The sequence below is a fragment of the Oncorhynchus clarkii genome, chromosome 7 (genome assembly GCF_045791955.1).
Source record: "Oncorhynchus clarkii lewisi isolate Uvic-CL-2024 chromosome 7, UVic_Ocla_1.0, whole genome shotgun sequence".
NCBI lineage: Eukaryota > Metazoa > Chordata > Actinopteri > Salmoniformes > Salmonidae > Oncorhynchus > Oncorhynchus clarkii.
The window spans coordinates 68,912,352-69,056,011 of NC_092153.1; the positions used below are offsets into that span (position 1 = coordinate 68,912,352).

The 143,660-nt window shown below is 42.8% G+C and overlaps 9 protein-coding genes across 13 annotated transcripts in view; 2 read left to right on the top strand and 7 right to left on the bottom strand.

Annotated features, from left to right (window-relative positions):
• The window catches only part of LOC139413741 (NCK-interacting protein with SH3 domain-like), an 8,701-nt gene extending 8,291 nt beyond the window's left edge, over positions 1 to 410 (bottom strand). The window contains exon 1 of one of the 2 annotated variants that reach the window (XM_071161462.1): positions 1 to 410. This exon is cut by the window's left edge and continues 5 nt beyond it. In XM_071161462.1, coding sequence (XP_071017563.1) covers positions 1 to 166 — 166 coding nt within the window. In that variant the 5' untranslated portion in view covers positions 167 to 410. The other variant, XM_071161461.1, reaches the window with a different exon arrangement.
• Positions 411 to 12,213: 11,803 nt separating this feature from the next.
• On the bottom strand, positions 12,214 to 22,656 carry LOC139413762 (transforming protein RhoA-like). The gene is made up of 5 exons (XM_071161494.1): positions 22,433 to 22,656; positions 16,078 to 16,235; positions 14,518 to 14,638; positions 13,274 to 13,404; positions 12,214 to 13,166 (listed from the first exon to the last, which is right to left on the bottom strand). Exons 2-5 carry the CDS (start codon positions 16,231 to 16,233, stop codon positions 12,993 to 12,995), a joined length of 582 nt encoding a protein of 193 aa, XP_071017595.1. The 5' UTR covers positions 16,234 to 16,235; positions 22,433 to 22,656; the 3' UTR covers positions 12,214 to 12,992.
• A 3,863-nt stretch (positions 22,657 to 26,519) lies between these two features.
• Positions 26,520 to 29,872, bottom strand: LOC139413759 (cytokine-inducible SH2-containing protein-like). The gene is made up of 3 exons (XM_071161491.1): positions 29,263 to 29,872; positions 27,531 to 27,703; positions 26,520 to 27,348 (listed from the first exon to the last, which is right to left on the bottom strand). Exons 1-3 carry the CDS (start codon positions 29,280 to 29,282, stop codon positions 26,840 to 26,842), a joined length of 702 nt encoding a protein of 233 aa, XP_071017592.1. The 5' UTR covers positions 29,283 to 29,872; the 3' UTR covers positions 26,520 to 26,839.
• Positions 29,873 to 30,332: 460 nt separating this feature from the next.
• On the bottom strand, positions 30,333 to 39,288 carry LOC139413751 (twinfilin-2-like). Of its 2 annotated transcripts, XM_071161481.1 has the most exons (11): positions 38,928 to 39,288; positions 37,579 to 37,656; positions 37,212 to 37,390; positions 36,632 to 36,727; positions 35,842 to 35,946; positions 35,644 to 35,658; positions 35,402 to 35,446; positions 31,571 to 31,696; positions 31,281 to 31,431; positions 31,003 to 31,124; positions 30,333 to 30,788 (listed from the first exon to the last, which is right to left on the bottom strand). In XM_071161481.1, the coding sequence occupies exons 1-11, from the start codon at positions 38,950 to 38,952 to the stop codon at positions 30,621 to 30,623; spliced, it is 1,110 nt and encodes a 369-aa protein (XP_071017582.1). In that variant the 5' UTR covers positions 38,953 to 39,288; the 3' UTR covers positions 30,333 to 30,620. The 2 variants fall into 2 exon arrangements, with proteins under 2 accessions (XP_071017582.1, XP_071017583.1); XM_071161482.1 differs by lacking the exon at positions 35,644 to 35,658.
• Positions 39,289 to 40,209: 921 nt separating this feature from the next.
• Positions 40,210 to 47,418, bottom strand: LOC139413765 (WD repeat-containing protein 82-like). The gene is made up of 5 exons (XM_071161498.1): positions 47,304 to 47,418; positions 45,699 to 45,749; positions 44,068 to 44,151; positions 43,191 to 43,290; positions 40,210 to 41,396 (listed from the first exon to the last, which is right to left on the bottom strand). The coding sequence occupies exons 2-5, from the start codon at positions 45,710 to 45,712 to the stop codon at positions 41,301 to 41,303; spliced, it is 294 nt and encodes a 97-aa protein (XP_071017599.1). The 5' UTR covers positions 45,713 to 45,749; positions 47,304 to 47,418; the 3' UTR covers positions 40,210 to 41,300.
• Positions 47,419 to 47,435: 17 nt separating this feature from the next.
• LOC139413748 (pseudouridylate synthase RPUSD4, mitochondrial-like) lies at positions 47,436 to 50,005 on the top strand. Its single transcript, XM_071161477.1, has 6 exons — positions 47,436 to 48,001; positions 48,163 to 48,367; positions 48,657 to 48,750; positions 48,963 to 49,113; positions 49,426 to 49,523; positions 49,651 to 50,005. The coding sequence occupies exons 1-6, from the start codon at positions 47,542 to 47,544 to the stop codon at positions 49,843 to 49,845; spliced, it is 1,203 nt and encodes a 400-aa protein (XP_071017578.1). The 5' UTR covers positions 47,436 to 47,541; the 3' UTR covers positions 49,846 to 50,005.
• A 420-nt stretch (positions 50,006 to 50,425) lies between these two features.
• On the bottom strand, positions 50,426 to 61,479 carry LOC139413740 (transcriptional regulator QRICH1-like). Its single transcript, XM_071161460.1, has 12 exons — positions 61,248 to 61,479; positions 59,624 to 59,902; positions 59,287 to 59,367; positions 58,957 to 59,061; positions 57,898 to 58,842; positions 57,374 to 57,533; positions 57,000 to 57,154; positions 55,649 to 55,763; positions 55,265 to 55,373; positions 51,973 to 52,133; positions 51,659 to 51,749; positions 50,426 to 51,390 (listed from the first exon to the last, which is right to left on the bottom strand). Exons 2-12 carry the CDS (start codon positions 59,873 to 59,875, stop codon positions 51,201 to 51,203), a joined length of 2,364 nt encoding a protein of 787 aa, XP_071017561.1. The 5' UTR covers positions 59,876 to 59,902; positions 61,248 to 61,479; the 3' UTR covers positions 50,426 to 51,200.
• A 24,077-nt stretch (positions 61,480 to 85,556) lies between these two features.
• Positions 85,557 to 108,297, top strand: LOC139413745 (transmembrane and coiled-coil domains protein 1-like). Of its 3 annotated transcripts, none has more exons than XM_071161469.1 (7): positions 85,557 to 85,617; positions 97,185 to 97,263; positions 98,285 to 99,051; positions 102,828 to 103,253; positions 106,019 to 106,467; positions 106,758 to 106,893; positions 107,243 to 108,297. In XM_071161469.1, the coding sequence occupies exons 3-7, from the start codon at positions 98,470 to 98,472 to the stop codon at positions 107,555 to 107,557; spliced, it is 1,908 nt and encodes a 635-aa protein (XP_071017570.1). In that variant the 5' UTR covers positions 85,557 to 85,617; positions 97,185 to 97,263; positions 98,285 to 98,469; the 3' UTR covers positions 107,558 to 108,297. The 3 variants fall into 3 exon arrangements, with proteins under 3 accessions (XP_071017570.1, XP_071017572.1, XP_071017571.1); XM_071161471.1 differs by having other exon boundaries at positions 85,586 to 85,617; positions 97,220 to 97,263; XM_071161470.1 differs by lacking the exon at positions 85,557 to 85,617 and adding an exon at positions 97,058 to 97,118 and having other exon boundaries at positions 97,220 to 97,263.
• Positions 108,298 to 110,043: 1,746 nt separating this feature from the next.
• Positions 110,044 to 112,211, bottom strand: LOC139413757 (linker histone H1M). The gene is made up of 5 exons (XM_071161488.1): positions 112,047 to 112,211; positions 111,681 to 111,946; positions 111,324 to 111,438; positions 110,620 to 110,663; positions 110,044 to 110,442 (listed from the first exon to the last, which is right to left on the bottom strand). Exons 1-5 carry the CDS (start codon positions 112,138 to 112,140, stop codon positions 110,044 to 110,046), a joined length of 918 nt encoding a protein of 305 aa, XP_071017589.1. The 5' UTR covers positions 112,141 to 112,211.
• Between the last annotated feature and the right edge of the window lie 31,449 nt (positions 112,212 to 143,660).

Below are 143,660 nucleotides of genomic sequence, written 5' to 3' on the forward strand. Positions count from 1 at the left end.
TCCTTTCGATGTAAGACGCGGGAACGTAGCCTGTCTCGCCCGAACTGCAGCGTGAGCCGAGCCACCAGTGTTTGTTGCTGCGTTCCAGGATCAGAAAGCTCTCGCCGGACCCGAAGTGGAGCGAGTTGGGCTCCGCAGATCGGAAGGCATACAGAGACCGATACATAGCTATTTCTTCTGCTTTAAATCCCTTGTAATTCCTCAAAAACACATATATGACTGTTTCAGCAAACACACAATTAGCTAATTATTACATGTACTCAGTCGAAGATAATTTGTAATGTATATTTACGACATGGGCGAATGATTCTCCTGCTTTCTATTTACAATGTACTACAACTTGCGACTCTCGCTTGTCCCACAGTAGAGGGCGCGCACGCACGCAGAACAACACACGGCGGGCACGCCCCTTTGGTATTCAGGCAAAATAATCAATGACAGAGCTGACGGAGGAGGCTTGTTGTTCTCCAATCTTTATACTTGCATTTTTGTTTGCAATATAAATCCAATATATATAGACAACTGTTAATGCAAGCTTGCTTCACATGTGTATCAGATATAGGGCCGTAATTATGTCCATATTGGAAACTTTTGCCAGATTAATGTAAATATATACTTTTTTAAATGTGTTTATTATGTATTGGGGGTTTGTGGTATATGACCAATATACCACAGCTAAGAGCCAATGTATGCTTGATCCGAAAATGGTTGGATGGTGTGATGCCCCCAGAGGCATGCAGAGGCCAGAGGTCCTTACCTTGAGCTCCATACCACATTGCTGTGTGCCATTAAATTGTGTAACAATGTTATTATTCTTTTTTTTCCACCTTTATTTAACCAGGTAGGCTAGTTGAGAACAAGTTCTCATTTGCAACTGCGACCTGGCCAAGATAAAGCATAGCAATTTGACACATACAACAACACAGAGTTACACAGGGGAATAAACAAAACATACAGTCAATAATACAGTAGAAAAAAAATAAGAAAAAAAGTCTATATACAGTGTGTGCAAATGAGGTAAGATAAGAGAGTTAAGGCAATAAATAGGCCATGGTGGCGAAGTAATTACAATTTAGCAATTAAACACTGGAATGGTAGATGTGCAGAAGATGACTGTGCAAGTAGAGATACTAGCGTGCAAAGGAGCAAGATAAATACATAAATACAGTATGGGGATGAGGTAGTTGGATGGGCTGTTTACAGATGGGCTATGTACAGGTGCTGTGATCTGTGAGCTGCTCTGACAGCTGGTGCTTAAAGCTAGTGAGGGAGATATGAGTCTCCAGCTTCAGTGATTTTTGCAGTTTGTTCCAGTCATTGGCAGCAGAGAACTGGAAGGAAAAGCGACCAAAGGAGGAATTGGCTTTGGGGGTGACCAGTGAGATATACCTGCTGGAGTGGGTGCTGCTATGGTGACCAGTGAGCTGAGACAAGGTGGGGCTTTAGCTAGCAGAGACTTGTAGATAACCTGTAGCCAGTGGGTTTGGTGATGAGTATGAAGCGAGGGCCAACCAACGAGAGCGTACAGGTCGCAGTGGTGGGTAGTGTATGGGGCTTTGGTGACAAAACGGATGGCACTATGATAGACTGCATCCAATTTGTTGAGTAGAGTGTTGGAGGCTATTTTATAGATGACATCGCCAAAGTCGAGGATCGGTAGGATGGTCAGTTTTACAAGGGTATGTTTGGCAGCATGAGTGAAGGATGCTTTGTTGCGATATAGGAAGCCGATTCTAGATTTAATTTTGGACTGGAGATGCTTAATGTGAGTCTGGAAGGCGAGATTACAGTCTAACCAGACACCTAGGTATTTGTAGTTGTCCACGTATTCTAAGTCAGAGCCGTCCAGAGTAGGGATGCTGGACGGGCGGGCAGGTGCAGGCAGTGACCGATTGAATAGCATGCATTTAGTTTTACTTGCATTTAAGAGCAGTTGGAGGCCACGGAAGGAGAGTTGTATGGCATTGATGCTCGTCTGGAGGTTAGTTAACACAGTGTCCAAAGAGGGGCCAGAAGTATACAGAATGGTGTCGTCTGCGTAGAGGTGGATCAGAGAATCACCAGCAGCAAGAGTGACATCATTGATGTATACAGAGAAGAGAGTCAGCCCGAGAATTGAATCCTGTGGCACCCCCATAGAGACTGCCAGAGGTCCGGACAACAGGTCCCTCCGATTTGACACACTGAACTCTATCAGAGAAGTAGTTGGTAAACCAGGCGAGGCAATCATTTGAGAAACCAAGGCTGTCGATTCTGCCAATAACAATGTGGTGATTGACAGAGTTGAAAGCCTTGGCCAGGTCGATGATTACAGCTGCACAGTAATGTCTCTTATCGATGGCAGTTAAGATATCGTTTAGGACCTTGAGCGTGGCTGAGGTGCACCCATGACCAGCTCTGAAACCAGATTGCATAGCGGAGAAGGTACGGTGGGATTCAAAATGGTCGATAATCTGTTTGTTAACTTGGCTTTCGAAGACCTTAGAAAGACAGGGTGGGATAGATATAGGCCTGTAATAGTTTGGGTCTAGAGTGTCACCCCCTTTGAAGAGGGGGCTGACCGTGGCAGCTTTCCAATCTTTGGGAATCTCAGACGATACGAAAGAGAGGTTGAACAGGCTAGTAATAGGGGTTGCAACAATTTCGGCAGATCATTTTAGAAAGAGAGGGTCCAGATTGTCTAGCCCGGCTGATTTGTAGGGGTCCAGATTTTGCCGCTCTTTCAGAACATCAGCTATCTGGATTTGGGTGAAGGAGAAATGGTGGGGGCTTTGGCGGGTTGCTGTTGAGGGTGCCTGGCAGTTGACCGGGGTAGGGGTAGCCAGGTGGAAAGCATGGCCAGCCGTAGAGAAATGCTGATTGAAATTCTCAATTACAGTGGATTTATCGGTGGTAACAGTGTTTCCTAGCCTCAGAGCAGTGGGCACCTGGGAGGAGGTGCTCTTATTCTCCATGGACTTTACAGTGTCCCAGAACTTTTTGAGTTTGTACTACAGGATTTCTGTTTGAAAAAGCTAGCCTTAGCTTTCCTAACTGCCTGTGTAGGGCTTCATACAGCTCCACATTGACATGATTGGTTGAAATTATTTATTATTTGTCCCCATTGCCTTGGCAGCAGCTACTCTTCATGGGGTCCAGCAAAATTAAGGCAGTTTTAACTATTTTAAAAACACTACAATACATTCACAGATTTCACAACACACTTTGTGCCCTCAGGTCCTTCACCACCACCACATCCATGTGTATGTGTGTATAGTGCGTATGTTATCGTGTGTATGCATGTGTCTGTGCCTATATTTGTGTTGCTTCACAGTCCATGCTGTGAGGTGAGGACAGGATGTCCTGTATAAACAGAAACAGCTCTGTGCTCCTCTGGGAAACGCAAGAAGTATGAATCCCCTGACTTCTGCAGAGGCCATATCACTGTAAATGCTGCATGGCTAATGCAGAAGCCGGGTTGACCATGTAGAGCCTTTTAGGGCTGTATGCAGGCACTCCGCATTGTGTGGTGCTTAAGAACTTCCTTTATTGTATATTAGCAATATACCACACCTTCTCCGGCCTAACTGCTTCATTTTACCACTTGCAAATTATCATCCCCCAAAATTCTGCTTTAACCACGTTTCCATCCACAGTTTGATGCCAGTAAAAGTTATACTGTTTTAAAAAATCAGGACAGCTTTGATAAAAACAGGAAGTTTCGATACAATTGTATACATGCCAAAAGATAATTAGTTCATTGGACATGGTGAGATATTTTTGTGTCGGTAAAATGTATTATGCGAGAAATGGCGGTGGATATGCCTTTATGCGCAAATATTGATATAATAACCATAATATCGAAGCAAATTTGGGAGTCACGCGATCCGGTGTGGTCCACCCACTATGACTCGGGAAATTTACGCAGTTTATGAGGCAACAGATTAAGTAAATTATGATGAGTTTCACAAGGTCTTGAAAGTGCACGCAATGAGCTTGATACTCTTTTCCAATATATCGAGGGTCCTCTTCTGGTGACATGATGATCGATGCTTTACTGCCGTTTGACAAATACAAATATAATTGTTTTTATCCATAATAAGGTCAACATATAGAGTAGAATATCCTACCCGCAATGTATCTGCGAGCTTTTGGCTTGAGCGCAAATCAAGACCAGAGTCAGCGCATTTGCTTACTCAAGTTGTTGTGACAAAACTATCCGTAGAGTTGAATATGCGATGGAAACACATTCAACTATAGATTGCATTAGGTACATGTACGTTTAGCAGAAAAATGACATTTTGTGAGCACTACCACGCACTGTTTTTTCTCTGCAATAAGTCAGTTTGGTGGAAACAAACCGCTGGAGGGAAAATGCCCATATTTTCTTTATGCGGATTTGAGAACATTTACATGAAAATCTATCGCCAATTGGATGGAAACCTATCTTTTGATATAATTAATCACTGATTGCTACAATGTATTTACATAAGATCATTTCCGTAATAAAATAACCGGAAGTACTCAAACGGAAGTATCACACTTTGTGCTACACAAAATGAGTTCCCATCGACATTAGGTAAGTAACTGTCAACAACATGTCTGTCGCGATGTATGCGAGACTGTATCTCCAGAGATTTTCACACGGTACAGCACTGACTATTCAGAAAATACACTAAGGTTTAGTGCTAACTAACGTTAGCTGCACAACTTGACATCTCTGCCCCCTGGAAGCAAGCTAGTTAGCAAAAATGCTAGTTTCAAACTGTCTTGCTTCTTGAGACATTTCAGCCAGACAAGGCTATTGCCAATGCCAGATCTATTGTTAATACGTCTTGCTACATGTGAGATCCCCATTTAATATAATCTGTCCAAAATTCAAAGTCAATCCTAATATCAAAGTTTGCCACGTCTTTTTAGACATCTTTATTATTATGAGAACTTGTTTTCAACTGGTTCTCAATTTAACTTGTTCTCAACTGGTCTACCTGGTTAAATAAAGGTGAAATAAAAAAATATATATTTGAACCTTTATTTTGACAGGGAGTCATGCTGAGACCAACTTTTTACAGTTGAGCCCTGTATACAGGTCTGATGTCCCTATCCCACATCAGCCTATCATCCTATTCCAACCCTATGCTTGCTTACAGCTGCACTGGGGACGGACTAGCCCAAGGTGTACTCTTAAGCAGTCTACCATTATTCCTTGAGGTCAAAGGACCTTATATGTTATTTTCAGAAGTAGACTTGCTCTGGCAGCCAAAACAGCCAATTCTCCATCTAAATGTGAATCGATTCTGAATTGTGATATGGTTCTAGAAACATACTTTCATATCACATCAAAATAATTTCACAAATGCAAAATATACACTTAGATCTTTAAATGTAAATAATTTAGCAGACGCTCTTATCCAGAGCGAGAGTGAGTGGATACATTTCCATACTTTTTCAGTACTGGTCCCCATGTTGTGTTCGAACTTTGCTCTAATCAACACCAGAAGTCAACCTTTATGACTGTTCTATTTAAAAATATATATTTATTCAGCTTTCATTTACCTGCTTCCTGTAATACTGTTGAGTGCTGTGTGAGAGAGAGATGAGTAGTGATGAGTTGAATATGAGATTTAACAGTGTATTTATTATGTTGAATGTCCTTTTAGCTTTCCATATGTCGCCCCCTGCAGGTTGGCAGCTATAAAGACATCAGTGTCGAGGGCATGGTCCTTCTTCACGTGCTGGAACCTCGAATTGGTGCGACAGAGTACTAGTCAAAAGTTTGGACACACCTACTCATTCCAGGGTTTTTCTCTACCACAGCATTCTGCAGCGATATGCCATCCCATCTGGTTTGCGCTTAGTGGGGCTATCATTTATTTTTCACTAGGACAATGACCCAAAACACATCTCCAGGTTGTGTAAGGGCTATTTGATCAAGAAGGAGAGTGATGGAGTGCTGCATCAGATGACCTGACCTCCACAATCACCTGACCTCAACCCAATTGAGATGGTTTGGGATGAGTTGGACCTCAGAGTGAAGGAAAAGCAGCCAACAAGTGCTCAGCATATGTGGGAACTCCTTCGACACTGTTGGAAAAGCATTCCAGGTGAAGCTGGTTGAGAGAATGCCAAGAGTATGCAAAGCTGTCATCAAGGCAAAGGGTGGCTACCTTGAAGAATCTCAAATATATTTAGATTTGTTTAACACATTTTTTGGTTACTACATGATTCCATATGTGTTATTTTATCGTTTTGTTGTCTTCACTATTATTCCACAATGTTGAAAATAGTACAAATAAAGAAAAACCCTTGAATGAGTAGGTGTCCAAACTTTTGACTGGTACTGTAATTTAATTATACTTCAGTCAAGATGACACAAATTATGATAGACAAAAGACAAAAAATGTGATACTCAAGTGTATAAATACACAACCTCATGCAAGATGCAAAGACAGAAGTACATTTCCCTGGCATATACCGACAAAATAAACACAGTGAATTATAGGTAATTTGTTATAAATAGTTGAAAGTTCATACTTCAAATGTTTTTGTGAATTTCACTTCAGAGTTATGGCTATAGTGTATGTCTGTATGGTCATGATTTGTCTCATGAATGATATATGTCCACAGAGGTTCTGGTCCTGGATACAGGGGGTCAGAGTTGATTGATCCCAAACTCCTGGCCCTTCTCAGGAGCAAAGGCATCACTGTGGAGGTGAAGGACACAGTAGGGACACCTGACATCTGTCTACAGTATTAGGGATGTGTGGTTGTGCAGTACATGAATCAAATCAAATCAAATTTATTTATATAGCCCTTCGTACATCAGCTGATATCTCAAAGTGCTGTACAGAAACCCAGCCTAAAACCCCAAACAGCAAGCAATGCAGGTGTAGAAGCACGGTGGCTAGGAAAAACTCCCTAGAAAGGCCAAAACCTAGGAAGAAACCTAGAGAGGAACCAGGCTATGTGGGGTGGCCGGTCCTCTTCTGGCTGTGCCGGGTGGAGATTATAACAAAACATGGTCAAGATGTTCAAATGTTCATAGATGACCAGCATGGTCGAATAATAATAAGGCAGAATAGTTGAAACTGGAGCAGCAGCACAGTCAGGTGGACTGGGGACAGCAAGGAGTCATCATGTCAGGTATTCCTGGGGCATGGTCCTAGGGCTCAGGTCCTCCGAGAGAGAGAAAGAAAGAGAGAATTAGAGAGAGCATATGTGGGATGGCCAGTCCTCTTCTGGCTGTGCCGGGTGGAGATTATAACAGAACATGGCCAAGATGTTTAAATGTTCATAAATGACCAGCATGGTCGAATAATAATAAGGCAGAACAGTTGAAACTGGAGCAGCAGCACAGCCAGGTGGACTGGGGACAGCAAGGAGTCATCATGTCAGGTAGTCCTGGGGCATGGTCCTAGGGCTCAGGTCCTCCGAGAGAGAGAAGGAGAGAATTAGAGAACGCACACTTAGATTCACACATGAGCATTTATAGACAGGTTTACCCAAGCCTGGTTTGGAATATCCTCTTGTTAAGAGATTTCTCTCACAGTAAGTTACTGTGTGCCACCACAGCTCTGGAAAGCTCTCCATCCATACACAGACATGGGCAGCCCCTGCCTATAGAATGTGTAGGGCAGCTATAATTTGCATTTCTCTTCTCTCTGACACTGATCCCTTCTCCTTCCTCAGCCAAACGCTTGTGCAACTTCCTGAGCAGTGAAAGGTGAGTGGTGGCGGCTAGTCTGATTCTTCCTCCAATCAGCACAGAGCTAGAGTAGCCTAGCAACAACAACATCATGAGGTATTTTTGGAAAAGAGGGATTTGATGGAAAAGAGGATGTTTGTTCACCACTCTAGGATGCATGATCTGGATCAATCTGTCCTTATTCAGGTGCTGAATTGCTGTATGTTTTTTGCAATTGCACTCTCCTTGCTCGAAGGTTGTATCATGGTTTTATGTGAACAGGGTGAGACATTTCTAGAAGTTTGTGTGTGTGTGTGTATGTGTGTACGGGAAGATGAAAATGAAAAAGAGAAGTGGAGTGTGTTGGCAATTATGTATTTCTGAGCATTGGAGGATATGATTTGGAGGGGGTGTTTTATAGTGGTTTTTATCTGTATCATTGTAAATACATATGGCATGTTACCATTGAAGCAATAAACAATATCTACAACAAATAGTTTTTTTGTATTTATTTAATTGCATGTATTGAAGATAATGAGTAATGTTGACATGTTCACGTCATTGAGCACCGTTTGCTGATTATCAGGAGAAATTTACTAAATGGAACAGAAAGACATTGATTCATATCAATAATTCAGTGAGTGAGAGCATATGGGATATACCCAAGGGGATTGTCCTTCATTTGGATTAGTAAACCTCTTTAATGTCATTGTCTATCTTCTACCCTTACCTCTCTGAACCACCCATTTCTCTATCTGTCTCACAATACAACGCAATTCCACTGGCTTTGTTCTTCTCAGAGATAATCTGCAGGATACGTGTATCAACTAATCATCAATTTAGTTTTGCTTCACCACACAAACACATGGCCATTCATTCATTCATTCAACCATTCATTCACACGCAATCACATACTCTCCTAATACACTAAACTCGGAAGAATATAAATCAAATTTTATTTGTCACAAACACATGTTAAGCAGATGTTATTGCGGGTGTCGCGGAATGCCTGCGTTTCTAGCTCCAACAGTGCAGTAATATCTAACCATTCACAACAATACACACAACCTAAAAGTAAAAGAATGGAATTAAGAAATATATACAAATTAAGAAGAGCAATGTGGCTTAGACTAAAATACAGTATATACATATGAGATGAGTAAAGCAAAAACATGTAAACATTAAAGTGAATAGTGTTCCATTATTAAGTGGCCAATGATTTCAAGTCTATGTATATGGAGCAGCAGCCTGTAAGGTGCAGGGTTAAATATCCGGGTGGACTTTCTGTTTAACATGTAGGTCCCTCCATGCACTTAACATGAGACACACAGGAATAGTGAGGTTACTTTGGGGACATATACAACACCATCATAAAAACACTTGATGTTAATGTATTAATGCATTCTTGAGCGCCTGCATATGTGTGTGTGTATTACCTGGCAAAGCCCTTGGGTAGTTACCCTAGCCCACACAATGGAAAGAGGTAGGGACTGCAGTTTTAGCGAGCCATAAACTCAGAATACAGCTTGAGCTGTCTTATGGTCTGGATGCACGGCTGGTCCAAGTAGCTGTGAAGGCAGGCACACGACCATGGAGATTCGAAAAAGTTGCATCTTGGCTTCAATTTATATTCTGTTGAGGCATATACTTTAGAGAATATGTGTGTGTGTGTGCGTTCCTGTCTGTTTTTCTGTCTGTTTAACATTTGTACTGACTCGCCATTGCGGTACAGGGCCAAGACATGGCCAGGGAATTCCGTGATGTCTGGTCCCAGGTCGAACCGGCGGAACAACTCTCTCATGCTGGTCCTGTTGGGGTCCATGTCCTGGTAGGTACGCAGGTCACCCTCCTCAAAGTTCAGGATGAACAGGAGCAGCTTCCTGAACCTGTGCTTGTCAAACAGCCCCATCAGATCTGTAACACACACCATGTTACATCCACAGCATGAGACTTTGAATGACATTATGTATTTAAAATCAAGATAATCAATTTGAGTTTACTTTGACTGCTATGTGGGAATCCGTTGATGAATCTGAAACAAAGAATTTGTAAGTTACAAATATTGGTTATTTTGATGGATATGTGTTACCTGAAGCTAAGGCCTATGCCTCGGTTGAAGAGACTTTGTGGACTTTACTAGCCCTGTACACATAGCTTCCCTCCAACAACTTAAAGTCCCGATGCCGAGTTACCTCGGAGTACACCAGCATTTTAACCAGCTGACCTGAACAAACACACACACACAGGATAACATTACAAGAATGACCCTGACTCACAGTTAAGTTTGTTCTGAGGTGTCTGTCCTATATCTGAGTGTTATAAGAAAGATCAGGAAACGTTTTGTGTGTTTTTGGTATTTAACCCCTTATTTTAGGCGCTAAACTGTGTCCATACTTCCATTAATTTTTAAAAATTGGTACAGATTAGTTTTGTGATTCTTGTGCTCTTAGAGCAAAACAACTGACATGTACATTACAGGCTCACCTTTCCATAGAGGGATCATATTAGTGTGTAGCCCAAACTGTTTGGATGCTACAGACAGAAGTTGGCAGATTGGCTGTACTGTCCCGTGATGCTTGTGGGGGTCCTAGAACAAAACATGAGTCTCCATCTTTCCATAATAGTTTGTAGGCTGTTCGGATGCTACAGACGTTTTCATGAGAAGACCGATTTTAGGGGATGTCTCATGGTCTGACAAACACCACTCTAGCTGTGCCACCTTTCCCTGCAGATACGGAAGGGTGACATTGGCGGATGCAGTGGATTGAGACGTAGCCCATGCAAAAAAATACATCTCTATTATAAATTGCTGTATTTCGATGGGGATTTTGTATTATGATAATTAGAAGTGAAACACTAAGTCAGTGAATTTAGTGGAAACCTGCTCATTTGTAACAAGCATGGTAACAAGCATTCATTGTTGCACTGCTGTAATTGTGGGGCTTGCAAAGCAAGAGCCCCATCTTAGATTTTCTCCAGCACTCTATTCCTCCTACACCGTTTAAGTTAGATGGAATATTCGTCTACTTCTCTGCTATTCATATCTGGTCGGGGGAATCAAAATATTCACTAGGGATCTTACGCTACAGCTGTTTTAGTAACTGCATTACCACATCTTCTTCCAACTTTTCCCCAAAAAACAGAAGTTTTCACCACTAACGCAGCAAGTTAGAGAAAAATGTTACAAGGTATGAAATCTTCCCCTACTTCTCTGCTTGTCAAATCCGAAATCGGATAAGAAATCGTGTGTACCAATCTATAACTAAGATCCGTTTTAGTAACCAATCGCCTTCTCTCTTTCTAGCTGCTGTAAATCATGTCAGAAGCCGGCAGATCAATTATTTTCCATACAACAGCCATTTGGACCACTAACCCAACAAGTTAGAAAAAAATATTGCTAGGATATTCAGACACAGAGAGCAAACTTTATGAGTGAAGAGAATAACCACAATTACAGACCCCAACAACACAAATATTGACCATTCAACAACTGAACCATAACTACAGACTAGATCCACACAACTACTGATCACAACTGCTGACCAGAAGCACACAACTACTGACCACAACCACACAAATTCTGACCACTCATCTACTGACCCCAACTCCACATCTAGTGACCACAAGCACACATCTAGTGACCACAACCACTCAACTTTTGACCACAACTACTGACCACAACCACACAGCTACTGACCACAACCACACTACTGCTAACCACATCTAGTGACTATCGATGGGAATTAAAAATGATTTGACTATTTTAATAATATAATCAAAGTACATTTTAAACTTTTGAAGAGTAAACCCCACAACTTTACTTGTAAAATTACCATGTAGTTACATATCACAATTACAAGCAGTTACATATTACAATGTAACTATGAGTTGTCACAGTTAACTACAACACTTGTTAGTATAATTACACTGTAATAAGGACCCCTTACAATGAAGAGTTACAATCATGTCTTTTGTTAATTTATCCACAGTGGATTGGCTCCCTATTCTGACAGCCGGTCAGCTCTTCGTCCTGTGTGTCTTCCTGCTCACCATCACCTCTGGCTGGATCTTCTATCGCTCCCTGGTGGCTGTGGGGCTGATTGCAATGGCTGTGATAGTAGATCAGCACTCCTACTCAGAGATACTTCATAAATACAGCCCCAGCTCTCCAGTTCTTGCATGATAATCATGTGAGATCCATTGTCTTGTCACCTCATTTTACCAAACACTCCTAGTAGACTGTGCCATAGCCTAATGACAGACCCCTCAGGAATGTAAATATAGTGAAAATGGGCATAATGTGAGGCGAGGTACGATCCAACGATGTAAAAAGTAAAGCACACAGTACGTTACAAAAAGCTAGATTTGCACGTTGAAACAGTAGTGTTTACCAAGTCCGGCAATCACACCAAAGACCTAGAATCTAAGACCTATTTGTCTTGAGTGCTGGGAACTCAGTACGGACAGATTATGGAAGCAGAACTCGTTTTTGTTCTTTGCAATGGCAAATGATCTTTTACAAATAATTTAAAACAAACATTTACCATATGTATTTTGCTTGTATCTGTATTAACATCTGCAAACATCCAGTTCCCATTAACTGTCTCAAGAATCTTAAAGTTAGTTATTACACACATATACAACATTTCCATACGTGTTAATCTAAGTGTTCAAAAATTGTCATTGTGGGTTTTTATGAATAGATGCACATGGGGTTTTATATGAAGCACATTTATTTCAACAATTTTATGCCTGTGCATAAATCAAAAATTACAAAAGAATCATAAAGACTATGGGTCACAGTGTATAGGTACCCCTCCCTGATTGGCTGTGGAAATGTTCCTCAGTTCAGTGGGCAGGGCTCAAGCACTTAATTGGCAGGTATGACACAACAATAGATCCCCTGGGGTGTATTCACTAGGAACCAAACAGATCAAAAACGGGGAGGGACCAACCTGAATTTGTCCATTAGAAATTAAGTTTCCATTGCAAAACGATTTGGACTAATGATTACACACACCTCTGGCTGACTACATCAGTTACATGGCCGTACAGGTTCACAAGGGAAATGTTGATATGGCAGATTCACTCATGTACAAGTACAAAAAAGCATTTTCATAACCCCCATCATCAACATTGAATACTGACAAAACCATGACTATTTAACTTGTTTTGCTTTAAGACAGAAAATTAAAAGCATTACACCTTTAGTAAAAACTGGTGAGCACAGTCTTTTTTGGAGCGAAGGGGGGAATAGACCTAATTTCTTATCTTCCATCGTTCCCCTTGTACCCAGTGGGAGGCCGTGTCCCTCACGCCTTCCCTCCTTTTACAGTAGGAGGCATTTATGTCTCTGCTTCCCCCGCCGGGCCTGTAGCGCCGCCCTCGTGGCCATCTCAAACACTTCCCTCACCCCATCCTTGCTCTTTGCGGAGCACTCCATGTAGCCGAAGGCACTGATCCGGTTCGCCATGTCACGCCCCTCCTCTGGCTTCACAGGCTCCTGAGAGGGGTGGGGGGTCAGAATGTGGAGTCAGGAAAGCCACATATTGATCTTCTGAAAATTGTGTGTGTGTGTGAGAGATTGAGAGAGAGAGAGACTGACTGTACCTGCTTCATCTTGGCTAGCTCTCTGCGGGTGTGCTCGTCGTTACGCAGGTCCTTTTTGTTGCCCACTAGGATAATGGGAACGTTAGGGCAGAAGTGTTTGACTTCTGGAGTCCACTTCTCTGGGATGTTTTCTAAACAAGGGGGAAGGGCAGGAGTCAAGGCCAGTAGGGGTTAACGAGAGCAAACTTCTTCAGCATACTAATCAAGGCTGTCCAGTAGGGCTGGGCGATATATATCGTGTGACGATAGAGCATAATATGAAACGATAGACGTTTTTCTATTGTTTATTTCATTGTGTCGCAAATCACACTCTGTGAACGTGGCACAGAGCACGGAGCTTGTACCTAAAAGAGGGGCAACTTAGGTCGCATGGACGTGGTTTGGGTATGAAAAGTCTGACAGACCAGAAAACCGGCCTCTGCAAAATATGGCGCAGGTCGGTCTCGACAACAGGCTCAAACACCACTAACATCTTTTACCACCTACGCAATAATCATGTGAAACAGTACGGAGAAAGTCTATGGATGAGACCCAAAAAGGTACAGTTGAGTGCTCAAAACAAACCCTCGACTCAGACGTTACAAGAGGCTTTTGCCCGCGTCACACCATATAGCAAAGAATCACGAAGATGGAAGGAGATAACAGCTGCCTTTCCAACTTACATCTGCAAAGACATGGCCCCAATTTACACGGTGGAGAAACGGGGGTTTCGTGGGTTGGTGCCTACACTCGACCCAAGGTACCAAATTGATATGTGACACGTATTAATGCCAAAATAACATGCAAAACAGGCAAGCCCCCAAAAATATTTAAAAAATAATAATTTTAGGCCTATATTTATTTTGTTTGCAACTATAGTTTGTTTTCTATTTACTTTTAGATTTTATACATTCATTTTTTATTACATGCTTAATTTAAAATTTGCCCAGGTTCTAAATAAAATAATCAAATATGAGTAAGTACCTTTTTATTTGTTGAGTATAATTAAAAATGTAATAAGAAATAGGCCTCTCATATCCCGTTATCGGGATATGAGATTTTGGCCATATCACCCAGCCCTACTGTCCAGGTAAAAGTCGTCTGATTGTGGGTATAAGTGTGCTTTGCGATTCTGTCAAAGCTCTGTCACAAAAACAAGACCCGGTGTCAAAAAAGTGAATGTGTATAAGTCTGCACAGTTGTATTGATGTCTGACAGAATTGGTATGTGTGGGTGTCTGTACGCGTAGCGACATAAATACTCACCCAAACTGTCGGGGCTATCAATGGAAAAGCACATGAGGATGACATCAGTATCTGGGTAAGAGAGGGGACGGAGCCTATCATAGTCCTCCTGGCCTGCTGTATCCCATAGTGCCAACTCAACCTGACAAAGGATTTCAAGAGACATCAACCAACTGTGCCCAACTTCCCAGATAAATAAGGTGTATCTGACCTATTATGAAACAATGAAGAGGCATGATGCAGAATGGCCAATCCACATTTAATCATAGGAAAAGTCAGCAATACGACATAATACACACAGCTGGGCAACATACTGCTTAGAAAAATCAATTGAAACAAAATGTGATATCTGCCAACATTGTCTGCCACTATTGACGCTTAACTTCTTGATCCTACTTGAGACGCCTCAACTAGGCACCTGGAAATGCAAATGCGCTACGCTAAATGCTAAATGTACTCGTTAAAACTCAAACCTTAATCAAAATTCACATACAGGGTATTGAATTAAAGCTACACTCGTTGTGAACCTAGCCAACAAGTCAGATTTTTAAAATGCTTTTCGGCGAAAGCATGAGAAGCTATTATCTGATAGCATGCAACACCTCAAAATGCCTGAATGCGACGTAAACAAAGACTTTGCTTATCCGGCGCTACACAAAACGCAGAAATAAAATATAAAACATTCATTACCTTTGACGAGCTTCTTTCTTGGCACTCCTATATGCCCCATAAACATCACTATTGGGTCTTTTTTTCGTTTAAATCGGTCCATATATACCCAAAATAGCTTTCTATGGAAGCTGTGTCATTCAGAAAAAAACATTGTTTTTAAACGCTGCGTCATTTTTTAAAATTAAAAAAGTCGACGATAAACTTTCACAAAACACTTCGAAATACTTTTGTAATCCAACTTTAGGTATTAGTAAACGTTTATAATCTATCAAAATGATTACAGGGCGATGTATATTCAATAGCTCCTCGTCTGCAAATCAATGGCTGCCAATGTGCACACTCAAACCATCCTGGTGGAGACCGGAAGAAACGGAATCCTGTTAGTTGGATTTTCCAACAAAAAAGTCCATTGAAAATGACGACAATGGCGACATCGTGTGGAATCTGTATGAATTGCATGCAGATCCATAATTAATTTTGTGCTCTTTTAACAACCCATGAAAGTGACTTATGGAAATTATTTTTAGCTTTCAGAGAGCAGTTTTTCTTGCGTTTTTCAATGAAACACACGATCTGTTATAGTCACAGCCGTGATTTAACCAGTTTTAGAAACTTCAGAGTGTTTTCTATCCACACATACTAATCATATGCATATACTATATTCCTGGCATGAGTAGCAGGACGCTGAAAAGTTGCGCGATTTTTAACAGAATGTTCGAAAAAGGAAGGGGTAGACTTTTAACAACTTGGGCAAGCCTCGAGTGAGGTTGCAAATTGGGAGGAGCCAGTGGTGACTGTTGGCAGATTTTAATTCTGTTAATTCTCATTGATCGTCCTGCTTTGTATGATAAATGTTATTTTACAGCAAGAGAAATACAGGTTGAAAAAAAGAAAGGGAGAAGACATTACCTGTTTGCTGTCGACCTCAATGTCAGCGACATAGTTCTCGAAGACAGTGGGCACGTAGACCTCTGGGAACTGGTCTTTACTGAATACGATGAGCAGACAGGTCTTCCCGCACGCTCCGTCTCCCACTATGACCAGTTTCTTTCGGATTGCTGCCATGACTGAACAAACAAGAGAGAATGTTGAGACAGACATAAATACATTACATATCAAAGAGTTGGAGCATGGATGGTACTGGCAACAGATGTTTTCAAGTCCTGCATGGGCCTCATTTAACATAGTTAATAGTTACAGTATGTTCGCTGTAGCCCATTCATAGGCACCACCTCCCTTAGAGTGCATATAGATGAAGGTATCTTCTTCCTGGGGGACTTGTTAAGAGCCTGGACACTTGCTCAAAATGCTAACACGCATCGCTTGCGGTACGGTTTTGGAAACATAATGAACGTATATTTTATATCAGGACAAAAAATAAATAAAAAGGTTAAATTATTACACACCTTCATAGGGTTAGTGTTCCCACGTGATCATATCTCCATGTTACATAACATGTTTACTGAAAACAGACAGAAGAGACCACCTGTGCTCCTGTGTGTAAGCATGAGGAAGTGTAGTCCTTCAACTAGAAGCACACACAGTGTATGGATCTGTGCCAATCTGCTAACATTATAGTAAGTGCATCTTTTTTACTTGAAATATTCCCCCCCCCCCCCCCCTCGCTGACATGAAAGATAAGGGCCAAATGCAGGGCTCTAAAGTGCGCCCAATTTGGTCTCATATGCGACTAAATATGTTTCTGTGCAACCAAGAGTTTTATTTTGGGAGCACTGTGCAACTATGAAAAAAATCTCCCAGATAGTTGTAATAATGATAAGGCTTCGCTGTGCCGTTGTTTCCGAGTTCCCTAGAGAAACAAGCGAGTGCAGATCCATTGTTGCACCACTACTAAAGCGAAAACGGTTTGCTTCTAGCTCTACCAGGTCAAAAGATTGACCCATATTACTGGCGCACCATTTTCATCTTCCTAAAGCTGATCGCCAGAACCGCATTTTACATTCAGAAACCATGTCGTGGACCATTCTAAAACCACTCGCGCTTCGACGTCGTTAACCATTTGTTGAGACTTTGTTCAGTCATGTTACCTCGTTGTCTAGCTAGCTAAGAACCTGGTAACTTTATCAGTTTATCCAAACATTTGGGGGCACATAAACAAAGGAAATGGGATAGCTTCTTCAGGAGATCAATGGTAATAGCAATGAATGAATGACAGATCTCTTGCATTTAATCATCCCAAACCTGACGTTTATAAAGAGACAGTGTAAATTTTTCAATGTAATGCATAGGGGGCTCCCGAGTGGCGCAGCACTACAGTCCCTGGTTCGAATCCAGGCTGTATCACAACCGGCCGTGATTGAGAGTCCGATAGGGTGGCGCACAATTGCCCAGCGTCATGTCCGGGTTTGGCTGGTGTAGGCCGTCACTGTAAATAAGAATTTGTTCTTATCGACTTGCCTAGTTAACAATAAATGTAAAAAAATAGGACAAGAGCTTTTACACAATGTAGAAACCTAATATTCCACAACTGACTTATTTACAGTATATTAGTTTCTAGGGCACAACATGTGCTTCAAAAGTAGCAAGAATTCCTTTAGCCTGTATCTCAATCAAAAAAAGTATTTTCTGGTGCGCCTAAATTTTATGTGGTACTTTTTTAAAATTGGGAAAATGTTTTCAGAACGGTTTTCCAAGCGATGGTTATTGACTAGAGGTCGACCGATTCAGCATGGCCGATTAATTAGGGACGATTTCGTGTTTTCAACAATCGGTAATCTGCATTTTTGGACGCCGAATTTGGCCGATTACATGTCAATCCACGAGGAGACTGCGTTGCAGGCTGACCACCTGTTATGCGAGTGCAGCATCAAAAGGACCTTGTGGCTGCAAGGAGCCAAGTTGCTAGCTAGCATTAAAAACTTTGATTGTTTTTTTATAAGCTATCTTAACATAATCACTAGTTAACCTAGTAATATCATCAACCATAACTAGCTTGTCCTGCGTTGCATATAATCAAAGCGGTGCCTGTTAATTTACCGTCTAATCACAGCCTACTTCAACCTCGCCAAATGGGTGATGATTTAACAAAAGCACATTCATGAAAAAAGCACAATCATGGCACAAATGTACCTAACCATGAACATCAATGTCTTTCTTAAAATCAATACACAAGTATATTTTTTTAAACCTGCATATTTTGCTAAAATAAATTAATGTTAGCAGGCAATATAACTAGGGAAATTGTGTCACTTCTCTTGCATTCTGTGCAAGCAGAGTCAGGGTATATGCAGCAGTTTGGGCCGCCTGGCTCGTCGCGAACTGTGTGAAGACCATTTCTTCCTAACAACGACCGTAATTAATTTGCCAGAATTTTACATAATTATGACATAACATTGAAGGTTGTGCAATGTAACAGCAATATTTAGGACTTAGGGATGCCACCCGTTCGATAAAATACGGAACGGTTCCGTATTTCACTGAAAGAATGAACGTTTTGTTTTCGAAATGATAGTTTCCGGATTTGACCATATTACTGACCTAAGGCTCGTACTTCTGTGTGTTTATTATAATATAATTAAGTCTATGATTTGATATTTGATAGAACAGTCTGACTGAGCGGTGGTAGGTAGCAGCAGGCTCGTAGGCATTCATTCAAACAGCACTTTCCTGCATTTGCCAGCAGCTCTTTGCAATGCTTGATGCACTGTTTATGACAAGCCTATCAACTCCCGAGATTAGGCAGGCAATACTATAGTGCCTATAAGAACATCCAATAGTCAAAGGTATATGAAATACAAATAGTAGCGAGAGAAATAGTCAAATAATAACTACAACCTAAAACTTCTTAACTGGGAATATTGAAGACTCATGTTAAAAGGAACCACCACCTTTCATATGTTCTGAGCAAGGAACTTAAACGTTAGCTTTTTTAACATGGCACATATTGCACTTTTACTTTCTTCTCCAACGGTGTTTTTGCATTAGTTATGTTTCATTATTTATTTGAGACTAAATTGATTTAGTTATTATATTAAGTTAAAATAAGTGTTCATTGTTCATTCAGTATTGTTGTAATTGTCATTATTACAAATATATATATAAACAACTGCCGATTAATCGGTATCTGCTTTTTTTGGTCTTCCAATAATCGGTATCGGTGTTGAAAAATCATAATCGGTCAACCTCCATTATTGACATTGCTAACGCAGTGTTGAAATTATAGCTAACCGCTGAAAACCCAATGGAGAGAAGGGTTTGAGAGCTATGTGTTGGATGAATGTTACTCCTTTGTCCAAGGACCTTACATGTTTTGTTAAAAGGGAGAATTGACTCCGGTAGCCAAAACAGCCAAATACTCCATACTGAAACGATTCTCAATTGCAGCACAGTTCTAGAAACATAAACCCCTCTACTTTCATATCAAAATAATTTCACAAATGCAAAAAAATTATTTAAAAAAATAAGTTGCAGCAGACAGTATTTTTCAGTGAGAACAAGTTTGTCTTCTGTTTACACACAAGTGTTTGGGGATGCATATAGCTAATTAGCACAGGTGTGCACAGCACACTGTCTTCCATCTGTTTTCCATAAAACAAGCACTAAGAGATATGGCCATGTGGGAACCCTAACACTATAAAAAGGTGTATCAATTTATTTTCGCCAATATGAAAGGATCTTATACTTCCAAAACCATACCGCAAGCGGTGTGTTGATGTTCAGAGTGAACATCATTGCTCTTAACAAAACTCCCCCTACAGATGACACCTTCTTCCAATGACGCTTAGCTACACTATATATACACACAAAAGTATGTGTACACCCATTAAAATGAGTGGATTTGGCCATTTCAGCCACACCCGTTGCTGACAGGTGTATAAAATCAAGCACGTGGCCATGCAATATCCATAGACAAACATTGGCAGTAGAATGGCCTTACTGAAGAACTGCGACTTTCAACGTGGCACTGTCATAGGATGCCACCTTTCCAACAAGTCAGTTCTAAAAATGTCTGCCCTGCTAGAGCTGCCCTTGTTAACTGTAAGTGCTGTTATTGTGAAGTGGAAACTTCTAGGAGCAACAACAGCTTAGACGCAAAGTGGTAGGCCACACAAGCTCACAGAACAGGACCGCTAAGTGCAGAAGCACATAAAAATCGTCTGTCCTCTGTTGTAACACTCACTACCGTCTTCCAAACGGCCTCTGGAAGCAATGTCAGCACAAGACCTGTTTGTCGGGAACTTCATGAAATGGGTTTCCATAGCCGAGCAGCCACACACAAAACTAAGATCACCATGCGCAATGCCAAGCGTCGGCTGGAGTGGTGTAAAGCTTGCCGCCATTGGACTCCGGAGCAGTGGGAATGCATTCTCTGGAGTGACGAATCACGCTTCAACATCTGGCAGTTCAACGGACGAATCTGGGTTTGGCGGATGCCAGTTGGGCACTACCTGCCCCAATGCATAGTGCCAACTGTAAAGTTTGGGGGAGGAGGAATAATGGTCTGGGGCTGTTTTTCCTGGTTCGGGCTAGGCCCCTTAGTTCCAGTGAAGGGAAATCTAAACACCACAGCATACAATGACATTCTAGGCGATTCTGTGCTTCCACATGTGGTAACAGTTTGGGGAAGTCCCTTTCCTGTTTCAGCATTAATGCCCCTGTGCACAAAGTGAGGTCAATACAGAAATGGTTTGCCGAGATCAGTGTGGAAGAACTTGACTGGCCTGCACAGAGCCCTGACCTCAACCCCATCAAACACCTTTGGGATAAACTGGAACACTGACTGCGAGCCAGGCCTAATCGCCCCAACATCAGTGCCCAACCTCACTAATGATCTTGTGGCTGAATGGAAGCAAGTCCCTCCAGCAATGTTCCAACATCTAGTGGAAAGCCTTCCAAAAAGAGTGGAAGCTGTTATAGCAGCAAACGGGGGACCAACGTCATATTAATGCCCAAGATATTGGAATGAGATGTTAGATGAGCAGGTGTCCACATACTTTTGGTCATGTAATGTAATGAGTTATGATCAGGGTCTATGTTAGCCGTGAGTTATGATCAGGGTCTATGTTAGCTGTAGCTATCTTTGTAGCAGTGGTGGAACTGTATTTTGAAATGAAATAACAGGATGAAATAAAGGGACAGATCTCACTTCAAAATATGAATTTGTCAAAATCATTGATTAATTCATATGATCGAATAGGTCTCCTGTAGGATTTGTGATCTGGAACATCACAGCTAGACTTTGTCTAATGTTATGAATACACTAAGGATACTTTTCAGATAAGGATTATTTTAATTCATTCAGGAACATAAGTCTCAGATCAAAAAGTATCGATTGTGCATATTTGAATGTCAATCAGAATAACAGTAGTTGACGCAACTAAAGTAGCTAGCTAACGGAGTGGGATATCAAAACAAGATAACGAGCAAGCTAATATATTGTAACGACCCTGGGTTTATAGGCGCGGAAATCGACTCTGCCGTTCGAGCATGCTTTTGCGGCACAGTCGATGGCGCGCCGGACCTCCGGCTAGAAGGTCGAAACCTGCTCCCTGCTGTTTCATTACAGTATTATCTATCCCCCTCCTCACAACAGTAGGCTATTTTTGCTCGCTAACGGTGCAGCAAACGTAGCTAATTTACTGGCTTACCTACTTGATTAGCCACAAGATAAATAAAAACGTAATGAATTAAACTAGGCAAGTCAGTTAAGAACCAACTTCTTATTTACAATTACGGTCTACCAAAAGGCCTCCTGCGGGGACGGGGATTAAAAGTACACATATAGGAAAAAAAACAACACTAAATAAAGAAAAACCTAAGACGACAACATAGCATGGCAGCAACCCATGACAACACTGCATGGTAGCAACTAGCTAGGCAACTAACAGAGAGGTTGCTAACTAACTTTACTAACAAATGTTAGATAGCTATTTCTAGCTAGCTAGCTCAACACGAAATAAAAGTTGCTAGCTCGTAGCTAGTCAACACGTGTTATTAATTGATCCGGCCATGTCTGATATTGCAGGGCACGAATACCACGTAAACAGCCCTAACTAACTAGTTAACGTTATCTTTGTGAAAATAACCCATTTTCCAACGATAGTTTGCTAGCGTATTAGATTAGCCTATCATATGCGGAAGTGATGGGTGGCTAGCTTTCTAACTGGCAAGGTTGAAGAGGAAAATACATTTAGACCTGGTTAGCTTTTAATGCGCGTAAAATAACTATGTTAGTTAGCGATACTACTGCATTATTGGTTTCTGAGTTATATTGGCAACATTCCTGTAATCCAATTAGGCTTACCTGGCCAATAGGTAGCTAGCTAGTTTGATGTTTTCTTGATAATGTCTCGGTCTCACGCTTGACTAGTTAGCTTGTGTTAGGCTAGTAGTACCCAACCGTGTTTGAGGGGGCGCTCTGAAACAGACCGCGAGGAGGAGGTGCTTGACTCGGACTGCGTAGGACGGGTGGTAACTGAAAAATCTTTGATGACCCGGACAGCAAAGTCTGTGTACAGTCAGGGTTTCCTCCCTCTTTATGGACACTGACTGAAGCCACACAGTTCCGAACATGGCTTTAACAGAGATGCCCTATTTCACCCCATCGTTCAGACTGCAACGGTGTGTTTATTTGTCACAAGAAATAATATCTCCAGATGGACCTTGGCAAAAACACCAACAAATGAATTGATTCTCAAATAATCCATTTCCATTATGATAATTATAATTATTAATAATAATGATCATAGTTAATTGATCGTTATGATGAATGATAATTGCACTAATCGAGTATAAACGTCCCTGCTAAGAAATGAGTAAAGGTAGCCCGAGTGGCGCAGCGTTCTAAGGCACTGCATCTCACTCATCTCATACAGACCCTGGTTCGAATCCAGGCTGTATCACATCTGGCCATGATTGGGAGTACCATAGGGCGGGGCACAATTGTCCCAGCGTCGTCCAGGGTTGGCTGGGGTAGGCCGTCATTGTAAATAAGAATTTGTTCTTAACTGACTTGCCTAGTTAAATAACATAAAAAAGCCCTTGATCATGACTCTCAATTCCATTACATTACACCTCAATCAGTGAACAAAGGCTTCTTCTTCTTTGAGATTGGGTTGGCGGATCGCATCCAACGTTTAAGGTGGGTCACCGCCACCTACTGTACGGGAGGTTACTATTTTATTAGTCCTGTGAAGCCCTAGACCCATCCCCCCATGTTTTGGCTTCCAGAGCCAATTCTCCCTTTAAACAGAACATGTCCTTGGACTAAAGCGTAATGTCAGGCTCCTTTACTCCAATATTTGGCTAGAGTAAAATACCTTCTTCTATCAATCACCTTTTTCCTTTTTTTTATAAAGCCCTTTTTACATCAGCAGATGTCACAAAGTGCTAATACAGAAACCCAGCCTTAAACCCCAAACAGCAAGAAATTCAGATATAGAGGCACGGTGGCTAGGAAAAACTCCTTAGGAAGGCAGGAACCTTGGAAGAAACCAGGCTCTGAGGAGTGGCAAGCCCTCTTCTGTCTGTGTTGGGTGGAGATTATAAGAGTACATGTGTTACAGTATAGCTTCCGTCCCTCTCCTCACCCCTACCTGGGCTCGAACCAGGGACCCTCTGCACACATCGACAACAGCCACCCTCAAAGCATGGTTGCCCATCGCTCCACAAAAGCTGCGGCCCTTGCAGAACAACTACTTCAGGTCTCAGAGCGAGTGACGTCACCCGATTGAAACGCTATTAGCGTGCACCACCGCTAACAAGCTAGCCATTTCACATCGGTTACACATAACCAACCATGCAGTTTTAAGAAAATACGTAAACAAAAGTAAGAGATAAGAATAACAAATAATAAGTCAGTTAAGAACACATTCTTATTTACAATGACGGCCTAGGAACAGTGGGTTAACTGCCTTGTTCAGGAGCAGAACAACAGATTTGTACCTTGTCAGCTCGGGGATTCGATCTAGTAATCTTTTGGTTACTGACCCAATGCTCTAACCACTCGGCTACCTGCCACCCCATGCGTGTGCACCGGTGAGGGGGCACCGGTGGCATCGAGGTACTTGAAGTAATATGCACAGGTAGGTAGAGTTATTAAAGTGACTTTGAATAGATAATAACAGAGAGTAGCAGCAGTGTAGAAGAAGAGGGCAATGCAAATAGTCTGGCCATTTGATTAGCTGTTCAGGAATCTTATGGCTTGAGGGAAGAAGCTGTTTTAGAAGCCTCTTGGACCTAGACTCTTGGACCTAGACTTGGCACTCCGATACCGCTTGTTGTGCGGTAGCAGAGAGAACAGTCTATGACTAGGGTGGCTGGAGTCTTTGACAATTTTTAGGACCTGATACTGCCTGGTATAGAGGTACTGAATGGCAGGAAGTTTGGCTCCGGTGATGTGCTGGGCCGTTCACGCACTGCCCTCTGTAGTGCCTTGCGGTCAGAGACGGAGCAGTTGCACTACCAGGCAGTGATGCAACCCATAAGGATGCTCGCAATGGTGCAGCTGAAAAAACCTTTTGAGGATCTGAGGACCCATGCCAAATATTTTCAGTCTCCTGAGGGAGAATAATTTTTGCCATGCCCTCTTCACGACTGTCTTAGTGTACTTCGACCATGTTAGTTGGTTGGTGATGAGGACGGCAAGGAACTTGAAGCTTTCAACCTGCTCCACTACAGCCCCATCGATGAGAATGGGGGAGTGCTCGGTCCTCTTTTTCTTGTAGTCCACAATCATCTCCTTTGTCTTGATGACATTGAGGGAGAGGTTGTTGTCCTTGAACCACTGTCAGGTCTTTGACCTCTTCCTTATAGGCTGTCGCATTGTTGTCGGTGATCAAACCTTCCACTGTTGTGTCATCGGCAAACTTAATGAAATTATGGTGTTGGAGTCGTGCCTGGCCGTGCAGTCATGAGTGAACAGAGTACAGGAGGGGACTGAGCACGCACCGCTGAGGGGCCCCCGTGTTGAGGATCAGCGTGGCGGATGTGTTGTTACCTACCCTTACCACCTGGGGGCGGCCGGTCAGGAAGTCCAGGATCCAGTTGCAGAGGGAGATGTTTAGTCCCAGGGTCCTTAGCTTATTGATGAGCTTTGAGGGCACCATGGTGTTGAACGCTGAGCTGTAGTCAATGAATAGCATTCTCACGTAAGTGTTCCTTTTGTCCAGGTGTGAAATGGCAGTGTGGAGTGCAATGAAGATTGCATCATCTGTGGATCTGTTGGGGCGGTTTGCAAATTGGAATGGGTGCTTTAATGTGTTTGGACCCCAGGAAGAGTTGCTGCTGCCTTGGCAACAGCAAATGGAGATCCCTAATGAATACAAATACACCTACACATTTCGAGTCTCATAGCAAGGAGTTTGAATACCTATGTAAATAAGGTATTTCTGTTTTTATTATTTATACATTTGCAAACATTTCTAAAAACCTGTTTTCACTTTGTCATTATGGGGTATTGTGTGAAGATTGATGAGAAAAAAAATATTTGATACATTTTAGAATAAGGCAGTAACATAACAATATGTGGAAAAAGTGAAAGGGTCTGAATACTTTCCGAATGCACTGGTACCATAGCATACATACAAAAGATGTGATAGACAACTCATTTTGAAATATTGGAAACAGCTCGCTAAACAATGGTTGACAATAAGTTCGGCCTGTCTGTAATGCTTCACAATGCTATGTGTGTGTGTACATGTGTATGTTATGCACATATGTGTCTGTGCCTGTGTGTGTCTGTTTGTATGTGTGTGTGTTTGTATGCCCCTCTGTGTGTGTGTGTTTGTTTGTATGCCCCTCTTTGTGTGTGTGTGTGTGTGTGTGCCCCTCTGTGTGTGTGTGTGTGTGTGTGTGTGTGTGTGTGTGTGTGTGTGTGTGTGTGTGTGTGTGTGTGTATGCCCCTCTCCCTGTGTGTGTGTGTGTGTGTGTGTACACTCTGTCCTCTGTTCGTGTATTAATGACCATTGCTCTGGCTCTAATCCTGATAAGAGACTTTCTTAGCACTAGTCAAATTCCCCTCTTGGAAACCAACTCAGGCGTAATGTTCCATGGAAATGCTCCCAGCAATAGGCTTAATGCTAATATTTTTCCCGTGTGACTGTTTACGAAACCTGTTTACACAAAACACATAGATTTTTGATAAATAATTAAAATCGTACAATATCAAGATCTCTCCGTTTTTTTCACCAGCATCCTTTCATCTGTGAAAGATGACAGGGAGTACAGCAGCAAAGTGTAAGACCGGTTTTATTATTATTATACCTAAAATTCCTGTTCATTCCTGCTGAAGACATTTCTATTTTTTTCCTGGCTACTGCTACTCTGTAATAGTCTGTTAGTGATGGTTTACAATAGATTATGGGTCAGACAAAAGACGTAGAAGAGACATATTTTTTTTTACTATAAAAGAGATTTATTTGAAACAATAGACACAAAATCCATATAATGTAATTATATTAATATTAAAGTAAACAGTATAAATGGTGTCCGGTTCATGGATGCCAGTAGCCCAAGTCCCAGTGAGACTTTAAAGTCCTACTCTTCCAAAGGCAACACTGCACTTTGTTTCCACGCTCCACTGTCCAGCTGAGCTGAGTCAAAGGCTATCTCTGACCCTATAAGCATAAGGTCCTAACCTTTAACCCTCACTGGGAGGTCCCTGGGCCTGCTGTGTGCCCTTCCTTGGGCAGGGATGGCTGCCAGAGGACCCTCATACCTGGAAAGGGTAGTCCTGCAGGTAGTGCACCAGTGGGCGTGGCAGGGGCAGCTGGTCAATGCAGTCGATTTGGCAGTTGATGGTGAGGCGTGTGAGGTGCTGGAGAGAGGGGAAGGCCTGTGGCAGGGGACGCATCAGCTTGAGCAGTACTGCATTGTCCTTCGCTGAGGGCTGGGAAGGGCTGGGTTTGGCATTAGGTTTTGAAGGGCCCTCTGACTCCACTCTCTTGCCCTGTTGTGTCTGGCCTGAGCCAACATAGTGTTGCACCAGGCTGCAGACATCAGGGAAGGACAGCAAGTGAGGGGGGCCTGGGGAGCTGGAATCCAGTCGGAAGCGACCCCCACTGTACTCTATGCGTACATTGGTGGGGCCACAGGCCGTCTTCACGGACAGGGTCAGCATGTAGAGAGGGTGGCTGCTGTCGCGTACCAGGAAGGTTCCCACTGACACCTTCAGGAGAGCGTCTCGAGCCTCTCTGGCTGAAATGGACCCCCAGTACCAACCTGGAGCCAGAAACAGACGCACATGTTACTATTGTGTCCCATATTATCTCCATTACATGCAGACCTTAACGCTGAAACACACACATGCTTACACATATAAACATACGCACATATAAACATACGCACATATAAACATACACACATACACATAAGGGGGGGAGGGGGGGTGCTAGTAGGCATACCTGAGTTCTGTAGGTTCTGGAAGGTGGTGGTGATGCAGCAGAGGTCCTCTGTAGGGTCACAGGGAGGGGCAGTCGGGTTCTGACAACACAAATCTCCTCTCTCACCATCATTCTGCTGCATGCTGCTCATCATCCTGGCAATCATATCTGAAGGTGGCCCTCGCAACAGAGCCCTGAGGTAGGAGGAAAGAATCTATCATTTTGTGCCTGGATTGGATAGGCTATAACACAGTAGTTGCTATGGAGACAGAAACATATGTCACATCCAGGGGTGGCAAAAAGATTGTGATTTCCACCCCACAATGTTGTCATATAAGGTAAAGGGGAGGGCGGAAAAAGTGCTCATGCAGCTTGCTTTGTGTTTAATGTTTAGGGAAAATCGTGATTGGTGAAAATCGGTGAATATCATACTACATAAATAGTCTTCAATAACTTGGCAAATGGTGGTATATGAACCCTTTGGAGGCACGTTGTTAAACTGTCAGCAGAGGCCTGAAGGCACTGATGCTGCTATAACATAAATAACATATGAGGGAAATGTGTAAAGAAGATGATTTTCCTCCTTTCTTTATCAACTTTGACTTAACCATGTGCCTTTATGTTAACCGTGTGTAGTGAAAAATAAAAGGAAAGCACCACACTCTAGGCACTCAGATGCAATATTTTAATAACCAAAGTAATAACCAAAGACAGCCTTGATGTCTTCATCAGGGTGTAATGACAAACACTGCAGGTCACTAGTTGATAGAGTTTGAAAGGGTCTGTAATCATGGTCGGCTGTGGCTTAATTTCATTGGTTGATTTACACATATAAAGAGAACATAAAAAAGCATGAATGGATAACATATGATCATAGATACAATTTGGTTACATAGGCCTACAAACATGATTTACAATGGATAGCAAAAACATAAGAATCCCAAGAATGGCTTCAGATCAAACTCTACGTTGAGACCGAATGGGGTCTTTAAACTAAAGATCTAGGCGGCCTCTCAATTTAACAATACATTGTCAAGGTCACCCCCTATCCTAGGGAGACCGATATAGCAAAGGCACAAAATAGAGAGTGGTTTGCTTCCAAAAAATGGCCCGCAACTGGATACGTCGAGTTTTTGCTACAATGCTCAGAGATTCTTACTTTTAGTTCGCGCTTCGTTTTACCCATATACTTTTTACAACAAGGACAAGTTATAAGATAAATTACTGCCTTAGTGAAGCACGTGACAACACCTAATAAAATAAATCATAATTATAGCGTCTCCAAAGGGGCTACACAACTAAAATAACATAAAAATAACGTTTAACAAAACGTTTAGGATCCACGATTATTGCTAACCTATTATTATTACCTATATGATATACAAACAATATATAATGTAGGTAACAAGGTCAAATCCCATGATGAATTCTTGACAAGAAATACCTTCCATTTTGCATGGAGAAAAAGTCCATCCACATTCAAACTTTCAGCCTAGGTTACAACTGTCACAGGCAGACATTTTTCGACTATAGGCCTAAATTATAATCTTCGAATATGAACTCATATAAATCCTAAACACTTCATTCTCCTGGCTTTGTTCGACACTGTCTGGTACACAACGAATAAACTCTGTGCTGAATGTTCCTTAATTTCCAACATGTGATGTCAAAACGTGGCTACATTTTGAAGCCAAATTGTGAAATTAAAATGAGTGCATGTAGCCTAATTGTGCCAACAACAAATTAAACTTACCTTTGAACACAATAAATCATAATGAATATGAATCCAGTTTAAACATTTTGGCATGTATGCTTATACAATTATCCAATAAAACCAGTGATTATTATATATTGTAGGAACAGTCACTGAGTTGACGTTGTCATGGCGCCAATAACCCGAAAAACAAAAGTAATCTCAATAACTAAATAGACTTTTCAGATTTTTTTCCAAATTTAAAATAATCCAAATTTATTTTGGTCATAACTATAAAATCTCCAACGTGTCAGTTTCAACCTCCGAAAAAATAGAGGGTGAAGTCCAGCGGAGTAATCCGCTCACCAGACACTGTTCTTATTCGATTCTAAGGAAAGACGGTGAGAAAACCACTCTCTTGTAAATTCAGTGTTGCGGATTGACGGAAATTCTAGGAATCTAATTCCAAGAATGGCTTTGTATTTCAGCGCCGCAGCCGCAGGGGCCGCGTCTGCCCAGTGCGCACCCTGTTTCGCGGAACTGCGCTGCGTTTCGATTTGCTCCGGCGCGTGCTCGAGTTTCATTTTCAGCCTCGCGCCAGGGGTATGGAAGAGGCTCAGCTGGCATCACCAGCACGCCTAATGCGCAGCGGATGACTTCTTAGTAGAGCACTTTCCAGGAAAGCTGACTGAAATTGACCTTAGCTGACTGAGCCTCCCCCTTATAATGCTCCGCCTTCTTTCATAATGTTTCATAGGCTACTGTTGATTCTTTAACTTTGTGATTACCGTTTGTAAACCTATTAAATGTTTAAATGAGTGTTTACAAACAAATACATCTCCAATTTTACTTATTTAATTTATATGTTTTACGATATTCAAGCATATCTTTTCCAGGTAGAGGCCGGGTGCCATTCAAAAAAAATGTTCTCAGACATAATTTGACCTCATTCAGATTATCACTGTGGTATGTACAAAAACACATTCACACACATTATTTTATTTAACACTTGACCGTCCCTTGTATCCCCTATTACCCAAACATTTAGTAAAAACAGAAGACAAATTAAATATACATCATTTTTTATTTATTGGAAGATGATGTAAAATAATGAACATCCTGACATGATTCAACCTGTATCTGATTGAACCTTCATCTGACTGTGATCAGTCCTTTCGGGGAAGGGCAAGGTGATGTGTCTTTTAGTATGGGCACCAGGGCACTGATGGTGAAACGATGGACAGAGTGGAAAAAGGGAACATACAAGTAATGTTGCATAACATAAAAAATAGACCTTGAGAGGTTGCTTTATCTTAAAATAAGCACTATCAGATCCACAAGGTAAGAAACAGACAGTTGAGGAGAAAGAGGCCAGGTTATACATGGAGGTTTGGGTGTGAGTCTGTTCCTGTCACTCTCTAGCTCTCTTCCCCGTTCTCTCCGGCCCCCTTGACGAGGCGCTTGTTACCCCTCTTCCCCCCTGGCCCACGTGGCTTGGCGAACACCTGCTTCAGAGTGTGTTCAATGGGATGGACCTCCTCATACAGAAACTCCTCTGTCAGCCCATCCCCACCGTCAATCTCAATCTGTACACACACACACATCAACACAAATACACACACCCACACCAACACAAATACACACACCCACACCACATGCGAGAGAAAAAGGGAAAAGGGAGAAAGAAGGAACATGGTTGGAAAAGATCAAGCTCAGTATACAAGCACACTGTGATATGACAGTCTGATATTATAATGTACATTAAAGATGGGTAACTTGGAGGTTGTGTAATTGTTGAACCTTTTTGGCGATATCTAGACGGTAGTCTCTCTCCACCTCATCCAGTAGGGGGTTCTTACAGCTAGAGTACAACATCCGCTCCTTAATGCTACAGCTATACCCTGGCATGGAGTAGATGAACACTGAGAGAGAGAGAGAGAGAGAGAGAGAGAGAGAGAGAGAGAGAGAGAGAGAGAGAGAGGATTATGAGAGATTCTATAACCTTTAATTGAGTATAATGTGTGTGTGTGCGTGCCTGTGCATGTGTGTATATGTGTGTTCATGTGTGTGATACTGACCCAGAGCCTCCTGTTGCTGTCCTTGGTGGGAGTGTTTGAAGATGAAGAAGTGGTATCTGGGGGTGTCAGTAGGGATTCTGTAGGGAAGCTCACGAGTCTCTGTGGGGTTGGTGTGGACCAGCTCGACTGTCTCTTTCTCTGTGTCCAACTTCTGAGACACACAAAAAAAATCACAATACTGAGTGTGTGTATACTGAGTGTGTGTGTGTGTGCTTGTGCGTACCTGTGTGTGAGCAAGAGATAGAGAATGTTTGTTGCATGTTTTGTTTGACTTTGTTTTGTATGCTCACCAGCTGTATGTAGTTGATACGTTTCTGCTTGAGTTGCTGCAGAGCGCGTTTGGCCTCCTCCTGTAGAGGGAACACTAGGCCTGTAAGAGCCTGGTGCCTTTTGTCCAAACCAAACTCCATTGTCACCTGTAGGGGCCGACATATAGCCATAAAACCACAGTCTCTGCATATCACACATCAATAATGTATTCCTACATAAACTATAAGGAACAAGGTACTGCAGATGGAAAAGTTGTTATCAACTACACAAATCAATAAAATGATGCAGGTGAAAACAGTAGAGGCTGACCAATTATGTCCGATTTCAAGTTTTCATAACAATCAGTAATCTGCATTTTTGGACGCTGATTATGGCCGATTACATGTCAATCCACGAGGAGACTGCGTTTCAGGCTGACCACCTGTTACGCGAGTGCAGCATCAAAAGGACCTTGTGGCTGCAAGGAGCCAAGTTGCTAGCTAGCATTAAACTTATAAAAAACAATTAATCTTAACATAATCACTAGTTAACCTAGTAATATCATCAACCATAACTAGCTTGTCCTGCGTTGCATATAATCAAAGCGGTGCCTGTTAATTTACCGTCTAATCACAGCCTACTTCAACCTCGCCAAACAGGTGATGAATTAACAAAATCACATTCATGAAAAAAGCAAAATCGTTGCACAAATGTACCTAACCATGAACATCAATGCCTTTCTTAAAATCAATAAACAGAAGTATATGTTTTTAAACCTGCATATCTAGTTAAAATAAATGCGTGTTAGCAGGCAATATAACTAGGGAAATTGTGTCACTTCTCTTGCATTCTGTGCAAGCAGAGTCAGGGAATATGCAGCAGTTTGGGCCGCCTGGCTCGTCGCGAACTGTGTGAAGACCATTTCTTCCTAACAACGACCGCAATTAATTTGCCAGAATTTTACATAATTATGACATAACATTGAAGGTTGTGCAATGTAACAGCAATATTTAGGACTTAGGGATGCCACCCGTTCGATAAAATATGGAACGGTTCCGTATTTCACTGAAAGAATGAACGTTTTGTTTTCGAAATTATCGTTTCCGGATTTGAACATATTACTGACCTAAGGCTCGTACTTCTGTGTGTTTATTATATTATAATTAAGTCTATGATTTGATATTTGATAGAGCAGTCTGACTGAGTGGTGGTAGGCAGCAGCAGGCTCATAAGAACTCATTCAAACAGCACTTTCCTGTGTTTGCCAGCAGCTCTTTGCAATGACTGAAGCACTGCACTGTTTATGACTTCAAGCCTATAAACTCCCGAGATTATAGTGCCTATAAGAACATCCAATAGTCAAGGTATATGAAATACAAATGGTATAGAGAGAAATAGTCCTATAATTCCTATAATAACTACAACCTAGAACTTCTTAACTGGGAATATTGAATACTCATGTTAAAAGGAACCACCAGCTTTCATACCGTGGGGCAAAAAAGTATTTAGTCAGCCACCAATTGTGCAAGTTCTCCCACTTAAAAAGATGAGAGATGCCTGTAATTTTCATCATATGTACACTTCAACTATGACAGACAAAATGAGAAAAAAAAAATCCAGAAAATCACGTTGTAGGATTTTTAATGAATTTATGTGCAAATTATGGTGGAAAATAAGTATTTGGTCACCTACAAACAAGCAAGATTTCTGGCTCTCACAGACCTGTAACTTCTTCTTTAAGAGGTTCTTCTGTCCTCCACTCGTTACCTGTATTAATGGCACCTGTTTGAACTTGTTATCAGTATAAAAGACACCTGTCCACAACCTCAAACAGTCACACTCCAAACTCCACTATGGCCAAGACCAAAGAGCTGTCAAAGGACACCAGAAACAAAATTGTAGACCCGCACCAGGCTGGGAAGACTGAATCTGCAATAGGTAAGCAGTTTGGTTTGAAGAAATCAACTGTGGGAGCAATTATTAGGAAATGGAAGACATACAAGACCACTGATAATCTCCCTCGATCTGGGGCTCCACGCAAGATCTCACCCCGTGGGGTCAAAATGATCACAAGAACGGTGAGCAAAAATCCCAGAACCACACGGGGGGACCTAGTGAATGACCTGCAGAGAGCTGGGACCAAAGTAGCAAAGCCTACCATAAGTAACACACTACGCCGCCAGGGACTCAAATCCTGCAGTGCCAGACGTGTCCCCCTGCTTAAGCCAGTACATGTCCAGGCCCGTCTGAAGTTTGCTAGAGAGCATTTGGATGATCCAGAAGAAGATTGGGAGAATGTCATAAGGTCAGATGAAACCAAAATATAACTTTTTGGTAAAAACTCAACTTGTCGTGTTTGGAGGACAAAGAATGCTGAGTTGTATCCAAAGAACACCATACCTAGTGTGAAGCATGGGGGTGGAAACATCATGCTTTGGGGCTGTTTTTCTGCAAAGGGACCAGGACGACTGATCCGTGTATAGGAAAGAATGAATGGGGCCATGTATCATGAGATTTTGAGTGAAAACCTCCTTCCATCAGCAAGGGCATTGAAGATGAAACGTGGCTGGGTCTTTCAGCATGACAATGATCCCAAATACACCGCCCGGGCAACGAAGGAGTGGCTTCGTAAGAAGCATTTCAAGGTCCTGGAGTGGCCTAGCCAGTCTCCAGATCTCAACTCCATAGAAAATCTTTGGAGGGAGTTGAAAGTCCGTGTTGCCCAGCAACAGCCCCAAAACATCACTGCTCTAGAGGAGATCTGCATGGAGGAATGGGCAAAAATACCAGCAACAGTGTGTGAAAACCTTGTGAAGACTTACAGAAAACATTTGACCTCTGTCCTTGCCAACAAAGGGTATATAGCAAAGTATTGAGATAAACTTTTGTTATTGACCAAATACTTATTTTCCACCATAATTTGCAAATAAATTCATTAAAAATCCTACAATGTGATTTTCTGGATTTTTTTCCCTCATTTTGTCTGTCATTAGTTGAAGTGTACCTATGATGAAAATTACAGGCCTCTCTCATCTTTTTAAATGGGAGAACTTGCACAATTGGTGGCTGACTAAATACTTTTTTGCCCCATTCTCATGTTCTGAGCAAGGAACTTAAACGTTAGCTTTTTTACATGGCACATATTGCACTTTTATTTTCTTCTCCAACACTATGTTTTGGTATTATTTAAACCAAACTGAACATGTTTCATTATTTATTTGAGACTTTTATTTAAAATAAAAGTGTTCATTGTTCATTCAGTATTGTTGTAATTGTCATTATTACAAATATATATATATATATAAAAATCAGACGATTAATCAGTATCGGCTTTTTTTGGTCCCCCAATAATCTGTATCGGTATTGGCGTTGAAAAATCTGAATTGGTAGACCTCTAGAAAACATAGTTATAAAATATAGCTTAAAGATGAGGAGCAAGCCTCTTTTTAAAGACATCCTCCAGAGGATTTTGAACTTTTACTGTTGAAAATACAATAAAGTAGGCACACTAAAGGATAGTGTTTTTTCGACATAACTGCAAAGTTCAAGGAGTAGGAGTTTTTGCCCCACGGTATTAAAGCTGGTGGTTCCTTTTAACATGAGTATTCAATATTCCCAGTTAAGAAGTTCTAGGTTGTAGTTATTATAGGAATTATAGGACTATTTCTCTCTATACCATTTGTATTTCATATACCTTGACTATTGGATGTTCTTATAGCCCCCCCCCCCCCCCCCCCACACATGTGCAATGTCATGACTTACCTGGACCACCTATTGAGATGTGCCTTTTGTTAAATGAGTTGAAAAGGAGACTGGAGTGCCACTTTTAAAGGTCTTTAGTACAGAGTTGAAGATGAGAAGGCGGGACAAACCTTTGCTCGTCCTCTAGGAGTGTTGCTTAACCTTCTACGCTCATCCTGTGGGCATATAATGGACAAACAATGTTTAATCTCTTTCTCTCTTTTTTCTCTCACACACATGCACACACAGTTTGCACACATACTTGCACTCATTGCCTACATACACCTGAACCAGATGCTCAGACACACACACACATACACACACAGATACAAAATACACATGTGAGAATACTGAGAGAAGAACCCTAGCTTACCCATACAACCTTGTCCTTGATGGCACATTACAGAGACACAAACACATATGGATGACAATATGTAGTACACATCATACAAAGGTATAACAAGATACATTATCTCACAGTAGTAGCCTTCATCATATATGTTTGTAATATACACTGAAAATAATATACTAATTGGTGGATAAATAGCACAGTCACTCCCCTTTGCTTTACCTCAGTGATTTTTATTCGCTGCAGCTCCTGCTCCGCTACTGTGAGAGGTGCAGGGGAGGAGCAGGAGGACATGTGACGCAGGTACCCCTGGAAACACAGGTCGTCCTGTGGACATAGGAGCCAGGAAGTGATTTTCTGTAGGGGTTGATACATGTTTCGTAGGGGGAATTTCAAAGTGGAAATGATAAACTTCAGAAGCCTTTTAAAATGCAAATACACAATAAGTTTTACATTTCCTGCACTGCAGGAACGTTGTCCTGCAACAGATTAAGATCCTACATATGTAAGGAGGTAGATGAGGCCACTGAGGAAGGGTTGTGATCAGCTGTTACCATGAGCTGTCAATCACATAGTGATTCGACTGATTGGAGGCTGATATATAGACAGAAAAAGCAACTGGGTGACATCAGTCACTGACTGTAGTGTACATTATCTTCTGACCTTCTGATAATCTTCTGACCTAATGAGGTCAAGACCTCATTTAACCCCTCCTTCATCAACTGCCCTCTTGTGTCTAGTCTACCCAAATAGAATGTGGAACTTTGCTCTACTTTGTGGACTCTGGGGTGGGTGTTGTCTAGTAAGCATCTTAACCCCTGGCCCTGGACCTCCTGAACAGAGTAGAAACATTTGTATGCTGTGGAGTGAGTCAAATGTTCCAATATGCAGAAAATAAAGGGGGGAGAAGGAAGTTATTTCAAAGGCCAGGGATTGATAGGGTTAACCCACAAGTCAGGTAAACCAAAGTCAAATAAAAGTGTTTTGGATTTGATGATTCCAGACCACAGACCTCAACTGTGCCAAACATCTCATCCTTGATGTGGCCTCCGCCAAACTCCTTCTTTAATGTGGCACGGGTGGCAGCGTAGACCATCTTCTCCCTCACCTACAGGGGGCATAGCGGATGAGGAAAGAACACTGAACACTGGGTAGTGCATTGCATGTGCATGTTTTACAGAAAATGTGTATAAACTGTATGTATGATTGAGGCAGGTAACCTAGCGGTTAGAGCATGGCAGGTAGCCTAGCGGTTAGAGCGTTGCAGGTAGCCTAGCGGTTAGAGCATTGTAGGTAGCCTAGCGGTTAGAGCGTTGGGCCAGTAAATGAAAGGTTGCTGTTGAATACTTGAGCAGACGAGATGAAAAATCTGTCGATTTTGAGCAAGGCACTTAACACTAATTTGCTCCATGGGAGCTGTAATATGATGGCTGACCTTGTAAAACAACACATTTCACTGCACCTCTCCGGTGTATGTGACAATAAAACACAACTGTCATTTTGTTCTGGTGATTTGTATAGTATTGCAAGCTTGCATAATGTTATTCAATGTTGACTGCAAATAGAGATGTTTGGTCTTAGTATTTACGTACTGGTGATTGATCAGGTGACCAAGCGATGAAGATCCATTCATAGCCCTGTGCATTCTGGGAGTCGAGGCGGTACAGGATGTAGCAGGGCTCCTGAGCCACCAGCAGAGGAAGGAGGAAGTGATCATAGTCCTTGTCCCAGCTCTTTGCAGGTTCTCTGTATGCGCCTAGCACCAGTTCCTCTGGAAGACGGACAGAGAAATACTCATATCAAACTCTCATCTTTGAGCACAGTCCTCACATTTCAATAGTTGCCAGTCCCCAGTGGATCAGGTTTAGAAGATCAGCCAATTGGTAGATAAACAGGTACTCTTTACTCAGTTTTGGTTCTAGACTTCACATACTGTGTACATACATCACCCATACTTACCATCTCTGATGACAATCTTTGCTATTCTGATGGTCCCTCCCCTCACCCTGGCCAGGAAGTCCTTCAGTTCATCAGATGCTACAATGGTATGGTAGACAAGAGAGAGAGAGGGAGACAGAGAGAGGTATAGGGAGACAGAGAGAAAGAGATAGGGAGGTGGAGAGAGATATAGAGAAAGGGAGAAAGAGAGGGAGAGAGAGGGGTGGGGGTGGAGAGGGAGACAGAGAAAGAGAAAGGGAGGTGTAGAAACAGAGATAGATCAAGAGAAAGGGAGAAAGGAAGCGAAAGAGAGAGAGGGAGATGGGGAGAGAGAGGAGAGGAAGATGGAGAGAGAGAGAAAGAAAGAGAGCGAGAGAGAGAGATGGGGCAGTAAGAACTTGAGACACCGGGGAGAAAATCTGATCCCTTGCCAGGCACTCACGGTATCGCCTTAAGTGACATAGACATGGGTCACAGAGATACTGTACAGTTGACACGGAGTGAATAGAGTCTATACACAACAAGCTGATCCCAGAACAATTGATACCGGTTGGGGAAAGTTGTTCTCTTTCGAATGGACTGAGCCCATAATTTGGGTTATTACACGAAGTGAGTTTCCCTCTCTTTAATAATAAGATTTTCTGTAAGCCTCCCCTCTCTCACCATGGTTACCAAACACAGCAGCAGTCTCATAAATGATGTAGGATCAGGTGAGATAAGTGAGAGAGAGGAGATGTATATGCTTCCGCCCCAAGCTCCAGTTACTCACATGCTGAAACATACGCACATAGCCATAAACTAAACACACATTCCCATAGATACAGTACATATCATAAAAGTATAGGGTTTGAAATATCCCAACTGTTCAATGCTTTTAGGAAAGTGACAAATAATATTTCACATTATATCCCTCATATGGGAGAAAAATGAATGGTTCTATATGGGACTAAATGTTTATACGTGTGGTATTATATAGACTCCAATGAAGATGATTATGTGAGTAAGGTTAGAGGCTCCATACGCGTATTCACACAGACTGCGCCCCGAGGTGTCACTCACCATCTGAATACCACGAGCTGGCATAACATTCCCGTTAAAGTAAGAATGAATTACCATAACATTACATCACATCAAATTACAGTGTTGTGTCGCAGAATGTCCCGAATTTTGTTGCAACACCAAATTCTTAAAACTCAGAACGGATCGGTAGGCCTACACGATTGGAAGGCTTTTACGCACAATGGCACAGGGCAAAGAGAGAGCACTGGTAATTGATAAGAATCACTTTCCCCCTCTATACAATACAACACTAGCTATCATTCGTTCCAATGATATCATGCGCGTCTAGGCCTACCCAATAGGACATTTACCATGGATTCCAGTCTGGTGCGACATCCTTTGGCAGTAAGATTTCTGCTTCAGAATCCTCTCCTCCAAGGTAGCCTTCTAGAGTGAGTCTCTACGTGTCCTCTATCTCTCTCTGTTGCTGCTCAGTTAGATCCTCCGTACTGGCAGCAGGCAGTTCGGCCTAAACCAACTTCAGCGTAAGTGACATAAAAGCCCCAAGGTTGACTTGGGGGATTCCTAACGCGTGAAACCTGACCTGTGGCACTGTGGCAGGTGAGTAATAACGCGGCTGTCAGTGGATATGCCACCTTAACGACTGCTATAAAATTATTCGTGTATCAATGACAATCACTTTACAGCGCTTGACGGGAGTGGGACCTCTCCAACGACGCGCTTCTATACACCGCGACAAGTGGCAACGCAGGCGCAGTAGACACGTTATCTTTCAGAACTCCGCAGCTGAAATATATTGTCCTTGGGTCTCTATCTTTTGTTGGATGTCTGTCCCTGTGTCATCAGCAATGACATATTATCTATCACTCATGCACATCGTGAACCGGATCGGTTCAACACACACGGACGCAGCAGAGATCTCAAATTCCAGCCACCTGGTCACAGAAATGCGACACCCCGCATGAAGCTAATCCCAAAGTTTCGACACTGCATCTTTGGTAGGCTACAGACTGTAATGTAATTAGACCCCGTTTAATATGTGAGAGATAAGCATTGTTCCCCTTGACTGATAAATCTCAGATACCTTTTGATGTAAAAGCTATCTATTTCCATATCCCAGCCTAATTGTTAACTAAACATGAAATGGTAAAGTAGGCTATAGGTAGACTATAGGCTTATGATATTACACACAGGTGTAGGTCTACAAAGCATTATGTCATAGGGGCAGGAATGGTGGGTTTTCCAATGGGCAGTACTTAAGGACCGAAACAATGGCCAGGTACAAAAACTACGAACAAAGCTCTTTCATTAGCAATATGTCTGATTGTGACTGTGTGTATGAGAGAAAGATAGAGACAGAAAGACACACACACACACACACACACACACACACACACACACACACACACACACACACACACACACACACACACACACACACACACACACACACACACATAGGTGGTGAGAGAAAGATGAGTGTGTACCTGTGAGGTTACCTGTGATGGGATCATCCATAATTCAGTAAGCTCCAAGGTTCTATACATTATTCAACAGAGGCCCCCTCTCTACTATACACACAGATAAACTTTATGTGCATGCACACACGCACACACGAATGCACACACCAATGAAAAACACCAGAGTTTAAGGACATAAAAAGTAGACATTAAAACATTTGAATACTTTCAGAATAAACCGTACAAAAAACACTAACATTGAATTCCCAATAAAACATGTATCAGCAGGTCAAATTAACACTTGATTGAAGTTTGTCATTGTATCAAAAAGTTACAAGTTCATACATAACTCTCTACTTATTAACATTATGTGGCAGTTTGCTCAGAATCACAGTAAAAAAAAACAAGATATCTAAACAAGTTTTTGGCAGTAATACACCTCAGGTCTTCTCTACTCTTATAAAAATGTATCTCAACTTATCTGCAGGCCACAGGTGGACAATAACTACTGTAATAACTAACCACAGCTCTAGTGCTCCCCTTATGTAACCTTCCCTATTTGGCAAATCAATCAGTGAATAGAGTGACAGCTCTCCTCAGGGATAATCGACATTGGAATCCCTTTCACCAATGCCTTAGTGTGCATACAATTTTATCTGGAGCCATTAAGAGTTCACAGTGTTAAGCATTTGCATACTCAGAGCAACATGAAAGGAGAAAGGCATGCTGGGTAATGATGATGACAGTTTCTCTGTGGCCCTACTCCTTTATCAGTCTCCTACACTGGGAAGCCAAGACGCCTGCAAAGAGAGAAACAGAGAGCGTGGGGGTAGAGGTTGGCAGGGGCCAGTGAAAGACAATGTACTCGTGTCTGAGTGAATGAGTGTTTGGCTGATGAAAGTGTTTGTGTGTGTGTCTCACCATATTGGAGCAGGCGCTGGCAAACATCATGTATTTAAATTAAACTATAGTGTGTTGATTAGTAAAGAATGCTTCCAATCCAGAACAGCCGATTTCATCGCACTCTCTGAGGCTTAGTTAGGTGGTTATTGATGATGGATTGGGGGAAAATAGTTATACAAACCTCTGGACTTATTGGAGTTCAGATAGTAATAATATCAGCTAATTGGGTCAAATGGCAAATTGATTTGGGTGACCCTAGAATTGTCTTGAGCGTCAGACTTGAAATTGTGTTGAGTTGTTCTGATATTAGATTTCCGTGGATCAGGGAGGGCTGGGTAAGACAGCCTAGTTTGCCAAGTTCTAATGTTGGGACTTGGAGGTGCTGGGCTCACCAATCATGACAAATGTTGAGTCTGGGGTGAAGCAGCAGGCCTCGAGTGAAATGTTGTTGTAGCCCTACATAACACACAGGAGAGACACATGTCAAGATGCAGCCAGTCAGAAAATAACTATGTATTTACTAGAGATAATACATGGTGTGAGCTATTTGCATATTAGTAGATCTGTGTGTGAATATGTACATTAGGTCCATCAGTGCAGTGTGATAACAGTTCTCTCACTTAGAAAATGTGCAGCATAGCTCCATTGAATGCATCTTGGATGTGAACAGCGCCCCCATTGGTAGAGCAGACCACCATAGTCCCTGTGCCCAAGAAAGCAAAGGTATCCTGCCTAAATGACTACCGCTCCGTAGCACTCACATCTGTAGCCATGAAATCCTTTGAAAGGCTGGTCATGGCTCACATCAACACCATCATCCCGAAAACCCTACACCCAATCCAATTCGCATACCGCCCCAACAGATCCACAGACGTCCCAATATCAATCGCACTCCACACTTTCCCACATGGACAAAAGGAACACCTATGTGAGAATGCTGTTCATTGACTACAGCTCAGCGCATCAACACCATAGTGCCCTCAAAGCTCATCACTAAGCTAAGGACCCTGGGACTAAACACCTCCCTCTGCAACTGGATCCTGGACTTCCTGATGGGCCCCCAGGTGGTAAGGGTAGGCAACAACACATCTGCCACACTGATCCTCAGCACAGGGCCCCCCCCCCTGCATGCTCAGTCCCCTCCTGTACTCCCTGTTCACTCATGACTGCACAACCAGGCACGACTCCAACACCATCATTAAGTTTGTTGACGACACAACAGTGGTAGGTAGGCCTGATCACTGACAACTTTGAGACAGCCTATAGGGAGGAGGTCAGAGACCTGGCAGTGTGGTGCCAGGACAAACACCTCTCCCTCAATGTGAGCAAGACAAAGGAGCTGATCATGTACTACAGGAAAAGGAGGGTCGAATAGGCCCCCATTCACATCGATGGGGCAGTAGTGGAGCGGGTGGAGAGTTTCAAGTTACTTGGTGTCCACATCACCAACAAACTATCATGGTCCAAACACACTAAGACAGTCGTGAAGAGGGCACGACAACATGCTTCCCAGATCCTCAAAAAGTTATACAGCTGCACCATTGAGAGCATCCTGACCGGTTGCATCACCACCTGGTATGGCATCTGCTTGGCATTCGACCGTAAGGCGCTACAGAGGGTAGTGCGTACGGCCCAGTACATCACTGGGGCCAAGCTTCCTGTCATCCAGGACCTATATACTAGGAGGTGTCAGAGGAAGGCCCAAAAATTATCAAAGACTCCAGTCACTGAAGTCATAGACTGTTCTCTCTGGTACCACACAGCAAGCGGTACCAGTGCGTCAAGTCTAGGTCCAAAGGGCTCCTTAGCAGGTTATGTCTCCAAGCCATAAGACTGCTGAACAATTTATCAAATGGCCACCCGGACTATTTACATTGATAACTCCCCCATTGCTCCCCCACTGCTGCTACTTGCTGTTTATTATCTATGCATAGTCACTTTACCCCTACCTACATGTACAAATGACCTCGAATAACCTCTACCCCCGGACATTGAACGGTACCGGTACCGGTACATAGCCTGATTACTTTTTATTAGATTTTTTATTTGGTCAATATTTTATTAACTCTTATTTCTTTACCGCATTGTTGGTTAAGGGCTTGTAAGTAAGCATTTCACGGTAAGGTCTTCACCTCTTGTATTTGGCGCATGTGACAAATAAAAATGTATTTGATTTGATTTGTCTTTTTTCCTATGCTCATCTGAGGAGCAAAATGCAGGACTGTGGCTTCTAAAGCTTCTCTTACTCACCTGACAGTTGGGAGAGTGCAGGTCCCAGAGTCGTATGGTCATATCCAATGATCCCGAGATAAACGTGTCATCCACCGGTGACATGGAGAGAGCAACAACACTGACAACATCCACACAGTGCAAAATCAACGTTAGTATCCAAACACCTATTAACTGTATATACTGTAGAAATAGTCTACTTTGCCTGCTTGCAAATGTGTGCTAAAAGTGGGGATATTTCATGGTATTTCTGATTATCTTAACTTACCACCACCACCAATTAACCACCAACATTTTTTTTGCAGAAAACCGTAGAACCACCACTTCAATATATGCCTACACTCTTACAAAAAAGGTGCTATCTAGAACCTAAAAGGATTATTCCGCTATCCCCATATGATAACCCTTTGAAGAACACTTTTTGGTTCCAGGTAGAACCCCTTTGGTGTCTAGGTAGAACCCTTTTGGGTTCCATTCCACAGAGGGTTGGTTCTACATGGAACTCAAAAGGGTTCTTTATGGAACCAAAGACTTCTACCTGGAACCAAAAAGGGCTCTCCTTTGGTGACAGCCAAACACCCCTGTTGGAACCCCTTTTTCGAAGAGTGTACTCAACAAGTTCAACCTGTTCAGTTTACACCATTTAATTCTGTACTCAAACATCTGCCTGGTATTCAAGATAACCCACAACATAGCATCACCACCTTTGAAGGTTTTCGCCAACCTTTGCTCACACACACACACAGTATTGTAGCATCTTGATTACATTTTTCACATTTTAGGCATCCAGCTGGGGCCTTGGATGGATGCTGCACTGAGATGGGCACAAGGGTATGTAAATACAGTCCTTTTCAGTGTGGTGGCAAATTAGTTGAACAGGAGAAGAGGATGTGGTTACTTGTGGAGGGAGAGCAGTGGGAGTGGTGGGTTGAACAGCTGCATTGAAGCTGAGTGGTTGATCTGGCTCATCACATCATCTTGACTAAAAGAAAGAGATTTAGAAATTAGTTCGACATTGCCATAGTTCAACAGCTGAAAAGCTGTCATTAACATACTCCCAGAGATAGCAAGACATTCAGTATTCACTGAATGAAGTAGCCAACCCATCTCCACTTACAATTTCATTCATCAATTAAATAAATTATATTATAAACTGGGTGGTTCGAGCCCTGAATGCTGACTGAATGCTGACTCAGACCGTATACCACAGACATAATAAAACATGTCTTTTTAATGCCCTAACTATGTTGGTAACCAGTTTATAATAGCAATAAGGCACCTCGGGCGTTTGTGATATATGGCCAATATACCACTTCTAAGTGCTGTATCCAGGCACTCTGCGATGCGTCGTGCATAAGAACAGCCCTTAGCCATGGTATATTGGCCATATACCACACCCCCCCGTGCCTTATTGTTTAACTATAGCACATTCAATTATGTTATTATTGTTGACTATTGGCTACTCCTGTATCTACCTTGTACAATACCATAATCATTGAATGAAGTAGCATACCCATTCACAATTTAATTGATAAATTAAAGAAATAATACTAGCACATAGTTACATTATTGTAGAATAGGCTACCCCTGTAGCCACACTATAATAGGATACCGTTATGATTTAATTGGTTGTCAGGCATTATTTTAGGTCTTCAATCAAAGTTGTATGTTGAATACCATTCAACAGCAGGACACAGATACGTGGGGGCGGCAGGTCGCCTAGTGGTTAGAGCATTAGACTAGTAACCGTAAGGTTACAAGATTGAATCCCCGAGCTGACAAGGTGAAAATCTGTCGTTCTGCCCCTGAACAAGGCTGTTAACCCGCTGTCATTGAAAATAAGAATTTGTTCTTAAATGACTTGCCTAGTTAAATAAAGGTTAAGAATGTGGCCTTTATAGCTATGGTGATTGATGGCACTGCCAAGGTGGAGAGGAAGTCCAGGAAAATAGATATCATTGTGGATGCGGCGGAATGGTTCCTGGGACTGAAAGACTTCTCAGCGGAGAAGTTGCATGGAGTATTGTCACAAGCTGTACCATCTTCTCAGGTCATAGAACCTGAGAAGGGAGATAGGGAGATTTGAAGGAAGAAGTGGGAGTTTTGGTGTTTTGGTTTTGTCAATGTGTTTTTTTATTGTTTTATTTTGGGTGGGTTAAGTTAGTTTTCCCTATCACGTATGGGTTTTACTTTTATCTTGTTTTTTTCCAACCCCATCCAGTTGGTAGCAGTAATACACATTTTTGGGTGTAGTCTGCCATAAAACCCACAGAAGAAGAAAAAGAAAATGAGGCATTGAGGGAAGCCACATGACCTATTGGGTATTATATTTTCTAGACTGTGATAACATAAAATACACAAGCTATATGCTACACACTATAGCTCAATGTGGTCTACATCGGAATATCGGCTTGCACGTGAAAAACTGTAAATGATAACATTTATGGTTGAGATTGAATTAATATAAATATAAATTATGCACCTTTAATTAATATAAATATATAAGAGCACACAAAAAACTATACATACCTTGGCCTAAACATCAGCGCCGCAGGTAACTTCCACAAAGCTGTGAACGATCTGAGAGACAAGGCAAGAAGGGCATTCTATGCCATCAAAAGGAACATAAAATTCAACATACCAATTAGGATCTGGCTAAAAAAATACTTGAATCAGTCATAGAACCCATTGCCCTTTATGGTTGTGAGGTCTGGGGTCCACTCACCAACCATGAATTCACAAAATGGGACAAACACCAAATTGAGACTCTGCATGCAGAATTCTGCAAAAGTTTTCTCCATGTACAACGTAGAACACCAAATAATGCATGCAGAGCGGAATTAGGCCGATACCCGCTCAAAATCCAGAAAAGAGACGTTAAGAGACGTTAAATTCTACAACTACATAAAAGCAATTCCCAAACCTTCCATAACAAAGCCATCACCTACAGAGAGATGAACCTGGAGAAGTGTTCCCTAAGCAAGCTGGTCCTGGTGCTCTGTTCACAAACACACCCCACAGAGCCCCAGGACAGCAACACAACTAGACCCAACCAAATCACGAGAAAACAAAAAGATAATTACTTGACACATTGGAAAGAATTAACCAAAAAACAGAGCAAACTAGAATGCTATTTGGCCCTAAACAGAGAGTACACAGTGGCAGAATACCTGACCACTGTGACTAACCCAAATTTAAGGAAAGCTTTGACTATGTACAGACTCAGTGAGCATAGCCTTGCTATTGAGAAATAGCAAGATCTGCCGTAGGCAGATCTGGCTCTCAAGAGAAGAGAAGACACTGCCCACAAAATTAGGTAGAAACTGAGCTGCACTTCCTAACCTCCTGCACAATGTATGACCATATTAGAGGCACATATTTCCCTCCGATTTCACAGATCCACAAAGAATTAGAAAACAAACCCAATTTAGATATATCACATATCTACTGAGTGAAATAACACAGTGTGCCATCACATCAGCAAGATTTGTGACCTGTTGCCACAAGAAAAGGTCAACCAGTGAAGAACAAACACCATTGTAAATATAACCCATATTTGTGCTTATTTCTTTTCCCTTTTGTACTTTAACCATTTGTACATCGTTACAACACTGTATATATACATAATATGACATTTGTAATGTCTTTATTCTTTTGGCACTTATGTGAGTGTAATGTTTACTGTTCATTTTTATTGTTTATTTCACTTTTGTATATTATCTACCTCACTTGCTTTGGAAATGTTAACATATGTTTCCCATGCCAATAAAGCCCCTTGATTTGAATATAAACTATGACTTTGACTTTCATAACAGTAACACGCAGACGTTAGTACGGCGTTGGTAACACGTTCAATGGTAGTTGACAGCCACACGGTGGTATTGTTGCCTAAACTGAATTCAAGCCTGAATCACTCCCCATCCCATATTATGTACACCGTGTCGCTAACTAGCTAGTTCGCTTGCAAACTGTGTCATCCTAACCTCCAGTCTGCTGTCCCCCCACATGTGTCCGGCAAGGTTTTCTCCGTATACGGGAGGCGTGGACAACACTTGTGTTTGCTTTCTATTGGAGAAAGCTAGAAATCCCCCCCCTGTCACTTTCATAAGACCTTGGCTCGAATCTAGGTTATACCTTTAGATTTCGAGAAAATGAACAACTAAGGAATAATTGTTCACTCCTGGCTGACTTCTCAAACAAGCATTCCCGGAAGTCTTGAGATGTTGGGTCTCTGGTTTAAAAACTCTGTGGTAGCGAATCTGAAAAAAAGGAAGTCAATTTACATCATTTCCGGTGACCCTAATGGTGCACTCCAGTGTTTTCAGCTTCAGAACGACAAGAGATTTAACAATCTTCAAAGTAGCTAGTTATCATGAACAGCTATAGGACGGTTACATTGGCTTGTAATAATGATGTTATAAGGACATGTAAAGCGGCAATTCGCTCAGGGAAAACAGGCAGTATTTGTCACATATCAAGGGGAGTAGCATCCTTGCTCACGCGAGCACATGCTTCTGTCCCGAGACGAGAGGAACCACCACCAGTGTCTGACTCTGACAAGAGACCGAATCTGAGAGCCATCGACCTTGCACGCAAAATTCGCCAGGAGAAACAGAGAGGAAATGCAACTGGTGGTGGGTCAGACGCGGCTGTCCTTAATCCGTCGGTGCCAGTGTCCCAACTGCAAAAGAGGGTCATCGAGCTGCGACAGTTCACTCAGCAGCTACAGAATGTTCACCCCAACGTTCTTGCAAAGCACCTTCACAGAGGTCTGATCCTCCCACATCCAGAGCTCGCCGTCGTTAATAAACCCTATGGAGTTTCTGTTCAAGGTAAGGTATGAAGGTATGAAGTGCTGTATCGAGTCAAACACACAATTAAAGATAACGTGAGGAATAAGTCTGTTCTTTTTAATGTCCCTTCAAGAACACACATCTGTGCTAGAGCAGTGGTCAAATCCACAGTGATTTAAATCCCATATTCTTCCTCTTAGATGGGTCAAGCAACAAAAACAACATCTCAGACGTGCTTCCAATCCTTGCCAAGATGGTGGATGGAATAAGGGCTGGGTCTCGGCTGCACGTCTGCCTTGGATTAGACAAGGAGACGACAGGGACCCTCCTGCTGGCAAGGACTGAGGAAGCACTGGAATATGTACAAAATCTTCACAAAAACCACCAAGTGGAGAGGAAATATTGGTGTGGATTTAGTTTCAAATAAGGATCAAGGCAGCACATCATTCACATTTCAAAACCATCAATTGAGTGAGGGCAGCAAATGAACATAGAATATGCCATAAAGCTATTGCAATGACCCTGCCATTAATAAGACATTACTGCTCCCCCAATGGAACTTCCCCTTGGAGCAGCGGTAATGTCTTAATCTGGACGCAAGGGTTATTGAGCTTGATTCACGCCTTGCAACATCATGCTACATTCTTGTTTCGTTACTTTCAATCATCTTCCATTCTCCCTATTCCCCATGCAGGGTTGTTGCTGTGGGCGTGCCTGTTCCCTCTGAGGGAGTGATTGACATTCCCGTCATAGAGAGAGAGGTCACAGGAGCTCAGCCTCACTTCAAGGTAACGTAATATTTTGTAATAATATCTCTCAAACTTCTTAACCAGTGCTGCCAATAGTTCTGTTAAATTCTAGTCATTATGACCAGTATTGTCCTCCAGTCAGTCTTTCCTCTCATTTGTATTGGTGGCTTTCAGTATACTGTGCTGTCCTTGAGGTTTTTAGCTTGACAGTCTTATATACACCGAACCTAACTACCCATAACCCTTCTCAGATGGGCCTGAGTCCTGTGTACAGGGTGAGTGACGGGGGCGAGGGAGTGACCAAAGTGCGGGCCAATCGGCAGGCCCAGGGTGCCGTGACTCAGTACCGTGTCCTGGACAGCAGCAACGGCTGCAGCCTGGTCGAGCTCCAGCCTATCACAGGTAGAGACACTACTGAAGCTGACTCTAGGGTCGTTCCAAGTTGTTGGTTTTTGCAGTCACCCTGCACATCCCAAAAGATTGATATATAACATGACTGCAAAATGTTATGCTGTTTTCAAATTAAACACAATATCTTGCTCAAGCTTTTAGAATTGATTTCAGTCATGTTGTTGAGGGGGTCTACCACATGCTAATAACACAGATTAACCTAGGTCCTAGAGGATACTATGCACCATGTAGCACCAATAACTTTGAACCTTCATAGAAAGCTGTTCCCTCTCTCTTGCCTCGTCCACCCTCTTGTGCTTCTAGGGGTGAAGCACCAGTTGAGGGTCCATATGGCATACGCTCTGGGATCTCCTATCCTCGGAGACCACAAATACTCCCACTGGACCAAACTGGCACCTCAGGTAAGGCAAACGAACATCTCCAGACTTCACAATGTAGAAGCTTTACAACAAGGTAGCCTAGCATTTAGACCTCTTTGGTGCCAGTGATTGATGGGCATTGTTTTTAAAAACACTTTTTTTACTTTAGAAACTGCCAGATGGTGTGTTGCGGAGGCTGGGACTTGAACAGAGCAAGGCGCGTTATCTGCCTCTCCACCTGCATGCCCGTCAGCTGACACTGCCAGAGTTCAAAGGTCAGAGTGACATTACGGTGTCTTGCCCCCTGCCAAAGTATTTCACCAGCACTTTGCGACGACTGCAGATCCCGATTCCAGATGAATGATGCTTCAGCGCAGTGCAGACAGGATACAGAAGACTTGCTTATGAAATATGGAGCAGCATCACTTCAAGGGACCCTTGGCCTAATGGTTTAAGTTTGTACCTGGACTGGGAATTAACTGTGTGTGTGGCAAATAAAATAAACAAAACCATTTTTTTCCTAATTTCACATGCTAGGACCATTTCTTCATAACGTGCCTCCCCCTGGGACAGCAGACTGGAGGTTAGGATGACCTAACAGAGCATCTATGCAGATTTGTTTAAACAGTAAATTAATTTACTGTCATACAGACCTGTAAAATGGTGAATAGTGGTATTCATTGAAATATCAGTGCAAACTCTACCCACCTGAGAGACATTGCGCCGTACCAATTCTGATAAACAAATAGTTCTGGCAAGGCAAGTGACATCACTTCACGGTGTACATTGACAAAACCAGATCCTACATTTGTCCCTACTGTTATTCTGAGGACTTTTTTTCTACCAGAGGATCTCGTATGAGAGAAAATAGGGTTTAGATCTCACTACTACTTCAAATCACTAATTAGTAGCCCGGTTTATTACCATTACATCCCAGTCATGTGTGAAGACGGCAACATGTATTGTGAACTGTTCAACATCGGAGCCAAGGCTTGACATACATAATGCATCTCAAATCACACAGTACAAAAGGCATATTTGAAAACAGGCTTTCTTTAGCCTCCAACACCACCATAATATCAATACATACAGGAGATCATAAATGCCTATATATATATATATATATATATATTAAAAAAAGAAAAAAAGTGAGCAGAGGTCCTATTAAATGTCTGTAGGTTATCCTGCCATGTCTGGGACCTGAGAGCTTGGAGGAAAGAGGTCCGTGTGGTAAAAGAGTTACATGTGTATAATATATTTAAGACTGAATTAGTCCCAATATTTCACCATCCATTTCTGCCTACTTCAGTTTTATTGGGGGGCTGCAGTGGCCTACAAGAGTAGACGAGGAGCTCTGATTTGCTGAGTTGGTCAAAATCCATTGGTCTCGTCAGTCCAGGAAAAAAACATTATGGTGAAGTGGTGGGTGACACGTGTGAAAAACAAAATCAGTCAGTCTGGACTGGGCATTGAGGGTGACATAATTGCCATTGGATGAATAAACACAAGGTTCTGTACTTAAAAAAGGCCCATAAATACACTCTGTAAACACTGTCACTCCCCCACTCCTGTGGTTGAAAGGTGTGATGGGTAGAGACTGAGGCCACTGGAGGTCCTTAGAGTTAGACACTGAGTGAAGGAGGTACAACAAAGAGGAAAGCTAGAGAAGGGCTGATTTCGGAGTGAAGAGTGTGCTTCGGTTCCTCCTCCCCTCCCGGCTCAGTGCATGTTGACCGACGACATGGCGATGGTCTCCTGGATCTCTCGCACCATGATGATGCGTGTGAGCATGTGCTCCACCTGCTCACTTGTGATTGGCTGAGTGGAGTACCATATGGGACTGTTTGGCGCCACGACAGGCTCTGGCGTCAGGTAGTACGCGTCGTTACGCCCCTTAGCACTCTGGGGACTGAGAGAGACAGGTGATTAGTTGTTGCAGGGCTATATGCTAACATTTTTTTCAAGTAGTAGATGTGCTCCTAAGTTGAAAAATGTAGGAGTACAAAAATAAACAGTTGATTTGATCATTAGAAATGCATAGAAAAGGGCATTCCAGTAGAAGATAAATGTGTCGTTGTGTATTTTTTAATCTTTTTAACACCAAGGAAAACATCACCCTGTGCAATTACATCCTCTTAGCTACTAGAAATGTACTGAGAATGGGGGGCATTACTCACCATTTGAAGAGGTAAAAGTCATACAGTTTAATGGGGCATCGCAGCGGGTTTTCAGGATCCTCAGCCTGCTCCTCATACATGTCATCAGTCACTGCAAATCAAGTAACAAAGAGGTCAGAACCAGCCAGTAGTGATGGGGCATATGGAATTCATAATGTTACCAAACTCGGGGGAATCATAGAGGCCCAATGAATTAGCCCCAAAGGGAAAGCTGACTAATACAAGTCACTCAGTGACTGGGTATATGGAAATCAGGTCTGAATACAATATAAGAAGATACATTTTCCTTGACATGAAGTAAGAGAAGATCTCACCTTTCTGCCCAGCATGGTGTGTCCCCAAAGGGCCATGGCCCTTCAGATAGCGGATACTGGTGCTCTTGTCCTTGGGGTTGGACGGGTTCTTCTTGGTGTGTCTCAGCACCTTGGAGAAGGCCACCTTCAAGTGCTGCTCTACCGTCGTCAGATGGAAATACCTAACGCAGATAGGTTTGTTTAATACCAAAACACAAACACTAGGCTTGAGAAATATATTATACCAAGGTTTTTTCAAATACCGAATATGACTTTCAAACCCCCCCCGAAGCTATGTCCCCGACACAGCCTTGTGTGGATGTGTGCTACGCCACTGCTATTAACTATAAATAAATAAATTCTCTCCAGCTCAGGGCTCCAGCTATGCATTTTGCTAACTTGCTAGCTGTGGCTCGATGACAAGATCAAGCTTCTTGGTCACAGCAGAGAATCAATCCATCACGGATCAAGATCCCTGCTGTCTAATGTTTGTGTGTGCAGCAAACTGTTCGTAGCCTTTAAAGATCATTGTATATGAGCTGGGTTGTCTGTCCTATTAGTTTATGTTCACTTGCACTTGTTAGCTTTTAGCTAGAGTCCGCTATGGGATTTCGCTAGTAATTATTAGCATTTGTTGGGCCCCCAACGTTTGGAAAGAAATAGCACCCCTTGTGAACACCGATGGCAATACCATATACCCTGTATGGTACAGGAACGGTATGAACATCTGGAACCCCCCCCCCCCCCCCACAATCACCTCAAAAAAAAAAAAACATCTTTAAGTAGAAACAGAATGAAACAAACAGGCATTCTATTTTTGCTCTATTATAGTGTCCACTATAGTAGACATCGATCAAGTGCACAAGGCTACATGTGTGCAAAAATAATGTTCAACGAGTAAAACATTTAATTATCCTCTTCACCTTTGCAAGGCAATCACTCACACACACAAATTGTACTGCCGCGCCCTCAAGTGGCTCAACATATTAAATCAAGAACTCGCAAACAATATCTTTGGTAATTGCTACAGTTTAGACTACAGCTCAGCATTCAACACCATAGTCCCCTCCAAGCAGGTGGCCTTCAAGGAAGAGTACTGTTGAGACTGGTGTTTTGCAGGTATTTAATGAAGCATTGTACACTTCCTGCCTGTTGACATCTGTTCTACAATGTGCCAGCAGCAGAGCATGAGACCCTTTGCTGGCATAATTGATCTCTCAGGCAGAGTACACCTGGCAAACCCCTTTTATCCACTGTATTGGAAAAGTGAGAAAGAGGGAAAGTGTGTGGTGTTCCTTTCACCTCTATAGTGTCATCCAGCTTAAGCCTGGCCTAGCTACACTTTACATGTTTGTTTTTTTTACCTTTAACTTGGCAAGTCAGTTAAGAACAAATTCTCATTTACAATGACGGCCTAGCCCGGCCAAACCCAGACGACATTGGGCCAATTGTGCACCAACCTATGGGACTCCCAATCACATCCGCATGTGAAACAGCCTGGATTCGAACCAGAGTGTCTGCAGTGACGCCTCTTGCACTGAGATGCCGTGCCTTAGACCGCTGCATCCATGTGTTACCTATTGAAATGTACTAGAATGCTAAAAGTCCGCTAAAATTTTAAATATTGGTATCGTTTTTTTTCAAGGGAAATATTGGTATAGGCCAAAAATGTCATATCGGTGCAACACTAGCTGTAACGTTAGCTAGCTAACGTTAGCTGTCTGACTTTATTAGCCAACAAATTGTCACACCATAAACTCAATTACTTGACCAATGTTGCTCAACATTTCGCTGGTTAGATAATGGAGAATTTGATCCAGCTAGCAAGATAGCATTGTTAAGTAACATTAACAATACTAGTACTTGTTCCACCACACTTTCTCCCTTAACTCAAACTTTCCAAATGCCAGTTGTTTTTCGGGTACAGCTCATGAAGTATGCTTCATCACCTTCTCACCCGTCATGCTTTTCATTTTGGTTTCAAAATGGCAAATTTCGCCTTAAGGTGACTAGTAGAAGGTGACCCTTCTTTCTTTCTTTCCAAAACGCGTGTTGCCTCTGACCAACCTCTCTCAGAATGATCTTATTGACCCTAACCAGTCAGGCTTCAAGACGGGTCTATCAACCGAGATTACTCTTCTGTGTCACAGAGGCTTTCTGCCCTGCCAAAGCTGACTCTCTCTCCTCTGTCAGCACCCTCCTAGATCTTTTCCGCTGCCTTTGACACAGTGAACCATCAGATCCTCCTCTCCACCCTCTCAGGGCTGGGTGTCTCAGGCTCTGCACACACTTGGATTGCATCCTACCTGGCACGCCGCTCCTACCAGGTGACATGTAAAGGAACTGTGTCTGCACCACATACTCTCACTATATGTATACACCCTCTCTATACACCAAGTCACTCGGCTCTGTCATATCCTCAAATGGTCTCTCCTATCATTGCTATGCGGATGACACTACTTTTCTCCTTCCCCCCCTTCTGACACCCAGGTGGCGACACGCATTTCTGCGTGCCTGAGATATCAGCTTGGATGTCGGCCCACCACCTCAAGGTCAACCTCGATAAGACGGAGATGCTCTTTCCCACAGGGAAGGCCAATACCTCTCCATCACAGTTGACAACGCCACGTGTCCCCCTTCCAGAGTGCAAAGAACCTTGGCATGACCCTAAACACTCTGCAAACATCAAAGCATTGACCCACTCCTGCATATTCTACAACATCTATAGAGTAAAACCCTACCTCACACAGGAAGTGGCGCAGGTCCTAATCAAGGCACTTGTCATCTCCCGTCTGGTCTACTGCAACTTGTTGATGGCTGACCTCCCCACTTGTGCCATCAAACCCTTGCAACTTATCCAGAATGCTGCATTCCGCCTGGTGTTCAACCTTCCCAAGTTCTCCCATGTCACCCCACTCCTCCGCACACTCCACTGGCTTCCAGTCGAAGCTCACATCCACTACAAGACCATGGTACTTGCCTATAGAGCAGCAAGAGGAACTGCCCCTCCCTACCTCAAGGCTATGCTAAAACCCTACATCCCCAACCCAAGTACTCCGTTCTGCCACCTCTGGTCTCCTGGCTCTCCAAGCTCGTCTCTCGCACCCCCTCCTGACCTTTCTTGAACTAACACTTGCATTTTACTTTCTTACCCCTACTAGCTCTGACTTTGCTGAAAGCTTCTGAGGTCAAATGTACTTACTATGACTGTGATATGTAGTTGTCCGACCTAGCGATCTTAAGATGAATGCACTAACTGTAAATCGCCCAGAGCTTCTGGTTGATGACTAAAATGTAAGTGTGTGAGACTCACTTAGTGTTGAAGAACATGAGTGTGGTAAGCAGCGTGGCTGGTGAATGGGCTCCTAGTTGTTTACACTCCCACAGCATCTCCTCTGTCACGTGACTGGGAATTATGTACCCTGGGAGGAGAGAGCAGCCAATCACAATACACTCTCCTCTAATGAGACCACTGCATTCTGCACAGAAATGTACTCAGGTATGGAAGTAGCGAAAATACACAACAGAATTGTGAGTTTCTCTTGCACTTAACAAAAAGATATCAGACTGTGCACAGAACAATCAATGTTCCAAAGTGCTTTTACAGTTCCACCCTCAGGCCTTCAGCAGGCTTTTACCTGTACTCTCTCTTGCACTTACACACAGAAACACAAAAGACAAACGCTGTGGCTCTTACCTAGTGGGTGGATGCTGGGCCTCCACTCATCCAGGGCTTTGTGTAACCACTGGGAGAAGCGTGTGTAGTACTGGTCAGAGAAGATATCATCCACCCGTCCATTTTCAAAGAGGTACTGCAAGCAGAAATACAACCTCTATCAACTGTAATACATTTCAGTCAGTATCTTGTACCATGTGTGTTTGTGGTATGATGCTATGTCAGTGACAGGGCAGGTGGGGCAAAGACCCACTGTTATTTTGGCATTAATACCTGTCACATATCAGTTTGCCGAAACAATGTAAAAAATTATAATAATCATTGAGTTAATAAAGCCGCATACAAACACTGTCTATTTTTTGTGGAAGGCAGCTCCAAAATGCAGGCGTTTCAGCCTAGCTCAGTGCTTTCACTGGTGGTGGGGCAGCCAGTGGAAAATATGGAGTGTTCTGTCACTCATGGGGACACTACGTCACCGCAAAATCTACGGGAGGGCTCAAATTCAAACCCCTTGGGTGCTGCCATAGAGTTACATTAGAAGTGCCCAAGAAGGCTCAAGGTCAATGGCTACAGATAAAATGACGTCAAATCACGTTATATAGCTTTAATTTGACTGATCATGTCAACATCATACTTTCAGAATCTTAGCTAGAAAGCATCATCATTAATCAAGTCTACTGGCAAATCCTGTTCAATCCTTGTCATCCGAAGAGAAATTATAGACAAAACATATTGGTGCTCATCAGCCATTAGACAAACATTACACGTCACAAATTCAACAATGAGTGGTTTGGAAGGAATCAATGGCCTACTGTAAGCATTGCAAAGCAATCACTAGCCTGTTATTCAGTAGAGTGGGTGTGTGGTCCAAGTCTGGGTTTAAGGGTTTGTTTTCCAAGCTTAAAAAATATAAACATTGGCTATGCTGTCAATCTAGCATGACTTCTACTGCGTTCGAAACAACTGGAAACTCGGAAATATCAGACTTCAGGGAGTTCAAGACAACTGGGGACTCTGAAAGAAACAAGCTCTGACTGGGAAAATAAGTTTTGAACGTTTGTCAAACTTGGGAACTCAAGCCTCTTTCTAGAACAGACCTGAAGATCACGGACGTCATGATACAACCTTGTCCCCCCCCCATCAGCAAAGTTTTTTTTAAAGGCAGTAAATGAGGCTGAATTAACTGTTTTTTTTGGACTGCTGTTAGGACTGCTGTTGGGACAGCTTTATGTAGGCCCTAACAGTTTGTGCGCAGCGTTTGTCACTGTTATAGTGCAATTCATGTATTGTCTAGTGGCTTTTGTCAACAACAACAAAAAATTGTGTTTGCCCCACCAAGATTTACACGCCACTGGTCATGTGGTATGCATACCTTCTGTATACACAGGAAGATGTAGTAGAGGGCATCGGGCTCAAAACGTTCTCCCTCCAGCCCCTGGGCCTCCTGGGTCATGAGAGCCAGAGCCACGTTGAGCTCAGCCACCGCACTCGACACCAGGTCCTCCTGGAAGCGCAGGGCCTGCCGACCTGCACAAAGATAGAGAAAATAAATATGGTAATTTAGAAGACACTTTTATCCAAACTCTGACTAATAGAACATTCATTGACATATTCAGAATTAAGAACCTACAAACCTACAAGAGAAAGACAGAGATGCAGGAGAAAGAGAGACAGGAAGGGAGGAGAGAGTGGACGAGAAGTTCACATACTTGGCGAAGGCAATTTAATGAGTTTGTTGACACTCACGTCCAATGGGTGCCAGCTTGTTCTGCTCGTCCTTGTCCAACTCTGCGTTCTTGCGCTGGACCCAGAGGCGCCACACATCCAGGCCCTCCTCAGGCTTCAGGGAGATGGGCATCAGTAGCTCCTGGGGGGCTTCCACCTGGGACTCTGACTCCACGTGACCCTGCAGGGGGACACATTAGAAGTGAAACGTTAGAAGAGAAACATGCACACTACATGCTTTGCTCATTTGTGGTGCAGGGAATTAAATATTTCCTAAAATGCCTTCAAGGGGAGAAAGACAGCACAGGGGACATAAAACTGGAGACAGGGAATAGGTGTTCATTAATTGAAATAATCATATCCTGCTTTACTGGGGGAGAGTACTGACTTAATCTACAACATAATCTAACAGTCCAACATGTTAATTATTGATTAATCCAACATATGTCATAAAGCACAAATCTACATTAATGTTGTGGAAAAACTTGAAATCGGAGGCAAGGACAAAGTCAGGGTCACCCAAGAGGTGAAGGTCCTGTTCTGACCTGTAGGTGGAGCTGGTGCTCCTGGTGTTCCTGCTGCTGCTGGGGGTCCCAGATGTGAAGCTGCTGCGTGCTATTGTAAGCCCCGCCCACCGTCTGCACCACCACTGGGCAGTGAATGTTCCCGTTCATGAACTGCGTTGGGAACAGAGTCTGCACCACTTCCTCATTCGTCGTCCCGGACACCGACACGGTTCCACCCGACTGGACGGACAAGGCACCCGACAATGAGGAGTGGGCCACTCCATTGTCCTTGTTGTCGTGGTGACTGGAGGACACCTGCATCGTGCTGTATGCCTCCTGGGGAATGGCAATATGATGCACGCCCCCTTGCTGCCCCCCAGAGTACACAGGGATGGTCCAGGTCTCCCCGGCAGGGCCTGTGATGGTACCCGTGGTGCTGTACAGGTGGGTGCTGTCCACAGTGAGCAGGTCTGGCCGGATGGACAAGTACTGCTGCTGCTGCCCCTGCCCTTGGGGGAGGGCCAGAACCACCTGCTGGCCCTGCTGGCTCTGAGGGAGGGCATAAGACACCTGGATGGGGACATCCATCTTGCGCTTCTTGGCAGGTTGGAGGACGCCAGCTCTCCTCTCTGGCTCTCGGGGAGAGCCCTGCTGCTGCTGCTGAGGAGACATGGCCTCCACCGTCTGGATCTGGATCTGCTGGCCTCCCTGTAGTTGAATTTGTTGACCGCCTGGTAGCTGAATGTGCTGGATTTGTTGCCCACCTTGCAGTTGGATTTGTTGACCGCAAGGTAGCTGGAATTGTTGACCGCCCGGCAGCTGGATTTGTTGACCGCCCGGCAGCTGGATTTGTTGACCACCCTGTAAGTCCCCTTGAAGCTGGATGTGTTGACCTCCTTGGAGCTGAATTTGCTGACCCCCTTGTAGTTGAATATGCTGGATTTGTTGACCGCCTGACACTGCTGCCACCAACTGGGCCTGGATCTGAACGAGACAGAACAAACACCTGAGCATGGTGTATACACTTACTGGGTGAGGAGAGTACATGGATGGGGTGGGTGTGTATTTAATAATGCAGCATGGTGTGTGTGTGTGCACCTGTTGGTGCTGCTCCTCTGTGAGCTCTCCTTGCTGGACCAGCTGCGCTGCTGTGGGAATGCCCTGGAGGTCCACCGTCTGGTCCTGCTGCCCCTGGATCTGCACCTGATCAAAGAGAATGAGAATGCACAGTGCACCATCATCCATCACATGCCACATGTCTGAGGGTGGCGGGGTTCTGTGTTTCCCTGACCACTGTATTTTCATTTGAACATTTTGGTTACAGGCCCTGGATGTCAATAAAGAGGCCTATCGGTCCAGTCTGGAGAATAATTGAGTGTAAACACTGCTTATAGTGTAATAGGTAGGGTGAGTGAGGGAAGGTCTCACCTGTACTTGTATCAGCTGTTCAGACCCCTGGTTCACACCAGAAGCCATCTGGGGTGAGATCTGTGCAGAGGTCACCTGCACCTGTTGAGCCACAGGAGAATGAATCAATCGCAGAGTAAAAGTAGCAATGATAGTGACAATAAGATAGGTGCTGCCAGTGTTGAAGGATGAGTTGGGCTTTACTCTCAATTTGGTCAATTGGATCTGTTTTTTTTGTGTTTTTTTTTTTACATATATAGACTAGACTAGATAAGGGAAAAGGGCACTTGGCAGCCTGAGGTGTATTCAAAAGAACGGAACTACTGAAGGAACCACGTAAGGAGGTCTCTCCTCTTACCGGACAGGCCAGCTCCAGCAGTGAGCCAGCTACCTCTGTGCTGTCTGTGTATACACAGTTGCCCCCCTGCTGGTAAACCATGGTGGTGGTAGTGGCGGCGTCGCCCTGCTGTCTGAAGTCCTGCAGCGTCTCAGGGCCCTTGTTGGCCAGGGACTCCAGGAACTCCTTCATACGGTGCTGGGGCACACTGCGGGCTTTCTGACGCACGTATTCGTCAAATGAGACCACACCGCTCTCTACGGGCTCGTTCATGACAATTCACTCTGCCCTCCACTGCACCTGGTGGGGAAAGAAAGGACATAGTTAACACGTCCAGCATCACAGGTCAAGAACTGGGCAGCAATATCACATCCTTTAACTCTGGTGTCAATAGACTGCAGCCACAGTCACCAATACAACCTCACACACTTCAGTGCCACGTTCAGTAGCCTCGAACATTGCAGACAAATGTCATGAACAGGTTCCAAAACTTTCTGTCCGGTTGAATGAGCCCTAGTGTCTATTAGACATTTAAAGGCCCAGGTACACAACGGTTTGCATAGAGAGAAATAGTAATGGTATATTTTTTGTAGGCACTAACTCCACCATGGTTCATAGCCTATGGAGATAAATGCTGAAAATAAGTTCTGGTGAATTGAGGCGTTTTATTCTATGAGATCTTAAATCAGCTAAGCCACTTTGTGAATTCTGATGCATTTATGTAATACATTATTTTTTTTAAAGCTCATAAATGGCATGTTAACTGACTGATTATCTCATAGAACAAAGCGTATAAGATTCCCTAAGCCTGCGTTAACCTCAGACCTTATTTTGGGGGTTTATTCCAAAACCCTATTAATTCCCCAATTCATTTTCCCCATAGGGATTGATAAACGAACCAGAGGTGACTAATTTCCGGGTTTTGGCGAGCTGTATTAGAGGGGGAAGTAAAGCCAATTAGGGCAAAGTGCACTGGCAAACCCCTTTCTATGATGAACTTTGAACCAATTATTCCGCCATCTGAACACTTGGCACTATGTTCTGTATACTGCATTAGGCCGTTGTGGTATTCATTATTTGTCTTTGAAAAAATATGATAGTATTATTATCATGATGCTAAGATTTGTTTGCTAGCTACATTTACTACAGGGGCAGTGTAAAGAGCCACCAGCCTCTGTGCATCCTTAGCCATGTATCACATGATGGCTTTTTCTTATTAATTATATTCATGCTGCCTAGTTTAACTACTAAAATCCCACAATCTGAATGAAGTTAACATTTGAAAAATAATGTACTTGAGTGATAAACATACGTGCAACTTCTGCAAAGCATTCTACAACAATACCTAGCTAACTAGTTGCTAACGTTGTCTGGCTAGCTAACTAGCTAGCAGTACATCTTCCCATGCTACCTTAAATAAAAACCAAAACCCCTCGGTTCAGCCAAGGCACGGCGTTCAAAAGTAATTCGATAAACCCCAAGTCATTTCCTTTCCACATGCCATTTGTTAGTATTCATTGTATAGCGTGCAATGAATTGCAATAATTAAAATTTAACAGTTAGCTAGCCAACTAAACAATATCACAATTAGCTAACTAGCTTGCTAGCCAGCTACGTGACGTGTGCTTATTTCTGAGATATTTACCCTCGTTTCGAATAGAACAATGTGGGAAATCCACACGAAGAATTTGGCTCGCGTACAAGTTTATCCAATACAATTCCGAGCGTTTGTGGAAAATGTGTCTAACTGTACAATTTTACTATTAAGAGAACATTATTTAATCGATACATAGAAAACTACGGAAGTAAGCCCGGTGGAACAACGTGAATCCCGGACTGCTGACAAGCAACAGCCGCATCAGACATGGCGAGGAGTCGGAGATCCTTTACAGTAAATTCCACTTGTAAAGGCGAGGCAACAACCATATACAGTCATTGGCAACAACACATTTCATTTTTACGGGAACGAGCATGGCGTGCACCCGAGAGACCAGGGGACCCTAAATTGGTGCCAGTCCAGCGAACTATTTTCTTATTGCAAGAAATACATTTGACTGTAAAGGTTCGTATTTCAATTAAATAAATATGTCAACAGACACTGATAAGATTAAACTGTTTGTGGCTATACAGTCAATGAGTGTGTTGTGATAATGCATTGTAAATATATTTGGACATGCCTTGTAATTATTCAAACTATTAATTATCTGCATTTTCTGTAGATTTGGACGGCGATACCCCCGCAGCACCTGATTTCGAGGCCAGCTCGCCCCCGCGTCCACATGTATCGTACGCGAACAGGACTCCAAGGTGCATTGCACGGGCGCTAGTGTTGTGGTACAGACGCTGAGATATAATAAGAACTCCCACCCATATCCCTTGTATTCTGATCTAATGGTATTATCTGTTACTATTTCAATTATGATGTGTCTTGAAGGTCCTCTTAGGCCCAGCTTTTGTATATTATATTAATAATTAGCACTTTTCTTTCAATACTTCCTACACAGTTGTTGGAAGGCGCCATTTTACATTCAGTTCGAATGGGCACGTATTCTCGCGAGTACTCGCTTGGAAAGGGTCACGATTAAGGCATGCATGCTAGTAGCAGAAAGGATGCTTGTCTTTGAGGTTCAATACAATTATTAAATTATAGGACTATTATATTTTATTATATTCAAAGAATCAGGAAGTTGTGGGATGGCAATGAAATATTTGATATGAATCACATCTATGTTTTTTCACTGTACATTCTGAAACTTACCAAATACCTTTCAAGGATTGAATACAACCCTGGTTCCTAAAGCACTGTTTGAAATGGCAAAACAAAAAAAGTTATTATTAAAAAACAAACACAGGCTACAATAACATTTTCTCAGTTGGCCTATTGTTGGGCAAAAAACATTCATATATTAATTCCTAGTGTTTTCATGTAAAAGTGAGTGTTAAACTGACTGTTACGTTTAAGAAAACGTCATTTTGACTCTTGCACCCTGTTTTCTAAGTAAAGGTTAATTTTGTTCAGAAGTTAATATTCAAGGTCCGTCTGAATGTATACACTTTTGTGTGTGTATGTGCCTTTAAACAGGAATACAACTGCCCCAGTCTGCCTTAAAGAGCCAGGCATGTGCTGGTGAGGCTGTCCCCACAACAGGCTGCCTCTCTGCTCTCTTAAGGTGGACCAGAAGAGATGTGCTGCATGTGTCTAGTACCTTGCAGTAACAATGGACGGGAAAGAGTTAATTCCCAGGTCTCTCCTCTAGCCTCTTTGTGATCTCATGGAAGGCTGTCCAGTGGATATGAGGATCACTCTCTTCCCCAGAACACTTCTTATACACCACATCTCATCTAATAATAGGGTACACACACACACACACACACACACAACACCCCTCATACAAAGGTAAATTCATATGAGGTGTGTATGATGAGAGGTTGGATCTGATCCCAAGCTGTACAGTACATGACAACCTGTTATGACTTGTTGACAGCATACACAACACATGGCACTATGTTACAATTGTGTAATGAATGAGAGGCCCTCACATAGACTATTGCTGCTCCAAGTGCTTTATTCTTGCACCCAAATACACTACGTTTCGACTTCACAGAAGACTTTGTCCGGTGTATATTACGATTGACCTAAACCTATTTACATATTATAGTAATCCTCATGACTTACTGTATCATGTTAGTTACATGAATGTGTTTTGTGTATGTCACTGTATAAAAATGTATCTTAAGTTCTTTGTAGGCTAGTCTGTGTTTGTCGGTTGACAGTACCACCTGTCCTCCTTAGCTCAGTGTCTGCCTGAGGTTAGTCCCAGCATACTGGCAATAATCCATAAACTTGGCGTCAAAACAATAGGTATGTTGTACACACCTACACAATACACACACTTACACAATACACACATCTTCTACACCTGCATTGCTTGCTGTTTGGGGTTTTAGGCTGGGTTTCTGTACAGCACTTTGAGATATCAGCTGATGTACGAAGGGCTATATAAATACATTTGATTTGATTTGATCTACCAGAATACACACATCCACCTATTCCTATTCGAACTAATTTCCTCTATGCATTTGTAAATCTTTGTGTCTGTGAGGTGTGTCTGTGTGTGTGTTTTTTCTCTACTGTCCTCGTGCACTGCTGGTATCTTTGCGCCACTCTAATGATCTTAAAGTAATCCTTGACTGATGAGATTACAGAACACAGTGTGATAAGGTATCTAGAGGAGAGACTGAGCATCACTATAACAGATCCACTCAGTGCAAACAGGACAACTACAAAATGGCTACACTTGACCCATGAGACCAACGGGAGAAAAGGGAAAGCCAGTGTGTTACCCAACAACACGACAAATGTGAAGCAGAAGTCTAAAGGATCAGAGGTATATATTGAAAGAGCAGCCTTTTTTTATTGCTTTTGATGGAAATTGGTTTATTGAAGCGTCTGTTACTTTGCCTTAAAGTTACTGAAAGAGGAATTATGTCTAAATGTTCTCAGAGAACAGAACAGGCATACCATGCACTGAGGAAGAGATGCTGCAAGTGCAGAGAGGAAAATAGTGTGTGAAGTATCTTAATAAAACGGTGTAAGTTTTGCTAATTTTTGCCAATTTAAAAGGTAATGTTTTCAACTTTTAATTTGATAACAGATAGACCATAGTAAATTATATGAAGATACATAAGACAGGAGGATATTTGCTTGGAAATATAATTATAATGTGCTGTAGTGTGTGTGTATACACACACTCTGCATATGCCTGATACCAATCACAATGAAATGAGGTATCATATTGTATGATGATGTCTGATTGTATCAAGGAAACACTCATCTTGTGCACCAGACAGATTTTTGCCTAGTTCACCCACAGGTGTAAGCATGCTTGCATGTCACATGTCTCTCACTCACACACACAGACACACTTGAAAATGCAGATTAATGATCAGCAGGGAAGCTGTTTGACACATTACCCCCAGCTCACATCTTTACAAGCTGATACTTAATCAACAGCAGCTGTTCACCCTGACAAAGTAGTGTTATTAAACTCTGGAAACCACATTACCTACAGTGCCTTCAGAAAGTATTCACTCTTACTTTTTCCTGATTTTATTGTCACTGGCCTATACACAATATCTCAATGTCAAAGTGGAATTAAGTTTTTCAAAATGTTTCCAAATTAATGTTTTGAACCAATAAGTATTCAAACCCTTTGTTATGGCAAGCCTAAATAAGTTCAGGAGTAAAGATATGCAAGATATGCAACAAGTCAAAGCAAGTTGCATGTACTCACTGTGTGAAATAAGTGTTTATTAACATGATTTTTGAATGACTACCTCATCTCTGTACCCCAAACATACAATTAAAGGTCCCTCAGTTGAGCAGTAAATTTCAGACAGAGATTCAAACAAAGACCAGGGAGGTTTTCCAATGCCTCGCAAAGAAAGGCACCTATTGGTAGATGGGTAAAAAAAAGCAGACATTGGAATATCCCTTTGCATGGTGAAGTTATTAATTACACCCAGTCACTACAAAGATACAGGCGTCATTCCTAACCCAGTTGCCGGAGAGGAAGGAAACCGCTCAGAGATTTCACCATGAGGCCAATAGTACTTTAAAACAGTTAGTTTAATGGCTGTGATAGGAGACAACTGAGGATGGATCAACAACATTGTAGTTACTCCATAATACTGACCTAATTGACAGAGTGAAAAGGAGGAAGCCTGTGCAGAATAAAATGACTACAAAATATGCATTCTGTTTGCAAGGCACTAAAGTAATACTATACAAACATGTGTCAAAGCAATTCCCTTTTTGTCCTGAATACAAAGTGTTATGTTTGTGTAACAGTATAACTTTAGACCGTCCCCTCGCCCATACCCGGGCGCGAACCGCTAACTAGCTAGCCATTTCACATCCGTTACATTTGTGCAAAATCCAATACAACATATTAAAGAGTACCACTCTCCATATTTTCAAGCAAAATGGTGGATGCGTCATGTTATGGGTATGCTTGCAATTGTTAAGGACTGGAGTTTTTCCCGGATAAAAATAAACAGAATAGAGCTAAGCACAGGCAAAATCTTAGAGGAAAACCTGGTTCAGTCTGCTTTCCACCAGAAACTGGGAGATGACTTCACCTTTCAGCAGGACAATAACCTAAAACACAAGGCCAAATCTACACTGGAGTTGCTTACCAAGAAGACAGTGAATGTTCTGGAGTGGCTGAGTTACAGTTTTGACTTAAATCTGCTTGAAAATCTATGGCAAGACCTGAAAATGGTTGTCTAGCAATGGTCAACATATCAGGTTTCAGGTATGACCCAGATGCAGACAGTGCCGATGAAACAAATGTCACGATCGTCGTTGGAATGAGGTGAGGACCAAAGTGCAGCGTGGTAAGTGTTAATCATATATTTATTAATCCAAGAACACTAAACAAAATAACAATGGAGAAACTAAATGAAACAGTTCTGAAAGGTGACATACACATAACAGAATATAATCACCCACGAAACACAGGTGGGAAAAGGCTACCTAAGTATGATTCTCAATCAGAGACAACTAACGACACCTGCCTCTGATTGAGAACCATACCAGGCCAAACACAGATATACCAAATCATAGAAAACGCACCTAGACTGCCCACCCCAATTCACACCCTGACCATACTAAAACAAAAACAAAACAAAGGAACCAAGATCAGAACGTGACAACAAATGTTTATTTCTAGTACAGGGCAGGCAAACTACAGAGCAAAGGCAGGCAGAGGTCAGTAATCCAGAGAGGGTGCAAAAGGTCCAGAACAGCAGGCAGGGTCAGGGCAGGCAGGGGTCAATAATCCAGTGAGGTGGGGCAGAGGTACAGAGGCAGAACGGTAAAAAAAAGAAAAGAGAAGGACTAGAAAACAGGCGCAAGACCAGACAGACCCAGGGGAACAAAAGTTGCGAAACAAACAAACTGGCAACAGACAAACAGAGAACGCAGGTATATGCCCAGTATAAATATACTGGGCATAATTGGGAAGATGGGCAACACCTGGAGGGGATGTAGACAATCACAAAGACAGGTGAAACAGATCAGTGTGTGACACAACCACCAATTTGACAGAGCTTGAAGAATTTTTAAAAGAATAATAGGCAAATGTTGCACAATCCAGGTGAGATTTTTCCAGGAAGACTCACAGCTGTAATTGCTGCCAATGGTGCTTCTACAAAGTATTGATTCAGGGGTGTGAATACTTATGTAAATGAGATATTTCTGTATTTCTTTTTTAATAAATGAGTAAAAATGTCTAAGAAGTTGTCTTCACTTTATCATTATGGGGTACTGTGTGTAGATGGGTAATTTTAAAAAATCAAGAAGGACTGATCTTTATAATATATAAACAACTTTTGGAAAGCTTATATTCTGAGCTAGCCATTAAAAAAATATAGTCCACAGATGTAAATATATATAAACAACCTTTTAACTGGAACATAATATGGAAAAATATGACCTTGGCATCCCGTAATCTGAACCATCAGTTTATACTTCATTTTACACCAAGGAAACATTTTACGATGAAATTGGCCCCAATTGCCAACTGTTCACTGTGTCCCCTAAATCCGGTACGGATCCGGTGCATCCGTGTCACAGGAAGTTTCTGAGTTTCGCCTTCCAAGGGGTGACGTACGAGTATGTGACGATGCTATTTGCGTTCGCCCTGGCACCTCACACCTTTTCCAAATGTGTGGAGGCGGCAAATGAACCATTGAGTCGTCAGTGGATAAGGGTCTTGGCCTACCTAGATGACCTACTGGTGCCCATCAGCAGAGCTGGCGATAACACACAACACAGACAGTGATTCATCTCACGATTCTGGGGTTTGCTGTGAATTTGGAAAAGAGCACACCTTGGCCCAGTCATCGGATTGTCTACCTGGGATTGCAGCTAGATACTGTGACTATGAAGTCTCAAATTTCGTATCCTCGGCAGGCTGCCCTGTTGCTAGCCCTACGAAGGTTTCTTCTGAATAACATAATGACGGGCGCATTCGGTCATGACACTCTTGGGTCTCATGTCGTCTGCCAACTCCGTGGTTCCGATGGGACTTTTGCACATGCACAAAACACAGCGATGGTTCGCCCAACTACGACCAGACCCAGTGCGACATTGTCGTCAGTTGTTGGTGATTCCCCTTTCACTCAGAGCAGACCTGAACTATTGGAGGGACCCGTGCGTTCTGACGCAAGGGGTCCCAATAGGCAGAGTGTCCTCCTACACTCCAGTATTTACAGACGCTTGTCTGACTGGATGGGGAAGGACATGTCAGACTTGGGCGATCGGAGTTGTGTGGCCTCCCTCGGGACTTCACATCAACCTACTAGAGTTGGAGACAGTTCTACTGGTTCTGACCCACTTCGCGCCTACCCTGCAGGGTCACGATGTTCTGGTTTGGTCGGAAACAACCGAACCACAGTAGCCTACATAAATTGCCAAGGAGGAGTCAGGTCTCCTGCACTCCACCGGCTGGCAGAGGAATTGTGGCTGTGGGCTACCAAGCACCTTAGTTCATTGAGTGCAGCACACATTCCAGGCTATCAGAACGTCGGAGCAGACCTCATATCTCGAGGGGGTCCCCGAGATGACGAATGTCATCTGCACCCTGACATTGTTCTCAAAATATGGGAACGGTTCGGGAGAGCCGAGGTGGACCTATTCACATCACGCATGGACTGGCAATGCGAGTCTGGTTCTCTCTTCGAGCCCAGAACGAACCGCCACTACGGCGGGAGGAAAAGATGAAGGGCCATTGGATATGGTTCCGATTAGACCCACTCTTTTCTATTGAGAGAGAGACATATGTCATATGTCTCCTGACTGATATTCAGTACAGTAGAGAATGTGTTTTTTGACCCGCCCACCACTGTATCACTGAGTTGGGGCGTAAGGAAATAGTTATGTAACTATTAGACCGGTCATTGAATATTGATGGGATATTGAGGTATCATCTATCTGCTAGGCCCATGTTCTGTCTATCTGCCCACAAATCATTGGCTTGGCCTCTAGATTGAGTGTGGCGGATTTACTGAAAAATTAGTATGACCATGGTTCAGTCTGTACTCAGCATAGCTGATGGGAAGACTTGAACTAAGTGTAAAAAATGCAGGACCTATGGACTAGTTTCCTTCAAGTCCGCTTTTTACTGTTAGTCACTCTACGTGACATGACTCCTCACTGAGGGATCAGAACAGTAGAGGTCATGTATTCTAATCTGCCCACAAGTCTATGACTATGTTTGGGCGGAAGGATGAAGGAAATAGTTTCTGTAATTAGTATTACAATGCTATGAGACCAATCATTGAATATTGACAGGATATTGAAGCATCATCTATCTGCTGGTTCAGATTAGTATGGCTCATATTCTCTTTATCTGCCCACTAGCCATTGACTATGTCTCTGAACTGAGTGGGGTGGATTGTACTGAGGACACAGTATATTGTGACACAGTGTGTCAAAGTACTGTGGGACTTGGTAGCAGCCATGGCTGGGCTGACCTTTTCACTTGGTGGGAAGTGTTAGGCTTGGAAGGGAGTACATTTTGGAGAGTTGCACTCCGCCTTAAACCACTAGGAGCAGAGCTCCCCTATAGGGCGGAGCTCCACGATATAGAACGATAATTACCGGAGTTGTAGCTCCAGTTCTTTGAGTGATGCGAAGCCCCATAGGACTTAAAGCCCTGCCAATCCCCAGTCCGGCTGAAGATATTTTTTGGGGAGACTAATTGAGGGGAAGCGTCCATTGGCTACAGGTGTGTGCATAATTTTCTATCAGGTTAGTTGCTGCTTTGGCAGCAGGGTGAACCACTAGGAACAGAGCTCCCCTATGGGGCTCCACTCCACTCATGAAACTGGAGTTACAACTCCGGTAACTATCGTTACGTAATCGGATGGAAGCCGGCTAGTGATGGCTATTTAACAGTCTGATGGCCTTGAGATAGAAGCTGTTTTTCAGTCTCTCGCTCCCAGCTTTGATACACCTGTACCTCGCCTGACCTCGCCTTCTCGGTGATAGCAGGGTAAATAGGCTATGGCTTGGGTGGTTAATATCCTTGAGGATGTTTTAGTTCAGTTACCTTTGCTTGTCTTGAGTACAGTAATAATGGTGAACATCTTGCAGCAAGTGGGGACAGCAGACTGGGAAAGGGGGAGATTGAATATGTCCGTAAACACTCCAACCAACTGGTCTGCGCATGCTCTGAGGACGCGGCTAGGGATGCCGCCTGGGCCGGCAGCCTTGCGAGGGTTAACACGCTTAAACATCTTACTCACGTTGGCCACGGAGAAGGAGAGCCCACAGTCCTTGGTAGCGTGCCGCGTTGGTGGTACTGTGTTATCCTCAAAGGGAGCGAAGAAGGTGTTTAGCTTGTCTGGAAGCAAGACGTTGGTGTCCGCGATGTGTCTAGTTTTCCCTTTGTAGTCCGTGATTGCCTTACGGGGGTAATAACTACACTGTTTGTATTCGCCATATTCCCAGTCACCTTGCCATGGTTAAATGCGATGATTCGCACTTTCACTTTCGAGCAAATGCTGACATCTATCCATCAAAGACATGGCGGTTGGAACCAAAAATCACACATTTGGACTCATCAGACCAAAGGACAGATTTCCACATGTCTCGTGTTTCTTGACCCAAGCAAGTCTCTTCTTCCTATTGGTGTCCTTTAGTAATGGTTTCTTTGCAGCAATTCGACCATGAAGGCCTGATTCATGCGGTCTCCTCTGAATAGAGGAGTGCCTGATATGTGTCTGTTTATTGAATTCAGTGAAGCATTTATTTGGGCTGCAATCTGAGGTGCAGTTAACTCTAATGAACTTATCCTCTGCAGCAGAGGTAACTCTGGGTTTTCCTTTCCTGTGGCGGTCCTCATGAGAGCCAGTTTCATCATAGCGATTGATGGTTTTTGTGACAGCACTTGAAACTTTCAAAGTAATTGAAATTTTCCGCATTGACTGACCTTCATGTCTTAAAGTAATGAAGGACTGTCTTTCCTCTTTGCTTATTTAAGCTGTTCTTGCCATAATATGAATTTGTTTTTTGAACAAATAGGACTATATTCTGTATACCACCCCTACCTTGTCACAACACAACTGATTGGCTCAAACGCATTAAGAAGTAAAGAGATTCCACAAATGAACATTTAACAAGGCACACGTGTTAATTGAAATGCATTCCAGGTGACTCGCTCATGAAGCTGGTTGAGAGAATGCCAAGAGTGTGCAAAGCTGTCATCAAGGCAAAGGGTGACTACTTTGAAGAAACTCAAATTAAACATATATTTTGATTTATTTAACCGTTTTTGGTTACTACATGATTCCATATGTGTTATTTCATAGTTCTGATGTCTTCACTATTATTCTACAATGTAGAAAATAGTACAACATAAAGCAAAACCCTGGAATGAGTAGGTGTGTCCAAACTTTTGACTGGTATTGTATATAAATTAAATCAAATTGCCTAATTCTCATAAAAACATTTCAAATGTTCACATCAAAAGGGTATTGCACAGAAAAACGTTGACCATCGGGTGCATTGCAAATTCAGAACCGCTGGACATCATAATAAACTAAAGTACCGATCATTGGGAATGAGATCCGAATGACTGCTAAGGCTTGATCCATAAATTCAATAATGAAATAGGAAGTCTAGCTGTTCAGGGGCAGAACGGCATATTTTTACCCTGTCAGCTCGGGGATTCGATCTTGCAACCTTTCAGTTACTAGTCCAACGCTCTAACCATGGCAGCAAATGGAAAAAAATAACAAGTTCGATTGTGCTGATTTACTGGCACATTGAACCATGTCTCACTCCGTAGTTTAATCTGTGGGTAGTGCTAAAAAAAATTACGTCATATCTGAATTCCTTCATCTTTTTGCACCTTCGCCATTAGGTATCGAAGGCCCGGTTTCCCAAAAGCTAAATTCATGCTTTTTTGCCCTCTCGAGTCACTTTACACACAGAATATCTCAACTAACATAGAATCGCATGGTTTAGCCGTCTCTCTGTGACTGTGATAACTTCAGAACAAAGCTGACGACAAATATGAAGTTGCCGATGTCTTTGCAATTTATACAAAAAAGTGATGTATGAAAAGATGCTCAAATGAAAACCGAGATGACCACATTAAAATATAAACAGTCAGCCCTATTTCAATCATATGAAATACATTTCCTGTTCAATCAATTGTTCTATTTTTCTACTTATAGGCAACTGTTTGTGATTTGTCTCAACATATTTCATGATGTGAAGCCTAACATGTGCGCAATGATGTGCCATTAGAATAAACTGCCTAAATATTTACAGCCGTAGCTGTTAATATCTCTCAGTATTGTGAAATAATTATAATGTTCAGGAAAGATCTTCGGCCATTGTAGGAAAGATGCATCATTAAAGATGCAATACGCAGAAATCGCTCCCCTATTTCCTGGTTGCTGAAATTCTAATAGTTCACCTAATTTCAGTTTATGTCAGAAAACAAGCAGTCATTGTGTAGAGAATCATTGTACCATCTAAACCGCTGTGAAAAATATTTTCCCTAACCAAAAATATTGTATTTTCAGCTGTTTGAAGCTGGTGTACAAAACTGAATGTAAAGACTCAAAAACGGGAAGCATAGAAATAGCTTACATAGAACAGATCTCTCACTTCTTAGACTTGCTTTCAATGAGAATGACAGATCTTTAACATACATTTCTGTGTGAATTTGGTCGGGTCACCCAAAAACCTACATATTGTAGCTTTAAAACACTTATAAGCCTACATTTCAATGCTATCAGGAAACCAGGTCCTGTTTTGTTGTTTGGCTACTTGAAGAGAACTAGGGCGAATCACTCGCAGCGCACCTCTTCCAATGCATTGTGGAAAAGTTGTCACATCCTGACCTCACCTGTCCTTGTGATTGTCTCCACGCCCCTCCAGGTGTCGACCATCTTCCCTATTAACCCCTGTGTATTTATTCCTGTGTTCTCTGTTTGTCCGTTGCCAGTTCGTCTTGTTTGTCTAGATAACCAGATTTTTTGTTCTCAGCGCCTGAGTTTCACAGTTGCTTTTTTTCTTGCCCTCCTGGTTTTGACCCTTGCCTGTCCTGACACTGAGCCCGCCTGCCCGACCACTCTGCCTGACCCTGCCTGCCGACCTTTGCCCCCTCTCTGGATTGTTGACCTCTGCCTGCCTGCCGACCTTTGCCCCACCTCTGGATTGTTGACCTCTGCCTGTATGTTTGCCCCACCTCTGGATGGTTGACCTTCGGCCTACCCTAAGCCTGCCTGCCGTCCAGTACCGTTGCCCCACCTCTGGTTTACTGACCCTTGCCTGCCTTGACCTGTCTATTGCCTGCCCCTGTTGGAATATTAAACCATTGTCAATTCGACGCGTCTGGGTCTTCCCTTGATTCCTGTTAAGTGTGCATCGAATTATACTAGTTGAAGAGCCGAAATGAGTATAACATCCTGGCATTTTAAACCATACTCGATTTTAAAAAATTCACATACTACAAAACATATTTCCGCATACTGAGAATGTGTCATAAGCGATTACGTTGTTTCCTGCTATTCGTTGATTTCGGTAGCGCATCCCCATATCTGGGGAGGCAGGATGCCTAGTAGTTAGTGTTGGGCCAGTAATCGAAAGGTTGCTAGATTGAATCCCTGAGCTGACAAGGTAAAAATTTAGGACGCACATATGGGTATTCGGACACATCCACTTTGTCCAAAATGGAGTGCTCTGCTTTCCTGCTGCTACACCCTGTAGCAGCTTGCCACCCCACTAATTTTTTCATTTGTTCGGCAGGGTGTGATTGATTTTTTCTTCAGACAGGGAACAAACTCAATCCATTCCTGACATACAAACAACTGAGTCGTCGGCAGCGTCATCCCCTGACGTGAACAAAATAATCGATCAACACTTTAAAAAATTGTAAATAACCATTTTTGTAGTGCTTAGTGTCTATCTTAGTATCTTATCGTATCTTAGTGTAACGATGCGTAGCCCTACTGTATCATTAACTGAAATAATAGTTTCACACTCTGCTCTCTCTGACTCTGTCAGACAAGGGTAAGCTCTGGCCTGCGCTCCCTGTCCGCTATGGTGGGTTTGGCACCATAACACATCAGAACCTGAATGGAGGCCCCTGTGTGCTGGGCCTGGGCCCCTGGGTGGAGCTCATGCCAAACAACTGCGTTGGGCAGCATCACTCGAAAGCAGCTCCATATGCTGTGTCTATGATGACCCCCCTCCACCACCACAGACAGTCTGAGAAACCATGTCATCATAAGGGTGGAGGAGGACCCACTGCCAGCAGCATCTCTCCCCTACTGTGGCAGTGAGCATCCTCTCCTTCATAGAGTTCGACTGTGTCCTCTGTCACAATCAACCTCTGCATCGACAACGTGCTCCACCGTGACCATGGACACCTGCTAGGGGTGGGCAGCCACTTCACAGCCCCACCCCCTTCTTCCTGGACACACCAAGCTGGAGCTGACCTCTCACTGCAGGACAGTGAGATCACAACCATCTCTCACACCTCTGGTGGCTATGGCTGGATGCTGCAACTCCTGACAATTTCAGAGCCAAGGAGCAACCACAGCTAAAGCCAGAGGCTCATTCAGTCATTGCAGGCTTCTGATCAGATCCTTCAGCCATCTCCAACCCCTGAGCACCAAGAGGAGGAAGTTCCAATGATGTACACATGTCTATGGTTCCAGACAAGGTGAATGAGCCAGGGGTCACTCAGGAGGGTCCAGTATGGGCAGCAGTGACTTTTTAAAAATGTTTTATTTAACTAGGCAAGTCTTTTAAGAACAAATTCTTATTTACAATGATGGCCTACCAAGGAGAAGTGGGTTAACTGCCTTGTTCAGGGGCAGCCTTTCAGTTACTGGCCCAACACTCTAACCACTAGGCTATCTGCCGCCCCATAAACGTTACAGACCTATAAGCTGACATCTTCACCTCATCACCTCAGCCAATGCCCATGTCACTTCACATCAGTACTTCCAATCCACACTGTTGACAAGGGAACTGCTCCACACAAGTTCTCCACTTGTTTGCTTTGAATAAAGTCATAATATGCTATGTTAGAATCCCCATGGGACAACTAGTGTAGTAGATGATTGGCGATTGGCTAGGTTATTTGAAAGATACAAAAACATTCTGTATTCTTTTTTAGATATTTTTGTTATATACACTGACTTTACTTGAACAATTCTCTCTTCATTATTTTCATGAAATAGAAATACATGATCAAGATCAAATTTTTTTTTTCCGGTATGGAGTAATGTTCATTGGGATGATTTTACAATTGTATTATTAATTTCAGTGGACAATATAACACAATGATGAATAAAACTAAGTTGACCATACAGTGGGGCAAAAAAGTATTTAGTCAGGCACCAATTGTGCAAGTTCGCCCACTTAAAAAGATGAGAGAGGCCTGTAATTTTCATCATAGGTACACTTCAACTATGACAGACAAAATGAGAAAAAAAATCCAGAAAATCACATTGTAGGATCTTTAATTAATTAATTTGCAAATTAGGGTGGAAAATAAGTATTTGGTCATCTACAAACAAGCAAGATTTCTGGCTCTCACACTCCTGTAACTTCTTCTTTAAGAGGCTCCTCTGTCCTCCACTCGTTACCTGGATTAATGGCACCTGTTTGAACTTGTTATCAGTATTAAAGACACCTGTCCACAACCTCAAACAGTCACACTCCAAACTCCATTATGGTCAAGACCAAAGAGCTGTCAAAGGACACCAGAAACAAAATTGTAGACCTGCACCAGGCTGGGAAGACTGAATCTGCAATAGGTAAGCAGCTTGGTTTGAAGAAATCAACTGTGGGAGCAATTATTAGGAAATGGAAGACATACAAGACCACTGATAATCTCCCGCGATCTGGGGCTCCACGCAAGATCTCACCCCGTGGGGTCAAAATTATCACAAGAATGGTGAGCAAAAATCCCAGAACCACACGGGGGGACCTAGTGAATGACCTGCAGAGAGCTGGGACCAAAGTAACAAAGCCTACCATCAGTAACACAAGTAACACAGGGACTCAAATCCTGCAGTGCCAGACGTGTCCCCCTGCTTAAGCCAGTACATGTCCAGGCCTGTCTGAAGTTTGCTAGAGAGCATTTGGATGATCCAGAAGAAGATTGGGAGAATGTCATATGGTCAGATCAAACCAAAATATAACTTTTTGGTAAAAACTCAACTCGTCGTGTTTGGAGGACAAAGAATGCAGAGTTGCATCCAAAGAACACCATACCTACTGTGAAGCATGGGGGTGGAAACATGATGCTTTGGGGCTGTTTTTCTGCAAAGGGACCAGGACGACTGATCCGTGTAAAGGAAAGAATGAATGGGGCCATGTATCGTGAGATTTTGAGTGAAAACCTCCTTCCATCAGCAAGGGCATTGAAGATGAAACATGGCTGGGTCTTTGAGCATGACAATGATCCCAAACACACCGCCTGGGCAACGAAGGAGTGGCTTCGTAAGAAGCATTTCAAGGTCCTGGAGTGGCCTAGCCAGTCTCCAGATCTCAACCCCATAGAAAATCTTTGGAGAAGTTGAAAGTACGTGTTGCCCAGCAACAGCCCCAAAACATCACTGCTCTAGAGGAGATCTGCATGGAGGAATGGGCCAAAATACCAGCAACAGTGTGTGAAAACCTTGTGAAGACTTACAGAAAACGTTTGACCTCTGTCATTGCCAACAAAGGGTATATAACAAAGTATTGAGATAAACTTTTGTTATTGACCAAATACTTATTTTCCACCATAATTTGCAAATAAATTCATAAAAAATCCTACAATGTGATTTTCTGGATTTTTTTTCTCATTTTGTCTGTCATAGTTGAAGTGTACCTATGATGAAAATTACAGGCCTCTCTCATATTTTTAAGTGGGAAAACTTGCACAATTGGTGGCTGACTAAATACTTTTTTGCCCCACTGTATATATCATGTTATGTTTCTGATTAAATAAATAAAACATTACATCCTGACTCCTGAGTGTTATTGCAATTATTGTGGTTTATTATATAGGCTAGTTTATATCCCTGCTCTAATAAGAGCAGAGATGAACAGTTCGTACAGTCTATAATGTGTCATTACAATATATATATATATTTTAAATGTTTGCAAACTGTTATGTGACACGTATTCATGCCAAAATAACATTAAAAACAGGCAAGCCCTCCCAAAAAAGAATATGTGGGGCTCAGCCCCACCTGCCTGAATGACGGGTCGCGACTGCTGTCATGTACAGTGGTGATGTTTGGCACCGGCACCTCAATTGGCCTGCATTTCTATCTGCAACTTAACCGGGAACGCTAATAAGTAGTGTAAAAAATGTCACCAGCCGAGCTAAATTCTGATTGGTCTTTCAATTAGGCAAGCCGTTTAAATTTGGGGCAACTTCTACCAGAGACCTCAGTGAACTCGCGTATTAGCGCAATTGCACATACTTTTGTGTGTATCACCATGCGAAAAACGATTAGAGATGTGATGTCGTGTAAACATCCTATATTGTATTTTACGGTGATGGCAACGATTAGCTCTGTGTTAACCCCTTGCTATGGCCAGATTCCAGGCGCAAGCATTTCAATGCCAAATGCCGAAATTCAACCGACGATTGTCCGATCCGGGAGGCTTGTAGTTGGGAATAAATTGGTCCAACTGAGAAGGGTGGGTTTCGAAGTAACCAATGATGAATCCGCCGCTTCTGACCGCATCAAGACTCAAAACGGATCTCTTGCATTTGAGGCTGGTAATCGGGCTGGACAGCCTGCATCACAAGGTAAGCCCCCAGGCCTCCCTTTTTTCCAGTTTGTAAATCATGTAGCGGTAACCTAATAGTGAAATGCTATATTGCTTCAACACATCGTCGGTCAGTCTTTGCATCCACAGCTGAACTCTGACTTAGTGGATACATTGGTTTAGCCCAATTCTAGCTACAGATTGTAACACCAGCTAATGTGATTTAACCAACACATTTGACCATTTTATACTGGTAGTTACATGTGTGGCTATACAACACGTTCCTCTGTGTTAATGTTCTCAAATGTCTCCAGTTGCAGGGTGTCTGTTTGAATTTTAGATGTCTGCAAAAAATGTACTTTTAATTAATCCAATGACGTGTACACCTCATCTTGTCTTCTCGTTGCTTGAAATTGGTTTATGTCTTGACATGTGGCAGGTGGTTCCACCCCAAAGTGTCTCAATTGGTGATTTGAAAGGGGTAAAATGGCTGTGTTCACTGTTGGATTACTTCATGGACGATAACTTTTAGTTTAAAAAAGCTGTGTTTTCTAAATTCAGATGGACCCCCTGCAACTGGCCAGACTTCAAACTTCTGTTTTGCTGAATGGAGGACTAAGATGTTAGAGCCCTTTGTTTGAATCCCAGATTGCCCGTTCAAGGTGGCACATGTTTGAGCCTTTGCAAATCCTGTTTATTCATTCCCTCTCCCAGAATGGCACAAGTTGGATGCTAAACTCCAGCACATGGGGCCATCAGTACAGTGTAGCAATGAAACAATGACTCTTCGGGTCAAAGGGGGAAGAGCTCCACATTTTCTGGTCGATGGTGGTAAGTAGAATGTGCCCACTAAGTAAGAGAAATATTAAACACTGATGCTGCTTATGCATGTAAGTTGCGTAGCCCTATATATGAGTTGGTTTAGCCTGAGGTATTTCTGTCTTGTGCAGGTGATGGGTCTCCTGTTCTTCCCCTGTCCCGAATGCCAACTCACTGTGGCTTCTCTGTGAAGCGGTCACGCAGGGATGTGTTCTTTGTCGCACCATACCAAGGCTGCCATGTCACTCAAGAGGTGATATTTCCTCCATGGAGGCTTTCCCTTACTAAAAAAAATTAAAATTAACTCTTGAATAATCTTGTACTGTTAAATGTTGATTTGAGCCTCTATTCACATGTTGGCTATTAAAGCACATTTACATGGGTTGCATCATGATACTGTTTTCCTTCATACAGGGGGGTAACTATGTTCTGCCACTCCGTCTGTGGGGGGCACCCATGACCATGTCTTGTCCTGTTGCACCACCCCCTCCCTCTGTCTCCTGCTATTTATCTGGCATGGTGGTGAAGCTTTCCATGGCAGCGAATGCTCTTCAAGTCAAAGGTGGGTAATTCTTTGACATTGTTTCAGTGCACATGGTATGTGGGCATATGAAATGTATTCATTTGAACCTATGGTAGATGAATGCTGATCCAAAAATAATTAATTAATTTCTATGAATGGTTGACAGACTGGTGTATGCCTACAGTCTATTCTGTTGCTCACACTGATTGTTTTTCAGTGTCTGGTGTGTGGGAGCCACTTCTCGCAATCACCCAGCAATGTGGCTTAACTATTGAGCCATTCTTTGGAGGAGTGGTGATCACAGCACCATACACAGGACCCTGTGTGGAGTTGGAGGTAGTTCTTAATGTCATCTTGTGGTCATGAAAGTGATCAAATGGTCACTTTTTTGGGGGGGGTTATTTCCTGACTTGTGTACCTTTTTTTTAAAATTCAGGATGATGAGCGTTTGCTTTTTATGCTCTCGGGCGCTGGGGAGCTCACCCTCTCCTGCCCTGCAGGCCTCCCTCCAACTGAACCTGTTACGTCTGGATACCCTCTGTTCTACCAGTTGTCCCAGTACCATTTCCCTCCGTATCCCCCCCAACCACCCTGGTCCCCAACAGCAGCCACTACCATGTCTAAACAAACACATTCCCCTAAACCTTCTAGCCAGGCCATGCATATGCCACGTAAAGGAGACCCCCAGGTCCCACAAACACCTCAATTCCACCCGTTTTACCCATACCATTTTCCTCCATATCCCCCTCAACGCTATTTCCCAACATCAGCCCCCACTACCTCACCTAAACACACAAAATCCCCTCAACCTGTCACCCAGGTTCTGCATATGCCACCTAAAGCAGACCCCCAGGTCCCACAAACACCTGAATTCCACCCGTTTTACCCGTACCATTTTCCTCCGTATCCCCCTCAACGCTATTTCCCAACATCAGCCCCCACTACCTCACCTAAACACACAAAATCCCCTCAACCTGTCACCCAGGTTCTGCATATGCCACCTAAAGCAGACCCCCAGGTCCCACAAACACCTGAATTCCACCCGTTTTACCCGTACCATTTTCCTCCGTATCCCCCTCAACGCTATTTCCCAACATCAGCCCCCACTACCTCACCTAAACACACACAATCCCCTCAAGCTGTCACCCAGGTCCTGCATATGCCACCTAAAGCAGACCCCCAGGTCCCACAAACACCTGAATTCCACCCGTTTTACCCGTACCATTTTCCTCCGTATCCCCCTCAACAACGCTATTTCCCAACATCAGCCCCCACTACCATGTCTAAACAAACACATTCCCCTAAACCTTCTAGCCAGGCCATGCATATGCCACCTAAAGGAGACCCCCAGGTCCCACAAATGCCTGACTTCAAAATGTTTTACCCGTACCATTTTACTACACATCTCCCTCAACCTTATTTCCCATCAGCCTCCACTACCACACCTAAACAAACAAATCAGGCCCTGCATATGCCACCTAAAGGATACCCTCAGGTCCCACTGAGTTACCAGTTCCCCCAATACAATTTCCCAGGATTTTTCCCTCAACGCTCTGTCCCAAGAGCACCCCCCATAGCCAGCCAACTGGATAACCAGAATAACCCCCAGAAATATCATTACTCAGATTCCTCCTACCGTCAAAAGTCAGCCACTCCTTCAGTAACTGCTAGCACCACACCCCAGGCCCAACCCAAGCAGCCCTTCATGCAATATGACCAGTACCCGATGGTTCGCAGCTGGAATCCGTATGCTTCTCCTGTGTTCCCACCCCATTATGGAACGGTGCCGTATCATTATCAAGGGCCTAGGGAGTAACTTATGGTAAGGCATAATTATCACAAATGTAATTTAAGTTTAAATATATAATGTACTATTTGCAATTACAATTGAAGTTTAATCACACTACTTTCAACAGGTGGAATCTACAGTTTCCAGACATTACTTGTGAAGTATAAAATAAATTCACTAAATGTACTGCTTGAGTTTGTTTTTACTTGACAGTTGGAACAGTGGTACTGTTGGCCAGGGAACTAGCAGGATAGACTAGCAGAATCCAGTAAGATCAGGGGTGGTGTCACCCCTTCTGGTCTTCAATGCAGGGCCGACATAAGTTCCTTACATTTTCCCTCCATCTTTTTGCTGCAATTAGTTGGTTGTAATTTTGGGTAGAGCAGACATTATCATATATTTATATAGCTTCATCAAAAATATTTTAATAAATATTTAGTATAACTATTTGTATTAATGTTTTTTCTGGTGGATTAAATTTAAATTGCAACCAATTTTCTATGGCTTGTTTTAAAAAGTGATATTTGGGAGAATTTCAGTTTCAAATAACTGAGTGTGAGGTTGTAATTTGAATAAAGGTTAAAAGGCCATTCTTAAACATGGGGTGAGAAATTCTTACTAATTTGCTGGAGAACCAGTTCAGCTTTGAGTAACTTTTGTATGACTGCATTTAGTGAGGTCTAATGCTTCAATATTTAATTTCTGCCCTCAATTATATAAATATGCCTGTTGACTTGTCTGGCTTGCCGTTCCAAATAATGTTTTTTCCTCATATAATTTAAATAACTGTTCACTAGGTGTAGGCAAGACTATAAGCAAATAGGTAAACTGGGATATGATTAAGTTAATCAGGATGCTTTTTCCACAAATAGACAGTTCCTTTCCATGGTAGCAAGATCTTCTTTATTTTTGCTAACTTTCTATTAAAATGCATTGGCATGAGATCATTATCAGGATATATATATATATATATATATATACCGCGTTTCTCCACATCAGCTCCTTTTTATTGGTATACTACACAGTAATGTAAAGGGTGTATTTTTTATTTATTTTTGTTTGATCCAATACATATCATTTGCATTACAACCAGAGGATAGGAAAAAGTATCTCGAGGCTGTGGAGGGATCCAAATTGTGGATTTAAAAGAAAATGAATCATCAGCGTACAATGACATCTTTGTTTTTAAGCCCTGGATTTTTAACCCCTTTATTGTTGGATCTGATTTTAATTGCTAACATTTCACATGGCCATAATCAATATGCCGATAGTGGACAACCTTGTTTTACTCCCCGACAGTTTAAAACTGAAGTAGCCATTCACTATTTTACACCTAGGTTTACTATACATGACTTCAACCCATTTTTATAAGAGATTCTCATTGTTCCAGATATTTATATCACACTTAATCAAAAGCCTTTTCAAAATCAGCTATGAATCGCAAGCCTGGTTTCCCAGATTTTCATAGTGTTCGAGTGTTTCCAGTACTTATTATCTCCAAGGTATTGTCCATGTAAAAAAAAATCAAAAATAATGATTAGAATGAATAATATCCGACAATACCTTAATTCTATGCACTATACATTTTACATCAGAACACTGAACTGTAAGGCCTTGTCTACCATTTTACATAGGAGTGGTTAAAGCTAATTGAGTATGTGTAAAATAAGTTTAACTGGTATGCCATCCAGCCCTGGAGTTTTCCAGGACTTAACGGCATTAATTGCATCAATTAAATTTATTTAACTAGGCAAGTCAGTTAAACAATCTTATTTACAAAAAGCCTGCACTGGCCAAACCCGGACGATGCTGGGCCAATTGCTCACCGCCCTATGGGACTCCCAATCACGGCTGGATGTGATGCAGCCTGGATTCAAACCAGGGACTGCGGTGACGCCTCTTGCACAGTGATGCAGTATCTTAAACTGATGTGCCACTCCACCTCTGTAATTTGGCCTTCTAGGGGCAGCAGGTAGCCTAGTGGTTAGAGCGTTGGACTAGTAACCGAAAGGTTGCATGATCGAATCGTCGAGCTGACAAGATAAAAATCTGCCGTTAACCCGCTGTTCCTAGGCCGTCATTGAAAATAAGAATTTGTTCTTAACTGACTTGCCTAGTTAAAAAATAAATAAAAAAGTATAGCTGTTACATTTTACATTATTAATAGAAAAAATTAGCTGTGATTAAATTAACAAAACCCTCGCCCACATGGAAAGTCAGTAAGTGTAAGTCCTTGTATATGCCAATTATCTCATGGTCCGACTGCATTCTGTCCCCTATCAACATTTTTTTTTTTTTTGCTTTTGGTGCCACAGAGAATGACATAAGAAAGTAGTCAAGATGACTAGCTTGATTAAGCCTCCGCCATGTATATCTCACTTGGTCAGGATATTTAAGCCTCCATATATCCACTAGTTCCTATATATACACTGCTCAAAAAAATAAAGGGAACAGTTAAACAACACAATGTAACTCCAAGTCAATCACACTTCTGTGAACTCAAACTGTCCACTTAGGAAGCAACACTGATTGACAAATGTCACATGCTGTTGTGCAAATGGAATAGACAACAGGTGGAAATTATAGGCAATTAGCAAGACACCCCCAATAAAGGAGTTGTTCTGCAGGTGGTGACCACAGACCACTTCTCAGTTCCTATGCTTCCTGGCTGATGTTTTGGTCACTTTTGAATGCTGGCGGTGCTTTCACTCTAGTGGTAGCATGAGACGGAGTCTACAACCCACACAAGTGGCTCAGGTAGTGCAGCTCATCCAGGATGGCACATCAATGCGAGTTGTGGCAAGAAGGTTTGCTGTGTGGCCTCCCGGGTGGCGCAGTGGTTAAGGGCGCTGTACTGCAGCGCCAGCTGTGCCATCAGAGTCCCTGGGTTCGCGCCCAGGCTCTGTCATAACCGGCCGTGACGGGGAGGTCCGTGGGGTGACGCACAATTGGCCTAGCGTCGTCCGGGTTAGGGAGGGATTGGTCGGTAGGGATCTCCTTGTCTCATCGCGCACCAGCGACTCCTGTGGCGGGCCGGGCGCAGTGCGCGCTAGCCAAGGTTGCCAGGTGCACGGTCATTAGGTACCGAGACGACACATTGGTGCGGCTGGCTTCCGGGTTGGATGAGCGCTGTGTTAAGAAGCAGTATCGCTGGTTGGGTTGTGTATCGGAGGACGCATGACATTCAACCTTCCTCTCTCCCGAGCCCGTACGGGAGTTGTAGCAAGATAGTAGCTACTACAACAATTAGATACCACGAAATTGGGGAGAAAAAGGGGTAAAATTTAAAAAAGAAAATAAAAAAAGGTTTGCTGTGTCTGTCCGTGTAGCGTGGAGAGCATGGAGGCGCTACCAGGGGACAGGCCAGTACACCAGGAGACGTGGAGGAGGGCAACAGCCCGCTACCTCCGCCTTTTTGCAAGGAGGAGCAGGCCACAAATGTGCATGTGTCTGCTCAAACGGTCAGAAACAGACTCCATGAGGGTGGTATGAGGGCCCGACGTCCACAGACTCCATGAGGGTGGTATGAGGGCCCGACGTCCACAGGTGGGGGTTATGCTTACAGCCCAACACCGTGCAGGACGTTTGGCATTTGCCAGAGAACACCAAGATTGGCAAATTCGTCACTGGCGCCCTCTGCTCTTTACAGATGAAAGCAGGTTCCCATTGAGCACATGAAACAGTCTGGAGACACCATGGAGAACGTTCTGCTGCCTGCAACATCCTCCAGCATGACCGGTTTGGTGGTGGGTCAGTCATGGTGGGGGGTGGCATTTCTTTGGGGGGCCTCACAGCCCTCCATGTGCTCGCCAGAGGTAGCCTGACTGCCATTAGGTACCGAGATGAGATCCTCAGACCATTTGTGAGACCATATGCTGGTGCGGGTGGCCTTGTGTTCCTCCTAATGCAAGACAATGCTAGACCTCATGTGGCTGGAGTGTGTCAGCAGTTCCTGCAAGAGGAAGGCATTGATGCTATGGACTGGCCCGCCCATTCCCGAGACCTGAATCCAATTGAGCACATCTGGGACATCATGTCTCGCTCCATCCACCAACGCCACGTTGCACCACAAACTGTCCAGGAGTTGGCGGATGCTTTAGTCCAGGTCTGGGAGGAGATCCCTCAGGAGACCATCCGCCACCTCATCAGGAGCATGCCCAGGCGTTGTAGGGAGGTCATACAGGCACGTGGAGGCCACACACACTACTGAGCCTCATTTTTGACTTGTTTTAAGGCCATTACATCAAAGTTGGATCAGCCTGTAGTGTGGTTTTCCACTTTAATTTTGAGTGTGACTCCAAATCCAGACCTCCATGGGTTGATAAATTTGATTTCCATTGATAATTTTTGTGTGATTTTGTTGTCAGCACATTCAACTAGGTAAAGAAAAAAGTATTTAAGAATATTTTATTCATTCAGATCTAGTATGTGTTATTTTAGCGTTCCCTTTATTTTTTTGAGCAGTGTATATATAATAAATTAAGAACTTTCTTCAGAAACTCGTCAGTCTATTCTTGTTTTGAGAAATTAAGGCTATTCCATGCGAGAAATTGCCATCTGGTACAACGCCGTGTACTACTCCCTTCACATTACAGTGCAAACTGTCTCTAACCAGAAAAGAAAGAGTGGGAGGCCCCGGTGCACAACTAAGCAAGAGAACAAGTACATTAGAGGGTGTCTGTTTCTCAAACTAGACCTCACAAGTCCTCAACTGGCAGCATCATTAAATAGTATCCGCAAAACACCAGTCTCAACGTCAACAGTGAAGAGGCAACTCTGGGATGCTGGCCTGGAGTAGTTCCCTCTATTATAATAATAAGTCATGTATAGGCTTACGGTGTATTTTTTTGGACCAATGAAATGGGTGGAGCAGAAAGTGCTGTTAGGTAGATTAAATTAGTTAGGATTTTCTTTTTACCTTGTTTTTTCAACCCCATCCAGTTTGTGGCGGCAATCCACTTTTTGGGGTTGTTGTCCGAAGAAGATTTCTTGAACACGCTCTTTGACGTCATCGTGGCAATGTTGTTCCATCCGGAGAAATGAACTGGCATCATCAGCACAATCCTCTCAGCGCCTATGTAAGTTGAAGCCTGTAAATGCACAATATATCATATAGTTTGCTTTACGAACTATAGTGTCATTGTGGTGTGAAGAACGTCTATGTTTGTAGTATATTTCCTAAAGAGGTATTGTTTATGAACTTGTGTTCAACCTGATGCTAGCTCGATGTGGTAGCTAGCTAATGTTAGCTGGCTAACGTTACCCCCAACCAACCTGTTCTATCTCGCTAGCATTAGCTAAGCCAGATAGCCTGTAGCTTGTTAGTGTTGCTGTCTGGGTGCAAGGAATTTACGATTACTTTACTGTCTGGGCATGGGATAGCTAGCTAGCTACACGGCTTGCTTGGGTGTGTCATACAGCATTCAAATGTCCATTATCACATTTCCAGTGAACATGTGTTACCTACATTGTCATTAAACTAACGAGTTCTCTATTAATCGTGGCTAAGTAATTAGCTAGCTAAGTAATGTTGAAGTTATTATGTGTAGTGTGAGGGTCTGCCAGGTAGGGAGTAACACGAAAGCCACTCAGCCGGTGGCGCATCGTCGGGATGTGCTGCGGTGTAAATCCACTGTCAAAAACTACAGCGTACACACACCAGGTGGGTCAATGTTTTCAGCATGTCTGTGAGATCATTAGCCATACACAACATGCAACAGACAAAAATGAGTTGTGCATTTTTTCATGGTATTTGTCAATTGTCGGGTTGTCATTTTTTATTTGTCCTGTACGCAGTAGTGCTAGTGGATGTAACATTGGCGATTCAAATCCACACATGCTAACTAACCAGCCAGCTAACGTAAACTCACCCCATTCCGTACAAATGTGCGCAACCGCAACATTCAAACGAGGCTACAAAGAAAACCAATGGGGGTGTGAACTAGGTTTCTATTCAAGCGTTGATCGAAATGGTAATGGCTCTATAGTATTGGAGAAAAGTTTAAAAAACGGATGTGTCATGTCCTAACGTTCAGCACTCATAAAGCAACTATTTCTGTCTTACAATCTCTCTCCACCAGGTGTAGCACTACTCTCATCCTTTAAAAACAAGAAATGGACAGTAAGGGGATACCTAGTCATTTTTTTTCATCATTGCATGCAATCATCGTTCTCAAAGCCGCTGTTTATTTCTAAGATCACTTTAGCACCGCCCTAAACCTGATTCAAATTCGACAAACCTTCAAATAGGTATGTAATGACACATTATATAAACTCTTTATAGTGTTTTATTTACATTTTAGAGGCGATAAGTTGGACAGATCGAGTGAAAAAAAGCAATTTTCCCCCACATCTCTCCGTCTCACTATCACGCGTTAGTTTCGCTTCCCCATCCGCCATTTTTAAAAAGGCCTGACGGGGCTCATTGCCTGCTTGAATTATGCCGAAACGGGCAGTGTTTAGGTCATGTAATTGATTCTGTTGGAAAGGGGAGAAATTGTACTTTACAATGGTATTGACATTACAGTTGATCTGGAAGTATTACGTTTTGGGGGCGCTAAGATAAGGGCAATTATGCGGACCAAGGCGATATACGAGTTTACGTGAGTTTACGTTAGCGCGCTCATTCTGATATTGATGGTGGTTTTGTTTGGCCACTGACTACTGATAGCTGCACAACTTATTTTCAATGCTTGCCAAAAGATACCGAGCTTACCTTTACGCTGAGTTACACTGGGTTCAGAACGCAATCGTGGTTACTTTAAGACACCATGGAGCCGGCGCGAGATATGGGTCTGAAAACATACCTCAATGCATGGATGGGATATGCCACTACTCCAAATATTACCTTTATCCACCCTGCTCCATCAAAAATATTGAAGTACTGCTTGTTTTCCCAGAAAGCTAGCATGATGACAAAAATACCAGTTATCAGAAGCCACAGCAGCCATTATGGAATGGCATGTCTGCATTGAACAATAAAAGAGATCAAATCAAATGAAAGTTTTATTGGTCGCATACACAGTTTTGTTTATGTTATTGCAGGTGCAGCAAAATACTTGTTTCTAGATCCAACAGTGCAGTAATACCTAGCAATAATAAAATAAACTATACACATATAATCCAGAAATATCAGAAGGAGCAATGTCAGATCCCGGAAAATATAGGTGTGTGCCTTTCCAAATCATGTCCAATCAATTGAATTTACCACAGGTGGACCCCAATAGAAACATCAAGGATGATCAATGGAAACAGGATGCACCTGAGCTCAATTTCGGGTCTCATAACAAAGGGTCTGAATGTAAATAAGGTATTTCTGTTTTGTATTTTGTAAAACATTTGCAAAAAATGTCTAAATCTGTTTTTGCTTTGTCATTATGGGGTATTGTGTGTAGATTGAGAATTTATAAACTAACAAAATGTGGAAAAAGTCAAGGGGCCTAATACTTTCCGAAGGCACTGTACATTTTAAAGTTGGTTAAAGAGTATCTAAACATTTATTGTCCAGTGTTCAATGACTATGTATATAGAGCAGCAGTCTCTATGGTACTGAGCGGAGGCCGGTTAGTGGTGACTGTTTAACAGTCTGATGGCCTGGAGATGAAAGCTGTTTCTCAGTCTCTCGGTCCCAGCTTGGATGCACCTGTACTGTCTCCGCCTTCTAGTCTCATCGTTGTTGGTAATCAGGCCTACCACTGTTGTCGTCATCAAACGTGATAATTTGAGTTGGAGACGTGCATGGCCATACAGTCATGGAGGGAGTACAGGAGCGGGCTGAGCACACCCCTGTGGGCCCCTGTGTTGAGGGTCAGCGTGGGGGAGGTCTTGTTGCCTACCTTCGCCATTTGGGGTTGGGAGTTCAGGATCCAGTTGCACGGGGAGGGGTTCATACCCGAGGCCCTGAGCTTAGTGACGAGCTTGGAGGACACTAGGGTGTTGAAGGCTGAGCTGTAGTCGATGAATAACATTCTTATTTTTTTTTAAATTTATTTTTAAATTTTACCCCTTTTTCTCCCCAATTTCGTGGTATCCAATTGTTGTAGTAGCTACTATCTTGTCTCATTGCTACAACTCCCGTACGGGCTTGGGATAGACGAAGGCTGAATGTCATGCGTCCTCCGATACACAACCCAACCAGCCGTACTGCTTCTTAACACAGCGCACATCCAACCCGGAAGCCAGCCACACCAATGTGTCGGTAATCTGCATTTTTGGACACCGATCATGGCCGATTATATTGCACTCCACGAGGAGACTGCGAAGCAGGCTGACTACCTGTTATGCGAGTGCAGCAAGGAGCCAAGGTAAGGTGCTAGCAAGCATTTCAACTCGGTTTCAACTCGCCCAACATGCCTACAAAGTATCTAAGTTACCTGTAAACTTGGTCCAAACATTTCAAACAACTTTCCTAATCCAACCTTAGGTATCCTAAAACGTAAATAATCAATAAAAAATTTAAGACGGGATAAACTGTGCTCAATACCGGACGAAAACAAAGTGAAGCACGTTCCAGGCCCGCGCGCACCAAAAGACTTGAGTCCCTCTGAGTGACACATGGAAATAACAGGGCTACTTCTTCATTTCTCAAAAGAAAAACCATCAACCAATTTATAAAGACTGTTGATATCTAGTGGAAGCCATAGGAACCGCAAGCAAATTCCTATTAAAAAGAGCTTCCCATAGAAAACTAATAGAAAACACATTGACCTCAACAACAACAAAATTCCCTGGATGGATTGTGCCCGGGGTTTCACCTGCCAAATCAGTTCTGTTATACTCAGACCTTATTCAAACAGTTTTAGAAACTTCAGTGTTTTCTATCCAAATCTACTAATAATATGCAAATCCTAGCTTCTGGGCTTGAGTATCAGGCAGTTTACTTTGAGCACGCTTTTCATCCAGATGTCAAAATACTGCCCCCTAGCCTTAAGTTTTTTTAACTACACATGGTTGAGGAAATTCCGAGTTTATCTAGCTTGTCCTGCGTTGCATACAATCGATGCGGTGCCTGTTAATTTATAATTGAATCGTAGCCTACTTCGCCAAACGGGTGATTTAAGAAGCGCATTCGTGAAAAAAGCACCATCTTTGCACCAATGTGTACCTAACCATAAACATCAACGCCTTTCTTAAAATCAATACACAAGTATATATTTTTAAACCTGCGTATTTAGTTAATATTGCCTGCTAACATGAATTTCTTTCAGTTAGGAAAATTGTGTCAATTCTCTTCGGTGCTATGCAACAGAGTCGGTATATGCAGCAGTTTGGGCCGCCTGGCTCATTGCAAACTGTGTGAAGACCATTTATTCCTAACAAAGACAGCCAACTTCGCCAAACTGGGGATGATTTTACAAAGCGCATTTACGAAAAAAGCACAATCGTTGCACGAATATACATAACCATGAACATCAATACCTTTATTAAAATCAATACACAGAAGTATATTTTATTAAACCTGCAATATTTAGTTAAATCCAGGTTAGCAGGCCATATAAAACTAGGGGAAATTGTGTCACTTCTCTTGCGTTCATTGCACACAGAGTCAGGGTATATGCAGCAGTTTGGGCCTCCTGGATCGTTGCGAACTAATTTGTCAGAATTTTACATAATTATGACAAAACATTGAAGGTTGTGCAATGTAACAGGCCAATTTAGACTTATGGATGCCACCCATTAGATAAAATACGGTACGGTTCCTTATTTCACAGAAAGAATAAACGTTTTGTTTTCGAAATGATCGTTTCCGGATTTGACCATATTTTTGGTCCATGTAGGTCCCCCACATGGACCTAAGGCTCGTATTTCTGTGTGATATTATGTTATAATTAAGTATATGATTTGATTGAGCAGTCTGACTGAGCGATGGTAGGCAGCAGCAGGCTCGTAAGCATTCATTCAAACAGCACTTGTGCGTTTGCTAGCAGCTCTTCGCTGTGGTTCAAGCATTGAGCTTTTTATGACTTCAAGCCTATCAACTCTCGAGCTAGTTAGCGGGGTGCGCGCTAATAGCATTTCAATCGGTGACGTCACTCGCTCTGAGACCTTTGAAGTAGTTGTTCCACTTGTTCTGCAAGGGCCGCGGCTTTTGTGGAGCGATGGGTAACGATGCTTCAAGAGTAGCTGTTGTCGATATGTTCCTGGTTCGAGCCCAGGTATGGGCGAGGATAGGGACGGAAGCTATATTGTTACACTGGCAATACTAAAGTGCCTATAAGAACATCCAATAGTCAAAGGTGTATGAAATACAAATGGTATAGAGAGAAATAGTCCTATAATAACTACAAGCTGAAACTTATTACCTGGGAATATTGAAGACTCATGTTAAAAGGAACCACCATCTTTCATATGTTCTCATGTTCTGAGCAAGGAACTTAAACGCTAGCTTTTTTACATGGCACATATTGGATTTTTACTTTCTTCTCCAACACTCAGTATTGTTGTAATTGTCATTATTACAAATACAAAAAAAAAAAATTGTCAGATTTTAATCGGTATCGCCTTTTTTTTGGTCCTCCAATCTGTATCGGCGTTGAAAAATCATAATTGGTTGACCTCTAATTCTTACATTGACATTTCTCTTTTCCAGATGGGATAAGTCAGTGTGCAGTGCAATGGTGATTGCATCATCTGTAGATATGTGAATTGTAGCGGGGTCTAGGGTGTTTGTTTCATGTAGGTGATATGGTCCTCTCAAAGCACTTCATGATGATTGGCTGACACTGCCATTCCAAAATGGCTGCTGTGGCTACTTCTAGAAAAGGGCAGTTTTCTGCTGCTGTGGCTACTGCTAGCTAACAAAAAGGGCAGTTTTCTGGGAAAATGAGCAGTATTTAGATCTTCTCTATGGAGCAGTGTGGATAAAGGCACAGTGGCATATCCCATTCCTGCATTGAGGTACGATTTCCGACCCATATCTTGCGTCGGCTCTTCTGTCTTTAATCCCTAGTTTAAAAGCGACTGTTTCCTGGAAGCTGTGCAGCTCCATATCCCCTACATTTTCCCCCACATGGGCCAGCCCCCTAGCAATTTGAGTTCAATCAATGAGGTTCAGCCCCTTGCCATTTGAGTAACATCTAATAAGAGGCACATCATGCACACACAGCAGAGCAAGAGAGGGCAATGACATGGTGCACACATTTGCACATATGTGATGTAGTACGCAATTTTCAGGGAACCACTTTTGGCTCGTGAGCACTACTTTCAAAACTACTGGCTAAAAAGCATAGGCTACAAAAGTACCGTCCTCACAAGCCAGAATGTTGAATCAAATTCCATTTGAACTTACTGTACCCGTTGTCTGTGCGGTATTAAACCAACTTTCCCAAACACTGGTACTACTGAGATTTGGCACATGCGCAAAACCATGTAAACACCTGGTATGCATGCATTGCGTGCATGTACTTCCGTCTTGTATTGCGCACTTTTCCTCAGGAAAAGAGCAACATAGAGACCTCATTTTGAAGTCCGTTTAATAATATTTCCTGTGGATATTTTGTGTCAAATTTCAACCCACAAGGACAATCGGGTAGTGTGAATGAATGAAATTATATTTTTGTCAAATCGCTAATTGGCAACCCTTCCCTTACGGGATTAATTGACACACATTACAAATGAGTAAGTTCAAATATAATTATATAAAAAAATTTGCAACATACCGAATGTATAGGTTTTCGTCAATACAAATGTCTGTGACTCTGTCTAGAGGTAGACCGAATAATCGGAATGGCCGATTTTAATTAGGGCCGATTTCAAGTTTTCATAACAATTGGCATTTTTGGACACCGATTATAGCCGATTACATTGCACTCCACAAGGAGACTGCGTGGCAGGCTGACTACCTTTTACACGGGTGCAGCAAGAGCCAAGGTAAGTTGCTAGCTAGCATTAAACTTATCTTCTAAAAAAAACAATCTTAACATAATCACTAGTTAACTACACATGGTTGAGGAAGTTACTAGTTTATCTAGCTTGTCCTGCGTTGCATATAATCGATGCGGTACCCGTTAATTTATCATCAAATCACAGCCTACTTCGGCAAACGGGTGATGATTTAACAAGCGCATTCACGAAAAAAGCACTGTCGTTGCACCAATGTGTACCTAACCATAAACATCAACGCCTTTTTTAAAATCAATACACAAGTATATATTTTTAAACCTCCATATTTAGTTAATATTGCCTGCTAACATTTAATTTCTTTCAGTTAGGGAAATTGTGTCTTGTGCTGTGCAAGCAAAGTCAGGGTATATGCAGCAGTTTGGGCTGCCTGGCTCCTAGCGAACTGTGTGAAGACCATTTCATCCTAACAAAGACCGTAATTCATTTGCCGGAATTGTACATAATTATGACATAACGTTGAAGGTTGTGCAATGTAACAGCAATATTTAGACTTAGGGATGCCACCCGTTAGATAAAATATGGAACGGTTCTGTATTTCACTGAAAGAATAAACGTTTTGTTTTCAAAATGATAGTTTCTGGATTTGACCATATTAATGACCTAGGGCTCGTATTTTTGTGTGTTATATTATAATTAAGTCTATGATTTTATATTTGATAGAGCAGTCTGACTGAGCGGTGGTAGGCAGCAGCAGGCTCGTAAGCATTCATTCAAACAGCACTTTCCTGCATTTGCCAGCAGCTCTTTGATGTGCTTCAAGCATTGCGCTGTTTATGACTTCAAGCCTATCAACTCCCGAGATTAGGCTGGCAATACTATAGTGCCTATAAGAATATCCAACAGTCAAAGGTATATGAAATACTAATGGTATAGAGAGAGAGTCCTATAATAACTACAACCTAAAACTTCTTACCTGGGAATATTGAAGACTCATTTTAAAAGGAACCACCAGCTTTCATTTGTTCTCATGTTCTGAGCAAGGAACTTAAACGTTAGGTGTTTTTAAATGGCACATATTGCACTTTTACTTTCTTCTCCAACACTTTGTTTTTGCATTAAATAAACCAAATTGAACATGTTTCATTATTTATTTGAGACTAAATAGATTTTATTGATGTATTAAGTTAAAATAAGTGTCTATTCAGTATTGCTGTCATTATATATACATGTATGTCTGATTAACGTTTATCAGATTAATTGAGCTAACAGCTCTGTTTAGCTCGAAGTCAACTGCCTCCTATTGTAAAAACAAACGCACCCCACACATTCCATTTTGGAAAATCTATCAGTCACATCACTCTAACTAACGTTAGCTAGTTACACAACAATTCCTCCCCGGGCGCGGCAGCTCCCTGCATCTCCCGAAACCAGTGTATGTGTGTCTTTCACATGGGTTAAAAGCGGAAGTCACATTTCGTTTACCTTATGCGCAATTGACCAATAAAGTGATCTTGATTAGCTAAGAAATATCACGCTCCCAGACATACAGTGCCTTTAGAAAGTATTCACACACCTTGACTTATTCCACATTTTTGTTGTTGCAGCCTGATTTTTAAAAATGGATTCAATTTAGATTTTGTGTCACTGGCCTACACACAATACCCCATAATGTCAAAGTGGAATTGTTTTTCAAAATGTGTACACTTTAATTACAAATCAAAAGCTGAAATGTCTTAAATCAATAAGTATTGATTATGAATACTTTCTGAAGGCTCTGTAAGCTACTCAGAGGAGACAGTTGGCAATGGTTTGCCTGTCCCAGGGCATAGTTTGCACCTGTTTGGTCCTAGTTTTCATGACAGCTCACTGGATTAGCCAGAATGATATACAGTGCAATAGCTTATTGAATCTGGAGCGCATACTGTATTGAGTCTTGATAAACCACACATTAAATGAGCGAATCACATGTATTTGAGTTGAGTCTGAAAGTACAGTGTTGAACTGCGGTGAGTTTGTCAGAAGCATAAAGATCACATTTACCAGTCAGATCATCTAAAGTCAATGGACAAACTATGGTCTTAATGGTAAATGTTTATCTTTATACCCCTGGTGATTTTGGAAACCTGCCCTGACATTTCTCCACTCTTTCAATTGCAGCATGTGATATTCCTAAACATCACTGGATACCGTTGACAGAAGAGGAAAGGACATCCCACGTCTTTTATTTTGGAAAGAGCGGTTTTGAAAACTTCCCTGGAATATTTAGCCTTTTCTTATGCAGAGAAATCCTAATAGGCCTGCTGATGACTGGAATGTAAGGCATGTGTCCCAGTAGCTCGCCAAACAATTTGCTTTAGGAAAGAGTCAACTGGCTATTGCACTGCATATCATTTTGCCTATTTTTTGTCAAAAAATAGGGAATTTCTTTGCCTTATGGTAGATGAGGAAAGAAGGCAGCTCCTGAGTTAAAGTTTTTTGTTGATCCTAACATTGTTGAAAGTGGCATTAATGTTTCAGCCATGTTGACTTTCATCAGAATGAAGAATAGCTTATGGTAGATGAACAGTGGAAAAAATAGATCAGAAGATCAATGATCAGCAGGCTGACACAGCACATTGAAGGGAAATGGAAACACTTTTTAGGACATATAGCAATGCAACAAGTTGTATTCAATCCACTAACACTAAACAGGTGTAAAGCCTAGTGTTTCCCTTCCCCTTTAAAGCTGGAATCATTAATGGTGAAACTGCCATGTCCTTTTGGGATATTACAACAACAAAGAAGTTACTGCAAACAACAAACTCTGTTTTACCCTCTGACGACATTGCATACGCGATAGAACAGCAGAATATGTACTGTGTTGCCTCCATTATGTCCACAAAATAATAAGAGGTGCTGGGGCGGACAGGGGCGCTTTCCCCCCTATTGCGGATTCAATCTTTAAGATGATGTCATCTTGCTGGGCCTTGCTGTAGATGCCGTGTGAAAGTAAACTGTTACAGTGAATGGACACAAGTACAGATGTGGTAGATACATTTGCATGCGGCATCTTATCTATGTAGGCACAGGCAGTATAGACTGTAGACATACGCACACTGGTGTGACCTTGGAAGGCTCGAGGCGGCGGGGGAGAGTGATAAGCGAGTGTTGGCCAACCCTCTTAAGTCAGAAAATGTAGCGGACTAGAGAAGGAAGAGAGACTGGGTGTCATGGTGTGTAATGATGTGTAATAGTGTCATGGTGTGTGTGTGTGTCACTGTGAATGTTTGCTACTATTCTCATCTATGTACTTAGCTGTGGATGTGCATGTTGGACTGCATCTGTGGTGGTAGGTAGTCTGATATTATAGCATTAGGCCTTGTGTTCCATTAGCCTTTCTGCTTGTGGCACAGGTGTTCCATTAGCCTTTCTGCTTGTGGCACAGGTGTTTTATCTATAGTGTTTTTGGATATGTTGGATGTGCCTGCTTGTTGACAGTGACACACAATATCTGTGCTGAGTCACTCCTATGTTTGTCTGCTTAATAATGTATGAACAACACCGTTGGACTCACTTATCACTCTGTATTACCTTCAGGACACAATGGAACATACACGTCTCTGTGTGTGTGCCACATGAATGTTACTGTGTGTGGAATATGCATGTCGCTGTGTATCTGCTCAACTGTTGGCCACAGCGTCCCCTCATTGAAATCGGGCCTGCACATAGCTTATAGATGGCCTTACCTTTCAGTCTGGATTGCAATAAGTCGAACATGGGGTGAAATGAGGAGGAGGGGAATGGGCAAGCACATTAGGGGACTTTCAGTGACAGACGAGGAGGATGCTGATATGACCGTTGTTGACACTTTGTTTTAGGTCAGTTGTTAGTTAGAGCAAGGGTTTGAATAGTTTCTCTCTGTGGGTGAGATTAGCCATAGTGGTACACCAGTGTTGGGTTAATGTTACAGGGTTAGTGTTATAGTTATGAGGAAGGGACTTTCTCAAATGAAGCAATCTCTCTTATCCATTTGGGATACTTTCCCTCCATGCTAGTAGTGTTTTCTCTATGCTGTTCCTGCATAGCACAACCTCCTAATGTGAAGGAAATACAGGTGATGTATCATCATTTCAGAGTGAGTAGGGGCGGTAGGGGGGCTTGTGTGGGTAGGGGGTTGTCAGTGGTGCCAGTAAACTGGTGGTGACTGAATTTTTCACCTTTCTTAGTTTTGTGCTGATTAGGCAAATGCTGCCACAGGCCAGTAATTGGTGGGGTTGAGAGGCACTGACAGGCACTGTGTGTGTGTGCCAAACAGCAGCCTAATTTCCTTTATAGTGCACTACTTTTGTAAGGAATAGGGTGTCATTTGGGATGCTACCAGTGACTCTAAGCAACAGGCTCTTAGCTCACTACATGAAAGACACTATTAGGTTATTGACATTGTCTGCTAGTCAGTGTCTCTCCAGCTTTGTGTCCCTCATTTACTTACATTATTTACTGTACCACTCATGATGCATCAATGTATCAGAGACCTCTACTGCTCTATTCTCTGAGTAATCTGGATGGAGTCATCACTGTTAGTTGTTCCACACATCTTCATGTCATAGTTTCACATTTTGAGTGTGCACTGGGCAGTGAAGATAAGGACTGCTCCTCCTTCTAGAATACATTTTTAGAAGTAACTGAATAGCCTCAGTGTGTGTTTGTGCACATACAGGTCTCTTTGATTCTGTGCAGTTTATACATGGCTGATTTGAGCGTGAGTCAGTGTGCTGCCATACCAGCATCATTTATTTGTATCTCTTCGTTTGTTCCAATTTGATAGTGATTTTCCTCTCATGTTGACCACCTCCTCCGCAGCAGCCAACCCTGAGCTGTGAGTCAGAAGAGAAGCTGGACGGATGGTAAGCTTTTTTTCTCGCTCCATTTCTCCTCTCTTTCTTGCCAACTGTTTCTCCTTTTCCCTCTTGCTTTCATCCTCCATATCTCTCTCCCTCCCTTTATGTCCATCTCTCTTTCAATCTTTCTATGCTGTTGATAAGTGAAAGATAGTCTTTATATAATGTGCTCTCCATGAACTCCGCTCTCAGACGCTGTAGATTAGCCATAGACAGCCCCGCTAACAACTCCATGTTTGATTCTGAGGCCAAAGCTCTCTACAGGGAGAACATGGTGCAACTCTGGGTGCCTCTGGCAGATAAGACCACCTGATAAAACTATATTAATTCATATTTTAGTGCTCACTCACCATCCTTTTCATATTATTTAGCTACAATAATTTTAAACTAATTTGAAATCCTAAAATAATATATGGTTTCTTTCACCCATTTGGTAAAGAAATTGTTTCTGAAATGCTGTGTCTTATATTAGACGACAATGTAAAAGGACGGTCTGAGTGTCACTTAGGCCTACTGTCTGAGTGAATAATTAAGGCAATGTTTGTTTGCCTCTGCCTGACCAGGGAACCACAAAGATTAGGCTAGTTAACCCAGTTCCTGTGACACACTTCCGTCCTCTAAAAGTGAATTTGCAATTTGATACGGTCACTGTGGCACTTTAGTGTATCTATGGAAACTGTACAATGAACCCCATTTCAGAAATGTATTATTATTATTTTTTTAAATAAAAAAATGTTTAGCATGACACCCATCATTGCTGTAGATTAGGCTTGTGCAGGTTGGGTTTAGACATATCAGACATTATTTGGCTTATATGGATTTCTATGAGAACATTTACTATTAATTGCCATTAAGAATATTTGGACATCAAAAAACAATTTGACTCAACTAATAACTCAAGTCTCAAAGCCGACCCTAGTACGACTGTCTGCTCCTTTGTGTAATCAGTTTTAATTCTGCTACTTTTTTTGTCCCGTCCACTCACTGCTGCATGTCATAATCCATTTTATTTTCCTTCTTGTGTTAGACGAGCATGACTTTGAGCCAATCCGCAGATGCATGCATGTGCACAGGGCCCAGTGCCATCCCCCCTGCTTCCCGGCTTTGAAGCTGCTTCTGAGAGGGGGTGTGGCGTCGGGACGTAGCTAGACCCTCGCACCCCCAGTGTTGGCACTGTGACCCTGTGGCTGAGCGTCAGCCTGGCGCCCCCTGATGGATCAGGCTAGCAGTGAGCAGAGTCCTGAGGAGCCGGAGGTGGGCCGAAGGGCATCTGAGTCAGAGCACGGCCTGTCCAAAATCACCCACAATGCACTGGAAAACATGGGCGCGCTGGGCCACGGCCTGAAGCAGCTCTTCCAGCCGCAGCGCCGCCGCTCGTCCGTCTCCCCGCACGACGCCACCACCTCCTTCTCTATGGGTGGGCCCGCCCCTGAGCCCCCGGACAGTGGGGGTACAGAGGTTGGGGACTCTCCCGCCCCCGGTCCGGACTCTGACCCCCACGCTACTTCCTCCGCTCCCCCTGCAGCTCTGAGCCGCGTTCTGCAGCAGATCAGAAGCGCGCCCCCAATGATAAAGCGAGGGACCAGCCTGCAGAGCCGCCGCAGCAAGACTGGGGGGACTGGGGACCCCCCCCAGAAAGGCAGCCCCCAGATCCACCGGAGGAGTACCCAGGAGGTGATGCTGCTGCAGGATGGCCGCCCGCGCTCCTCCTCCACTACGGACACGCTCACCAGCCCCACCCTGGCCGACATGCTGCTCACATCCGGGTACCACTCCACTGAGGAGCCTGACCAGGTGAGTTTAACCCCAACCCTGGCCGACATGCTGCTCACATCCGGGTACCACTCCACTGAGTAGACTGACTGTGTAAGATTAAACTAGGGGACCTACTCACTGGGACAGACAAGCCACTGCAAAGCTTTTTGTCCTACACTAGTTCAAAAGTTTGGGGTCACTAGAAGGCCAGCATCCCGGAGTAGCCTCTTCACTGTTGACGTTGAGACTGGTGTTTTGCGGGTACTATTTAATAAAGCTGCCAGTTGAGGACTTGTGAGGCATCTGTTTCTCTAACTAGACACTAATGTACTTGTCCTCTTGCTCAGTTATGCACCAGGGCTTCACACTCTTTCTATTCTGGTTAGAGACAGTTTGCGCTGTTCTGTGAAGGGAGTAGTACACAGTGTTGTACGAGATCTTCAGTTTCTTGGCAATTTCTCGCATGGAATAGCCTTCATTTCTCAGAACAAGAATTGACCATGTTTCAGAAGAAAGTTATTTGTTTCTGGCCATTTTGAGCCTGTAATTGAACCAACACATGCTGATGCTCCAGATATTCAACTAGTCTAAAGAAGGCCAGTTTTATTACTTTTTTAATCAGAACAACAGTTTTCAGCTGTGCTAATAACATCAATGCAAAAGGGTTTTCTAATGATCAATTAGAAACTTGGATTAGCTAACACAACGTGCCAATGGAACACAGGAGTGATGGTTGCTGATAATGGGCCTCTGTACGACTATGTGATATTCCATAAAAAAATCAGCCGTTTCCAGCTACAATAGTCATGCAGAATGTCTACATAGTATTTCTGATCAATTTGATATTTTAAATGGACATTTCTAAGTGACCCCGAACTTTTGAACGGTAGTGTAAATTTAAGAAGCTGCTACTACTAGAGAAACAAAAGATTCATGACTTCTTTTGCTGTTAGATTCAATTGGTCAGATTTCGGCCAACTGGTTTGCCGTCCTCTGGATGTTCTTTGATGGAGTGAAAGGAGCTGTCAGTGCTGATAGGTCAGAGAGAGAAATATTGTGTGTGTGTGTAGGTGACTATGTGCTCTAAGCTTTTCTATATTTAGCTGTGGCCTGTGGCTGCCTCTAAGTGTACTTCAGGTCAGCCAGAGAATGCTTGCCTTGCAGGCCAAAACGAGCTCAAACTTTACATCATTGACACTGTTCTATAGCCCCCAAGATCTAAAATGTTCCTCACATGAATTTCTCGCATCCATTGAAATGTGTAGTACACTGATTGAATACTGACTTGTAGCAGGTAAATGATCAAATCCTTTACATTGTTAAAATTGAGCGTTGAACTCCTAGACAACTAGTAAAGCTGGCGCTTCATTGTGTCTGAGGTATACCAATCAAGCACAGTGCATATCCCTGGCAGTTATCTCACAATGCTTGATGACACCACCAAGCCTTTTGAGAAGTACTGGTATGAATCTGACTGTTGGATGGATAAGGCTAAGCTGTCTGTTGCACCAACAGACAGTGATCACCCTGTGTGTACTGCAATGAACTGTCCTTACAAGAGCAGCTATTGGACTAGGGTCTAACTAGCATCGAGACATGGCTGTGGTTGAGGGACTCAGTCGACAGTCTGTCATTCTTAGAAAGAGCAACAACTGTCCTGTCCACTGCCTCTTTTACACAAGCTGTCTGAGCTGACAGTGATGGAAAGGGGGATGTACTCGCAACCCCACTGTGGTGGCCTACGTCTTTCCCAACTCCCAAGAACAGCACAGAATCCCTCTTTGCACAAAGTTAATTCTCTTCTGACCTCTAACACTGCCGTTCCAGAATCTGTTTATAGCAAATTGATTTGAGAACATAGTGCCTTCAGAAAGTATTCACACTCCTCTTACTTTTTCCACATTTTGTTACAGCCTGCATTTAAAAATGATTACATTTAAATGTGTCACTGATCTACACACAATACCCCATAATGTCAAAGTGGAATTTTGTTTGTATAACATTTTAGAAATTAATAAAAAATGTGAAGTTGAAATGTCTTGTCAACAAGTATTCAAACCCTTTATGCCAAGCCTAAATAAGTTTAGGAATACAAATGTGCTTAACAAGTCACATAAGTTGCATGGACTCATTCAGTGTTCAATAAAAGTGGTTAACATTAAAACAATAATAACAACCGCATCGGTGTACCCTATACATACAATTATCTTAATCGATTAGTGAATTTCAAGCACAGATTCAAACACCAGGTTTTTCAATGCCTCACTAAAAATGTCAATGAAGATGTGTTAAAAAAACAGATGCTGAATATCCCTTTGAGCATGGTGAAGTTATTAATTAGGCTTTGGGTGGTGTTACTACAAAAAATACAGTCCTTCCTAACTCGGTTGCCGGAGAGGAAGGGAACTGCTCAGGGATTTCACCATGAGGCCAATTGTGATTTTAAAACAGAGTTTTTAATGGTTGTGATGTGAGAACTGAGGATGGATCAACAGCATTGTAGTTACTCCACAATACTAACCTAAATGACAGTGTGAAAAGGAAGCCCAAACAAGCATCCTGTTTGCAACAAAGCACTTAAGTAATATTGCAAAAGATGTGGCAAAGAAATTAACTTTTTGTCACGAGTACAAAGCGTTATGTTTGGGGCAAACACATCACTGAGTACCACTCGTCATATTTTCAAGCCTTGTGGTGGCTGCATCATGTTATTGGTATGCTTGTCATCGGTAAGAACTAGGGAGTTATTTAGGATACAAATAAATGGAATACAGCTATAAGCACAGGCAAAATTCTAGAAACCTTGTTCAGTCTGCTTTCCAACAGACACAGAAAACAGACACAATTCACCTTTCAGCAGGACAATAACCAAATCTACACTGGAGTTGCTTACCAAGACATTACATTTTCCTGAGTGGCCTAGTTACAGTTTTGACATAAATTATCTTAAATCTATAACAAGACTTTAAAATGGCTGTCTAGCAACAATCAATTTGAGAGCTTAAATAATTTAAAAAATCATAATTGGCAAATATTGTACAATCCAGGTGTGTAAAAGCTCTTAGATTTACCCAGCTCTTAAAGACTCTCGGCTGTAATCTCCGCCAAAGGTGTTTCTACAAAAAAATAATTAATTATGTTTTCACATTGTAATAATGGGATATTGTGTGTAGACAGGTGAGAATTTTTAATTAATTTAATACATGTTGAATGTAGGCTGTAACACAACAAAATGTGGAATAAGTTGTCGGGTGTGAATACTTTAAGGCACTAACATTTTATTTTTCTGGTTGAGCCTTAAACTTATGTATGAGGTGGCACACACAGTCTTTATGGCATCCCTGTCTGATGGATTACTGCTCAGATTATACACATGGATTCCTCTGCGTTAATATATGAAAGGTATGGCCCAGCTGTTTTACACATTGTAGGAAACCAGTCTGAGTATAATGGTAGGTAACAGGTAACCTTATGATTATAGGGTGTTGGTATTGGTTGGTTTATTATGTTAGTGCTATAGTTTCATATACATAAAGGTCTGATGTAGGATGAAGACAAGTTTCTTCACCACATCAAATAGTGACCATAGCAACTGGCGGAAGCTTGTGGTAACTGTTTTGCAGCCGAATGATCATGATAGTTTATGAAATGATGAAACTCAATATTGCCCCTGTTGATATAATAGGCCTTCCCCTTCCAGTTCAATTTAGTTATTTTTACACTCTCCCTCAATCTCACACGTCAGTCTCTGATCTCTGATTTCCATCTTCCCTTTATCTTCTCTTCCTCATTACACTCTCCCTTTCCTTGGTCAGCTGGATCGTCTGGACGGCTCTGGCCCGGCCATATCGCCCAACGCTATTTCCTATGGAGCCGACAGCTACGGGCTGGACTCGGTGGACAGCACCCCAGACCCCCAGCGCACAAAACAAGCCATTGCCCAGCTGCAGCAGAAGATACTCAAGCTCACAGAGCAAATCAAAATCGAGCAGAGGGCCAGAGACGACAATGTGGCAGAGTACCTGAAGCTAGCTAACAACGCAGACAAGCAGCAGAGTGCCCGCATTAAACAGGTGTTTGAGAAGAAGAACCAGAAATCAGCCCAGACCATCCAGCAGCTGCAGAGGAAGTTGGAGCGCTATCAGCGCAAGCTGAAAGAGGTGGAGCACAACGGGATCCCCCGTCAGCCCAAAGACGTGCTCCGAGACATGCACCAAGGCCTCAAGGACGTGGGCGCAAAGGTCAGGGCTGTTATGAACATTTTTAATCACATTATCACTTTCCCTGTGAGCTGTTTTGTTAGTCATCCCATGTATTTTTCACCACTGTCATACTAATTCCTGCCAGTGTAGTGCGCCACTGCATCTGCTAATGTGAGTAGTACCACCACAAATGTACAATTTGTCTGGTCTTAGCCACCTGTCCTTGACTTCTTTGCAGAGTGGTTAGCAGTACACAGCTTCTAACAGAGTCCTATAGAACACAAGTAGAATACGTATCTCTCAGACCTGGGTTCAAAATTACTATTTGAAATCATTTATAATACTTTAGCTGGGCTTGATTGGCACAATGGAACCAATAGAATAGTTGCAAAACATCATACCTGGCCTATCTGGCACTCCAGGCAGACTAAAGAAATCGCTAAAAATATTTGAACCCAGATATAGTATATCTACAGTGCCTTGCGAAAGTATTCGGCCCCCTTGAACTTTGCGACCTTTTGCCACATTTCAGGCTTCAAACATAAAGATATAAAACTGTATTTTTTTGTGAAGAATCAACAACAAGTGGGACACAATCATGAAGTGGAATGACATTTATTGGATATTTCAAACTTTTTTAACAAATCAAAAACTGAAAAATTGGGTGTGCAAAATTATTCAGCCCCTTTACTTTCAGTGCAGCAAACTCTCTCCAGAAGTTCAGTGAGGATCTCTGAATGATCCAATGTTGACCTAAATGACTAATGATGATAAATACAATCCACCTGTGTGTAATCAAGTCTCTGTATAAATGCACCTGCACTGTGATAGTCTCAGAGGTCCGTTAAAAGCATCATGAAGAACAAGGAACACACCAGGCAGGTCCGAGATACTGTTGTGAAGAAGTTTAAAGCCGGATTTGGATACAAAAAGATTTCCCAAGCTTTAAACATCCCAAGGAGCACTGTGCAAGCGATAATATTGAAATGGAAGGAGTATCAGACCACTGCAAATCTACCAAGACCTGGCCGTCCCTCTAAACTTTCAGCTCATACAAGGAGAAGACCGATCAGAGATGCAGCCAAGAGGCCCATCATCACTCTGGATGAACTGCAGAGATCTACAGCTGAGGTGGGAGACTCTGTCCATAGGACAACAATCAGTCATATATTGCACAAATCTGGCCTTTATGGAAGAGTGGCAAGAAGAAAGCCATTTCTTAAAGATATCCATAAAAAGTGTTGTTTAAAGTTTGCCACAAGCCACCTGGGAGACACACCAAACATGTGGAAGAAGGTGCTCTGGTCAGATGAAACCAAAATTGAACTTTTTGGCAACAATGCAAAATGTTATGTTTGGCGTAAAAGCAACACAGCTCATCACCTTGAACACACCATCCCCACTGTCAAACATGGTGGTGGCAGCATCATGGTTTGGGCCTGCTTTTCTTCAGCAGGGACAGGGAAGATGGTTAAAATTGATGGGAAGATGGATGGAGCCAAATACAGGACCATTCTGGAAGAAAACCTGATGGAGTCTGCAAAAGACCTGAGACTGGGACGGAGATGTGTCTTCCAACAAGACAATGATCCAAAACATAAAGCAAAATCTACAATGGAATGGTTCAAAAATAAACATATCCAGGTGTTAGAATGGCCAAGTCAAAGTCCAGACCTGAATCCAATCGAGAATCTGTGGAAAGAACTGAAAACTGCTGTTCACAAATGCTCTCCATCCAACCTCACTGAGCTCGAGCTGTTTTGCAAGTAGGAATGGGAAAAAATTTCAGTCTCTCGATGTGCAAAACTGATAGAGACATACCCCAAGCGACTTACAGCTGTAATCGCAGCAAAAGGTGGCGCTACAAAGTATTAACTTAAGGGGGCTGAATAATTTTGCACGCCCAATTTTTCAGTTTTTGATTTGTTAAAAAGTTTGAAATATCCAATAAATGTCGTTCCACTTCATGATTGTGTCCCACTTGTTGTTGATTCTTCACAAAAAAATAAAGTTTTATATCTTTATGTTTGAAGCCTGAAATGTGGCAAAAGGTCGCAAAGTTCAAGGGGGCCGAATACTTTCGCAAGGCACTGTATGTCCCTGTCCATTAAGTAAGGGATAAACACAGACATTCTGTAGATTATCTTGGAAATAATGGATGACTTTGCAGAGTACATTTTTCCAATGTAATGTACATAACAGAGGCGTTTATCCCGCTTATACCACAGTTTCCAAAGAAAACAATACTAAAGCACACATTTACCGGTAGGAATACCTTTTTTTGTTTATTTACTTATCTTTTAAATGCTAGGGACTCAACCCAGTTGTTAATTCTATGTGGTCTGTTGCCATGCTCGCTGGCTAACACAGGCATGACCTCTGCAGCCAGAATAACAAGAAAGTAGCTGCATTTGCATTTATTTAAGCTGTTTTCTATCAACATCCATTAAGATAACGATGAGCTGATGGTGCTAGATTTTGCCTGGCATAGCTAGAAATGTTAATTACGAGGAGATTGCATATATTCAAATAAAAAAATACCGGATGCTGAAAACAGATGGTAAAACTAGAAACGTGGGAGGATTTGACAGCATAGCGCCACTTGCGTAAGGACTAGAGAAATTCATCATTGCAAGGTGTCCTGATTTTATATTTTCAAACGGACCTGTTATCTGGTTTTAATGTCCATTCTAGAGCCCTTCTAGCCAATCACGAACAAGTATTCAACAATGCTGTGGTCAAAATCTCCTTTAATTCACACTTTAGTCCCACCCCAGTTAGTATCTATCTGTCCTTCCTTACAGGTGACCGGTGGCCTCTCCAGCTTCTCCCACGCCACTCACTCTGCAGCTGGGGCCGTGGTGTCCAAGCCCCGAGAGATTGCCTCCCTCATCCGCAACAAGTTTGGCAGCGCTGACAACATTTCGTCCCTGAGGGACTCCCTCGACGAACCCCAGGAGGATGGTCACGGTCTCGGGGGGGCTTCCAGCCCAAAGTACGGCAGTGAGGATGACTGCTCTAGCGCCAGCTCCGGCTCGGCAGGGGTCAACAGCGTCCCCGGGGGCCCACCCAGCTCTAAGGGTCTTAACACCCTGGACCCCGGCCAGTCATTGGGCTTGGACACGCTGCTCCACGAGGTTCAGGAGCTCCGGGACAACCAGGGTCGGCTGGATGAGTCGTTCAACAGCCTGAAGAGTCACTACCAGAGAGACTACACCATGATCATACAGGCCCTGCAGGAGGAGAGATACAGGTAACCAGTCACTGCCACACACAACCTCGCAGGTATTACATACACTTTACTGAGTCCTCATTTACAAAGGACACGGACTGTCACTAATACTTATGTGATAACCTAAAATCTGCATGTATTTACCACCCCTCCCTAGGCTCAAATCGCTCATAATTGCAAATCTGTCTTGTTATTAAACACTTTTTACGTTCAAAAGAATGTGTTATTCTCACTCAGCAACAGAAAACATCTCCTCCACCTTTATGAAAGGAAGCGTGTGTGATCGGTACCTGACCTCTGTGTGTCTCTAGGTGTGAGCGTCTGGAGGAGCAGCTCAACGACTTAACAGAGCTCCACCAAAATGAGATCCTCAACCTGAAGCAGGAGCTGGCCAGCATGGAGGAGAAGATCGCCTATCAGTCCTACGAGAGAGCTAGAGACATTCAGGTAGGTTGTTTCTCCAGTACTTGAAAGAAGGATTATGGAATGATTATATTTGACTTTTAGCTCCAAAGGGCCTCAATACTGCGTCTCCAGTGAACCCAAAGCGTATTCTTAGTCTGGGACATTTTTTGTATTATTATCATGCTACATGGTACAGTAGTTGTCTAGTTGTTTGTGCTGAATTGTGAAAGTATTTCACACGGTGATCCATGGTCTTCTCAATGACCCCCCTCCCCCCCAGTATGTGGTACTGTAGTTATGTCTAGCCATGTTTGTGACGAAGTGTGTTGTTGACATTCCACACTGTGAACCATGGCTGTCTGATAACCCTGTCTCTCCCCTCCCCCTGTAGGAGGCGTTGGAGGCATGCCAGACGCGGATCTCCAAGATGGAGCTCCAGCAGCAGCAGCAGCAGGTGGTCCAGCTAGAAGGCCTGGAGAACGCCACGGCCCGCACCTTGCTGGGCAAGCTCATCAACGTGCTGCTAGCCGTCATGGCCGTGCTCCTGGTGTTCGTCTCCACTGTGGCCAACTGCGTGGTGCCCTTGATGAAGACGCGTAGCCGCACCTTCTCAACGCTGCTCCTTGTTGTCCTCCTCGCCTTCCTCTGGAGGAACTGGGAGGTCATCTCCCAGTACTTGGACCGCTTCCTGTTGTCCCCGAGTTGATCTGCAGGGGGGCCTCAATGAACGACAACAGAAGTGCAGGGCTCTCATAACGATCAGGGATGGCGACGCAGGGCCTGGCGGGACGAGAGGGGACTAACTAACCCATGCACTGCCTCTGATGCAACTTTAGTGGCGCCAGGCCAGCCCAGTGCGTGGGGCTTAGTGGAAAGGAGGAGGAGCCAGGATACCTTTCTCTCTCTCCAAGGAGTGAATTTGTTTACAGGTGGAAGATGTTTATTGCATTAGAATTGATTGTGGTATTGAATTTGTTTCTTGATATTGCTATCATTAATGCAGATGATTGAGGGCTTTCTCGTGGCTGGATTTGGATAATGAACAGCTGGCATTTTGCTGATCCACATGGCTAGTGTTGTCTTTCGCAGTCTAAAATCTCTCCCTTTTTCTTACTCCGATGTCTCTCTTCTCGTCTTTCTGGGAGGATTGATAGACTAACTACAGTACACTGTTGTGGACAAAATCTATCTGGATCAAGCAATTGATGGGTTCTTGAGCAGTGTGTTTTATATGGACAAGCTGAATGCAATGATGGGCCTGATTGGATAAGGACGCTGAGTCGGAATATGCTCAGCCCTGTTGGTCCTGCCCCCTGCAGAGATGATGAACATACTTGAAGAGCTGTAAAAATGCTCAGACTGTGCTTCCATACCGTTTCTATTAGTGACAATAAAATAGGACTTATTTTTTTAAATTAAAGATGGACTGGTCCTTGAGTCAAACCATGACTGGGTGATGTTTGTTTCTTTTCTCAAATCCAGGTTCACAGCACTGTTTTATAGATCTCCTGGCTGACTTGAGAATTTGATCAAACTTCCAGGGAAAAAAGAACCAGCAGCACCCCAAGTGTCACTGCCCAAAATGGTACACAGCATCTGGATGTGCAACATTCAATGCATACTTTTTATAAATGCAATGAAAATGCAGTATTCTATTGGAAATGATTGAGCTGTCGAGGTGCTCAATGGGTAAGGCTATGGTTGGAGTACCCCACAGAACATTTGGTATGATCAGTTTAAGCTCAATGTGTCCTTGCACACCCTTGTGGACAAGCTGAAGTGTAGAAGAGGTGCATTTTGTTCACTTATGACCCATACACTTCTAATAACCCATGGCAAATGTATCGTTAAACCTGACTAGAGCGAACACCAACCTTGTATAACCACTCAGATTATGGATAGTGCAGTGGTAATCCAAGGCTGGGAGAACCCACTTTGCCATCAAATGTCAGAAACAGGATGTACTAGTAATGCAATTCACCTGGCAGAAGAGGCTGCCTCTGCTGAACAGGTCTAAATAGCTATACCAATTTTGGACTCATGAAGAATTTAAATGCCCACCAATGTAACTCAGTTAAGACTATTTACAATGCCTACCCGAAAGCTTGTTTTACTCCAATCTTTGGAAATGTAGAACTACAGCCTCAACATAATTCATTTGAAATCAGGCTCAGTCAATTTGAGTGGCTAATTTCTCCAGCCCCCCAAGAGTTACAACTGCCACAAGCATTTTAAGATGGACTCAAACTTGTATCAGTGCATTTAACAAAAAAAAAAATGGGCCTCAAAGCTAGTTCCATTGTGCCCCCGTGCCCTATACGGACAGATTTAGACCTGGGACACCAGGTGGGTGCAACGAATTATCACAGGGGCGCAACTTGTTTTAGAAGGGGGATACATTAATACAAACACTCCTGCCACTCGGAGGTGTTCATATGGCACACCGTTGCCTTGTATCCAATGCTGAAACGGGGGGGGGGGGGGGGGGGGGGGTGCAATTTCAGAAGGTGGGGGGCCCCCCCATTACAGGTCGAAGTTGCCCCCCTGAATTATCAGGTACAACAATCGTTGGTGGATTTGAATTTCCCAGGGGAGACTAAAATCCATAATTGTTTTTTGCTGAGGTAAAACTCAGCCAAAAAAGAAACGTTCCTTTTTCAGTACCCTGTCTTTCAAAGAATTTGTAAAAATCCAAATACCTTCACAGATCATTGTAAAGGGTTTAAACACTTTCCCATGAACGTGGAACGGTCATTAAGACACTAACAGCTTAGACGGTAGGCAATTAAGGTCACAATTATGAAAACTTGACACTAAAAAGGGGCCTTTCGACAGACTGAAAGAAAAATATGTCCAGGGTCCCTGCTCATTTGCATGAATGTGCCTTAGGCATGCTGCAATGAAGATTGAGGACTGCAGATGTGGCCAGGGCAATAAATTGCAATGTCTGTACTGTGAGACGCCTAAGACAGCGCTACAGGTCGGACAGCTGATCATCCTCGCAGTGGCAGACCACGTGTAAATATTTACACATGTTAAGTTTCCTGAAAACAAACACTTGACAGTGAGAGGACATTTTTGTTGCTGAGTTTAGTATGCAGTTCTACACTAAAAGATACCGCAACAACTTCAAAAAATAAGCTTTATTCAAAAACAGTGAATCTTTAAAACCCACATTTGGATGAAAGGAGATCACTCAGCTGCTCCCTTCTTGCCTCGTTTCCCTGTGGTTCTAGCAGCAGGAGCCCCCTCGCCCTTCTTGGCTGCCCCCTCGCCCTTCTTGGCTGCCCCCTCGCCCTTCTTGGCTGCCCCCTCGCCCTTCTTGGCTGCCCCCTCGCCCTTCTTGGCTGCCCCCTCGCCCTTCTTGGCTGCCCCCTCGCCCTTCTTGGCTGCCCCCTCGCCCTTCTTGGCTGCCCCCTCGCCCTTCTTGGCTGCCCCCTCGCCCTTCTTGGCTGCTTTGGTAGTCTTCAGTGCTTTGGGCTGGTCCTCAGCAGCCACCTCAGCCCCTCCTTCCACTGCAGGCCTCGTCGCCTTGGGCTTCTTCGTAGGGGCCACCTTGGAGCCACCAGGAGCCTTCTTGGGTTTTGCATCCTTGAACATGAAATTGACTGTCAGATTTGCCATACAATCACCCATTGATTAGAGGTAACATTTTGCCAGGATAAAGCCCAAACGGAACAGTACCCATTATGACCAAGGTACATAAACTGCTTACCCACCAAAACCACTTGAACTATGTCAATAGTTATAAGAAAAAAAAAAACTTGCCTCTGAAGTCTTCTCCTTTTTGGCTGTAGTTCGTCTCTCAGAAACTAGTGATGTAAATGGAGCGACATGCAATCATGGATACCACAAAAAGGAGAAGTGAGATACGAATACAAATCATGAATGAGCATGCTTCTGACAAAGAAAAGTTACTGCGATATTATACCAATACCTAGACTCGAAGTAGCAATTTGTAAAAAAAAATCTCTAGGTAGCGCATCGTTCATCCTATAGCTTGTGCGCCATCTGTTTAATTAGTGAACCAATAGGTTTCAGCACATTTCCATGGCTGATTAAAACTCATTTCTCATGCTCTACAGCAGACATTTGTGAGCAATATGCTCCCAGATAGCACAAATACATCTGCCCAAAGTCCTGCAGATTCATTTAGAATGCCTAAATGATTCACTCTACATCGTTTATACATCAGTTAGACAAACATTCTATTCTGATGTCTCACCGACATCTTCCCAATGTGCAAACGTGCTCCAAACTACACATTCCCCATGCAATTTCATACGTCCGCTCGTTATCTGGGTTTGAAACATCAGCACTTAAGTATCGTGATAACTCCTCACAAGGTCCCTGGCAATTCCCAGCCCTCCATTGCAATGTGTTGCTCAACAAGCAACAATTATCCCAACCAATTGGGCAGATGGGTTTAGACGTAACCCTAAGGACTGATGATCACAATAGATTCAGTTTACCTGCTTCCTTCTCCTTGGTCTTCTTGGCTCCAGCCTTGGAGGCCTTCGCCACATTGGGATCAGTGTTCTCAGTGGCCTTAAGCTTGGGCTCCTTCAATTTACCTCTGACTGCAAGCTGGAAAGGGAGGGTGACGCACTACATTTTAGAAACAGCAAACCCATATTCAACGCAATGTTGATGTAACAACTTGAATAATAAACACTGATGCTCAAATGTGCATTCAAAAGGTGGTACCAAATCCAGTAGGCACATTTGGCAGGTACGCTACAACACAGGAAAGTACTTAATTGGTTGACATCTGTAGTCCTAGTTAATTATCCTAACAAAAAAAATATATATAGGTATGGGTCACTTACCCGAAACCTCCCCTGTGCGCCGCTTGCAGTGGAGTTAGGTGGCCTCGCTAATATCCCGCTCTCAATTCCTTTGTTCAGGGCCTTGCGCATCATGTACTTCAACCTCACCTGGTCCAAAGATGGATATTTCTCTGTTATGTAACTACGAATGGCCTGCGAGGAAACACCCTTTCGAGAGTCCAATTCCTTCAGCGCTTCTTTGACCATAATCATCGTTGGTGGATGAAGGTGGGTTTTCCTTGCCACATCAGGTGCTTTGCTGGACTCTTAACAAAATGAAAAATAACTATTTATAACCGTAAACTAACAAAATATCAGTAATATTAGGAAACCTTTATTGGCCAAAACAACACATGGGTTACAAACCGGATTTAGCTTTTCCCGACACTTTCTCATCTTTATTGGTTGATTCAGAAGATGCGATTCCTTCTTCGGAGGCTACCGTTTTTTTAGGTGCCATTTTCTAGCGATAAATCTTAAATTAACTTAAAAACAGAACGCCTATTTTCTCACCTTTAAAACGGGATTGGATTCCAATTTTATGCACTCCAAACAACTCAGCCGCAAACCACGTGGTTCATCAAACAGGTGCTCACAGTTATTAGGTAGGCTACCACTCAGGACACATCCCACTAGTGTGAAGTCGATTCCTTTCCTCGCCTCTGTTCCTTCTTTGCATCCTTTCCTTTATTGCTCTGATCAGCTGCTTACATTTACTGTTCTGGCATATTAAACACGATTCAACAAACATAAATAAAATATGAAAACATTTATGCTTCGATCATACTGACTGTTATTGCATTTTGGTACACCAGAAGTACATTCATTTCCAATGGAACACTGCATTTGCCTTGCAGCATTGTGTTGCGGAGGCAGTTGCAGTGTGTTCTGTGTGGTGCATATGTTGGATTTATCGAACTGTATGCTTAGACGGCTTGAAGGAAATGGTAGCAGAAGGTGAATGTTGAACTTTTGTTGCACACGTATCCAGAGGATGTTGCATACCATTTTGCATAATAACACGATAGGTGTGATGAAGACGTTACACCTAGATCACACGGACTGAGTCATTGCGTTTTGGTTACATCAGAAGTACATTAATTTCCAATGGAACGTTGCGTTTGCCTTGCAGCGGCAGTTGCAATGCATTCTGTGTGGTCCATATGTTGGATTTATCAAACATATGCATCGAACGAATGCATCAAATTGTATGCCTAGACTTGACGGAAAGTAGCAAACTGTGAATGTTGAACTTCACACATATCTAGTAAAAAATATTGTGGGATTACATAATTTTTTAAAAGTGTGACTCTAGAATTTTTTCTAAAAATGATTTACAAAGTAAAAAACATTATTTATTCGATGATATCTACACATTTGTGACAGCCTATAATATAATTTACCTTAAAAATGCATAGTTGGAGGAAATTACAATAATAAATAGTCAAGATAGTAGAGAGTAGGCTCTTTCAACAATGAGACCAATGTTGTGCAAGCTGGTCTTGATTGTGCTGTCGGACTGGGACCAGCCCCCCCCCGAAAGCGCTGGTCTGTGTGGGTCCAGGGATGGTTGAAGTCCCAAAAGCAGGCAGGGGAGTTCCACCGTCTCATTCAAGAGCTTTGACTGTTTGCAAAGGAATTCCAAAGCTACTTTTGTCTGGACCGAAGCCAGTTCGATCACCTGCTCCAGATGGTTGGAGACAGGATTGCCTGGATGGATACCAACTACCGGGAGTCCATGAGCCCAATTGAACACCTGGCAATTTGTCTAGAGTAAGGAAAATTCAAATGACTTTTAAAGCCTTTGATACCGTAATTGATTGATATTAGATATACAGTGCATTCGGAAAGTATTCAGACCCCTTCACATTTTGTTACCTTACAGCCTTATTTTAAAATGTATTAAAGACAAAAACAGGTTTAGAATTTTTGGCAAATTCATACAAAATAAAAAAACAGCAATATCACATTTACATAAGTATTCAGATCCTTTACTCAGTACTTTGTTGAAGCACCTTTGGCAGCGATTACAGCATCAAGTTTTCTTGGGTATGACGCTACAAGCTTGGCACACCTGTATATTGGGAGTTTCTCCCATTTTTCTCTAAAAATCCTCTGAAGCTCTGTCAGGTTGGATGGGGAGCGTCGTTGCTCAGCTAATTTTAGATCTCTCCAGAGATGTTAGATTGGGATCAAGTCCGGGCTCTGGCTGGGCCACTCAAGGACATTCAGAGACTTGTCCCGAAACCACTTCTGTGTTGTCTTGGCTGTGTGTTTAGGGTCATTGTCCTGTTGAAAGGTGAACCGTCGCCCCAGTCTGAGGTCCTGAGCGCTCTGGAGCAGGTTTTCATCAAGAATCTCTCTGTACTTTGCCCCGTTCATCTTTCCATCAATCCTGACTAGTCTCCCAGACCCCGCCGCTAAAAAACATCCCCACAGCATGATGCTGTCACCACCATGCTTCACCATAGGGATGATGCCAGGTTTCCTCCAGACGTGACGCTTGGCATTCAGGCCAAAGAGTTCAATCTTGGTTCAGAGAATCTTGTTTGTCATGGTCTGAGAGTCCTTTAGATGCCTTTTGGCAAACTCCAAGTGGGCTGTCATGTGCCTTTTCCTGAGGAGTGGCTTCCGTCTGACCACTCTACCATAAAGGCCTGATTGGTGGAGTGCTGCGGAGATGGTTGTTCTTCTGGATGGTTCTCCCATTTCCACAGATGAACTCTCGAGCTCTGTCAGAGCGACCATCGGGTTCTTTGTCACCTCCCTGCCCAAGTCCATTCTCACTTGATTGCTCAGTTTGGCCAAGTGGATAGTTGTAGGAAGAGTCTTAGTGGTTCCAAACGTCTTCCATTTAAGAATGATGGAGGCCACAGTGTTCTTGGACCCTTCCCCAGATCTGTGCCTTGACACAATCCTGTCCCGGAGCTCTTACGGACAATTCCTTCGACCTTATGGCTTGGTTTTTTCTCTGACATGTACTGTCAACTGTGGGGCCTTATATAGACAGGCGTGTGCCTTTCCAAATCATGTCCAATCAATTGAATTTACCACAGGTGGACTCCAATCAAGTTGTAGAAACATCTCAAGGATGATCAATGGAAAAAGGATGCCCCTGAGCTCATTTTCGAGTCTCATAGCAAGGCTCAAAATACTTACGTAAATAAGGTTTATTTTATTAATGTGCAAACAGTTCTAAAAATCTGTTTTTGCTTTGTCATTATAGGGTATTGTGTGTAGAATGATGACGGAAAAAAATATTTACTCAATTTTAGAACAGGGCTGTAACGTAACAAAATGTGGAAAAAGTCAAGGGGTCTGAATAGTTTCCGAATGCACTGTATTTTATGCTAGCTAATGGGCTCTCTAGTTAATAGCCCCTATGTGATATCAGATGTACTTTTACAGAATGTTCATTCGGTCTATTACTTTTCCCAAAGTTTGTTTAAAATCCCTTTTTAATGATTAAATGTTACCCAATGAAAATAATGTTGGGGTGCCTTCTGCCCTGATGAAGGTAGGCTAGTCTTCTCCAGGACCACTTGTTCAAGACAGTTAGTCATTCATTGCATTCTTATTGGAATCATGTACACTCTTAGAAAAAAGGGTTCCAAAAGGGTTCTTCGGCTGTTCCCGTAAGATAACCCAAGGAGGAAGACTGGAGGGACATCACTGCTGAGATCCTTGTTACCCAAACTGTTATAGACCTACATGTATATCCATCCTGCCCTGCCTTTCTAAAATCTTTGAAAGCCAAGTTAACAAACAGATCACTGACCATTTCAAATCCCACCGTAACTTCTCCACTATGCAATCTGGTTTCAGAGCTGATCATGGGTGCACCTCAGCCATGCTCAAGGTCCTAAATGATATCATAAGCGCCATCGATAAAATACAGTACTGTGCAGCCATCTTCATCAACTTGGCCAAGGCTTTCGACTCTGTCAATCACCGTATTCTTATCGGCAGACTCAATAGCCTTGGCTTCTCAAATGACTGCCTCGCCTGGTTCGCCAACTACTTCTCAGACAGAGTTTAGCATGTCAAATTGGAGGGCCTGTTGTCCGGACCTCTGGCAGTCTCTATGGGGGTGCCACATGGTTCAATTCTCGGGCTGACTATTTTCTCTGTATACACCCTCTTGCTGCTGGTGATTCTCTGATCCACCTCAATGCATACGACACCATTCTGTATACATCTGGCCCTTCTTTGGACACTGTGCTAACAAACCTCCAAATGAGCTTCAATGTCATACAACACTTCTTCCGTGGCCTCCAACTGCTTATAAATGCTAGTAAAACTAAGTGCATGCTCTTCACCCTCCCGCCCGACTAGCGTCACTACTCTGGACGGTTCTGACTTAGAATATGTGGACAACTACAAATACCTAGGTGTCTGGTTAGACTTTAAACTCTCCTTCCAGACTCACACGAAGCATCTCCAATCCAAAATTAAATCTAGAATTGGCTTCCTATTTCGAAACAAAGCCTCCTTCACTCATGCTGCCAAACATACCCTCGTAAAACTGACCATCCTACCAATCCTTGACTTCACTTTTTTTTTTTTCACTTGACTTTAATTTACAAATTAGCCTCCAACACTCTACTCAGCAAATTGTATGGATATATCACAGTGCCATCCGTTTTGTCACCAAAGCCCCATATACTACCCACCACTGTGACCTGTATGCTCTTGTTGTCTGGCCCTCACTACATATTAGTCTCCAAACCCACTGGCTCCAGATCATCTATAAGCCTATGCTAGTTAAAGCCCTGCCTTATCTCAGCTCACTGGTCATCATAGCAACACCCACCCGTAGCCCTCGCTCCAGCAGGTTTATTTCACTGGTCACCCCAAAGCCAACCCTTCCTTTGACAGCCTTTCCTTCCAGTTCTCTGCTGCCAATGACTGCAGAGAATTGCAAAAATCACTGAAGCTGGAGTCTTTTATCTCCCTCTCTAACTTTAAGCATCAGCTGTCAGAGCAGCTTACAGATCACTGTACCTGTACACAGCCAATCTGTAAATAGCACACCCACTACCTCATCCCCATGTTGTTAATTATCCTTTTGCTCTTTTGCACTCCAGTATCTCTACTTGCACATTATCATCTGCACATCTATCACCCCAGTCTTAATGCTAAATTGTAATTATTTTGACTCTATGGCCTATTTATTGCCTTACCTCCCTATTTTTCTACATTTTCACTCACTGTAGATTTTTCTATTGTGTTATTGACTGTATGTTTGTTATGTGTAACTCTGTTGTTGTTTTTGTCGCACTGCTTAACTTTTTCTTGAACAGGTCGCAGTTGTAAATGAGAACTTGTTCTCAACTGGCCTTTAATAAAGGTGAAATAAATTAAATAAAACAGTTTACAGTGCATGTCACAGCAAAAACCAAGCTATGAGGTTGAAGGAATTGTCCGTAGAGCTCCAAGATAGGATTGTGTCGGCACAGATCTGAGGAAGTGTACCAAAAAATGTCTGCAGCATTGAATGTCCCCAAGAACACAATGATCTCTATCATTCTTAAATGGAAGAAGTTTGGAATCACCAAGACTCTTCCTAGAGCTGGCCGCCGGGCCAAATTGAGCAATCAGGGGAGAAAGGCCTTGGTCAGGGAAGTGACCAAGAATCCGATGGTCACTCTGACAGAGCTCCAGAGTTCATCTGTAGAGATGGGAGAACCTTTCAGAAAGACAACCATCTCTGCAGCACTCCACCAATCAGGCCTTTATGGTAGAGTGTCCAGACGGAAGCCATTCCTTAGTAAAAAGCACATGACAGCCCGCTTGGAGTTTGCCAAAAGGCTCCTAAACACTCTCAGACGATGAGAAACAAGATCCCTCTGGTCTGATGAAACCAAGATGAAATTCTTTGGCCTGAATGCACAGCATCTGAAGGAAACATTGAACCATCCCTAAGGTGAGGCATGGTGATGGCAGCATCATGCTGTGGGGATGTTTATCAGCGGCAGGGACTGGGAGACTAGTCAGGATCAAGGCAAAGATGAAAGGAGCAAAGTATAGAGAGATTCTTGATGAAAACCTGCTCCAGAGCGCTCAGACTGGGGTGATGGTCCATCTTCCAACCGGACAACGACCCTAAGCACACAGCCAAGACAACACAGGAGTGAGCTTTGGGACAAGTCTCTGAATGTCTTTGAGTGGCACAGCCAGAGCCCCGATCGAACATCTCTTGAGAGACCTGAAAATAGATGTGCAGCAATGTTCCCCATCCAACCTGACAAAGCTTTAGAGGATCTGCAGAAAAGAAGGGGAGAAACTCTCCAAATAGAGGTGTGCCAAGCTTTTAGGGTCATACCCAAGAAGTAAAGGGTCTGAATACTTACAGTTTAAGTCTGAAGTTGACATACATTTAGGTTGGAGTCATTGAAACTCGTTTTTCAACCCCTTCACAAATTTCTTGTTCACAAACTATAGTTTTGGCAAGTCGGTTAGGAAATCTACTTTGTGAATGACACAAGTAATTTTTCCAACTATTGTTTAAAGACAGATTCTCTTATAATTCACTGTATCACAATTCCAGTGGGTCAGAAGATTACATACACTAAGTTGGCTGTGCCTTTAAACAGCTTGGAAAATTCCAGAAAATGATGTCATGGCTATAGAAGCTTCTGATAGGCTAATTGACATCATTTGAGTCAATTGGACGTGTACCTGTGGATGTATTTCAAGGCCTACCTTCAAACTCAGTGCCTCTTTGCTTGACATCATGGGAAAATCAAAAGAAATCAGCCAAGACCTCGTAAATAAATTGTAGACCTCCACAAGTCTGGTTCATCCTTGGGAGCAATTTCCAAATGCCTGAAGGTACCACATTCATCTGTACAAACAACAGTACGCAAGTATAAACACCATGGGACCATGCAGCCGTCATATCGCTCAAGAAGGAGACGCGTTCTGTCTCCTAGAGATGAACGTACTTTGGTGCAGAAAGTGCAAATCAATCCCAGAACAGCAAAGGACCTTGTGAAGATGCTGGAGGAAACAGGTACAAAAGTATCTATATCCACAGTAAAACGAGTCCTATATCGACATAACCTGAAAGGCCGCTCAGCAAGGAAGAAGCCACTGCTCCAAAACCGCCATAAAAAGCCAGACTTTGGTTTTCAACTGCACATGGGGACAAAGATTGTACTTTTTGTAGAAATGTCCTCTGGTCTGATGAAACAAAAATAGAACTGTTGGCCATAATGACCATTGTTATGTTTGGAGGAAAAAGGGGGAGGCTTGCAAGCCGAAGAACCCCATCCCAACCGTGAAGAACGGGGGTGGGGGTGCTTTACTGCTGGTGCACTTCACAAAATAGATGGCATCATGAGGCAGGGACATTTTGAAGCAACATCTCAAGACATCAGTCTTCCAAATGCACAATGACCCCAAGCATACTTCCAAAGTTGTGGCACAATGGCTTAAGGACAACAAAGTCAAGGTATTGAAGTGGCCATCACAAAGCCCTGACCTAAATCATATTGAAAATTTGTGGGCAGAATTGATAAAGTGTGTGCGAGCAAAGAGGCCTACAAACCTGACTCACTTTTTTAAAACTAGGCAAGTCAGTTAAGAACAAATTCTTATTTTCAATGACAGCCTAGGAACATGGGCAGAACGACAGATTTGTACCTTATCAGCTCGGGGATTTGAACTTGCAACCTTGCAGTTGCAAGTCCACCGCTCTAACCACTAAGCTACCCTGCCGTCCCTGGTTACGCCAGCTCTGTCAGGAGGAATGGGCCAAAATTCACCCAACCTATTGTGGGAAGTTTGTGGAAGGCTAACCAAAACGTTTGACCCAAGTCAAACAATTTAAAGGCAATGCTACCAAATACTAATCAAGTGTATGTAAACTTCTGACCCACTGGGAATGTGATGAAAGAAATGAAAGCTGAAATCATTCTCTCTGCTATTATTCTGACATTTCACATTCTTAAAATAAAGTGGTGATCCTAACTGACATAAGACAGGGAATTTTTACTCGGATTAAATGTCAGGAATTGTGAAAAACTGAGTTTAAATGTATTTGGCTAAGGAGTATGTAAACTTCAACTATATGTAAATGTCATATAATGTCATTCTGTTTTTTTAAATGTTTTGCTTTATCATTATTGGGTATTGTGTGTAGATTGATGAGGGGGAAAAAACAATTTAATCACCTTCAGAATAAGGCTGTAACAAAATGTGGGAAAAGTCATGGGGCCTGAATATTTTCAGAAGGTACTGGAGAACAAGCTTACTACTATACTGACCTGGCAGTCCTACTATCGTGGATACTTTTCTCCAAGCAGAATTTTTTGTGTTTATGTCCCTGTAGCTGTCAGCAGTTGTGTCAAAAAGGCACTGTTTTGAGGATACTGCGAAAATGATTATTCCCTCAATGTGTCCAACAACCGCATGCGACCGTCTGCAACACCTGTGTAGGTACATGCATTCAGTATAGTTGCATTGCTGCACAAAATGTTATGCAGTATTGATGCAAAGACGCTGTCGGTGTGATCAAGGCGTTACACTTTAGAGACTGTTTTTTTTTTTGGGGGGGGGGGTATATCTGTTAAGGAGCCTTTTGGACTTGGCACTCTGGTACCGCTTGCTGTGCTGTAGCAAAGAGAACAGTCTATGACTTGGGTGACTGGAGTCTCTAACCATTTTTTGGGCATTCCTCTGACACCGCCAAGTATATTGGTCCTGGATGGCAGGAAGCTTGGCCCCAGTGATGTACTGGGCCATACGCACTACCCTCTGTTCTGTAGCGTCTTACGGTCGGATGCCGAGCAGTTGCCATACCAGGCGGTGCTGCAACCAGTCAGTGCTCTCAATGGTGCAGCTGTAGAACTTTTAGAGGGTCTGGGGACCCATGCTAAATCTTGTCAGTCTCCTGAGGGGGAAAATGTGTTGTTTTGCCCTCTTCACGACTGTCTTGGTGAGTTTGGACCATGATAGTTTGTTGGTGACACCAACGAACTTGAAACTCTCGACCCGCTCCACTACTGCCCTGTCGATGTTAATGGGGGCCTGTCCTTTTCCTGTCGTCCACGATCAGCTCCTTTGTCTTGCTCACATTGAGGGAGAGGTTGTTGTCCTGGTACCACACCTCCAGGTCTCTGACCTCCTTCCCGAAAGGCTGTCTCATCGCTGTCGGTGATCAGGTTGTTGTTTCGTCAGCAAACTTAATGATGATGTTGGTCGTGCTTGGCCAAGCAGTCATGGGTGAACAGGGTGTACAGGAAAAGTTTAAGCACACACCCCTTAGGGGCCCACTGTTGAGTATCAGCGTGGCAGATGTGTTGGCAGATGTGTTGTTGGCAGATGTGTTGTTGCCTACCCTTACCACCTAGGGGCAGCCCATCAGGAAGTCCAGGATTCAGTTGCAGAGGGAGGTGTTTTGTCCCAGGGTTCTTAGCTTAGTGATGAGCTTTGTGGGAACTATGGTGTTGAACGCTGAGCTGTAGTCAATGAACAGCATTCTCACATAGGTGTTCCTTTTGTCCAAGTGGGAAAGGGCAGTGTGGAGTGTGATTGAGATTGCGTCATCTGTGGATCTGTTGGGGCGGTATGTGAATTGTAGTGGGTCTAGGGTTTCCGGGATGATGATGTTGATGTGAGCCATATCCTGTTCAAAGGCACTGAAATATTTTGTCTTGCCCATTTACCCTCGGATTTGCACACACACAATCCTTGTCTCAATTGTCTTAAAAAAAAACATTTTCCCTCCCTTTCATCTACACTGATTGAATTGGACTGTATTTAACAAGTGACATCAATAAGGGATCATAGCATTCACCTGGTCAGTCTATGTCATGGAAAGAGCAGGTGTTCTTAATGTTTTGTTCACAGTGTATATGACTGAGACATTATTCTGATTGTTCAGATGTCAAGTCCTCCGCAACATTTGCCCACACTTGCTGTATGAGCCTGGTTTTTGCTCTCTGTGGTTTTTCTGTGCACATGCTCCACATCTACTTCTCCATTCAAACACTCCCACTGTCTCAGTCACATACACCCTACCTTGTGAAATCCTACTTAGTCTGAAACACTCTGTATAATTACAATGTTCATCCCTGATATGGCAGCTGGTCGTCTGTTTTTGGTCATCGTCCTTCTATGTGAGTAATTCCTTTGATCCAAATGACATGATCTGTTGTTTTTGCTACAGGTTTCTCTCTTTTCATCTTTTACTTTATTTTACTTTATTTTATTTCTGAATTTCATGGCTATAATAAGTGTGTCTTATTTCATTGATTATCCTACTGATTTATTTTTCTAGATCAGTATTTTACGTTTTGTTCAGATAAGAATAACCACTGCTTGATAACATAGCCATGAATGCATTTACAGCAGGGGTGTCAAACTCATTCCACAGAGGGCCGAGTGTCTACTGGTCTTTTGTTTTTTCCTTTCAAATAAGACCTAGTCAACCTAGTCAACCAGGAGTTCCTACTAATTAGTGACCTTAATTCATCAATCAAGTACAACGTTGGAGCAAAAACCCTGCAGACACTCTGCCCTCCATGGAATGAGTTTTACATGTTTATTTCAGGCTATTCAACTTTACCGACTTGTGCCAGTCTCATGTCTTCTCATTTTTTAGAATGGCAAAATGTGCATGATAATGACTAATTTTATTATTTCTAGATACCTTTCAATACATCAAAGCCCAAGGTCAGTATCATTATTATGATTTAAACTGCTATTATTTTCAGTTTTTCCAATTTAGTTAACTATTTTTACTAAATAATATTACACAGTACCATCAATCAAAATGATCTTTTTCCAATGTAAATCAAATGCAACTTTGTCTCTCTAATTACCGTGTTAACCTCAAATACGTATTTTAGAAACTCTGTTACTAACAGATAACAGTGACTTAATAGTTATTTTTTCTGATTTGATTTGATTTTGAATAGAACTTTATAGCACTAACAGTGCTTTCAGAAAGTATTCCCTCTCCTTAACCAATTCCACATTTAGTTGTTTTATAAAGTGGGATTAAAATGGATTTAATTGGCATTTTTTGGCAACAATCTACACAAAATACTCTAATGTTAAAGTGGAATAAAAATGTAAATATTTGTAAACAATTAATGAAATTTAAAACACTAACTTGATTAGATAAGTATTCAACCTCATGAGTCAACAATACATGTTAGAATCACCTTCGGCAGCGATTACAGCTGTGAGTCTCTCTGGGTAAGTCTATAACAGCTTTTTTAACCTGGATTGTGCAATTATTGTATAAATATGGGGCAGGTCATGATCTGCCCACTGAGCTCAAAGTGATCTGTATCTACTATGCTGCAGGGAGGTCTAACCCATCTCCTCTCAGTGACATTGTCTCAGTCACTTTTCAAGGTAAGCAGGTGGTTTATAGTAGGCAGGTCAAAGTTCACCTGCTGAAGAGATCCCAGAAGAGACACACTTTCCATCGACATACATTGAACCTGTCTCTTTTACGAGTCTGGGTACGAGATTATTATTTAAATGAATACACTGATCTGATTGGCTAATTGTAACCAGAATTACTTTTTTAAACATCTTCAGCTGGCACCATAAAACAATACATTTCTCATTATTTCAGTCATTTATAAAGAGGTGTGTATTATTCTTTTTATGCTACTGTATAGACAGAATATTGCTGCTTTCTCCTCTCAAGTGAACTAAAGAAACCAGAGATTGGTGTCAATGACATGACATCACCGTCATCTGTGTACTTCCTGAGTCTGTGATGGTAGCAGCTGTAACCTGTACACTGGAGACTGGCTCAGCCTTACAAAGAGGCTCAGGCCGCGAGGATGATGTGGAAGTCAACCATAAGAATACTCTGTAGCTTCAATGTGACTAAGATTGAATACAAATTTGACATTTTAGCCACAACACATTAATGGGTATGTATCAGGGGTTAGAACTGGTTCAGTGAACAGAACAGAAAACCGGGAAAGAACAACATTTTTTGAGGAACAGAATCAGAACTGGGAATGAAACTGATCTTTACTGTTCCGGAACAGAAATGTTACTCTGAAAGCAATGGAACCGGTTAATAACATTATTATTTTACGTTCCAGGCATTTTTTTCAGTCACGCAAAAAAACGCAACAAGGCGCTTATTGTAAATGAGAACTTGCTTACCTGGTTAAATAAAGGTGAAATAAAACATTTTAAAAATAAAAAAGCCCTAACTTTTTCAATGCTAATTAAGGATACTATAGTTATCACGGTTCACATCGGATTTATTAACTACAAAAAGGTTAGATGTGTTTTTAATTATGGTGCCGCTCTGCACACACATGCTTGTTAGCTAGCTAGCTCTGGTCTAACATTAAGTCAACTCAGAAGTTCAAAGACATTCAGTTCCTCAATAGAAGCTGCTCCTCGGTAGGTATAATTCTGTTGACCTAATTCAGATAATGCATGTCATAACAAGACGCCCAGCGCTTCAAGCCACCCTCTCCTGTTCTCTCCCCACCTGCAAAATTTCAGCCACATCTCGTGCCCTACACTTGTCTGACCATCACACATGTAAACAACTATAGCTTGCCTTCACCATAGCAAGCTCCTCTAATCGCACTTTTTGGTGAAGTAATTTAATGTTGAGCTAATGTAAATTTAAGCTTTTAAAAAATAACTTTTTCTGAGGTATAAAAATAAAGGAACGATTTTTATATATTTATATATTTTTTCAGATTTTTATAGAAACCATATATCCATAATGTTTTATGAAAATCTGCATTTTACGTTTTGTTGTGAAAATGGAACTTATAAAATAATAAACACAATGATATGCATAGCAGTGTGTTCTACTTCACAGTTCAGAAACCAGTGATTAGTACCAGTCATAATGAGGAGGATTTCATCATCACCTGTTTGATTCCTGGACTTGCTGGTAACGACACTACCTGTAACCTGTATATTGGAGAGAAGAATAAGCCATTCTTGAAAACACGGATATGGAAAAAGAAAACCCAAAAAGCCAAACGATGGTACTGTACATTCTCTGTGACCGAAGACGATCTGATCAGACATCTACAGTCAGTGAGGAGTAAGGAGGTGAGCTGTGACTACAGAGTGAGCTCAGGACCAAACTCTCTCTCTCCACGTAGTGATGGGTACAGCTTTACAGGTGAGTCATGATTTATACAAATCTATCAGTGCTGCAGGTCTTCATGATCTGACTTCCCTTTGATTTTACAATCTTCTTAGTATCAATGTATTCATTCTGACCCACAAACTAAAAAACGTATTTACTGTAAATCCCAAATACTCTTAGATCTGGTGGAAGTTCACATCAGTGATCCAACAACTATTACAGCAGGTAGGCCTAAAAATATTGTTTTGTTTATTTGAACAACAAAAAAATGATTGAGGCGCTGCTGTTATTTTATAGCAGAGTGGGTTTCAGTAGCAAGATACAGTATAATAGCTGATGTTATTTTGTAGCAAAACACATTTCAGCATTAAAAAAGATCCTGGCTCTACTTTGCTTCTGAGCAGAACAGTGAGTCCTACAACAGACTACCTTTTCAAATAGTTTCCAATTATACATTCATTCAAGGATGTAGGTTTTAACAATAACATGCCATCTTTCTACTGACTGAGTTGTGTTGTTAATACCTTTATTCTTTGGTAATCAGATACAGAATCAACTGTTATTGCTTCCCAGCAGGTTTGACTGATAGTTCTACTTTGACCCTCCAAAACGTTTGACTTTGTTTGCAATTCAAATATTTTTCTCATATTTATTTACTAATGCTCGGACTGGCTTTCCAGTAATAGACCTATTCATAGATGCTTGTCATTTTATTTCAGATTTTTTTACTTTTACATCTGATTTGTAGGGAATGTATAGTGTAATTATCTCTTTCTGCGTAATGGATAACCTTAGACATTAACACATGTACATTTGCTCTTGTATAATATGAGTTCTCTCTTCTCACAAGGATTGACCTCTCCTTTGACCCCCAGCACAGCAGTGAATCCTACGTCAGGTGTGTTGGACATCTTTATCTAGATCATGGTTTCCCAAACTCAGTCCTGGGCCCCCCCCTGGGTGCACGTTATGTTTATTTGCCATAACACTACACAGATAATTAAATTAATAAACTAATCATTGAGATCCCATTTAGAAACCTTTATTCTTGTATAACTAGATCCAATTACTTTTCTGTGCACCAGGTTGGACTGTTCTTTCTACTTTGATCACGGACACCGCAAAGATTTCAACTGAAGGTAAGTATGGCCGCTAGATTTTGCAAAGTATTCTAAGTTGTGTTGTGTGTTAACTGTTAGTAAGCTGTCTCTCTCTGGCATGTGCACAGGAGGTCAAAGCTACACAGAAAGTGAGGTTTTTTCAAACAGTCAAGAAAGCGTTACAGGTATGCATCCTTCTCTAGGTACCTAACTGTTTTTTCACACACAAATGAGACAATCGATTCATGTAATGCCACATTTTCTGAGATCACATCATGAGATGTAGTATTGACCCTGGGAATACAAGCTAATAACCTCTCCCAATGTCACCAAACAGCTGAGTAACTGTGGCAGGCAGCAGTAGCTGTGGCTTCTGGAGGGGGCGTGCAAATAATAGTCCTCATTTCCGATTTTATACTCAGCAAAAATATAAGTGCAATATGCAACCATTACAGTTCATATAAGGACATCAGTCAATTTAAATAAATACATTCATTAGGACCTAATCTATGGATTTCACATGACTGGGAATAAAGATATGTGTCTGGTCACAGATGCCTTAAAAAATACCATAACCCGACCGCCACCATGGGGCACATTGACATCAGCAAACCGCTCACCCACAGAACGCCATACACGTGGTCTGCGGTTGTGAGGCCGGTTGGACGTACTGTCACATTCTCTAAAATGACATTGGAGTCGGCTTAAGGTAGAGAAATTAACATTAGATTCTCTGCAAGCTCCCTCAAAACTTAGACATTTGTGGCATTGTGCTATGTGACAAAACTGCACATTTAAGTGTGGCCTTTTATTGTCCCCAGCACAACGTATGGCTCAGGTGGTTGTTGTCCTTGATGATCTTTTTGGCTTTCCTGTGACATCGGGTTATGTGCTTTCAGTTTTGCGCGAATGCTGCCATCTATTCACGGTTGTGTTGTTTATTAAAATAAATAATTAATACATTTATTATTGTGTATTCATATTGCTTCCCAGCATGTTCAACTGTTGCTTCTACTTTGACCCTTGACATCACAGTGAGACCAACTACCAGTAAGTAGGTCCTAAGTTTAGCTTAGTTTGCAATTACAATACTTTTGTACACATTAATTCAATAAAACTCCAACTGGTTTACTAGAGTAATAGATATATTAATAGCTGCTTGTGTAATATGACTTCTCTCTTCTCCCCAGGTTTGACCTCTCCTTTGACCCCCAGCACAGCAGTGACTCCTACATCAGGTGTGTTGGACATCTTTATCCAGTTAGTAGATAAAACTGAAACAAATAGACTAGCTTTTTTCTATCACAAATTTGCCTCATTACAAAAAGAGATTGATTTGATTGATTAAATCATCCCAGTTAGATACCTTTATTCTTGTATAATCAGATCCAATGACTTTGCATTGCGCCAGGTTCGACTGTTCGTTCAACTTTGACTACTGACACCACACTGAGTCCAACGGAAGGTGAGTATGGCCACTATATTTTTGTTTAGTGGTTTAACTTTTCTCAAACAATGTCACATTATAGAAGATGTGAACATGTCATCACTCTATACTGATTTGTGTTGAGTGTTAAGCATTTAAGGTCCAATGCAGCAGTTTAAAAAAAATCTCAATCTCAAATCATTTCTGGGTAACAATTAAGTTCCTTACTGATTTTTTTTATATTAAAATTGTCAGAAATAAACCAAAATAGCTTCTTAGCATAATTTCTCAAGCAAGAATTTTGCTAGGACTGTCTGGGAGTGGTCTGAGAGGAGCTCTTATTGGCAGGGAGAGGGCAAACTCTCCTTTTTATTAGACTATTAAACTTACACCGCCTGGTGATGTCACCAGGCAGTCCAAAAACCCACCTAGCTAAACAAGCTGAAATTTGAGGCAGTCTTTTCAAACAGCTCCTACACTAAAAGTGCATTATCCACATTTTTCACAATTTCACAGTATTATTCCAACCTCAGTGTGGAAAAACTGTATATGTATATACAACCCTGGAAAATCACGTCTTTGACTGCTCTCTCTCTCTTGCATGTGCATAGGAAAAAGCTCCACAGAAAGTATTCTGTGTATGTATCCTTCTCTAGCTGACTACCTTTCTTTTAAAATACATATGAAAACAAACAAATGTATCAGACAAATAATAATGTGGTCTTTAAAACCTAGTCTTGATGTACTGACCCTGGGTAATAACCTCTCCTACTGTTCCCAAACAGCGGGGCAGGTTTGGCAGGCAGCAGTGGCTGTGGTTTCTGGAGTGGGTGTGTTCCTGGTGGGATTGACCGCTTTCTGTCTCTGCAGGAGCACCAGTAAGTACTTCTGATTCTAAATAACAAATAATTAACACATTTACCTTCCTCACATTAATGTAAGTGCATTTGACATGGGTCATCTATCAACTCCTTTTGGTCATATTGTATAGATCAGGCTATATTCAATATAATGAATTAAGCGTAATTTTTTTTTTCAGAGAAAAACAATTCTCCGAGGTAAGTATTCCCCTTGTTTTTGATATTTGACAGTATGATGCAGTTTCTATCAACCTTTAGTTGTGTGTTGTCATGACGCGGTCTTACCACAACCTTTCTGTTGTCCTTTTCTTTTCCTCTAGACCTACAGCCAGACAGGATGATGACAACCAATGTATGTTCCAAACACAATACATAAAACACCACCACACTACTAACACAACGACACGCATGCATGTACAAACACATTGTAATTACATTTACATTTGGTTTCTGTTGTAGATGATTTGGTGTTGGGAGCCATGAGCAGTGCAGCCATGGTGGATTCTGGGGAAGCTGGGATATACAGTCTGATCACCTCTGTACCGGCCACGTTTCTGCCCTCAGGTGAGTCCATTCTGTTCATAACAAAATGTCTTCTGTCCCTATCTTCCCGACCTTAGATGTGATCCTCAGAATAACCACACTCAATGTCAACTGTATTAACTTAAAGCAGAAAATAATGTGTCAGTCAGAGCATCTGGGTAGCATGAGAAAAGAGCTGTAAGTTAAACTCATTCCACGAGTGTCAAACTTATTCCACGGAGGACCGGGTGTCTGCAGGTTTTCGCTTCTCCCTTCACATAATTTATGAATTAAGGTCACTAATTAGTAAGGAAGTCCCCTCACCTGGTTGTTTAGGTCTTAATTTAAAGGCAAAAACTAAAATCCTCAGACACTAGGCCCTCCATGGAATGAGTTTGAAACCCCTGGTCTACAGGATGGTTTGAGTAAGGAGGAGAAGTGTGAAGTGACATTATTACATGTTACTTTCACTTCTGTTCTGCTGTTACTAATGCACTGGGGCAAATTTGGCAAAGTAATGTACACATGGACCCAATAGCCCCTCCCCCCCACGCACACATGTATAAACCCATGCTCCTCTCCCCACCGTTGTATAAGCACATGCTCCTCTCCCCACCCTTGTATAAGCCCATGCTCCTCTCCCCACCCTTGTATAAGCCCATGCTCCTCTCCCCACCCGTGTATAAACCCATGCTCCTCTCCTCACCCGTGTATAAACCCATGCTCCTCTCCCCACCCTTGTATAAGCCCATGCTCCTCTCCTCACCCGTGTATAAACCCATGCTCCTCTTTCCACCCGTGTATAAACCCATGCTCCTCTTCCCACCCGTGTATAAACCCATGCTCCTCTCCCCACCCTTGTATAAGCCCATGCTCCTCTCCCCACCCTTGTATAAGCCCATGCTCCTCTCCCCACCCTTGTATAAGCCCATGCTCCTCTCCCCACCCGTGTATAAACCCATGCTCCTCTCCTCACCCGTGTATAAACCCATGCTCCTCTCCCCACCCTTGTATAAGCCCATGCTCCTCTCCTCACCCGTGTATAAACCCATGCTCCTCTCCCCACCCTTGTATAAGCCCATGCTCCTCTTCCCACCCGTGTATAAACCCATGCTCCTCTTCCCACCCGTGTATAAACCCACGCTCCTCTCCTCACCCGTGTATAAACCCATGCTCCTCTCCTCACCCGTGTATAAACCCATGCTCCTCTCCCCACCATTGCGCATACACACAACCTCTTACTTGTGGCTCTTTAATGAATTTATTTGCAAATTATGGTGGAAAATAAGTATTTGGTCACCTACAAACAAGCAAGATTTCTGGCTCTCACAGACCTGTAACTTCTTCTTTAAGATGCTCCTCTGTCCTCCACTCATTACCTGTATTAATGGCACCTATTTGAACTTGTTATCAGTATAAAAGACACCTGTCCACAACCTCAAACAGTCACACTCCTAACTCCACCATAATTTGCAAATAAATTCATTAAAAATCCTACAATGTGATTTTCTGGATTTCTTTTCTCATTTTGTCTGTCATAGTTGAAGTGTACCTATGATGAAAATTACAGGCCTCTCTCATCTTTTTAGGTGGGAGAACTTGCACAATTGGTGGCTGACTAAATACTTTTTTGCCCCACTGTATATACTGCTTTGTATAGGACATAAAGTTGTTTATGTCTGGATTTAGTTCTGGATGTAGTCATATCAGCAAGCATGTATTATAAGTTATACATACATCAGAACATGTCTGAGCATCTTGAAAGTGTTTGAAACAGAGCTGTAAGTCTTCAGGGTGGTTTGACTCTGGAGGAAAAGTGTAAAGTGACATCAAGCACAGCAAAGAAACACAAGCACAACAACAACTGGAGGCACGCACACACATTCTCACTCAGGCTCTCTCTGTGTTGTACAGGCCCTATTGAAGAGAATGGACAGTCATTTGAAAACTACACAGTAAGTTTAGAATCACCAACTGTGTTATGTGTGTGACTTTCAGTTTCAGATATGTGTTACATCCATAAAATATGCCTATTCCCAGAGGATTAGTTTTACAGCACAGTAGATTTAAAGGTCTAAAGTGAAACTGTTTCTTTTCTCTAGACTGATACGTACCACATATACTGCTCAATCCCTGACAAACTAGCAAACTCAGCCCAGCCGGATGGGTTGTACAGTCTTCTACAGGCACACTGAAACTACACCACTGGCTGTCTGTAGCTATGTCTCACACAAATACCCTCTTTGTCCCATGATGTGCTTTGTTTATTACATATCAAGTTACTGAGCGTATCCATAACATCTGTTACTGTGTTAGTAGTTTTATTTTGGAGGGGTCTGGTGGCATACTCCTGAGTGTTTGACTGATTTTGTTCTCGTAGTAAACACAAAATCTACTGTGTATCTATTCTTTCAGCTGTGTCATTCCATAATGGTCAGATCAAAATCAACAAATACGGACATTTCAAAATGATATCAATAAATGTATAGCATATTAACACAATGCTATCATGCAACAACGCAAATAGTAAATGAAGCGACATTCATTGAAATGAAGAACAAAAGAATCTTAAATCTTAAAGAAAAATAACACAAATTCCCCAATATACAACAATATTACATTTTCCTTTGTGAAATGAATCTTGCCACTAACATTCAAATATGCTTATTAGCTAAATGCTAGATGCACCAAAAAAGCTTGGGAAAAGTCTGAAAATGTAATAGACTTTGCCTCTTTTTATAGCAGGACTATTCATATTTCTATTTCCCATACATGTTGCTTCAGGCTGCAAAATATATTTCAACTTTAAAACAGATCATAAAAATGGAAAATATAGATTTCCTAAATGCTATTCAAATATCCCCATCTGCCCACATTTACCTGTTATTTAATTTCCCAGTTTAAATTAAACTTACTCTGCCTCCCCTTCAATGTGCAGTGTTGTAGACACATACTAGCTTTTTAGTTCAATGACCTTTGAGCAGTTAAGATGTAAATGGTGTTGGTGCCATAACTTTGATGACAATTTATTTTCAAACTAAAATGGGGAGTGGGATTAGCCTCATTCGACCATTCTGATCTTGCCAGTTTACATTCTGTTTCGCCGCACACGAGAGTTCAGCAGATATGGAGGAGGGGGGGGGGGGGGGGGGGGGGTGGTGGTGTCACGATCGTTGTATGAAGGAGACCAAGGTGCAGCGTGGTATACGTACATTCCCTTTATTAAAAGAATGAACACCGAACAAACTAACAAACGAAACGTGAAGCTATACAATAGAGTGCTGACAGGCAACTGCACATAGTCAAGATCCCACACCAGAAAGTGGGAAAAAAGGCCTGTCTAAATATGATACCCAATCAGAGACAATGATAAACAGCTGTCTCTGATTGGGAACCATATCAGGCCAATATAGACATACATAACCTCTAGACATACAGTGAGGAGAACAAGTATTTGATACACTGCCGATTTTGCAGGTTTTTCTACTTACAAAGCATGTAGATGTCTGTAATTTTTATCATAGGTACACTTCAACTGTGAGAGACGGAATCTAAAACAAAAATCCATAAAATTACATTGTATGATTTTTAAGTAATTAATTTGCATTTTATTGCGTGACTTAAGTATTTGATCACCTACCAACCAGTAAGAATTCCGGCTCTCACAGACCTGTTAGTTTTTCTTTAAGAATCCCTCCTGTTCTCCACTCATTACCTGTATTAACTGCACCTGTTTGAACTCATTACCTGTATAAAAGACACCTGTCCACACACTCAATCAAACAGACTCCAACCTTTCCACAATGGCCAAGACCAGAGAGCTGTGTAAGGACATCAGGGATAAAATTGTAGGCCTGCACAAGGCTGGGATGGGCTACAGGACAATAGGCAAGCAGCTTGGTGAGAAGGCAACAACTGTTGGTGAAATTATTAGAAAATGGAAGAAGTTCAAGATGACGGTCAATCACCCTCGGTCTGGGGCTCCAAGCAAGATCTCACCTCGTGGGGCATCAATTATCATGAGGAAGGTGAGGGATCAGCCCAGAACTACACGGCAGGACCTGGTCAATGACCTGAACAGAGCTGGGACCACAGTCTCAAAGAAAACCATTAGTAATACACTACGCCGTCATGGATTAAAATCCTGCAGCGCACGCAAGGTCCCCCTGCTCAAGCCAGCGCATGTCCAGGCCCGTCTGAAGTTTGCCAATTACCATCTGGATGATCCAGAGGAGGAATGGGATGAGGTCTGATGAGACAAAAATAGAGCTTTTTGGTCTAAACTCCACTCGCCGTGTTTGGAGGAAGAAGAAGGATGAGTACAACCCCAAGAACACCATCCCAACCATGAAGCATGGAGGTGGAAACATCATTATTTGGGGATGCTTTACTGCAAAGGGGACAGGATGACTGCACCGTATTGAGGGGAGGATGGATGGGGCCATGTATCGCGAAATCTTGGCCAACAACCTCCTTCCCTCAGTAAGAGCATTGAAGATGGGTCGTGGCTGGGTCTTCCAGCATGACAACGACCCGAAACACACAGCCAGGGCAACTAAGGAGTGGCTCCGTAAGAAGCATCTCAAGGTCCTGGAGTGGCCTAGCCAGTCTCCAGACCTGAACCCAATAGAAAATCTTTGGAGGGAGCTGAAAGTCCGTATTGCCCAGCGACAGCCACAAAACCTGAAGGATCTGGAGAAGGTCTGTATGGAGGAGTGGGCCAAAATCCCTGCTGCAGTGTGTGCAAACCTGGTCAAGAACTACAGGAAACGTATGATCTCTGTAATTGCAAACAAAGGTTTCTGTACCAAATATTAAGTTCTGCTTTTCTGATGTATCAAATACTTATGTCATGCAATAAAATGCAAATTAATTACTTAAAAATCATACAATGTGATTTTCTGCATTTTTGTTTTAGATTCCGTCTCTCACAGTTGAAGTGTACCTTTATAAGCCACTCCTCTATAAAACCTTTGAGGTACAGTAAATACAACGTCCTATGCTTTTTTTTGTTGCTCTGTATGAAATGCTCTCTTCTGTAAAAAGAAAAACCAAGCAGAATAAATGGACTTCAACCTTTGGCAACACTGGGTGTTATTGACTACAAGTAGTCACAGACATTGATATTTTTGCTCTTGTATCCAGGTTCTGTGTAGTCAGTGCTACTGTGAGGGGGGCAGAGAGGCCTGCATTCTCCTGCAGCAGTCAGACAGTCTACAGGTCACATACCGGTACATGGACTGTATGCTGCCACTTATCCACACAAACAGGTGCACCAGTGTAGATGTGCACACACAGCAGGATGGAGAGGATGACATGAGTCAGGTCGCTTCCTGTCCATATGATACTTCAGCCTATCACATTTCAGACACTCGTTGTGTTCAGAGGGGTTAAGGATGGAAATGCAGATGAACCAAAATGCAGATACATTCAATCACATACAATATTTACCAGATTTGAGCAAAACCCAATTCACCCTCCAAAAATACTAATATGAGCAATGTATTAAGGCATCTGACAATTACTGTAAGTGTCACAGTTTAGGGTGAGCCCCTTGTTACTCCACCAACACATGACTGTTTTCAGCACACCCCCAACATAGACCAGGACAGGTAAGTATGCCCAGGGTAAGTTTTTTATTTTAAATTCATGGGTTACCATGTATCGGGCCCTGTTTCCCTACCCCCAACGGCAGACTGCACGATTTTCCCAGACTGTGTCCGCCTGGCTCACTCAGGTTACACTCCCCCTGACTCCCTCAGGTAGGTTACCCTCCCCCTGGCTCCCTCAGGTAGGTTACCCTCCCCCTGACTCCCTCAGGTAGGTTACCCTCCCCCTTACTCCCTCAGGTAGGTTACCCTCCCCCTGACTCCCTCAGGTAGGTTACCCTCCCCCTGGCTCCCTCAGGTAGGTTACCCTCCCCCTGGCTCCCTCAGGTAGGTTACCCTCCCCCTGACTCCCTCAGGTAGGTTAGCCTCCCCTTGACTCCCTCAGGTAGGTTAGCCTCCCCCTGACTCCCACAGGTAGGTTACCCTCCCCCTGACTCCCTCAGGTAGGTTACACTCTCCCTGACTCCCTCAGGTAGGTTAGCCTCCCCCTGGCTCCCTCAGGTAGGTTAGCCTCCCCCTGGCTCCCTCAGGTAGGTTACCCTCCCCCTGGCTCCCTCAGGTAGGTTACCCTCCCCCTGGCTCCCTCAGGTAGGTTACCCTCCCCCTGACTCCCTCAGGTAGGTTAGCCTCCCCCTGACTCCCTCAGGTAGGTTACACTCTCCTTGACTCCCTCAAGTAGGTTACCCTCCCCCTGGCTCCCTCAGGTAGGTTACCCTCCCCCTGGCTCCCTCAGGTAGGTTACCCTCCCCCTGACTCCCTCAGGTAGGTTACCCTCCCCCTGACTCCCTCAGGTAGGTTAGCCTCCCCCTGGCTCCCTCAGGTAGGTTACCCTACCCCTGGCTCCCTCAGGTAGGTTACCCTCCCCCTGGCTCCCTCAGGTAGGTTACCCTCCCCCCGAATCCCTAAGGTAGGTTACCCTCCCCCCGACTCCCTCAGGTAGGTTACCCTCCCCCCGACTCCCTCAGGTAGGTTACCCTCTCCCTGACTCCCTCAGGTAGGTTACCCTCTCCCTGACTCCCTCAGGTAGGTTACCCTCCCCCCGACTCCCTCAGGTAGGTTACCCTCCCCCCGACTCCCTCAGGTAGGTTACCCTCTCCCTGACTCCCTCAGGTAGGTTACCCTCCCCCTGACTCCCTCAGGTAGGTTACCCTCCCCCCGACTCCCTCAGGTAGGTTACCCTCCCCCCGACTCCCTCAGGTAGGTTACCCTCCCCCCGACTCCCTCAGGTAGGTTACCCTCCCCCCGACTCCCTCAGGTAGGTTACCCTCCCCCCGACTCCCTCAGGTAGGTTACCCTCCCCCCGACTCCCTCAGGTAGGTTACACTCTCCCTGACTCCCTCAGGTAAATAGTGGGCATACAAACGTAACATTGCAACACACTGCACACTGAATTGTTCTGATATGGCACTGAAACAAGATAGTTATTGTCAGTGGCATCCTGTCATTGCCTGTTTTGCATGTTATTTTGGCAGTAATACGTGTCACATATCAGTTTGCAAACAATGTAAAAAATCAATAAATAATAATTTACTTAATAAAGCCGCATACAAACTAGGTCTTTTTTTATTTCTTGAGTAAGGCAGCTCCAAAATGTAGGTGTTTCAGCCTAGCTCGGTGCTTTCTGTGGTTGTGGGGCAGCCAGTGGAAAATACAGACCGTATAGGTTGGTAATGTTCTCTAGTTGTTTGGCTCTGTGTTCTGTCACTCCTGGGGACACTAGTCACCCTAAATTCAAGGCCCTTGGGTGCTGCCATAGAGTTACATTAGAAGTGCCTGTCCAAGAAGGCTCAAGGTCATTGGCCACAAATAAAATGATGTCAATTCATGTTATATCTACAGTAGCTTTAATTGGACCGAACATCTCAACATCGAACTTGCAAAATCTTAGCTAGTAAGCTAGCAGTCATCATCATGAATCAAGTCGACAATCTACTTGCAAATCCTTTTCAATCCTTGTTATATGAAGAGAAATAATAAAGAGAAATTATAGATAAAACGTATTGGTGCTAATCGGCCGTTGGATATTAACATTACACAGCAAGTTGGAAATCGCAAATTCAACAATGAGTGGTTTGGAAGGAATCAGAGGCTAACTGCAAGCATTGCAAAGCCATCACTAGCCTGCTTGTCAGTTGAGTGGGTGTGTGGTCCCAAATCTGGGTTTAATGGTCTCTTTTCCAAGATTAAAAGGATAATCATTCAACATTGGCCATGATGTCAATCCAGCATGACTTCTGCCGCGCTTTAAACAACTGGAAACTCGGAACCGGGAAATCTGACAGTTCAAGCCAACTGGGAACTCTGAAAAAAACTAGCTCTAACTGGGAAAATACCTTTTGAATGGTCATCCAAGTCGGAAACTCGGGCCTCTTTCTAGAGCTCTGACCTGAAGATCACTGACGTCATCAAGATTCGACCTTGTTCTTTTCTGAGTTCTCAGTTGTCTTGGAAGCACCATAAATCCAGAGAATGCCAGACATTAATGACAACATTTTCCCATGACGGACCGCCGCACCACCTTTCTGTTTAAGTGAGCACAGTCCAAAAATGTTTTGTATGCTGCTGCATAAATGATGTAATATGCCAGGAGATATGTATACTGTAGCCAAGAAAGTAATATTAAGTGTATTAAGCAAGATGGCAGGTAAGCTGTTAGCAGCCCATGTGCCTCACCCTAATAATTTAGTCCCTTTTCCACACTTAATTTCACCTACTTTTCTGACTTGGTGGTGCACATGTAGCCTATAGCCTGTTTTAGATAAATGTAATCATTGACCATGGTAAGCGCTTTCATTGTCTGCTTATATGCCCAATTTATTTATTTGTTTTTTGGGCAGAAGGTAGCCTAGTGGTTAGAGCGTTGGGCCAGTAACTGAAAGGTTGCTGGATTGAATCCCCAAGCTGACAAGGTAAAAACTTGTCGTTCTGCCCCTGAACAAGGCAGTCAACTCACTGTTCCCCGATAGGCCATCATTGTAAATAAGAATTTGTTCTTAAGTGACTTGCATAGGTAAATAAAAAAGGAATGATAATTCATCCTACGGTTCTGACTTGGTGTACAGGGAGAATACTGTAAGAACGGCCCATGTTCTGAATTCTGTCGCTGTACATCTCAAAAGTGCTGAAAAATGGTCATATTGACTACGTCTGTCCTAGCTCGCTCATTAATGTCCTAATCGAAATAACGGATTGTCTCTTATCCGCTCGTCATCCTCTTATGCCATAGTTTGTACATCTCAATTGTCAGTAGAAACCACATTTGTTTAAGCAAGTCAGCCATATCAGCTATGTTTTTTTAAAGGCAGTAAATGAGGCTGAATAAACTGTATTGCTGCAACACAAGGCTCCGCTGATAGCCAGGTGTAGCAGTGGTAAGGTGTTGGGTCTGCTGTTGGGACTCTGTTGTTGGGACAGCTTTATTTAGGCCCTAACAGTTTGTGGGCACCGTTTTTCACTTTTATTGTGAAATTAATGTATTGTTTAGTGTTGTGTTGTGTAGTGGCTTTGCTGGCATGCATCTAAAAAACATGTTTTGGGGTTTGCCCCACCAAGATTTACATGCTAAAACCGCCACTGGTAATTCTAAGGGAAGCCACTGCAAACAATATGGTGAAAGGCACTACAATCTCGCTCTGGTGCTGCACACAATATGAGACCCATCCTTGGCCCTGCTCTACTCTGCCAACCCCTCTAAAGGACTACTGCTATGGGACAAATAGAGAGGGGGAAAGACACACAAGAGAACATATAGAAAGGGTGGGGAAAGGTTCTAGATTTCTAGGGTCCGATGAGAACCATTTCCCCACAAAATCAAATAAACGTCTCCCTGTTCTGGAACGCGCCCGGTCTAAGACTGCTTGGCGACGTCACCGATAGCCCCGCCTCCGGTGCTAAACGAGAGGAAGACGATGGCAGGGAAACCTGCCGACAATAGTGGCTTCTAGTGGAGTGGCAAAACAGCCCAGAGAGAGTAGTGTGAGGGGTAACAGAGGAAGAATCACATCCCTTACTTGGTGGAGCTAAAGCTCCTAGATGTCCTTTATACCAATGCCTCTCTCGGTCCATTGCTCTCCAATCACCACGCAGCTCCACAGCCCCAGTTCGTCGTCAACTCAGACGCCCACTTCCTCACTCAAATTCGCCAGTAAGACTTCTCGTCCCACATACACTGGTCCAGTGCGATCACCACAAACAAGACATGGACACTTGCATGGGAGACTGATCCCCACAGAGAGACATTCTGTGCTCAACTCCCAGCCCCGAACACCACAAAACACAAGGCTTTTAAAGGAAATTACAGACAATCCTCAGCTACCTGTCTGATTAGCTAATTCGCTGCAAGTGGGTCTGATCACACCAGCCCGCCACCCTCTCCCCCCCTTTCTCTACAGTCGTCCTGACTATCCTGAACTAGCCAACTGTGCCCGGTACGTGTCTACCCATCTAAGGGCCCAACCACCTTACCTCTAGCATCCTGAACCGCTGGGGGAGCAGCAGCCTCTTCTCTGTCCAGAGGAACGGCAGTGCGCCTGACTAAGGTACCATGTGTAGTTGTGCCAGTCCGGCCAAGGGACCTGGTTCAGCTAAACATTGTTTGATTGGCTAGTTGGGGGGAGAGTTGAATCTGGGTGCGGCCTGAAGGTTGGGTAGGGGCAAGGCCGCACATGGTTCCTATGAATTGTCACTATTGGTCCCCTTCCCTCTGGTCAGACACAAAGGACTGGCAGTCCAGGCCGAAGGTGTCCTAGAATGACAAAAGGCTGCGGTTGCCATTGGGGGGCTAGTTTACCCTGATCACATTGTGTATGTGAATTGAAGGGGGTCTAAGGTTTCCGGGATGATGGAAACCCTAGACCCTGGAGCAGGCTTGGCAGGGGTGTGGCTTCTGGAGTGGGCATGTTCCTGGTAATTTGCAAACATTTACTTTTCTCATATTAATGTGTCTTTGACATGGGATAATCTATCAACTCCTTTTGGTCATATTATATACACCAGGCTATATTCAATATAATTAATTTAGCCTATTTTGTTTTTCAGAGGAAAAACAATTCTCAGAGGTAAGAATTCCCCATGTGGATATTTTATGATGCATTTTCTATCTCAACCTTTAGTTCTGTGTTGTCATGACGAGGTCTTACCAGAACCTTTTTGTCTTACCAGAACCCTTTTGTTCTCTTTTCATAGACCTACAGCCAGTAAGTCCTTGTCAACACCACCACACTACTAACACAACTACACACATGTACAAACAAATTTTGTAATTCTCTTTTAATTGTGTTTTTGTTGTAGATAACTTGGTTATTGGAGCTGTGAACAGTGGAGGCATGGTGCATCCTGGGGATGCTGGGATGTATTCTCTGAGCATCTCTGTACCGTCCACATTTTTGGCCTCAGGTAAGTCCATTCTGTTTCTAAATAAACGTTTTCTGTCCACGTCTTCCTGACCTGGAACGTGAATTTGAGACCCTCAGCACAACAAAACTTTGTCACTCAATATCAACAGTACTAACTTTTAACAGAAAATTATGTGTTATTCAGAGCATCTGGGTAGCGTGAGAACAGAACTGTAAGTCTACAGGGTGGTTTGAGTCAGGAGGAGAAGTGTGATGTGATATTATCACATCATGCTTTCACTTCTTCTGTTCTGCTGTTATTAATGCACTGGGGCAAAACTTGGTAAAGTAACACACACATGACCCGACCAGCAGTCACAACCTCTTAATCATGGCATTGTCTCTCTGTGATGTACAGGACCTGTTGGTGTGGATACACAGGGATCTGCAAATTAAGATATAAGTACAACAAATATAATTATATTACTTTGTCTAAATAATTGTTTGCGAACAGACAGCCGAGGAGGATAAAAGGTCTCTCTCTCTCTGTACCAATCACATTCATGCTCACAGGTGAGTTGATTCAGACTGCTTATACATTATTAATAATAATATATTGGATTCATATAGCTCAAGTTGTACTTAAATCAGGAAGGAATATGTCACAACATCTTGGGAGTGTGAGAACCGAGCTGTACACTCCGGTGGTTTGATGTCATGAGGAGAAGAGTGAAGTGACATGACATCAGACCTTATTTTCACTTCTGTTCTGATGTAATGCACTGACACTCACTCACTCACTCACTCACTCACTCACTCACTCACTCACTCACTCACTCAGGCTCCCTCTGTGTTGTTCAGGCCCTGTTAAAGCCAATCGACAGTCACCTGAAAACAACGTAAATTCATAATCTGTAGCTTTGTCTCACACGTCTCACAAATACCCTCACACATGATGTCCTTTGTTTAACCATAACATCACCGGGGGCAAACTACCAGCCCTCCAGGACACCTACAGCACCCAATGTCACAGGAAGACCAAATATCATCAAGGACATCAACCACACGAGCCAAGGTCTATACACCCCGCTACCATCCAGAAGGCGAGGTCAGTACAGGTGCATCAAAGCTGGGGCTGAAAAACAGCTTCTATCTCAAGGCCATCAATCACTTTGGCACTAATTTCAGAACCTTGATGTCATTTTTCAAAACTCTAGACACAGAACTCACATCCGATGATCAAAATGCACATTTTTCAAAACTCTAACACTTATCCAATTGCTTGGATACAATACACATAAAGCTAAGATCATTTGTTCATTGAACTAAAATCACCTGTTCAAAATGACACAACTTAACATCAAAGTGTTACCATTTCAAAATGCAATTCACACATTACATCTGAGATGACTGTCTATTAATTTAAATACAATGATCTAACTATCAATTGATACAACTGCTCAAAATGATAAGTAACTGTTGCGTTACTCTTAATGCATAGTTTAATGGAAACTGACAAACAATATTCCATGTTTAGATCATGAACATTTCCGGATAACGAGATCCATTGACACCAATTACCGTGGAACATGAACCAATTGGACTACACTATCTATGGATGTAATGTTTCATCATCATTCTTTATCGGACACTGTTCTAATATCCATTTAACACTTTTTCAGACCATGTTTTCAGATTTGACATTACTGTACACTCACAGGCCACTTTATTAGGTACACCTATCTAGTACTGGGTAGGATCCCCTTTTAACTCCACAACAGCCTGAATTATTCTCGGTGTTGTACGGTAAGAGATGCCCTTCTGCACACCACTGTTTTAAACAGATGTTATTTGACCATTTGTGGCCTTTCTGTTAGCTTGAATGAGTCTGGACATTCTCCTCTGACCTCTCATTAACAAGGTGTTTTTGCCCACAGAACTGCGCTCACTGAATGTGTTTTGTTTATCGCACCATTCTCTGTAAACTCTAGAGACTGTAGTGCTTAAAAATCTCAGGAAGGCAGCTGTTTCTGAGATGCTGAATGCTGAAACTGAGATGTTGAAACCACCATGTGTGGCACCAACAATCAGGAGCTTAGATTACACATCTTGCCCGTTCTAATGTTTGGTCGAACAATAACTAAAGCTCTCTACTCTATATACTCTATATGTTGAGTTGCAGGCTGCCACATGATTCTCTGTTCAAAGGAGCAGGCTATTTGCATTAACACACAAGTGGCCAGTGAGTGTATGTATGTAGGCACTTGTAATTGCTTTTTCAATACTGACAACTCGTTACTGATGATTGATTTCACATTGTGGTATGAGTATATAGTGAAATGAGTGGTATCCACCTACAACAACATAGCGATAACATGGAGCCGGCAGGTGATCCAGGTCACAACAGAGGTCAAGCAGTGGGAGGAGGAAGACGAGGAAGACGTATTGGTCAAACGAATGTCAGGGGACAAGCACCCCTTCTGAGAGGTGGTCGTGGGCCTCGTTTGAGAGGTGTGGGGGAACGTGGTAGAGGACAAGGCCAGGGACCAAGACAGCGGCAGCAACAGCAAAGAGTGTCCAATGAAATCCTAGCACAGAGTAGGTGATGTGACTAAATGTGTTCTTACTGTAATTTTCCCTGCAGATTTGAGACTAGGCCAAATAGGGGACGCAGAGGAAGAATTCTGACTGACCAACAAGAGCGGGCTGTGGTCAATTTGGTTCAGGCCAGAAATTATATTCACCTTACAGAAATTCGGCAGCACATCTTGGACAATAACGACATGTTCAATAATGTGGAAGCCATAAGTTTGCCGTCTCTAAAACAGCTATACCATGTGCCTTTAGAAAGAAAAACAGCTATACCGTGTGCCTTTAGAAAGAAAAACAGCTATACCGTGTGCCTTTTGAAAGAAAAACAGCTATACCGTGTGCCTTTAGAAAGAAAAACAGCTATACCGTGTGCCTTTTGAAAGAAAAACAGCTATACCGCGTGCCTTTTGAAAGAAAAACAGCTATACCGCGTGTCTTTTGAAAGAAAAACAGCTATACCGCGTGCCTTTTGAAAGAAAAACAGCTATACCGTGTGCCTTTTGAAAGAAAAACAGCTATACCGTGTGCCTTTTGAAAGAAAAACAGCTATACCGTGTGCCTTTTGAAAGAAAAACAGCTATACCGTGTGCCTTTAGAAAGAAAAACAGCTATACCGCGTGCCTTTTGAAAGAAAAACAGCTATACCGTGTGCCTTTAGAAAGAAAAACAGCTATACCGTGTGCCTTTTGAAAGAAAAACAGCTATACCGTCTGCCTTTTGAAAGAAAAACAGCTATACCGTGTGCCTTTTGAAAGAAAAACAGCTATACCGCGTGCCTTTTGAAAGAAAAACAGCTATACCGTGTGCCTTTTGAAAGAAAAACAGCTATACCGTGTGCCTTTAGAAAGAAAAACAGCTATACCGCGTGCCTTTTGAAAGAAAAACAGCTATACCGTGTGCCTTTAGAAAGAAAAACAGCTATACCGTGTGCCTTTTAAAAGAAAAACAGCTATACCGTCTGCCTTTTGAAAGAAAAACAGCTATACCGTGTGCCTTTTGAAAGAAAAACAGCTATACCGTCTGCCTTTTGAAAGAAAAACAGCTATACCGTGTGCCTTTTGAAAGAAAAACAGCTATACCGCGTGCCTTTTGAAAGAAAAACAGCTATACCGTGTGCCTTTTGAAAGACAAACAGCTATACCGTGTGCCTTTTGAAAGAAAAACAGCTATACCGTGTGCCTTTTGAAAGAAAAACAGCTATACCGCGTGCCTTTTGAAAGAAAAACAGCTATATCGTGTGCCTTTTGAAAGAAAAACAGCTATACCATGTGCCTTTTGAAAGAAAAACAGCTATACCGTGTGCCTTTTGTTTGAAAAACAGCTATACCGTGTGCCTTTTGAAAGAAAAACAGCTATACCGTGTGCCTTTTGTTTGAAAAACAGCTATACCGTGTGCCTTTTGAAAGAAAAACAGCTATACCGCATGCCTTTTGAAA

Bases quoted from the DNA above. Each gene is read 5' to 3' on its own strand.
- LOC139413740 (XM_071161460.1), bottom strand. From the start codon at position 59,875: ATGAACGAGCCCGTAGAGAGCGGTGTGGTCTCATTTGACGAATACGTG. The intron at 55,374-55,648 runs GTAAGAGCCACA...CTCTCCTCCCAG, and splicing joins GCCCAGCATCCACCCACTAG to GGTACATAATTCCCAGTCAC. The intron at 51,750-51,972 runs GTGAGATCTTCT...CTTGATTTGCAG, and splicing joins ACACCATGCTGGGCAGAAAG to TGACTGATGACATGTATGAG.
- LOC139413751 (XM_071161481.1), bottom strand. From the start codon at position 38,952: ATGTCGCACCAGACTGGAATCCATG. The intron at 37,391-37,578 runs GTAAGTATGGGT...TCCGTCTTCCAG, and splicing joins AAAGATTGTCATCAGAGATG to AGGAACTGGTGCTAGGCGCA. The intron at 31,697-35,401 runs GTTTGTCCCGCC...CGGCCCCTACAG, and splicing joins CTCCTAGAGGACGAGCAAAG to GTGACAATGGAGTTTGGTTT.
- LOC139413748 (XM_071161477.1), top strand. From the start codon at position 47,542: ATGAACAGCTATAGGACGGTTACATTGGCTTGTAATAATGATGTTATA. The intron at 48,002-48,162 runs GTAAGGTATGAA...TCTTCCTCTTAG, and splicing joins CTATGGAGTTTCTGTTCAAG to ATGGGTCAAGCAACAAAAAC. The intron at 48,368-48,656 runs GTGTGGATTTAG...TTCCCCATGCAG, and splicing joins CAAGTGGAGAGGAAATATTG to GGTTGTTGCTGTGGGCGTGC.
- LOC139413757 (XM_071161488.1), bottom strand. From the start codon at position 112,140: ATGGCACCTAAAAAAACGGTAGCCTCCGAAGAAGGAATCGCATCTTCT. The intron at 111,947-112,046 runs GTTTGTAACCCA...CATTTTGTTAAG, and splicing joins GTCGGGAAAAGCTAAATCCG to AGTCCAGCAAAGCACCTGAT. The intron at 111,439-111,680 runs GTAAGTGACCCA...CTCCCTTTCCAG, and splicing joins GCGCACAGGGGAGGTTTCGG to CTTGCAGTCAGAGGTAAATT.
- LOC139413759 (XM_071161491.1), bottom strand. From the start codon at position 29,282: ATGATTTATTGTGTTCAAAG. The intron at 27,704-29,262 runs GTAAGTTTAATT...CTCCTACCTCAG, and splicing joins ATGATTTATTGTGTTCAAAG to GGCTCTGTTGCGAGGGCCAC. The intron at 27,349-27,530 runs GTATGCCTACTA...TTCTGGCTCCAG, and splicing joins CCAGAACCTACAGAACTCAG to GTTGGTACTGGGGGTCCATT.
- LOC139413762 (XM_071161494.1), bottom strand. From the start codon at position 16,233: ATGGCAGCAATCCGAAAGAAACTGGTCATAGTGGGAGACGGAGCGTGC. The intron at 14,639-16,077 runs GTAATGTCTTCT...ATCCTTTGTCAG, and splicing joins TTGAGGTCGACAGCAAACAG to GTTGAGTTGGCACTATGGGA. The intron at 13,167-13,273 runs GTACAGTCAGTC...CACCCCTCTCAG, and splicing joins AGCTAGCCAAGATGAAGCAG to GAGCCTGTGAAGCCAGAGGA.
- LOC139413745 (XM_071161469.1), top strand. From the start codon at position 98,470: ATGGATCAGGCTAGCAGTGAGCAGAGTCCTGAGGAGCCGGAGGTGGGC. The intron at 99,052-102,827 runs GTGAGTTTAACC...TTCCTTGGTCAG, and splicing joins CCACTGAGGAGCCTGACCAG to CTGGATCGTCTGGACGGCTC. The intron at 103,254-106,018 runs GTCAGGGCTGTT...CCTTCCTTACAG, and splicing joins TCAAGGACGTGGGCGCAAAG to GTGACCGGTGGCCTCTCCAG.
- LOC139413765 (XM_071161498.1), bottom strand. The intron at 43,291-44,067 runs GTAACCACATCC...GGATGTTGTCAG, and splicing joins CCACTGCTCTCCCTCCACAA to TGTTGTTGCTCTCTCCATGT. The intron at 41,397-43,190 runs GTGAGTAAGAGA...TGTGTTATGTAG, and splicing joins TGCACTCTCCCAACTGTCAG to GGCTACAACAACATTTCACT.